This window comes from Tamandua tetradactyla, chromosome 1, assembly GCF_023851605.1.
Source record: "Tamandua tetradactyla isolate mTamTet1 chromosome 1, mTamTet1.pri, whole genome shotgun sequence".
Taxonomy (NCBI): domain Eukaryota; kingdom Metazoa; phylum Chordata; class Mammalia; order Pilosa; family Myrmecophagidae; genus Tamandua; species Tamandua tetradactyla.
In genome coordinates, this window is record NC_135327.1 from 91,620,745 (window position 1) to 91,764,923 (window position 144,179).

The window sequence follows — 144,179 nt, forward strand, 5'->3', positions numbered from 1 at the left end:
TTTTTGGGGTCTTGACATATAGTATCATATCATCTGCAAACAGTGAGAATTTTACATCTTCCTTTCCAATTTTGATGCCTTGTATTTCTTTTTCTTGTCTAATTGCTCTGGCTAGAACTTGCAACACAATGTTGAGTAAAAGTGGTGATAGTGGACATCCTTGTCTTGTTCCTGATCTTAGGGGGAAAGTTTTCAGTTTTTCCCCATTGAGGATGATGTTAGCTGTGGGTTTTTCATATATTCCCTTTATCATGTTGAGAATGTTCCCTTCTATTCCTATCCTTTGAAGTGTTTTCAAAAGGAAACAATGTTGAATTTTGTCAAATGCCTTTTCTGCATCAATCAAGATGATGATGTGGCTTTTCTGCTTTGAATTGTTGATATGGTGTATTACATTAATTGATTTTCTTATGTTGAACCATCCTTGCATACCTGGGATGAATCCTACTTGGTCATGGTGTATAATTCTTTTAATGTGGTGCTGCATTTGATCTGCTAGAATTTTGTGAAGGATTTTTGCATCTATATTCATTAGAGAGATTGGTCTGTAGTTTTCTTTTTTTGTAATATCTTTGTCTGGTTTTGGTATGAGGATGATGTTGGCTTCGTAGAATGAGTTAGGTAGCTTTCCCTCCTCTTCAATTTTTTTGGAAGAGTTGAGCAGGATTGGTACTAATTCTTTCTGGTATGTTTGTTAAAATTTACATGTGAAGCTATCTGGTCCTGGACTTTTCTTTTTTGGGAGCTTCTTAATGACTGATTCAGTTTCTTTACTTGTGATTGGTTTGTTGGGTCCTCTATTTCTTCTCAAGTCAAAGTTGGTTGTTCATGCCTTTCTAGGAAGTTGTCCTTTTCATCCACATTGTTGTATTTATTAGCATAAAGTTGTTCATAGTATCCTGTCATTACTTCCTTTATTTCTGTGAGGTCAGTGGTTATGTCTCCTCTTCCACTTCTGATCTTATTTTTTTGCATCCTCTCTCTTCTTCTTTCTGTCAATCTTGCTAAGGGTACATCAATCTTATTGATTTTCTCAAAAAAACTGGCTTCTGGTTTTATTGATTTTCTCAATTGTTTTCATGTTCTCAATTTCATTTATTTCTGCTCTAATCTTCATTATTTCTTTCCTTTTGATTGTTTTGGGGTTAGTTTGCTGTTCTTTCTCTACTTCTTCCAAGTGGACGGTTAATTCCTTGATTTTTGCCCTTTCTTCTTTTTTGATACAGGCACATTTAGGGCAGTAAATTTCCCTCTCAGCACTGCCTTTTCATGTCCCATAAGTTTTGATATGTTGTGTTTTCATTTTCATTTGCCTCGAAATATTTACTGATTTCTCTTGTAATCTCTTCCTTGACCCACTGGTTGTTTAAGAGTGTGTTGTTTAGCCCCCACATATTTGTGAATTTTCTGGCACTTTGCCTATTATTGATTTCCAAGTTCATTCCTTTATGATCTGAGAAAATGTTTTGTATGATTTCAATCTTTTTAAATTTATTGAGACTTGCTTTGTGACCCAGCATATGGTCTATCCTTGAGAATGATCCATAAGCATTTGGGAAAAAAAAGGTGATTCCTACTGTTGTGGGGTGTAATGTTCTATAAATGTCTGTTAAGTCTAGCTCATTTACTGTATTATTCAAATTCTATGTTTCTTTATTGATCCTCTGTCTAGATGTTCTTTCCATTGGTGACAGTGGTGAATTGAAGTCTCCAACTGTTATGGTAGATGTGTCTATTTCTCTTTTCAATGTTTTCAGTGTTTCCCACATGTATTTTGGAGCATTCTGGTTTGGTGCATAAATATTTATGATTGTTATGTCTTCGTGCTGAATTGTTCCTTTTATTAATACATAATATCCTTCTTTGCCTCTTTTGACTGCTTTACATTTGAAGCATAATTTGTTGGATATTAGTATAGCTACTCCTGCTCTTTTCTGATTGTTATTTGCATGAAATATCTTTTCCCAACCTTTCACTTTCAACCTATGTTTATCCTTGGGTCTAAGATGTGTTTCCTGTAGAGAGCATATAGATGGGTCCTGTTTTTTAATCCATTCTACCAGTCTATGTCTTTTGATTGGGGCATTTAATCCATTAACATTTAGTGTTATTACTGTATTGGTAGTACTTTCTTCTTCCATTTTGCTTTTTGGATTTTACATGTCATATCTAATTTTCCTTCTTTTTACCTTTACTCCTAGTCTTCCTTTCTACACTCTTATCCACACCTCTCTCTTCTGTCTTTTGGTGTCTGTCTCTAGTGCTCCCTTTAGTATTTCTTGCAGAGCCAGTCTCTTGGTAACAAATTCTCTCAGTGATTTTTTTGTCTGAAAATGTTTTAATTTCTCCCTCATTTTTGAAGGACAATTTTGCTGGATATAGAATTCTTGGTTGGCAGTTTTTACCTTTTTGCAATTTAAATATATCATCCTACTGTCTTCTCGCCTCCATTGTTTCTGCTGAGAAATCTACGCATAGTTTTATTGGGCTTCCCTTGTATGTGATGGATTGCTTTTCTCTTGCTGCTCTCAAGATTATTTTTCTGTTTGACCTTGACATTCTGATTAGTAAGTGTTTTGGAGTACGTCTATTTGGATCTATTCTCTTTGGGGTATGCTGCATTTCTTGGATCTGTAATTTTAAGTCTTTCATAAGAGTTGGGAAACTTTCAGTGATAATTTCCTTCATTAGTTTTTCTTCTCCATTTCCCTTCTCTTCTCCTTCTGGGACACTCACAACATGTATATTCATGCACTTCATATTGTCATTCAGTTCCCTGAGTCCCTGCTCATATTTTTCCACTTTTTCCCCAATATTTTTTTTTCTCGTTGGATTTCAGATGTTCTGCCCTCCAGTTCACTAATCCTATCTTCTGCCTCTCGAAATCTACCATTGTAGGTTTCCACTGTCTTTTTCATCTCTTCTGCTGTGCCTTTCATTCCCATAAGTTCTATGGTTTGTTTTTTCAGACTTTCGATTGCTTCTTTTTGTTCATTCCTTCCCTTCTTTATATCCTCCCTCAATTCATTGATTTGATTTTTGATGAGGTTTTCCATGTCTGTTTGAACATTCTGAATTAATTGTTTCAACTCCTGTATCTCATTTGAATTGTTGGTTTGTTCCTTTGACTGGGACATATCTTCAATTTTCCTAATGTGATTTGTTATTTTTTGCTGGCATCTAGACATTTAATTATCTTAATTAGTTCATTCTGGAGACCGCTTTCACTTATTTTACCTAGGGTTTTCTTGCTGGATGAATTTGTTGTCTATCTGTTCTTTGACATTCAGTTCAGCTTTTTCTGGACCTCTACTTAGGTTTTGTTTAACAGAGGAGAATTTTTCAGTTCTTGTTTTCTTGTTTCTTGCCCTGCCTGTATGGTTCCTTCCCCCCTCCCCTCCCCACACACACTTAGGAGGGTCTACTTAGGTATTTTAGACTCCAGCCGGATTTTCCCAGACCAAATTGGCCTCCTATCAGGAGGAAGAGTCACCCATGTCAGTTTTCCCTGAGGGTGAGACCCAGCAAGTTGAAAGACTTTCCTATGAAGTCTCTGGACTTAGTTTTTCTTATCCTGCCCAGTATGTGGCATTTGTCTGCCTGCAGGTCCCACCAGCATAAGATGATATGGTACCTTTAACTTTGGTAGACTCTCCGTGTTGTGGGTGTGGTGGAGACAGAGGAGAGGTTGTAGACTGGTTTTAATGGCTTCAAATTACCAAGCCCTGGTGTCTGAATTCCTTAAGGGAGGGATTCCACCTGAGTTGGGCTTCACCCCTCCCCTGGGGAAGGCACAGTCTCTAGACAAGACCTCAAGTGAGCATGTTTCTGCCTATGCCTGGGGCAGTTGCAGCCTGAGAATTCCTACCGCTGTATCCAAAGGCAGCCAAGCCTTTGTAGGAACACAGCCACAAAAACCTCTGTTTTTTTTTTTCCTTTTTCCATCAGCCCTGCCCCCTTGGCGCCAGGGCAAAAATGAGCAACCTCCACTTTGACCGGGTTCACCTGAGCTGGGAACCTATTTTTAGTTGTCAGAATTTGTTAATTAATTCCACAATTGGCATTAAAGTCTCTTTCCTTTCCCCTCTGGGAAACAGCCCCTGTGGGAGGATCTCTGGCTGCCAAGGCTTGGGGAACTCACAGTTCTGGGGGAGCTTGCAGCCAGTCAAACTGGTCCACTTTGGGGTACACTGTGTGTCCGGTCACGTGGCCCTAGGAGCTGTTCTATACTGTTCCTGGTTATTTAGCAGCTGTTCTGGAGGATGAACTAAATCGTGCACATTGCTAAGCCACCATTTTGCCTCCCAGTAGCCATGTTTCTTGAAGATGATTGTATGATGATACAGCTTTTACAATATGACTGTGTGATTGTGAAAACCTTGTGTCTGATGTTCCTTTTATCTATGGTGTGAACAGATGAGTAAAAAGTATGGATAGGAAATAAACAAATAATAGGGAGAACAAAGATTAAAATAAATTGAGTAGATTGAGAACTAGTGGTCAATGAGTGAGAGGGGTAAAGAGTATGGCATGTATGAGTTTTTTCTTTTTTCTTTCTTTTGCTGGAGAGATGCAGATGTTAAAAAAAATGATCATGGTGATGAATACACAACTATTTGATGATACTGTGAGCCATTAATTGCACACCATGACAAGAATGTTTGTATATCAAGAACGTTTGTATGTTTATTGTTATTTACAATAAAACTATTTTTAAAAAGAGAGACATGGGAGAAAAAGAACATGATCCAAGGAGGTGGGACAAGATGGCAGCATAGAAAGGTGTGGAATCATGTTAGTCCTCTAGAGTAGCAACTAAAAAGCTAGGAACTGTGAAACAACTGTTCAGGAGACATCCAGAACCAAACACTCACAGTACACCAAATGGGTGGGAGGGCTGAGATCACAGTGCAGAACTGTAAGTAATGTCCCCAAATTGCAGAGGGTGGCACCTCTCCCCCACTAGCACAGCAGGATGTGTTGTAGACACTTCTGTATGGGAAACGAAAGCAATCTTTACTGGGAGCAAGATAAGTAGTCAACCAAGCTCCAATTGCAGTTTTAAGTAACAAATTTGGACTGCTGAATATAAGCCCCAAGCACAGATAAACCCACAAGCAGGAAAGGAACCCTGAGGTCTCTTCCAGCAGAGAGGAGGTGGGGCTGAAGGAAAAAAAACAAAACTGAGGCTTTTGGAGTCAGCCAACCTCAGAATATTAGAAAACAGCTGTGTCCCCAAAAAGGGGGGCACACAGAGCCAAGCACCAACTTCTGCTCTTGACTGCCAAAATTTGAGAGTTAAGAACTGGCTCTAAAAAGGGATTTATATATATATATATATGAATATATTTTAGCTATTCTAAGTAGCTCATTAGAGAAAACCTTGGGCACTGAACCAGGCAAAGGCAGAGTTAAGACAGGTCTGAAAGACAAAGGAACTAGTCAGGTGAAGGAGAGAATTTCCTAAAGGATTTATCTTCCTAAAGAAAAGGAAGGTCATCCCAGCTCAAGTGGTGGCCTTCATTCAGAGAATTCAGACCCCAGGGGCTGGAAAACAGAAACAGCTTAAGCTAGCTTTCTACCTCAGCCTCTGTTTCAACCATGCCCCTTCTAAAAGAGACAGGGTATGCTGAAAATTAAATGTACCACACCACTTTACACCACTGGGAAGCTGGGTTGACAAGTGCCGCCTCCTGGAAAAGATAAGAAAAGCACAGAGTCAAGAAGCTTTTCAGAAAAGACTGGCAACCTGCTGGGTTTCATCCTCAGTGAAACTTGATACTGATTACACCCTCTTTCCATTTGGATTAAAAGTGAACATTATTAGCTACATTTTATTTATAAAAGATACAGCCCAAAAAATAAAGATGCAGAGAATTTTAAGGCAAATGAATGGCAATGTAATATGATTCAACAGTTAAAATGAAGCAATCTAGTTTTATAGTACAAACATGAATAGAGCTCAGACATGTAAAGTTGTGTAAAGAAACAAATGCAAAATGACTTGCTACCATTTGTGTAACTTTAAAAGCACACAGCTAAATAATGTTGATGGATATTTAGCATAAATAAGTAAACATGAATGGGAAGGATGCACACTAAGTTCATGTTAGTGGCTGCCTTTAGGAGAAAAGGAGGAGAATGAAAGCTAGAAATAACTCGAAGGTGACTTCAAATTGTCTATATATTGTTTGGTTTTCTTTAAGAAGAAAAAAATGTCACACTCAAGAATGACAGAATCTCGTATGTGTTAGTTCCTGAGTTGACACATGAGAAATTGTTTTGTTCTTTGTTCTTTAGTGCATTTATTTAAAAATAATAATAGTAATTTTCCTTCTTTGTACCTAGGCCATTTGTGACAATTTGAAGCTGTTATATACTTCAGACAAGCCATGTCCTTTTCCTAATCCAATCTTGTGGGGCCAGATCTACTGCTTAGGGCATGATCTTTTGATTAGATTGCTTCCACGGAGATGTGATACACCCAATCTGGGTGTTGCCTTTTGATTAAATGGAGATATGACCCGCCCATTCAAGGTGGGTCTTGATTAGTTTATTGGAGCCTTTTAAAAGGGGGAATATTTTGCAGAAAACATAATTGCTTCAGAGCCAACAAAGACGCAGACATTTGGAGATGGTTGGAGTGCTGATAGAGGGAGCAGAAGCCCAGACACAGACGTTTGGAGATGCAGAGCCCAGCAGACATCACCATGTACCTTCCATCAGATGCTAAGCAAACCAGAACCCAGAGTTGTATCCCAGCGGGGCTAAGTGAAGGCCTGCAGATATTTATATAGGAAACCACCGGCTTCAGAAGCTGGAAGCAACGGAACTGGGAACAAGGACATGCAGACGCCAGCCACATGCCTTCCTGTGAGATAGACATCAGCCTTTCTTGAGTCAAGGTATCTTCCTCTGAATGTCCTAGTTTGGAGATTTTTATGACCTTAGAACTATAAATTTGTAATTTAATAAATTCCCTTTTTAAAACTGTTCCATTTCCAGCAGCTTTAACATGCCAAAACACCATTCAAAAACCCTCCCTTTATCACTATTAACTCTGTAAGTACATAAGCTGATCCAAAGGACCAAATGGCAGGGCCAAGGGACCTGTTTGTCTTTATTATTCCACTCTGCCCTCCTTGATGTTTTAACTTCAGGATCCCCAGCATATTCTTCAACAGCTTCTGCTGTTCCCTCATGATTGCAAATGACTGTGACATCTGAGACCCTCAAATTCTCACATCATACTATCCAGGGGAAGAGAGGCCATATTTCCATTGGCTTCCTCACAAAAGAGGACTGACTGTATCTTTCCCAGAAACTCTAGAAATTGACTTCTCTCATGGATTGTGTGCTCACTCCCAATTCAATCACTCTAGCCAGAGCAGTGGGTCCCATGGGCCGTGTGTCCTGAATCTGGACCCACCTCTGAGCCTAAGCGTGTGGTCAACTCCTCCCAAACCTGGTGTCTGAGAACAAAGGAACAGTGATTATCATAAAACAGAATGGTGCAGGTAGTATGTGGTGGAGTCTGAGGTGGCAATTATAAATACTCACTTTATTGACCCACTCCTGGGACCCCTTAATACCTTAATTATGGCATTATCACCAGAAATACCTAGCTGATTTTCTTTTTCATTTTCTTCACCTGACTGTGAAGGTAAAGTGTTTCTCTTTCATCCCCAATGCCAGCCCCCTCAAAGCAACTAACACATAGTTCTTAATAAGAAGTTTTTGAATGGAGTCGTGGAGCAAGTTGCTACATGGTGTGACATGGGGACATAGGCTCAGGCAGAACAGAAACTTTCAACAAATGACTGATTTATTACTCATACAGCATAAAGTGTCCAAAACGGTAGGGGAAGAAATCCCATCATAGTCAGTCTCCTGGGAGGCCAACTGCTTGGGTTAGGGTCCACGTATGGCAGCTCTGCATGCCCTGTGCTGCTTGAGTATTGAGTTATTTATACATCCTGGGAGAGGGGATCTGCCATTGAGCTTAATAGCGTATCCTAGGAAGCTTATCCTCCTTGATAAGCAAGTGGGGATGCTTGTTCCAAGTGTAAGGTATGACCAGGCCTTATCTTCCCCAAGCTGCAGAGTGGAAGCAGACTGAAACCTCTGTACATGAAACAGAGGTGGTGGAGAAGGTGGTATGCGAGGACAAGGAGATGGCCGCTGAGTGTGTATCTGTGACTTCCCCAACAGGACTGGTAACCACCTACAGCCTGCATTGGTGACAATGCCTCAGGGTGCACATGACATTATTCGAAGACAGGGACTTCAGTAGTTTCTGGTTCTCTGCATTTTAGGCTTTCATCCTTTAAAACTGAGAAAGTTCTCTCTAGACTGACAAACAGGTAAACCTGATTGACATTCAGGGAGTAGTTTCAGGGTCCCTTGCTTGCATGGGCCTCAGAAATGTGTTCACCAGGTTTTATGTTTTTATGGTTTTCAAAGATAAATTATTTATCCCCAACAGGTTAAGAATTCTGTTACTCTCAACCCCAACTTCTCCTCCATCACAATTTCTTCCATGTAGAGAAGTGGTGAGCTGGCCATGAGCATTTTGGAGGTCCAACTAAAAGAAAGTTACATTACAGATATACTCAGTTTGAATTTAAAGGACTACATATAAGTGGTGTGCAGTTCCTTCATTATATGTTTAGATTATTACCGTATATCCAGGAACACTCTTATTGTCCACTTACCATTATGTACATAAGTACATGGCCACATTCATAGCGCCTGGCACTGTGAGTAGAGGTGGAGAAACAAAGTTTAAAATGTATGGAGCCAGAAGTTAGTCTGTGGGAAACACTTCCAGTCATAATATCTACAAACTTATAAGTATAGTATTCTGTTCTCACTGGTGCTGAGTCCAAGTGATCAATAATAAATACATGCTTTTTTTAATCACATGATTAAATATTTCAATTATCTGAATAGAAAATATCAAAAACTGTCCAACAAAGGTAACCAAAGAGTATGCAGCAAAAGAATCGTTAACAGTATCATAGCAGTAATTAATGCAAATGTTCTTATTTTTCTGATTTTGTAATGCTTATGGTAGTCAATTTTCCTTTTCTCATTCTAAAAATAAGCACGCATTTTGCACCTAACTTTGGATTTAAAATTTTGAATTTTTTTAAAGAAAGCCCACAAAATTATATGAGCTTCAAGACCCATGAAACCTAGATGAGCCATTGCTCACATCAGATGACTAGGCCAGAGAAATAGTAGACTCTCAAATAGGCATAGTGTCCTGGAACTGTCTGTGGTGCTGAACCCAAAGTTACTCGCCTCTCTCCAGTCTAACCTAGACTAGCTCCTGCCCGTGTCAATGGATTGTGCACAGAGGCAAAGAGTCATGGTTATGAACTGAGCATTGTTAATGTCCTGGGAACAGATGCTTTTTTCCTTTGAAGAGTGTGTCTAAAGATAAAAGGGTTGAAGCAAAGACCACAAATGGTTCCCAAGTGTGGGAGAAGTCCAAAGATGGGGGCCTCAAGAGTGTTATCTCAAGGTTATTGACTGTTATGCCATGCCCAAGTCTAGATCAGGGGAAAGAGGAAAATCTGGTCTCAGTGAGTGGAAAGTAATTAGAATAGAAGGGACTGGGGTGGGGGCTCTCTGGAGGGGGCAAGAGAAGAGAGGGACTGAGAAGGGTGACCCTGAAAGAAATCTGTGAGAGCTAAAACAAAGTCCCCTCCCATTGAATTGTTGGAAAATAAGATTACCAAAGCTAAGCTGTCACTCCCAAATCTCCATTCATGTGAGTGTCTACATGACTAGAGTAAATGTAAAGGATAGTTTTGTACCAATCTTATGGCATTCATGAAAATGCTTCACTGACCATCAGAATTATTCTTTATTTTGCTTTGAAACAAGCACACAATTTCTTTGAAAATTGGGGTTGGTTTGGACAGTGAAAAGAGGTCAGTGTCCAGCCTGTCTGGAAGAGCTGAAGAATCTCCTCCAGGTTCACCAGATGAGACTGGGTCCCCATTTGGACACTTATATGTGATTTGTGCTCTGGAAGGTAATAGAATCTCAGGAGCCAGATAATTGCCACCAAAGTCATGAGAATCGCTTAGAAAAGACCATACCAGGGTCAGGGTTGGGAGGGTTTGAAATCAGGGCTGACACATGTTTTGTTTTACTAAAATGTATTGGTGGTGGCAAGGAGCTTTAACCCTCTCTATTACATCATCAACTCCAAACCCATTCCAAATAAACAATCTAAGTAAAAGTGCTATGCCCACTCAACCAGTGTAGTGTCAAGTTTTTTCCCCCTCCTTGATCATATTAGTTCATCTCATAACTCAGCACATCACTGCATCTGCCCTTGCTGGTCCCTCTACCTGGAATGCTCTCTCATTAGATGTTTGCGGAAATCCATCAAGAGGTGGTCTAATGAGACTGGGAGGCTCTGAATGCTTAGGTGCTCAAAATAGCCTACCCAGTACTCTCTATTTATTAACTGTTTTATTGCCTTTGTGACACTTACATCTATCTGAAATTACCTTATTTATTTATTTCCTTACTTACCATCTGACTCTCCCCAGTCAAATGTAGACCCATGAAATCAGGGGCCTTAACTGTGATGCTCACCAGTGCCTGAGAACTGTTCCTGACACATAGTAGGCACTCAAGAAATATTTGTTAAATGAGTATATGATCAATAAATATTTTTTGACTTAATGAAAGCCTCATACCCTTGCCACCATCCTCCTGTCAATAAGATCAACACCCAAGTCTCCTCTTATGGAAATTTGGGGAAGAACTATTTCAAAGGCCAAGAAATAGTAGCTCTATATGAACAACTACAAGACTTCATTGCACAGGTTGTTTCCAGACTCAAAGCCACAAACTATCATGTGCTTTGGCCTTTCTCTGTGACCTAGAATGAGTTTAGGGAAGAACTCTTAGTGACTGAGTTTCACAAGCTGAATTCATAATTTTGCATCTTGGAGAGGGGGGAATAAAAACCATCTTATTTTCAATTCCGAAGAACAGATGCAATAAACTTTCTACAAGGAACAGTCTAACAAGGTTGGAAGGCTCAGAAGCACCCAAGTTGAGTTCACTTAAGGGCAACTCACAGTCAAGAATTTACAAACCAAAAATGATGAACCATACCACAAACATATGATGTGCCCAAATTAAAAAGACATGAATTAAAGAAGAAGCCACCAGGGAGCAGACTCCACCCACAAAATGCAGTCATGAGAGGGTGCAGAGGCTGGAGGGAGCTAGAAGAGATGCAGACCAACACCTTACCTCTCACCCCTTGAAACCAGACTAAGTTTGAACAGGTGGGTATAAGCAGTTTCCTCAATTCTGATCAGGGGATCTGCCAGAGCTGTTCTATTGTTCAGATTGGAGTAAGCACCCTGTAGTTCGCTCCCAATATAGTAAATGGGATCACCATGGTCATACAGCCACTTACTTCCTGGCTTTTCAGGGGGTTAGAATGAGCACAGTGACCACCAGATCTGCCCAAAGATTTGGGGATTTAAGATAGCACACTGGCTGCAGGTTACCAGCCAATATCCTCACTCTCCTTCAATTTTATTGGGGGTGAATTACATTGCCCAGACTGCCTTGTGGCTAGGCGTGGCCATGTGACTAAATGTTGATCACTGAGATGTAAGGCTTCTTAAGAGAATATGACTTAATGAAGAGATGGGCCTGTTTGCACTCTCCCATTTCCACCCCGGGTCTGGTGGCATCCAGAGCTCTAGGAGCCATCTTGGACATGAGGTGGGCTTGAGGACGGAAGATAGAAACTTGACTCCCTAAACAGACCATGGAGTCACATATCAGTCCTGATTGTGTACCTCTGAACTTCTCTAGTATGAGAGAACTAAACTATCTTCTTTAAGACACTTTTTACTGGGTTTGCTGTTGTAGTCAGCTGAATTGAATCCTAGTTAATTCAGAGATGGTCTTATACTTACTTTAATTAAGGCTCAGTGGACATCTACAGGCTTATTTCCTCTTGTATGTTTCTCCTTCCTATCCCTGAGACATTGACTTGAGAGAAAAGTAAATTAAAGCTCATGCTGCTCCTGTCCCCATGTTTGTCCTGTGCCTCCTGGAAAGTTACTCATTACCCCAACCCAAAGTTCACAAAAATGGACTGTAATGTCTAGCCAATCTCTTTGGATAGAACCTCTACAATGGTTCTTGAAGTATTGTCACCAGGCCAGTAATATCAACATGACCAGGGAACTTGCTAGAAATGGATACTGGGGAATGGGCAGGGAAAACAGGATTTAATGATTTAATAAGTATTCATACAGACTAAGTAGTTTATGATCATCACAGTTGCCAAGAAACTCAAGCCTGATATGGAATAAATGCCTTTTAATTTACTTTTGGCTGTTTACCTTTGCTCCTGGAATGCCATCCCTCTCTAAGAATGAAACCTATTGATCATAAGTTTATGTGGTCATATCAGATAGAAAAAGATTGTTCTCAACACTAAAAAACTGCTCAATTGGAGTACCTAGCAGAGCCTGACACCCAAGGAGATTCATTTTCACCACTGGATGGTAGATTCCATTTTGGAAGTAGTTCAAGACATTTGCTAAATGGGGCCTATGACATAGCCTGGTAATCTACTTTGGGATTGAAAGAAGTGGACCGAAAGAGGAAAAAGCAGGGTAAAACTCAGGAAACAGAACTAACCGGTCTCTCAACTTGGGAACATCTCACTAGACACCTGAGTGCATTTGGTAAGTGGCCTATCTGCCTGCAGATTTCTATTTTCATTGACTTGACTTCTTTGGAGTGGCCTCCCTGATTGCTGGAGGGAGCTGGCTCTGCAATTGCTGTAAACCCTAGGCCTGCTGTGGTGGGCATTTGATATCAGAACTTTTTAATACTACTGCATGTTTAGAAAGTGTCCAGATTTGTGAGTCCCACCTCCCCAAAGTATAATCCAGAAAAGTTCAATTTCCATCCTCCTTTGAAGCTAGAGCATAGCCAGAGTGATGGACTCATGTAAGACTTTGATTCAAAAGTGAGAAGCTTGAAGTAGTCCTCAAAGATAAACTAGTCTGCTGGTAAGAATGACAGCAAAGCTCTCTCCGCCCAGAGATGGTGGTAACTGCAAGCCTGGATCTCTGACACAGGAGAGATATCACTGGGTCTGCAGCCCCAGGAATGTTAGCAGACTTCTCATCAGTTTTGTGACATAATATGGTTTGGTAGACATCCTCAGTTTTCTCACCTTTACAGGAGTTCTACGAGCTGCCCAATATCCTTTTTATGAACTCATTTTCTGATTTATCAGCCAGAAATATCTTCTGTTCCTATCAACTAAAAAGTCCAATATAAAAATGGGTACTGCAGTTTATGGCAATCAACTAAACCCCAATGAAATGGAGATTACCTGGACTGGTTATGTGGTCTGGTGGGGCTGATGGTTCTGAACATCCAGCAGCATTAGCAGATTGGACTTTGGCAACCCAAAACACACCTGTAACTACCTGAAATGAAGTACCTATGCAAACAAAGCTTTGGGAGACAGGACGTCCACTCCCATAGAATAGTAAGAAGGCCACAAGGCATTCAGTGCTGGAGGGTGAGCAGCTTTCATTTTTAGGAGTCCAGGACTTCCAAGTGACCTTGATTCCTTTCACGTTGCATGATCTTTCCAGGCCAATACTTCTTTACATTTCCAAGTCCACTCTAAGCTCATTCAAGCTCATTCTCATGCCACTTGCTTGGAATTTCAAAGGACCCAAGACTTTGTAGACTGAGTTACTCTGTGGTGATCAGATTTTGGATGAGTTCCCCTCTCCCCTTCCACCCACCCACGCTCCCTCCACTTCTGCCAAGTTACAGCCACCAGGAAAAAAAGAGAAGACATTTATTAAGTCATCTACAGCAGTTTGACATCCTTAAAATCCGGGACCAGCTTGTGAGCACAGCATTGATGACAGCAGCAACAGCAGCAGCAGTGAGGTCTATGGGGCTTATCTTTATTGTGGGAGATGAAACCCAGGCTATCCAGCTCCCACAAGTGAGCTTAGAGCCAATCTGGGATGGCTAGGTACTGCACTACTCACACCCTCACAGAAGCAAAGCTACAGAAGAGAGACATCAAACAAGAAATACATGGCCACACATGGGCAAAACCCAGGACCTCAAGTTCAGAGAAAGGAAAAGGAAGAGGCTCATAGCCATTTGAGGATGTCCCAAATCCCTGGAGGATTCCCATGGGGTGACAGAGAAGTTCCTCCATCCTAACCCTAAGAGCAAACTTAAGTCAGCTGACAAATAATTCTATGTTCACCAGAGCCCCTGGCCTTCCTCTTAACCCCGATGCTGGTGGTTTTACAAATAGGGCAAAAGTTAACCCAAGAGGGCTCAAAACAGTAGACAAACAGCAATGGGTCCCTTTCATATAGGTGTTACCCTAATAACCAGTCTACACCTGAGTACAGTCTCCAAAGCACTTTCACACTCAAGGACATCTCACTTTAACCTCATTCTCAGTCTGTGGGACAGACCACACTACCCATGACCTGCCCACTTCTCCAATTAGGAAGCAGAGGACCAAAAACGTTAGGCATTGAACCCAGGTCAGGCAGTGGAGTCCATATTAGAAAACAGGTCTTTCCCACCCACTTTGAACTCCACTGCTTCACTGGCAGCTGGGAGTCCTGAACAACTTTCTTTAGCTGGAGCCTTTCTCCCATGCAAGACTGAATGTCAATGGAATGGATGCTTTATTGGGTGTCCCACTCTGGCTTGGTGCAGGCCTGAGTATGTAGCTTTGGGCCCATCTGTGTTTTCTCATCAGTCTAAGAGGGTGGTTTGACCTGAAGACCTCCCAAGTTTCTTCCCAGGTCTAGTATCTTATGAGTCTCTCCAGAGATATATGGGGAATGAAATGAGGTACAAAAAAAAAGCAGGTCAATGTGTCAATGGTAGGAGCAGCCCGGGTCCATTGCTCCTAAGGGCTCTTCCAGATAGCTTTTACGATCCTGTGTTCAAACAGGAATTTTATGATGACAAAGTACTCACTGCTATCATTTTGGAGTGGCCCTGAACAGGGCAACGTACTCAGAGAATTTCGAAGAAACCCTCTTCTAGCTCTCCTTTGCCAGGAAGGTGAGTCAGTGGCCTTTGGTTAGTGATGATGGACTAAGGGGTATTTTAAGCCTTGTTCTTGGCTCTAGGTCCCTGGCCTTATTCCCCTGGAAGCCAGTTCGGGGGTGTTCAGAGAAGGAATCACTTGAGGCCACAGGATGAGTGTCAAAGAGGATTGTGGAGCTGCTCAATTAGACAGAGAATATGGCCAGCCTCAAGCACATTGGGGAATCATGAAAGCCACTGAATCTCTCAGACCCTCACAGGAATCCCACCTCCACTCGGGCTGGAGTCACTCTCTTGACACTGCCTACCCCATGGCTGGACAGACATAACAGGTATGAGAGTTCTTCACCTCCTACAGCCTCCCTGATGGACCTGAGTTTTGTCCTTTAGGATTGCATAGAGCAAGCAGTGATTCTGGGTCTGCTCCTCCCTAGTCTGACCATTCCATGTCCCATGTCCCTCAATGGCCCCTTCAAGGACATGATTTCCTACCCTTTCCCAGTTCAAGCCAATATATCCATCCCATCTGGGACCTATTCTGAGTAGATGGCTGGTGTTTAATCAGAGAATTTCAGAGATGCAGTCTTATTGCCCATTTTACAGATGTGAAAACAGAGAGTCAGAGAGGAAAGAGTCTTACCCAGACCTCATTTTACCCCACTGCTTGTGATTGTGGGGGCCTAAACCACTGGAACATTCAGAGTACATCCGATTCATGTGCTCACAAGACTGGTAACAATTCATACAGACAGGAAAACAAACCAACAGGAACCCGGACCTTCTATGAGGACACAGGCTGAGGGCTCAGGCAGCAGCACAGTACACAGGGTCTAGGGTTCATTTTGCTTTTGCCATTTTGTGATGATGTATCTATAAAGTCAAAGTTCCTTCTTCCACAGTGAAGCAGAGTTGCTGGTGGGGGCAGATGATGAAGGACTGGGGTCCATACTTGGGGGACTGCTCCTGTGATGGGACGGTGGCCACTCCCACCAGTCATGGCACCCCACCCCAGCAGGGCAGATGCAGTGTCTCTGTATCATGTCTACGGCACCTGTCCACAGTATGATCTTTCCCTCTCAAACACAGCTTGGTCCACCAGCTTCCCTTGTGGTCATCCAAATGGAAGAGACAGAAGTTCCATTTCTAAGAAATGGACAATAAACAATCCCTTTCCTGCCCCCTGAAACATATATACATTGGAACCTTAGATGATACACACAACAATGATGCTTGACATTTTACCTGCCTTAGTTTTGAACTGGAGAGTCACAGAGCCTGGAGAAGCACTAGAGGTCAGTGCCTTATTCACAGATGGTGAAACTGAGGTCCCAAACAAGGAGTGTGGTGTCCACGGTCACATCAGTTTGAGCCTGACTGGGGCAGATAACAGATCTCTGACTCTCAGGCCATGGCACCTTCCGAGCTGTCCAGACCCACTAACAGTGTGCAATAAATGTGCAACGGGTTTAGCAACATACATGGCTCTACAAGGGGCTGGTGGTGGGAAGCAAGGGTGGTTTGTGGTGGTGCTGGATCGTGAGGTCAGGCGCAGGATAGGTGGGCTACTGCACACCCCATGGCCAGCCTGAGTCACCATGTACACTCGAGAAAGGGCAGGTAGCTCCCTTCTCCCTCTGGTTCTGCCAAAGACCCAGGGATCCAACAGAGCTTCCCTGGCCACAAGCATGGGACTATCAGAGAAGTAGAGCCCTTCTTCAGACACCCTAAAGGCCTCTCCAGGAACATTTCCACAGGTCTCCCAGGCCTCCCAGACCAAGCAACATTCCCCTCTACCGGAACTCCCTAAACAATTGCCTCCACCTCCCCTAAACCTGTTGAACATCATTTTAAATTCTCAGGTTATGGCTATACACTTTGCAGTTGGGGAGCCAGGACCAGGCTCTGTTCCATGGGCATGACTTCCTCCCCTAACGCCCTGGTGACCCCAATTCCTACCCCTGTGGCAATTCAATGCCAAGGGCACACAAGAAGGAAGTCTTTGCATAAGTCTTAGAGAGATTTCAGTTGTTGAGTCCAGGCCCAAGGAGCTGGTGTCTGGAGCTCCTTGTCACCCATGGAAGGGGGGAGCCTTGGGCCCTGGATTTGGGCATGTGGAGCTGTTAAGATGCTTCAGGATTTGCTGACATCACAGAACAGAGACTGGTTCATCCTGGTCATGGCTTTGACTTGAGAGAAAGGAAAGCTCAGGGGCTCTCTGTGGTGGGCCTGGTTGGGAGGCATCGATCTTTCACCTCTTAACCTGATGCCCAGGGTCGAGAGGGGCAGAAGGAAGACTACCAGATGGACCTCTGCCCATCCCGAGTAGGGGGTTTGTGTGTGAAATGATTGAAATAATAGAGATAGTGGAGCTCTTCTTCCATGGATTCCCCCAAATTCTATCTCCTTTTCAATCAGATCCACATTTCTGGCTGTCAGTTCTTCTTCTTAGGCCAAATGAAAAGCACCAGAACTTTCCCTCACTTCATGCACACCTGCCCCCACCAAGCTGAAGTATTTCCAAATGGAAAAGCCCTGGAGCTGCCCCACTGCCCTGATGTCCAGGAGCCAGGCCCCTGTGGATGCCAAGAGGCTGGGTGAGTGTGAGGGAGAGTCTCTGGTCTGGTCTGGGAGGATGTTCTGGCAGCCCTGGGGACTGGGAAGGAAAGGGTGGCCCAGGGTGGTGAGCACACTCGCAGGAAATCCACCTCCAAAGACAGCACTAATGGAGGCTGTAGGGACAGGCACCGCCCTCACCCCCCAAAAGCAAGGACTCTTCAGCCTTAGCTCACAAGGCCTCACCGTTGGTCAGGTCATCACTGAGGCTGATGGAGACGTGGTAGGATGGAGCTGGGGACCTGGCTTGAGGTGAACAGGAGCACTGGAGCCAAAGGGGAGGGAACGTGGAAACTTGTTCCAAATTTGAGGAGTATTTACATGACCGGCTCAGGACCCAGGAGACCATGGTAGGTGGTGGCCAGTGCTAAGAATGGGGAAGGGAAATCCAGTCTGCACCCCACATCCTCCTTCCCCCTCGGGGAGCCCAGCTTCCAGCCCAGGGCCTGCCTGAGAGGAGAGAAGAGGCGCAAACATGCGTGGGCCACTGCCTGCCAGCAGCCCCAGCCTGTGCTATGGAGGAAAGGAGAGGAGGAGGAGAGGCAGAACTCAAGTGGCCAGGTTGTCGGCCGGGAGGCCGGACATGCGGATCTGGGAGCTGCTCTTGCTCAGGATGGAGAGCTGGGTGCCCCCGTTCACCCCGCTGCTGGCCAAGGACGGGTGCCTGTGCTTGAAGTCCATGGCAAAGTAGCGGTTCACCTTCCAGCTCCGCCACTTCCGCTTGATCTCTGCCTGCACCTGCAAGTGAAACCCTGGGCGGTCACTTCTGGGTGGAAAGCCTCTCTGCCCGCTGGGCCCTGGTCTAGAACCTTCCCAGTCAGGCACCACCACCCCCCAGAGCCCCACCCAGTCCCTGCTGACTTCTGAAGTGCAGCCTGCAGCCCTTGAGGTCACCAGTTGGGGCCTCTACCTGCTGTTTAAAGGAAAACCACTGCAGAGTTAGCCTTAAGATCCCCCTTTACCAAGTCTTTGTCTGAGCAAGGTCCCTAATGGCTTCCTGTTGTCTGTGGACCCCTACTCCTAGTGTTCAACACTCTATACACCATATCCCAGAAAACTACATCAAGATCTCTGGGACTAAGACCCAAGTATTCATATGTTTTAAAGTGAAGTTAGAAGAACCACTAAATAATGCACCCCTACGTAACTTTAGTATGGGGAGTTCAGTGCATGCTGAATGTCAGCCCCACACATGCCCCCTCAGCCAAGTACCTTTTTGCAGCGCACAAACTGCACAACTGTAGGTGGCACTCCATGTGTCCCCCCAGCCCCCCAGTTCTACCTCCCACTTCCAGTGCAGGCCCTTGACACTTATTCCTACTTCTGTCTTGGATCTCACCAGCCACTCTCTGGAAGGCCCTTCCTGCCTCTCCCCATCTATCTTAAGCTCATTCTTCTACAAGTTGTCTTAGAGATCACTGAGCCCAACCTTTTTGTTTCTCAAATGCACACAATGGGAGGAGCTCCCCGAAGTCACAGGTCACACAACTAAAACCCAAGTATTGGTAGGATACAATGCAACTTTCCAAATCAATCCCACCCATCAAGCTCCTCTATACTGAGCTCCTCTCAGAAGAGAGGGAACCCCCAAACCATAGATCTGGAAATGGAACCTTATTAGAGGGTTCTAGACCTCTCCCTAGGACCTCTTCCAATTTCCCACAGTGCCTATTCTGTCAGGGGACTTGTTTGTGGGTCTGGGCCAGGCTGGCTGGCCTGCAGGGGACAGCTCTGAACTTTGGGCAGCTCCCCACTCAGCATGGAGCTGGGGACCTGGCTTGAGGGGAACCTACCCTTTCCAGCCTCATGAACACACATATCCTTCAGAGCCTGGCTCTTCCTTGCTGTCAACTCTTCCTCACTAAGGTATGTTTGATAAGCACTTATTTGTGAGCCTGCCCAGGGAGATCTGCACTCAGCAGAGGAGATGCCTTTACTGGATGTAGTTCTGCTGCAGAGGCTGGGCCTTAGATGCTCAGCAGACAAAGCAGGAGAGGTTCTGGCACAGATTGGAGGGTGTCCAGAGCCCTGGCACCACATGATGCCAGCAGCTGCCTCTTCTGTTCACCAATCATCCCCTTCCTCTCAGTGCTGGGAGGCTGGCAGAGGTCTGGCCTGGGGAATAAAGCCCCAAGAGGCCAGCAGCCCACTCCCCTGCCTGCTCTCCACCCAGCCCACCTCCACTGCTAAGAAGCCAAAGGCCCAGGTCTTACCTCCCCATTCAGAAAACAGTAGAGAACAGCCACCACAAAGCCCTAGGGAGAGAGCAAAAGTAAACCTGAGAACACATTCCAAAATGCTGTGTGTGGGATAGGTGGGTTGTGTGTGTGCAGAGATGAGGCCAGAAGCAGAAAAGTAATAGTCTTGGGATGGTCCGGGTGGGTCACTGCCCAGGGATCCTGGATAAGATGGGACCAGTTCTGCTCCACCCAGGAGGGCACCCGAGAAGCCAACTGGCTGGTGAGAGGCCCCTCCCACTCCCACACCCCAGCCTTGGAGCTCATGTCCCCCTGGTCAAATCCTTCCCATTCCCCAAGGCCGGCTTTTTACAAGAAGCCGTCCCCAAATGCCCCCGCCCTCAGAGACTGAGCTCACACACCAGACCCCTCACCAGGGCAGCATCGTGTCTCCTCCTTTGTCCCTCTGGAACACAGCAGGACTTTCATCAACTTAACTACCACCCCCTCCCCGACATTCTCGTACGCAGCACACTCAAATCGGGACCTGGCACACAGCAGGTATTTAGCTATCCTATGTGTATTTTTTATTGCAGAATTCTTTCCCCATTAACAAAGTGATAGAATTTTCCTGAATGCTGCAAACTAGCACCTCTCAATCCCTGTCTCTTGGGCTGTTACTTGGAGATGTGAGAAGAAAGATGACTCAAGGCCCCAGCAGTCAGTGAGAGCAGAGAGGGGAGCCTGGGCTCTGGCTCCCAGGCCAGGTGTTGTCTATAAAGCTCCCAGGGCTAAGAACCCTGGCAGGTAAAATGGTCTACTTAGGATGGCAGAGGTTAAAGTAAGACATATCATTAGCCATCAGGGAAAAGCAAATAAAAAACACAATGAGAAATTGCACACCCACAAGAATGGCTATTAAAAAAAAACACAATAAAACAGAAAATAAGTGTTGGAAAGGACGCAGAGAAATTGAAACTCTAGTGATTTTGTAGGTGGAATGTAAAACGGTGTGGCCACTATGGGAAGCAATAGGGCAATTCCTCAAAAAGTTAAATACAGAATTACCATATGACCCAGCGATTATTCTTCAGGCATATACCCTTACAAAGTGAAAACAAGATCTCAAACAGATACTTGCACACCAATATTCAGAGCATCTTAATTTACGATTGCCAAAAGGTGGGAACAACCCAAGTATCTATCAACAAATGAATGGATAAACAAAATGTGATAGGTACATACAATGGAAGGTTATTCAGCCATAGGAAAGAATGAAGTTCTCAGACATGGGGCAGCATGGAAGAATCTTGAAGACATGATGTTCAGTGAAGTAAGCAAGGCACACAAGGACACACATTGTATGATATCACTTGTAAGAGATGGCTAAAAACAGCAAATTCACAGAAAGTAATTAGAGGTTACTGGGGGATGGGGGAAGGGGAAGTGTTTGGACAAATAAAAAAAAAGAAGGATCCCCGGGGTGAGGGATGGACAGCAGGAAAAATACAGCCAGGGTGAGGTGGGGGGTTGAAAAAATTTTAAATAAACAATCAAACAAATAATTAATCAGGTGACAATTTACATAGTTGGGCTCAGAAAAGATGTTCTCTCCCAGGCACACTCAAGAGTTACTCCTGCCTGCATGGACTCATTCATTCTCCCATCCATTTATTTACTCATCAAAGCATCCTCACCTTAATCCATTCACTTCTCTGCTCACTGAGTCATTATTTCATTCACTTGTTTGTGTGCTCATCTACCTGTTCAGTCCATTCAGGTCTCCTGTTCTGGGAACCCTGGCTGGGGACAAGACCAAACTCCAGGCTTCCCGGGGTGCATGGTCTGGCAAGCCAGTTCAGGTCTCTTGGGGGCGACTCCACTCGGCACCCTGGGCCAAGGGGAGGGATGAAGAGCTGCCATCCTAGACTGCCCCAGGGCGGCCTGACTCAGAGCATCTGATGCGGTGACAGCAGATGTTCATGTGTCCTCTTAAAGAGAGTAGAGGGCGAAATGGGCTCCCACAGCTCACTTCCATTCTTGTCTTCTTATTTCTGAGGCCCAGAGTCCAGTTAAAGTAGTTTCTAGAACCACCAGCAAGTCAAAGTCCAGGCCCCCGGCCCCCGGCCCCCTGTGAGTTCTGCCCTCCAGACACAAGGCACCTACCTGGAAGGAGCCCAGCCCCAGCTCAAACACGAGTCTCTCCCTCTTGCTGACATTCTCTGGGGAGAAGGCAAACACCGTGTAGTGGATGCCGAAGAGTGGGATGAGCAGCAGGGTGGACCGGGCTAGCCGTCTGTTGGGAGAGAGTGAGACACATGCTCTGGGGGCTGCCATGTCTCTGTGGAACCCCAGAACCCAGCCCCAGCCCACCAGCCTCCCCCAGAGCCGAAGCCCCTGTCTATCAACTCTGCTAAGGGAGGCCCAAGGTTATTCTGGCCTAGCCAGGACCCTGGGAGAGACGGTGGCTGACAAGAGCCAAATTGGTGCTGCAGGGGCATCCCTCTGTGTGCAGGGTGCCCTGTCCTCGTGGCTGTGTCAATTTCCTATAGAGCCACTAGAAGTGCACACGCAAGTTTGCGATTTACAGACACCCCTGCATGATGTGCAAAGCCCTGGGCAAAGTGAAGTCAGGCCAAATACAGGGACAGAATTCAGAAGGCTCAAGGGGAAGTGATGGGGCCTCAAGCAAAGCACACATTCTCCTGTTCAGGAAAGAAGCTTTGTGAACATCAAGAGAGCAGCCCCAGCAGGTCTACCACAGGGATCATAAGCTTTTCCAAGTCTGGAGCTACATGGGACATATGCCAAGGTGACAGAGATGGGGTGCCGAAGGCAGGACAAGAGAGAGGGCATGAGACATTATGCTGAGTGAGATTGGCCAGAAACAAAAGGACAAATACTGTATGGTCTCAGTGATATGAACTGACATTAGTGAATAAACTTGGAGAATTTCGTTGGTAACAGAGACCATCAGGAGGCAGAAATAAGGTAAGATATTGGGTAATTGGAGCTGAAGGAATACAGATTGTGCAACAGGACTGAATGTAAAAACTCAGAAATGGACAGCACAATACTACCTAACTATAACACAATTATGTTAAAACACTGAATGAAGCTGAATGTGAAAATGAGAATGAAGTATGTAACAACATGGATGGACCTTAAGGACATTATGCTGAGTGAGATTAACCAGAAACAAAAAGACAAATACTGTATGGTCTCACTGATATGAACTGACATTAGTGAATAAACTTGGAGAATTTAATTGGTAACAGAGAACATCAGGAGGTAAAATATTGGGTAACTGGAGCTGAAGGGATACAGATTGTGCAACAGGACTGACCGTAAAAACTCAGAAATGGATAGAACAATACTACCTAACTGTTTATTATGTTTCAACACTGAATGAAGCTGAATGTGAGAATGATAGAGGGAGGAGGGCTGGAGGCATAAATGAAATCAGAAAGATAGATGATAAAGATTTAGATGGTATAATCTAGGAATGCTTAGAGTGTATAATGATAGTGACTAAATGTACAAATTTAAAAATGTTTTTGCATGAGGAAGAACAAAGGAATGTCATCACTGCAGGGTGCTAAAAATAGATGGTAATTAATATTTTAAAATTTCAACTTATGTGTGAGACTAAAGCAAAAAAATGTTTATTTGGTACAAAATTTATATTTTGACTGGTGCATTTCCTAGTATAACTTATGTAGACAGCTTAATTGAACACTATAAGTACATGGAACCTTGAGTAGGACATGAGATTTTGTTGGTTTGTCCAGAGTGATGTCCCTATAAATCCCAGAGTGATTTGAACAGTGAATTAAAAAATATTTGAAAAGTCCCCTTTAGGGAATGGTGAGAAAGGGGGAAAATTCAGCTTCCCTAAGTTGAATTCTTAATATCCTCACAAGCGGTGTGGACAACCAAAGCTATAGGCTGAGCCCCCAGTCTTGGGGTTCGTTCACATGAAACTTAACCCCGCAAAGGATAGGTCAAGTCTACTTAAAATTTAGGGCTAAGAGTCACCCCCAAGAGAGCCTCTTTTGTTGCTCAGATGTGGCCCCTCTCTCCAGCCAACACAACGAGCAGTCTCACCACCCTCCCCCTCTCTACGTGGGACATGACTCCCAGGAGTGTGGACCTTCCTGGCAACGTGGGACAGAAATCCTAGAAAGATCTGAGACTCAACATCAAGGGATTGAGAAAACCTTCTCCACCACAAGGGGGAAGAGTGAAATGAGACAAACTGTCAATGGCTGAGAGATTCCAAACAGAGTCAAGAGGTTATCCTGGAGGTTATTCTTACACATTAAGTAGATATCATCTTGTTAGTCAAGATGTAGCGGAGAGGCTGGAGGGAACTGCCTGAAAATGTAGAGTTGTGTTCCAGTAGCCATGTTTCTTGAAGATGATTGTATGATGATACAGCTTTCACAATGTGAGTGTGTGATTGTGAAAACCTTGTGTCTGATGCTTCTTTTATCTACCTTGTCAACAGACATGTAGAACATATGGAATAAAAATAATACAGGGAACAAATGTTAAAATAAATTTAGTGTGAAATGCTCGTGATCAATGAAAGTGAGGGGTAAGGGATAAGGTATGTATAAGTTTTTTTTCTGTTTTCGTTTTATTTCTTTTTCTGAATAGATGCAAATCTTCCAAGAAATGATCATGATGATGAATATTCAACTATGTAATGATATTGTGAATTACTGATTGTATATGTAGAACGGAATGATCAAAATAAGAATGTTTGCATTTGCTTGGTGTTTTTCGGTATTTAAAAAAATAAAATTTAAAAATTTAAAAAAAAAAAAAAAGAGAGAGAGGGCATGGGAGTGGGCCAGAGAGGGAGACTTGGGACAGAGCCTAGGAAGGACTTATGTTTCTGATCAAAAATAATAACCAACTGAGTAGGAGGGATCTACTGCTGGAAATAGAGCTGGAGGAAGAGAAGAATGTGGGAGGTAGGGCGGGCTGGGGGCAGACTGGGGGCAGACTGGGGGCAGAAGGCTCCGGGAGGGACCTTGTGCCTTCTGAGGCAGCTCCTCTGGGGTCCCTGACCTGCAACTGACTCCAGGGCTGACAGCAGGTAGGGCTCTGTTCTCAGGGTGCCGGGCAGAGAAGTTCAAGGTTAGGACTTCAAGAGTTCATGCGTGACCGTGTGCCTTGTGTGTCCTGCTCTATTGTGATGGACAAGGGGTGCCCCCAGAGGCACGCCAAGGCTGGGAGCCCATCTTCACCCACCCAGCATCATCTGGCCCCTCTCTGGGTCTCTCCAGAGAGTCCTTCTCTGCCCCCCACCCTTCTCCGAAAGCCGCTCCAACCCCGGCCCTCCTGGGGGTGAAGTGGGAGCGGAGGTTCAGTTTCATCTCCCTGCAGAGCTGGTTCCATGGGACGGACAGCATGGGGGGCAGCTGTCTGATTTGGGGCAGTTACCCCACACCCCCTCCTTCCTCCCCCATCCCAGCATTTCAGGAGTGGGGGTGGGGCTAAAGAATGATCCTATAACATGGCTCTGGAATGTGGGGATGACTGGATTTCCAGATAAGCCGAATCCATGCAGTCTGGTTGAGGCCCTTGGCTTCCTAGTTTCTAGCAAGAAGGGAGAAGAGAAGAAGGGATGGAAGAGGTAAAAAAGAAATGGAGGGAAGAAGAAAGGAAGGGAGGGGATAGGAGCGGCTTGAAAAGAATAAGCCCCTCATTCCTGGGTGCCCCATCCATTCTCTCCTGCTCACAGGTGGCACATTCTGCAGGATTTGGGGGTCCCAGGGCCAGAGCAAGGGCCGGTACATCTGACCATGCCCTGCTCTGAGCCCAGAGGCAATCCTGAAGTGCTCTGCCTTTCTAAGTCTCCCTCCTGTTGTCTCTCTTTCGGACAGTGACTCCTTATAGGCAGAGAGAGGCCTCACATATCCCTGTGGTCTTTGCTGACAAGCACTCGCCTGGCAAGTGATTTGGAAAATGCCTGGTCCATCATGGAAGGAATCCATGGACCCCAGGGGCATGGAACTAAAACCTTGGAATTCATAAACCGGCAGAAGGCCTGTGCGTTCCTAAAGGCAGCTCGCATCTGGCTCACTGCTGGCACCAGGAAGGCAGCAGGGAGTGTTTGAGGAAGCAATGAAATCCCCAGAAAGAAGATATTTTGGGGGCTCCTCTGGGATGCATTCCAATGGGGTAACTTCCAAAGAAAAACTGAATTTAAGGCACTCAGGAAGTACAACCGGCCTTTGGGCACCCCTGGGGCAGCGGCCCCTGCCTTCCCTGTCCTTCCTCCACTCCCATAAAAGGGAACATTACCAGGTATTCGCCCCTGTGGTTTGAATAGGGCTCTGGAGACCAAACGCTGAAACATCTCCCACTTGCATGTGGCATTCAACAGGGAGGGCTCAGTGTGTGAGAAGTGACTCTCTCGGCCACGGGACAGGTGTGGCAACCACAGCGACGGGCCCCATAGTGTAGCTCAAGAGCAGCACCCCCCTGCAGTGGCCCTGCAGCAGCTTGCCCCAGCCTTCCAGAGCCCAGGGTGTCCCCATGGCAGGTGGACCCGGGGCAGACAAGGAGGTCTCTGGGGCCTGGGTGTCTGACATCATTACTTCAGAGCCAACCGGAGGCCCTGCAGTGGGAGAGCCTGCGATGAGCCTCGCTGATATGTGTGGTCTTTGACCGGTCACAGAACCACCTGCCATCTGGTCAGCCGAGATAGACAGTGGCACAGAGCCGTGGCTTTGGTCCTCCTGCCCCAAGGAGTCCTTAAGGCCAGACATATCCCCAAATTATCAAGAGGAATGCCCAAGTTACGGCGGGGTGCCCAGGCAGAGATTGTGCCACCCAAGGAAAGGGGTGTTCAGATGAAGGCTGGTGCTCCTTGACAGAGAGGCAGTGTTGCCTAATAGTTAGGACTCCTTGGGCTCCAACCCTGGCCCTGCCATGTGTGTGGCCTCTCTATGTCTGTTTCCTCAGCTGTCAAATAGAAATAACATAAGTATCCACCCCATAGCACTGTCATGGGGATGAAAGAGTTAATACCAACTTGGCACATGAAAATGCTTTCATCACAGAAGTGGTGCTCCCTGTCCTGCGCAGAGAGACACGATAGATGCATTCAAGCTCTAAGACTTTTAAAATAATTTTTTAGTTGGAAGGCTGAAGCCCAGAGAAGTGCTAGGCTTTGTCGGAAGGCCACACATGCTGTCAGAAGCAGCAGGGGCTGGAGAATGGCTCCCTCCTCAGCTTCCGAGCCTGGGAAGCTCCCACGATGGCCACAGCTTCATCCCCACACCCTCACCTCCCATCCAGGGCCACAGAGAACTCACAAGACACAAAGAACGTCAACATGCAACAGCTGGGGAACGGGCTGGGACGGGGAGGCTCAGGCTTGCTCTCGGCTCACCTGCAGCCCAACAGTATGCAAGCTCATGGCCGCGGTGGCAGCATGCGTCCCCCACCCCTCTGGGAGACCCCGGCCACAGCCACGGCCACGCACACTTACAGAGTAATGGTGGACAGTTCTGACATCTTGCAAGAGTGCTGCTGAGCCCGCTGTGGCTTGCAGTAGCATTTCTGCACGCAGCTGCTGGGTGTGACAAGATTAGCACTTCTGTCAGCTGGGGATATCCCAGCAGTGAAGAAACTGAGGTCAACGCAGTTCACAGGCAGGGCAGAGGGGTGGAGGAGAGGGTGGGAATGGACCAGGGCAGTCATGTGGAGGAGAAGGAGGAAGCTGCGGGCCAAGATACGGCCAGCTCCAAACACAGAAATGCACATCCATCCATATATATGTGTGTGCACAGACACCTGCACACACTTGAGCATACACACAGCAACCATGGCAGGGGGTGGGTCCAGAGTAAAGGCATGTGCATGAAAGGTAGGACCTGGGCTGGCCTCCTGTAGGGGAGCCAGAGACAGAAGCTCCAGCCTCAGCATGGCCTCCCCGGAGCTTTCTCAGCGAGTAGGGCAGCTGGACCTCAGGGCCCACCTAACACGGACACGCTGAGCCAGGTTAGTCTGGGCATGGTTGTGGAAGTAGGTTTGGGTGTCCACTGGTCTTCTTGTCTGCACTTTGGTCTCACTCTTCTGCCCATGCCATCCTCTCCCTGAGCCTCTGGGCCCTTGGCATTAGAGCACAGGGGGAAGAGAGGTAGGTCCAGGCCTGGAACTGGTGCTTATCAGTCCGGTCCTATGCTCTCCAATATGGTAGCCACTAACCATCTATGGCTCTTTGAGTTTAAGCTCATTAAAATTAAAAATCCATTTCTTCAGTTGCCAAAGTCACATGCCAAAGGTTCAACAGCCCCATGGAGTTACCAGCTGCCATATCAGAGGGCACAGAGCGTGGACATTCCCACCAGCGCTGGGCTGGAACTTGCTGATAAAAGTTCAATGGGTGGGAATGAAGGCCAAGAGCAGAGCCTTTTGGGTCCTTCCCCACAGCCCACAGAAACAGGAAGGCCCAGGGAGCCGGTCTCATTCCACATTCTATCGGGTGAACACAGCACTTCCATCTCCTCAGAGAACTCTCACTTCGAATGTCCACCCTTTCCAGCCCTTCAGAGCCCAATTCATATCAGGCTGACACAAACCATGACCCCTTCTTTCACTTTTCTAACAAGCACGTGCTAAGTGTTGGCTTAAGAGCTATGCCGCTCGTTCAATGGCAAAACAGCCATCTACTTTACAAACTCCGCTTGGGCATCACGTGCTGCTGAAGCTCCTGGAACTTGTAGGTGGATGGATGGAGCCATGTGGATCCAACACCACTGAGAATGCATTTGCACAAAGAGAACAGAGCTTTGGCATTCATGGATTTTATATTTCTGACCACAGCCCGTGGGGAGTCACCCTGAAGACTGACGCGTGGCAAGAATTTGAATCACACACTTCAAAGTTGGGGAGTGGCTGCTGGTCCCTGATTGGGGAGCAAGCCAAGGGTCTGCGCAGCACCTGAGCCTCAGTGAGGCCATTCATAAATGACATCGTCCATTTCACATCACACTGGGATGTGGGCACTACACCCCCATTTTATAGAAGAGGAACGTGAACTGTGCCACAGCACTCTGCCCCGGGCTACCAGGCTGTGGGCATGAACTGGAAACACCTAAAAGACCTAGAGAGTACAGAAAGCAAATCTCTGAGCCCTACTGACTCGGAATCTGCACACTAGCAAGATTCCCAGGTGACTCCTATATGCACATGAAAGCTTGAGAAGCACTGAGTAAGGTATGCACAGATCTGAGAAGTTCCTTCATGTGACATTCCAATGAATGTCAAAGGTCTGTTTTATACACCTACAAAGTGGCACAGACACAGATGAGTAGGCCACGTTCAATAATTTTAAAATGCCTACTAATTGGGTACTCTGGAATGAAAGCTACTTCATTTTTCAGATGTATTATCTATTTTGCCCAGAAACTGAAAGTTTGGATAGCCTCTCTGAAAGCAAGTAGCACGACTTGCACAGCCTTGGCCTGAGCAACCTGAAATCATGGACCAGAAGCCTGAGACCCCAAACCTCAGATGTTGCCTCCTACGTGCCAGGCTTAATCCCAAGATCAAACATGAAAGCTATTCTCCTCAGACTTCTCTTCCTTGATCCAAAGTTGTCCCTGTCCTTCCTGGAAGCTGGATACTTCTGTGATAAACACAGACTCCTCTGATTTCTTAAGAGTATTCTAAAGACTATTTGGCAATGAGTGTGCTGGGAAGTCCTGCCCCTTGGTAAAGAATGTGTATCTCTAATGGTGAAGAGAGGACAGAAGAAGCAGGCAGAGGCTGAAACCTGGGAGGCTCTCAGGGAGCTGGATCTAGGGCAAAAAGAGGAAGAAGCCAAACATTCCCCACCCCCCAAACCTTTAATGCCTCTGTGCAAAAGCCACATGACTCACTGAAACGAAACAAAACAAGATGATAGCAGAAAAGCCAAGAATAGGACATGAGAAAGAGTCACCAGAATCTCTGATATCAAGACAATTAGTGAAGAGGGGAAAGGAATTTAATCAAAGGATGAGACAAACCTAGGTTGGCTGATGAGACAAATTCTGAATTGGGATCCCAGGGAAGAGATTAAGAAACTCAGATGAGCATGTTGAGGCTGGGTCCTCCTGGAGAGCAGCATCAGCCTGAATCAGAGGCTGGAGACCCCATAGCAGGTCTGGGGCCTGCACCCGCATCTGGAAGTCTGGGGGCCCTGGCTTTCAGGCCTAACTCAGCTGTAGCTTTGCTGTGTGTTTGCAAGAAGGCCAAGGCCATTGCCTTAGTGCTCCCATCCAAACCCTGGGATCCGATGGGCAGTTTCTATGGGCCCCTACTTGTCTATGTCTAAGGCCAAACTCCATGCATGCTTCAGTGCCCTTTGTGTGAAGAACTGCCATGGCTGCAATTTCAGGAAACACCCAGCCCTAGACAGAGATACCTGTACAAAGATACCTCTGTGATCAGTGTGGGCCAGACACCCAGTACAGCTCCACAGAACATGTGGTCTGAGCTAAATGTGCTCCATTCTATTCCTCCTGTTGCCGAGAAGCTGTGCACTCCCAGCACCCCAGCCCAGATCCTAGGAAAGCGCTTCCCAGCACACCAGTACCACAGCCAGAAGCACAGTTCAGCAGATGCTGGGAGCTCCCTACCCACACCTCCTCTCCTCCCATGCTCCTTAGGACCACTGAGACCTCTGAGCTCCCTGCCAGCCTGGAACGGTCTCAGCCAGGGAGGTGGGACACCTGGGCTCAAGGCCTTTTTTGACCACTGACTTGCTGAGTGATCTTAGATGGTGCTACTTTCCTTCTCTGAGTTCAGTTTCTCTATCTGCCAAATGGGGGAACAATTCCCTGCTGCTGACCTCTAATAAAGATCGTGAGGATGGGGCACTCCCAGCCTGGGGGAGAAGGGGTGCTTTGGAAGAGGGAGATGGGGCTTCATGTGAACCGGATGCCTTGGCTGTGGGCTGAGTTCTTGGACTGAAAGTCCCTGCTGCCTTTCTCCTTCCTAGTCTAGGGCAAGCCTGCCCTTCGTAGGCAATGCCATCCTTTCAAGCACTGGATACTGTCTCAACCCTGCTGAACAGTCCACAGAGCCACCGTCTGTTCTCGTCTCCTTCCTCTCCCCCCAAGGCCCAGGGAGGCCCTGCTATGGAGTCCCTGCAGGGGACAGGGAAACAGATGGGCTTTCCCCTCCTCCACCCTGGACACCAGACACATCTTTCAACAGCCCATCTTCCTGTGGAGAAAAACCACTGGGAACGAACCCAGTTCACTCCAGTGCCGGGGCTGAGGTGTGCCCTGCACAATTGGTGTCTTCCCCCTCTCCTTTCTGAGCCGGTTGGCATCTCACAGATGTAAATTCTGGCCCCAGGAGAAGGCAGGCTAACCCTGCTCCTGACCCCACAATAAACACTAACTCCAGCCTCCAGCTGAGCCCTGACCGCTGCCTCCCAGACCGTGTTCTGAACCAGCTCCTGGCTTGGTGCCTGGCCACTGCCCAAGGCTTGACCCCAGCCTTAGACAGAGCACTGGCTCAGTCAGGACCAGAAGCATCGGGTTCAGGTGAGTGTGGATGGCTCAGTGCCACCACACCCCTGAAGGGACCCCAGCCCCCAAGGGGTCCTTCTGAGGCTGGGTGAAGCACACTGTCTTGTACACAGAGGAAAAACCCTTTATCATCTGAGCAGCTGGAACCAACCTACAAGAAAGGGAGTGAATGCCGGTCTGAGGGCAGAGGCAGGGGATCCTCTCGGGCTTTCTTGAGGACTCCCGGGTTTAAATTTGTTCTGGAAACAAGAGGAAAAAAATCGGAGAGCTGTTGGGGGCAGATCTAAAGGGGATTCTCAGCCCAACATACAAGTCTGGTGCCCCAGAGGGAATCCCCCTCTCCCGGCGTGCCCTGCCCTCTCCAAGCCCCCACACTTTCACCACACAGACACCTCCCAGCTCAAAGCCAATTCCTCTTCCAAGCACTTGGGGGAATGCAGCTGTTTGACACAAGCTGGAGCCCGCCAGTGCTCTCTTCTTCCAGAAAACTTTATTTTACACCATCTTTGAGCTCCTTAAGGCAGGACTGACAGCATAGTCAGTCAAGCCTGGAGTCGAGGATCTGTCTACATTTTAGCTATGGCTTCACGCCTTCCTACTAGATTCATTTCAGGTCCCTGATAATCAGCCCCTCAGCTGTAAAATGGGGATTGTATTAACACTTCATTACCTATCCCACCAGATTCCCTGGGTGGGTGAGAGAATTAAATGTGCATGAACACTGCTTGGCAGCACTGTCATGTTCATGATCACCTGCGTTCTGCCAGAAAGGTCTTTTTGACACTGGAAACATTCACACATGTTGCCAAATCTAATGGGATCAAGCTGATCTCTTGGCCTGCATCAGCCCTCCTACCTGACTTGCAGATCACATCCACCTGAGTTTTTAATCTTTGGGGCTTGACACTAGCACAGGTTTGCTCTCTGTAAATAAAATATTTGCTGAGATTGTAAGGAGATTTTTGTAGAATGTAGAAGCAAACCAAACAGCTGTTTTTGTAAATATCCTAGGATTTACCTAGCCCTCCCCTCTATAAACCATGTGCTAATTATAAACGGTTCTTGTCTATGCATTAGGAAGGCCAAACAGGACTCTATGACTCCCAGTACATAAATAACTTGAAAGTCATGGCACAGTTTTCTCCCACTAGCCCCCTGAGAGCTCTTGCTAAGCTGGTGAAGCTGGTATGGGGTTCAGCAGTGTCCTTATTTAGGCTGAGGCTGAGCCCTTGCGTGTGTTCCTTGCATGTGAAGTGGTAAGGTGAAGGAATGCTTGGAGGGTTCCCAGAGAAGAGGACCCAGGGAAGCGCAGAAGTAGAAACAGGGGGGAGGGTGGGCAAAAGCTGCTAGAAATGTGGCTGACAGCTACCCGCTGTCTTCCAGTGTCAGAGGCAACCATGAGTGAGGGATGAAATCCAAATCCAAATCTCTGCTTCATGATCAAGGAGAGAAACTGGTGTCACACAAGGACTCTTACAGGGATCAAACAGGAAAGCGCATAGTAGTGGGGCCCTGTTTTGCAAATCCTCAAGAAGAAGTCAGAAATGGCGTCTCCTGGGAAAGTTAATGGGTGGCAGAGGGCTGGCCTCACTGGCCTCCCAGAGCTGGGCCTCTGGGATCTTTTAACCGTATGGATAAACATTTTATGCAGAGAGGTTGGTAAAACTTGCAAAAACATGGACAAAAAAAATAACAATAAATGGATAGCAAAAAAAAACAAAAAAATGTATTTGCTGCCAATGCAATGGAATCATGGTACAAGTAGGGAAAAAAAATCACTGAACAATCCAGGTCCTGGGCCAGTCTCCCACCCACTAGGGTTTCCACTAGGGGAGGTACCTGGGCTGAACACATAGACAGACCTAGAACAAGCTCTCTTTCCCTAGGGGAGGCCCTAGGAGCCTTAGTGAAGGACCTGGGATCTGGTCTCTCAGAAGTTCCTGTCTCTCCCTCCTTCTAGGAGAATGGCTGGGTAGTGAGAGGCCCCTCTTGGGATCTCTCTCCTGTCCTACTTCTTATCCCACTGGAAAGCCGTCAAGATTCTGAACCTTGGGTTGGGGTCTCTGATGCAGTCAGGACCAAGTATCTGCTATAGGCCATGCAAATCCCTTGGCTGCCTCTAACCTGCTGTCTTTCAAAGGAACTAAGGAGCACATGGCTTCATCCATGGACAGATCCCTAGGGACTGCCCTCAGAATTGTACTGGGCCCATCTGGCCCATCTGGCCCCTTTGGCCAACCACAGGCAATAAACTTTCCTCCTCAGAAATACGCCCCCAGGCCTCAAATACCCAGCTGGTCATAATCCTGCGCCTAAGGCAAGAAAGCTGAGGTGTAAGATACCCCGTGTGATCTCAGAATGCGGCAGGGATGGGAGAAGAGTGTATAAAGCAAGAAATTCCCCAGGATAAACTGTTAAGGATAAGACTGGAAAAATACACCTAGGAAACCAAATGGCTGCACAGTGGAGAAATCCCTAGATTCAATGCTAAAAGGCTGCCTGCAAGGTCCATCAGATCCAAACAAATCAGATCTTCCTCTGTGCAGGGAGGAGGGAGCTGTGGAAGTAGGACCAGACACAGGAGTAGAGCTATCTTGAGCGAAGGTGTTGAAGAGAAAGAATTACCCCTTTCCTATACCCAGACCAGTGAGAATGTCCACCTGATTTCCTAGTGGGGATTAAACAACTTACACAGGCTGGATTGGGGGTGGGAGATCAAACAAGCGTGTATTCAGTGGTGTTCACTAGCTCCCCACAGAACCAAGATCCCCAAAGAAGTCCAGGTTGCAAACAATCAAGATCTTTTTTTTTTCGCATGGGCAGGTACCGGGAATCGAACCCGGGTCTCCGTCATGGCAGGTGAGAACTCCGCCGGCTGAGCCACCGTGAACTGCCCTACAACAATCAAGATCTTGACTACGCTAGGGAATCTGGTATTTTCCATCTTGATTTTCCTAGCGTCACACAGGATCTGTTGGTCTCTTTCTCTATCTTTCGTCCCTTCCATAGAACGACTATGCAGATTAGGAGCTCCTGCATGGGCTGAAGATGGAAAGACATCTCTATTTTGAAACCACTTTAATCAGAAGAAAATCTTGCAAATGGCCCATGCTCAGTCACCCTGGCAAAGCCCAGGCCTTCCCTTGCCTGAGAACTGAATGCAGGACTCATGAGGCTGCTGGGAGTGGCTGTGGCATCTGCACAATGGTACTTACAAGTAGATGCTGGACTCGTTGCCTCCCATGTCTGGAGATTGAAGTTTCTGCACAAGTATGACGATGATGCCAATGAAAAGCACAAAGTTAATCTGAGGAGCAAAGAAAAAAACCATGGAAATGATTCCAGGAAGGACTTTCCATACCCCTGCCTCTGCACAGGCTGTTGTCCCCTCATCAGTGCCACATCCTCCCCAAAACCTGCCAAGATCCTCTTTAGAGTCAAGATGGCAGTCTGAGCATGCTTGTTTATCTCCCCCAACTTCCCACAGTGTCACTGAAATGACATAAAATAGAGATGAAAAAAATGATTCCAGAGTTGTGCTGGGAAATAGGATAGTGTTCCATCAATGAGCCAGAAAATTGAGCAATTTTTGGAAGAGAAAGAGAAAATGGTAACAGGGTGATGGCAAAAGTATGTCCCCAAACAGATAGAGAAGAGGCTACTGCAGAGGTAAGAGCTATTCTTTGGAGAAACACCAAGTTCAGAGCCACTGAATATGGGGAACCCAAATGGTCAACCATTAGCATTACTAATTAAAGAACTGCCTGGAGAATAGTGGTGGCAGTATTTCCCTTCAGACAAAGATCAGGGACAAAAGTGCTCTAAACAAAACGGGAAGCTGTGTGTAGAGTGGGAGAAAGGAAGACGAAGAGGAATAAATTAATAGAAATGAGAGAATTAAACATCAACATCTTTGGGATGTGGCCAAATAATTACTCAGAGAGAAAAAAAATGGAGCGCCTACAAAACATTACAAAATAGTAGACTGAAAACTAAATAATGAAGCATTCAAATCAAACAGCTAGGAAATAATTATTGCAAAGTTAACTTATAGAAGAAGGTAAGTATTAATAAAGACAGAAATTTGTAATAAAGAAAGAGGAAAAATAATAGGTTTGATCAATAAAGTTTGTTTTTGTTTTGCTTGTTTGCTTTACAGATCAATTCGAAAGATAAAGCTTTCTAGATGTGTGCAGTATCTGGAATACAGCTCAATAAGATGCTGCTAAATCCATGTATCAACCACAAAGGGGGAAATGCAGACAAAGAAATTTAGGGATGAGAAAGAGGAAAGAGCAGTTGTATAGAATATTTTTAAATTTGAAAAGAAAATCAAACAAAATGAAAAAATACAAATTAACAAAATCATCTCAAGATGTGTACAATCTGAGTAGATGAATAATTCTGGAAGAAACTGAAAAGTAATCAGATGTATGACTTAAAAAGCACCAGGCATAGCTGATTTTACAGACCAGTTTTATGACCTTCCAGAATGATATAATTACATGCTATTTAGCCTTTCCAAAATAAAAAAAAAGAAACTCCCTCAAATTACCTAAGAGGCTAACAGAACCCTTTTACATGAACTTGACAAGGACTGAAAACATGTAATGTACCCACACACAGGTACACAAATACAATCACAGAACTTATGAAAAGAAATGCAAAACTCTAAATAAAATATTTAAAATGTTTTATTCCAGAAATGAAAAAAAACCTACTAGTATTTGTTACATTAACAGGTTAAAATAATAAGTTACCATTATCCCCCATAAGAGTGGCAAAAATAAAACGGTCAGTGTGCAGATACAGAAAAAGACATGGAAAATGAGCACTCCCATCCCTGTCTATGGAAGGTAATTTGATATTCACGAGAATGTTGTATGTGCACACCCTTTGTCCCAGCAATTCCATTACTGGAGACTTATTCTAAAGGAATATTCGCACCTGCTTAATGCACAAGTATATGCATTGTAGCATTGTCCAGAATGAGGAAAAAATGGAATACTATAAATGTCCACCATAAGGGGAATGACCATTTCAATGTCTCCAAAACACATTTGATAAAATTCAACACCAATTTCCGATTAAAAAAGAAAATACACACTGAAAAAAGCTAGGAATGGAAAGTCTCCTAACTCAAAGAAGAACAACTGCCCCCAAACTATAGCAAAATCATTCTCAATAAGAACAAGGAATAAAAGTAAATAAAAAGAAATGCTCTCAAATTATTTCATTTTCTACCTGGAAAATCCATAAGAACCGTCACAAAAGGGATTAGAACTAATAAAAGACTTCAGAAAGGCAACCAAGAAAAGAATAGCCACACAAAAACCAATAGCTTCCCTACACATTAGCAGTGTCCCTTAGAAATACAACGAAAAAATAATCCGTAGATCCAACAAAAACAAACCACAAAATACCTTAGAGTACACTTAGCAAGAACAAGGGGGAAAACTGAAGTCTAAAAGAACTCCATGAAGGACGATTTAATAAATGGAGAATCAGGCCATGTTCTTAGAGAAGAATACTCAATATTTTAAAGAAAACCAATTGTCCTGTAAATAATGTATAAATTAAAGGCAGTTCCTATAAAAAGAAATCTCAACCAGAGTTCTTTGAAACTAAACAAGGTTATTTGAAAATTCTGAAAGAGAAAATGTGCAAGAAAATTTTGGAAAAAGAAAAACAAGAATAATGAAGAGGAAATTAGCATGCTGGATATCAAAACATGCTACACGGTTATAGCAGCTAGCACAACTGGGCATTTGTCATGGGAACAGGCAAACAGATTAGTGACATAGACTAGAGAGTCTGGAACCAAACACAAGTGCAGTTTATGATAAAATGACATTTCAACATAATGGGGAAAGGATGGACTATTCGATAAAAAGAGTTGAGAGGGTGGACACTCTCTAGTCACAAAAATAAAATAAATTAGGTATCACTTCAGACAAGACAAAAAGTAAAATAAATGTTCAATTGGGTTAAAGCTATCCCTGCAACAATCCAATCCACAAAAGTGTTATAAGACAATTAAGGAGAACATTTTTCTATTTTAGATTTGGAAAGGCCTCCACATAAATAAAAAAGGAAAGCTCAGAATTCATAAAGGGAAAGACTGACAAGTTTGTATAAAATCTTCATAGTCTTGGAAAACCCCTTACAGCACGTCTAGGAGATGAAGGGTTACTATCTTTCAAACAGTAAGAAAGACAACTGCTAGAAAAATGAGCACAAAAGATATCCAGAATAAAAGCAAGTGTTTGGAAAAAAATGCTCAGCATTATTAGCAATATGGAGAAATGTACATTAAAACAATCAGTTACCATTATCTCCCATCACACTGTGCAAAAAAAAATTAAATGATTGATATTAAACGTGCAGATAAGCACTCCACCTTTTCGCAGGGATTAAACTGTTACAGGCTTTGTAAAAGACAATTTGGCATCTGAAATTATAAATGCACATACCTCTTCTGAATCTAGATATTTATTCTAAAGAAATATTCATTCATGCTCAAAATCATGCATAAAAGGGTTCATAGTAGCCTCTTCTGTAATGAAGAAAAATGGAATACTATAAATGCCCAACACTAGAGGAATAGTTAAATAACTGATGCATCCATATCACAGAATACACAACAGCCAAGAGAAAAGGAGCATGCTGGTTTGCATGATGAGCCCTGCTTTCCCCTTCGCCCTGGCGTTCTGCCCAGGCCCCTGCCGCCTCCCCTCCCTCCATCCCGAGGACACTCACCATTATGGAGCCAATCACAGGTCCTTTGATCACCCACCACAGAGCCGTGTTGTCATTCATATCCCAGCAGCTGAAAGGCAGACAGACAAAGGAGATACAGACGCAGAGAGAAGAAAGCTGGTGCCCGGGGCAGGGATGCCCGCTGGACAAAGCCCCTGTAGCCCCTGCAGCACCTGTAGGCTCCAAGGAGGGTTCCCGAGCACACTGCAGACAGGAGCCCTGGTTCCTCAGGTGCCCTTGCTCTGAGCCTCGGTCTTCCTCTCTGCTCCCCTGCCAAGGCATCCCTGGCATGCTGCCCGCCCACACAGGCACTGGCCAAGATCGACCAGAAGGCTCTGCTCTCCACAGCAGAGGGAAAGGGCGACCGAAGCCCAAGAGTCAGGAATCAACCGAGCTCCTGGGAAGGGACCTCGCTTCCTTTTCAGACCTAGGGCACTAGGGAGTGCAACTTCACCTGAAACAGTCTTCCTCCCTTCCCTAAAAGGAAAACAGACACTCTGAGCTGGCTGCAGGAGCAGAGAAGTCCTCCAAAACTTTCCTCATTTTCTCACTGGGTTCCCAACTGAGACCTGGTTAGGGCGTCCCTTTCCAGTGGGGTTAGGGCTCCATCATGGACCAGGATTAGGATTTAGCCTGAGCCCAGATTCGGATGCTTGTCTGGGACAGTTGACCTGAAGTCAGGTCAGCCACTGCGAATTCCTCGCAAGAATCTAACCTCTGCTTGGGGTCCTACGCATGGAGTATACTCACCCTGTGTCATCGAAGTAGAGTCTCAGCATAGCCCACACCGTCACACACACAGTGGGGGTCCCTGGGAGAGCAAGCAAAGCAGCCTCAGCGTAGCAGGAAAACCAACATGCCTGAACGTCCCCCTCAGACTTGGGGCCCCTGGGGTGGGTCACCATCCCCCTCAGAGTTGGGGCTCTGACAGATGGAGGCATGATTCCCTATGAGACCTGGTGTTCCCGGGGCCCTGACTGTCCCTCAGATCCCCCTCCTCCTTAGACCCGGGGTTCCTGTGAGCAGGGCCAATCCCATGCCCCAGACAGACTCAGGGGCATATCTTTTCCCTCAGATGGTGGGCTTCCTGGGGGCAGGAAGAGCCAGAGAGGGCCCAAGAAGCATCCGCCTCCCATCAGCCCAGGGGTGGGGCAGTGCCTCCCTCCTCAGCCTGCCCCCTCTGAAGGTGGAGCCAAGGATACAGCTGGATGTGCGGTCTTCTGTTGTCGAGGCTGTGAGCCAGCCAATCACCTACCCCAGCCGATGAGGGTGTACCAGTAGAAGTATCTCCTCTCAGGGAAGAAGGTCTCCACCAGCAGGGTGAAGAGGTACAGGCCCTCGATGAAGAGCCAGAAGTAGTTGGACACCACGCAGTAGTGGAAGAAAACCATGATGGCCTTGCATTCCACCTGGAAGAGAACCAAAGACCAGGGAAGAACAGGCGTCTCTTCCCCAGCCCCCAGGAGAGCCCTGAAAACCCAGCCCAACAGGGCCAGGGGAGAACCCTTCCTTGGTACAATGAGGATTTCAGACAGCACACAGGACGGGGGACACAATTCCTTTTCACAGACCTCCTCCAGGTGTGCCTTTCCAAGACAAGGACCCATACTCTGAACTGTTCTTTCTATGCTATCTCATCACAGCCTTTCTTCTCGTTGTACTGTCTCCTCAAAAGGAGGATAGGAGACCTCAGGACCTCGGCTCCATCATGGGCTTGTTATAGGACCATGGTCTGATCTGGCCATCTCGCCAAGCCTGTTTCCTCATCTATCAATTGGGACTTGGCCTTCCCACCTGAACTTCCTCAATTTCTCTGCCAAGTACCACAACAGGAAGAAATGACTAGAACTCACATTTTGGCTAGAGGTGACATCACACAGAGGGATTGCTAACTGCTCAAAACCTCACTGGTAATTCCAGGACTTCGATGATAACCAGGGAGGGCAATGTCTTAACCCTGCAGGCAAATGCTCAGATGGCAGGGTGGCAGGCAGGGCGGAAGAGTTGTGGAATGGGCGGTGGGAGGTGGTGGGGCCTTCCTGGCAGGGGGCTCAGCTCACTCACGGTGGAAATGAAGCAGTGGTTGTTGTCCTGCTCTGCATACAGGATCCAGTCTTTGATGAAGACGGAGATCGCCCTCAGCATGAACGACACAAACAGGTTCATGTGAATGAAGTTGCGAGTGCAGTGTAGCTTCCTACGAGAGTGGGTCGGGGGAGGAGGAGGTGGTGAAGCAATAAACCCCAAAGTGCCTCAAAATCAACCTGGGTGTGCTCTGGGCCAACTCCATGGCTCTGTCTCCAACGGGTGTCCAACTTGACCACCCCTCTTTCCCACCTCTCTATATTCTTACATCTGAGCCCCTGACATCAGGCCCCACTCCTCCATGGGGCCAGACTTTCTCCACCCGTGGCCTCTCTCTGTCTAGTCTAGGAGGATGAAAGAAAAGTGTAGATCTCCACACCCAGGTTCTGCCTTGCTGTGTGGCCTGGACAGGTCAGTCACCCTCTCTGAGGTCAAGTTTCCCATCTGTTATCCTAGGGATGTCTTCCAGGGCTGACCTCCAGAGGGAGGAATGGGGGTGGAGCCTGGGCAGAGGTGGGGCGGCGCTCACTCCAGTGCTGCCAGGGGTCTCACCGGAAGCGACACAGGATGACCATGGCAGTGGTGAGGGTGACGAGGGACGTGCTGTAGCCGACGGTATACAGGGCCTTCACCGACAGGTAGTAGTAGTCCTGGGGTAGACACAGGACCCACAGGGCTCCATGTGGTGCTGGCCCCGGCCTCCAGCCCTCCTTGGAGCTATACCCAGTCTCCTGGTGCTAGAGGTAGGGCCTGGGCACCCTTGAGCCTTCCACCCCCTTCACCTCCTCCCTCTCTTCTCTTACTGCTCTCACCTCCTCCATCTCATCAGAGCCTGTACCTGGCCCCAACCCCTAGCTGAGCTTCTTGCTCCCTTCTGTTCAGCACTGGGCATTCTGCTGGTATTTAATAAACATATGTTGAATGCAAGTGTGACCAATCAGAACAGGCACCAGCCTTAGAGAAGGGTCCAGGAGGCCCCCACTGGGCCCAGCGTGAACCTTTTAAGTTTCCTGATGCCTTGGAAGAGCAGTTGGTGGGTTGGGGGACATACACGGATGGGGGGCTTAGGTAGTACACAAGCTGATTCTCAGCCCAGGCTGAATGAATGATTGGCTTGCCCTCAGTGCATCCGGACTGGGTACACAATAGGTGCCCATGAGAATGCTGGCAGAATTGTACACACCACCTAGAGAACTGCGTGGCCTGCATTCCCCCCAGGGGAACACCCTTAGCCCACCACCACCTCAGAGCAGATAAGAAGCTCACCTGGTCCCCACTCTCAGATTCATATTCATCAAACCCACAAGCATCAAAATAATGAGGGAAGGGCTCTGACCAGCCATCCTCCGTGCAGTTGCGGCTCACCACTCCCATGTCTGCAGTGAGAAAAGAAATCAGCAAGGCATGGAAATGACTCTAGAGGGCCTTAAAATTCTTATTAAAAAATTATTTCTTAAGTGGGAATTCCTACAAACCCATATGCTCATATGAAAAGCATAAGAACAGAAGGTTGAGAAATTCTCTACTGTCTGGGGAAAACAGATTTCTGATGACCTGAAGCTCACTCCTTTCTAAGAACACCACAGAGGTTGGGGAAGGGGGTAGGAAGAGGTGAGGGGACTGAGCCTGGCTGGATCTAGCATCCCTGCATGCTTCCCTTCTGGAGCTACAAAGGCTTGCCAGGGAGAGCCCTGAGGCCCTCCCCTGGACCCTTGGTCAGCATTTGTCCAACTCTAGGGTGCAGGAGAGCCACCTGGGAGGCCAAACACAAATGCAGATTCCAGGCCCACCACCCCAGGGATTCTGGTTCAGGAGCTCTGGGGTGAGTCCAGGAAGCCCGAGTGGTCCTCGCTGCACCTTGAGCAGCCCAGCTTTTGTCCAGAACCCGTGGCCTCTCTGCAGCTGCAGCCCCAGGAGAGAGAGCCTGCTTCACTAACAAAGACCAGACCACCATCAACCTAGTACCAGATCTCATTAAGATGTATGATTAGGCTTTGAAAAAAAAAAGTTTTGCCTTTCAGAGTTCTGTTTCCTGTCATGAGTGTACTTTAATGTTCTTTTGATGGAGTTTAAGGGTCATTTTATAGGACACCCAAGGGGCAGGGCCAATCGAGCCATTAAGAGCTGTTTGCTACCTCTACCCTGGACTCTAGGCTGCTGTTCGCCCTGTCTGGGGCTGTTTTAGCCTTTAATGATGCTCCTTTCATACCCCCTCTCCCAGTGGCCTGTAAAGGTGGGTCACTAACATCCAGGGAAGGGCAGAAGGCAAGTATACCCTTTTCCCTGTCACCCAGCATTCAAGTGTGGCTTCAGACTGCGACCTGTTCCCAGCCTGGCTTCCCAGGAGATTGTCTGGTATATGAGGATATGAGGAGAGCTCACTTCATAAGCAGTTATATGGGGAAGGTTCTCTCATTTACAGGTTTCAGGAACCAAGAAACTGTAAAACAACAGACAGCTGCAGAAAAGGGGCTTCAGCACCCACATTGCTAGGCAGAATTCTCCCCCTCTGCAGGGAGGGCCACCTCGGAGTAGCTCAGGAAGGAGGCGTGGAGGTCAACAGGACGAGGGTCTGCTTGGGCTGAAGGCAGAGGCCAAGAAAGGAGACTCCTCCAGTTTTCCAACCTTTGCGTCTTCTGCACTGAGTTGGAAGATATCTTCAGCCAAATTCTCAAGTCAGAAACACCCTCCTGAGGTCTCTGGGAAGCTGCCATAGAGGAGCATGCTGAGCCCATAGTGGAGACACTGGTCTCTACCACTTCTCTGACGCTGTGCTCTCTGACTCAGGATAAGGAGAAGGTTTGGCAGGTCCAGGGGGAGAAAAGGAGCTCACTGCTGTCCCACAGTTTAACGCCAATCCATGCCTTCTTCCTGCCAATCTGTCTCAGGCTGCTACTGGCAAACCTCCTTCCAAGCTGCACTGAACACTTCTTTGAAAGAGTCTGGATCCTCTGGGAAATCATGGCCATGGCCAAGGACCGCCTTGGGCCTCCTCTCTCCTCTGCTTTGTCCCCAGCAGGGTGATGGGAAGAGGGAAGGGAAGCCACTTTGAAAAACAATAATAAGCATGCCCCCTCCTCCTTATGTGGGAATGACATCCAGGGGTGAATGTCTCTCTGGCAACATACGGACATGGTTCCCAGGAGGAGTGTGACCCTGGCACCATGGGATCAACAACACCTTTCTGACCAAAAGGGAGCAAAGGAATGTAACAAAATAAGGCTGAGAGAGTTCAAATAGCATTGAAAGGTTATTCTGGAAGCTACTCTTATGCAAGCTTCAGCTAAATATTGCTATTCTATGGTTTGTCAAACCCCAACCAAAATCTTTCCTGCCATCCCTGAAGAATACTTGGGCTCCATCTGAGAATCTGCAGAAGTCCCATGCACATGATTACTTTCCAGAAACCTACAACCTCCAGACAGGTTCCTAAGCCAGGTGAGTCCCGAAACACTGAGGGGCCAGCCTCTTGTGAACATCAACTGTTCCATCCCCCATTCCATATAATCCGCAGCCCTTTCCAACGTGAAAAAATAAGAAAGGGCAGAGCCCAAATAGCCCTAAAGATCGGGAGCAAGATCAAAGAAGGTGGGGTTGTAACAGAAAAGATAGGATTTAACAATGAGTATGACTGTTAAATCATTACATTGACATTTCTTTTAGTCTCCAGTGTCTTGGAGTAGCTAGAAGAAAAACCTAAAACTGTGGATCAGTAACCCATACCAAACTTTGAAATCTGTTCTATAACACTGTTACAACGTACTTTGAAATCTATCACTTTTTTGTATACATGTTATATTTCACAATAAAAAAGTGCTAAAATAAATGTCCTGGAGGTAAAAATTGGTTCCTTTCTTTTCTTTCCTTTCTTTCTTCTTTTCTTCCTTTTGTAACACATACAGCACAGGCTCAGAAGAGTATAACCTTTTTGTTCAGGACCGTTCCATGAATTCACAATTCGACCGTTTTGACAGAAATCTCTGGGAGACGGGGGCCTCACCAGGCTGAGACCCCGCAGTGACTGAGCCTACTCCACGAGAATCATCCTGGGCTATGTATTCCTGTGATAGCAGGGAAGCACAGTTTAGTCCAGTGGTCCTCAGTGTGAACCCCAGACCAGCTGCATCAGCCTCACCTGGGAGACTGGCTGGAAGCGCAAATTCTCAACCCCACCCCAGGCCTTCCAATCAGGAACTCTGGGGGTGGAACCCAGGAATCTGGGTTTACACAAGCCCACAGGTGAGATGCACAATTAAAATTTGAGAATCACTGCTCTAGCTGTCCAACAACTATCAGGAACCACCTAATTCAGGAGTTCTTTCCTAGGAGCCTGTGAAGGGGCTTCAAGAGATCTGTTACTCCCCTGAAGCTGTGCGCCAAATATTCTGTGGGCGTACTGAAACATGATTTTCAATTTGGGGGAAGAAGAAATCAGTGGCTTTATTAGAGAAGCAACTTGCCAAAACTTATACGGCCACAGAGGGTCAAACCCGGCTTGGGGTGTTGGGTTTCCAAGATCGCAGGTCAATAGATGCCCTCCCTCCAGCCAGCCCGGCCACCCCCAGCCACCTCCAGCTTATCCTGTTACCTGAGAGATCCAGGGTGCTACTGTCAGCAAAACCAAGCTCTCCTGCAAAACATGGATGTGAGCATGATGCATCGGCTTGCCAGGGTGCTTCACTGTCTGCTCTTCACCCGGGAAGGACAAGGCTGCCCCCCAGGTCTGAGAGACCAGGGCAGGGGCTGGAGGGGTAGGGGGAGGGGGAGTCGTGGCCAGGAGGCAGCATCATACTGAGTAGCTGCACTACACTTTCTGACACAGCCAATCCCATTTGGTTTATATTTCTCTGATATTAAGAATGGCTCATTACTAAATTCTCTCCCCGGGGACTACAGGGAATGTGGCACTATCAGGGGACTGGGATGTTGGAGGGCCTTCAGAGTAGGGAGCAGAATGGGGAAAATTGGGTAAAAATAATTGAGCCTTTTTTAAAAAAGGGGACAAGGAACAGAAACATGGGGGCCCATGGCTGCCATATCTTCTTTAGTGCTCAAACCTCCATCTTAGTTTCCAAACCTCTCTCATTAAAGGGAACTCAGAACTCCAAGGATGGTATCTTCAGACAATTTTTCTCCTTCTCTCTCTTTCTTTGTTCTCACTTCTCTTTTCTTATGCCAAATCGCCTGTTCTCAATGAAACCCCATTTACCCTCCACTTATCAAAATCCTGTTTCCAAAGTCCAGCTGATATGCCACCTCTTCCAGGAAGCCTTCCCTGACTGTTTCACTATTCTGTCAGCAAACTCCATGGTTAAGTCTCTTCCATTCTCTCACTTGCTGTACATTCCAATTCCTCAGCCACTGGTAATGTCACTATCTGCCTGGACTCATGCACAGGTTCAAGCTTATACCTATGCACATGCATGGGTTGATGCAAATTGTGTAGGCTTATTTTCCAACCAATTGTGAGTCTCATTCTCCCAAATGACCCTAAGAGTGACCTGAAGGCAAGGGTTGTGTCCTCTATCTTTCTCTGCTCATGCTCACCTCCAGCATGGCTAATGGTGGGTGGCCTGGGGGAGGGGACAGGAGGGAAGAACCAGATCCCTGCTGGGCCTCCATTCCACCCCCATTGGATCCCAGCAACCAGACACTAGGATCTCCTGATATTGGGTTCCCATGGGATAGACAGATAGACAGCAGTGAGTTCCTCTTACCAATGGTTTCGGTCTCCCAGACTGAAAAAGAGAGAGAGAGAGAGAGAGAGAGAGAGAGAGAGAAAGCAGAGATAAGCAAGGGGGCTGGTGTCAGTTCTCTATCACCAGTCTCCCACTGACCACATTCTCCCTGTCCCACCCTCAGCCTCTGGGGACTGGTCCTACTGGGGACCCAGAAGGATGAGATTAAAAGCTGGAGGCCAGTCAGGCACTGAAAGCTTCTACCTCTCCCTCCAGAGCAGGAAAAAGCAGAGTTAAAGAGAAAGTAGTAGTGGCATTTGGGAGGAGGGGAGAGGTGGACCCTCCAGCACCCTGCAAAGAGACAACTCCTACAATGAACCTGAAATCCAGTCCTGAGCTACCTGGGAACCAAATAAGAAAATGAGAAATTCCATTCTCTCCATTTAGGGGAAAGTCTCACCGGTTCAGCTTTGTGAATGACTCTGTGAAAAGGCCAGCCTTAATGAGCCTTTCAGAATCAGGTGCAAGTAACAGGTTCATTGTGCCTTTTCCTGAGGGGAGGAAGCAGGCTACAATCTGGAGGGAGGTTTATCTTAAGCAAATCTTGTTTTACTGTTGATTCATTTTGCATTTTTTGTTGTTATTGAAAAGAAGCAGTCTTGGCACGGACCCTGACACATGGTAGACATTCAATAAACTTTAAATAAACGACTGAATGAAAGGAATACACAGAGAAGGAAGTGATTAAGTTGGTTTCTGTAGGAGTGCATTAGAAATTGGGCTGAGTCATGGGCTGCCCAGGGCCTGATGTTCCACCGTTCAGCCTGCACCACTCCGCTCAGCATGTCCCATGTTCCCTCTGCCAAAACCCATTCCCATTCCTGCACGGGGTCACACACAGTCCTCAGGCCCCTACGATGGGAGACTGTCATTGTCACCTCCTTCTGTGCTGGCAGGAGGTCTTCAGGTGGGAGGTGTGGCTGAGTGGCTCCAGGAGGGGGTGTGGGGCAGGCGAGGTCAGGTGCCTTCTCTGGTCTTAGGTGGGAGGTGGAGACGGGGTCCCGGACTCAGAGTCCTGACTCTCTCTCCTGTTGCAACCGCCTGCAAGCACCTTCCCCACCAGGGCAGAATCAAGATGGGTCAATTTCATGGTTTAAAAGAAAATGTGCCATTTGCCTCTCAGAAACAGGACAAAGAGAGCCTGCTAGCTGAGCCAGCCAGGGCTCGCTGGTGGAGCAGACCTTGGAAGCTCTCCACTTCTAGAAGGACATCAGTCTCAACCTTAGATAGGTGACAGCAAGATGAAGTTCAGGTGGGAAGTGACTCAGAACCCCTCAGTCCCTCAGGAGTCCCCGCTGTCTGTGCTCCACGAGCCAAGGCTCCAACCCAGGGCTCAGGGCACAGGCAAGTCCATCACCTCTCACTGCCCAGTCCAACGCATGCCCTCAGCCTCCTGCCTGGCCTCCCCTGACTCCATGAGGGGTAGTGAGGAGGGCCAGGGTCCGGCTCTCAGCCAGAGTGGACGGCCTGGTCATCAGCCTTCTTTGGGCATCCATGATGCCTCAGCCAAATGGCTGGAACTGGCCCCAGGATCCACTGGACTCACCCCTAAAGGAGGGATCCACAGCCAGCCCTTGCCCCCAGATCCCTCCTACAGGATCCAGTCGCTAGAATTTTGTACCTTTGGCCACAGTATGCTCTATTGCCCCAGCTCCACACCCCACATCCAAAGATGGCAAAGTTCAGCTGCTCTGCCACCTCCAGGGTCTCTGCCTCAAGTCAGCGGAGCCTCTGAGTATCTCCACACCACCCGAACGGCCCCCAGAGACCTCAACACATTCCTGTCCAAAATGGAACTCTTCACACCGCTCACACCCACCCCAGCCCCTATCCAGCAGGGCCCCCCAAGTCACCGGCTGCACTGCTCTCCATGTGGTGACTGAGTCTCCCCAGAAGCCCAGGGGTCCCGTAGGGCGGGATGCCCAGCTCTTCTTCCCCTAAGCCCTCCCAGCAGAGCCCAGTACCTAGGCCAAGGACAGTGAGGACAGAGAGAAAACACTCTGCTCATAAGCGTGAGTGTGCACGGACCCAATGTGAAGGTCTGGGGTGCTGTGCCTGGCTCTTCAGGGGCCTGAGCGTGTGTGCGGGGGAGTGTCTTTGTTGTGCAGCTACCTTCCCCACACATCGCATTCTCTTGGGGGCGGGGGTGGGAGCCAATTGTGCACCCATGTCTGTGTGTCTCGCTGGACCTCTGTGATGGTATGAGTGCTAGCATTTATTATTGAACATACAAAACGTGCCAGGCCGCATGCCAAGCGATTTCCACGTGCATTACTCCACTTCATGCCTCACGAAGCCACCCAGTGGGGTAGCCACACACTGTTCTCATTTTACAGCGCAGGGAGGCTGGTAATGAGAGGAAAATGGCCTTGCTCCAGGTCCCCACAGGGGCGGGGGTGGGGATGAGTGACAGCCAGGATGGAGCCTGAGTCTGGGAGCTCAGCTCTGCTCTTATCCATGACGAAGCCTTCTACCACCACGGGGCCTGGGCACCTGGGACGGGGGCTGCTTCTGGGTTCTCACATGGGCGTGCGAGTCTGTGGTTCCATCCTCCCCACCAGCATGTGGGCTCAGGAGCAGGGATCATTCCCTGCGGGGTAGCTTTGCTGTCCTTGTGCCCGAGTTTCGCGGATCTGGCAAAAATGTGTGTGTGGTCAAAAGATCCCCCAGGACTGAACCTACCTTGGTCTGGGTTGAAGATTCGGAAGAGTTCGGGGCAGCTGACAAGGACCATCTCACCCACATGAGAAGGTTTCCAGCAGGTAATGTTGTCCCACATGCCGGGGCATCCTGTGGGGAAGGGAACCACGGTGAGTACAGGCCTCCCCACCCCCCCACACACAGCACAGGAGCAGGCCCAAGGGGGAGGAGGCGGTTTACAGAGAGAGAGAGACAGACAGCTCAGCCTGTCCCTGGAGGATGCCCCAAAGAGGAACTGTGACACAAGCCCATTTCAGGGGCTCCTGGGGTAGAGATAGACCAACCCTGTCGCCCTAGAGAGCCCCCATTTGATTTTACACATCCCCACAGTTCGATGCCCCAATGAATTATGGAGAGAAGGAAACAGGCCCAACACCAGGATAGGACTGGATCCCTAAGCATGAGACACAGAGGTCTCTGTGGTCCCTCCACCCACAACCGCCCGCACCAGCTCCTCTTCCTTGCCCCATAACTGGGCCATGGGCCATACTGTGTGGTCCAGCTCCACAGCAGTCTCCTCCCGGGGCCCTATGGGGGAGGGAAGGGCCTGGCTGGTCTGGACGGGCAGCAGGAGGATGCTGCTCCCAGACCCCATCTGCCTTCCAGGAGGGCAACCTTGGAGCAGGGGCACCTTTTCCAGGGGAGCTGGCAAGGAGCTGGGGCTTAAAGGATGAGCACACACTTGTCAGTGTGCCAAGGATGGCCCGGAATAACAACAGGACCTGGAGTGGGAAGAGGCAGGGACCACTGTGGAGGCCACAGCAAAGTTGCAGGAAGAGAAAATAGGGACCAGGCTAATGGCAGAGGGATAGAGAGGAAGGAAAGGGCAGATCTGAGAGGTACTTAGGAATCAACAAATCACAGCGTCTCATTGGACATGAGCTATGGGAGTGAGGAAGACGCAAAGTTGACAACCATATTTGGGGGCTTCAGGGACTAAGCAGGTTCCCCAAACCCTCTGGCCACTTCCCTCCTTCCTGCTGGCCCCTGTAAGCCTGTCAGTGGTGTTCTCTGCACTTCCTTCCCTCCTCACCTCCCTTCATGTTACATTTCTCCTCCCACTACAACAGCTCTTGCCAAGGTCACCCGTCTGAGACTGGACCATGCCATGTGCACCTGTCTCATGACCGCCAGCCCTCTGGGCCTCTTCCTCTGCCAGTACACAAATGCAGGCACCTGCCCTGCCCCTCCTCGGAGTGCATGCCCCACGCACTTTGAATGAGATCATGGAGTTTACGCTTTTAACAATTATATGCGGACAACTCCCAATCTTCCATCTCCATCCACTCCCTAAGGCCCACCTTATGCCTTCTGGAGAGCCCACCGTGAAGGGCCCACGACTCCACATGGCACCTGCCTCCTCACACCTGGTTTCCTGCTTCAGACAACAGCTGGGATTCTGGGAGTCATTCCCATTGCATCTCCTTCTCCTTCATGGTACATCTCCAACCAGTCACCAAGTCCTGCTGGTTTCACCTCCAGATGTGTACGGAACCCATTCCTACTCTCTACCACCCTCCCCCACCTAATGTGCTAATCACCTTTCACTTGGACCCTGTTACAGACTTCTGAGTGGCCTGCCCTGCACCACCACCACCCCTCAACTATGACAACGATCTTTTCAAATGAATATTGAGCCAACAATTACAACCTTTCAGGAGCTTCCGGTCTCCATCATAGACCATAAAGTCGTTCTAAGGCCCTGTGGTACTAAGGCCCTTGCCACCCCACCCCTGCCCTGCTCTGCCCTGCCCCACCTCTCCCTTTTCACTCCAGCACCTGGGCAGTGGTTGAGGCCCTCAGACAGAAGAGCTCCCCCAGGGAAAGGATGCAAAAGAGCACCAAGGACAGAACGCCAGGGAACGCCCATATTTATGCAGTGGACCCAGGAAGCCCATCAAGAGCCAGTAGCCAAAGGCATGGCAAGGGAAGCCCAAGTGTGGCGTGTCAGACAGCAGAGAGTACAGCGCTCCAAGGAACGGACACAACTTGTGCTCTGGGTGGAGGGAGTAGGACGGCGGGGACTGCTTCTGTGCCAGTTAAGGGCTGTTAGGAGGAGTGATGAGCTCACACACGTGAAACTCTCAGAACAGCACCAAGCTCTCTGCATTCCATGCATGTTCCCTATTGTTACTATTAATTCCACTGTTTCCATTAGGTGTCCCTGGGAATCATTCCCCCGGAAGAAGCCCCGGCCGGGAGGTGAAATAGAGCCCTGTGAGGTGAGAAGGAAGCCCCAGTGGAAGTCCACTAATGGGTCGCCAAGGTATCCTAGGCAGGAGCTAGACAGCTTCTGGGTGCATAAAACCCTGGCCCTCAGGATCCAGACCTTCTATAATTCACATCCACTCAGGTTGGCTAATAGCACCTCATAGAATGGCAGAACGTGGGAGCCAGACACTCCACAGAGGGTTGTGAGACAACCAACGAGGAACATGAAGAAGCTGAGGGCCAGACACAGGAAGCCGGTCCCAGGTCTCAGCAGTAGGCCCATCCTCAGTTATTCCGGATCACCCGTTGCAGCAGGCCGTCCAGCCAGCACACAGATGGGTGACGGTACATCCTCAGCTGCGTGCCCAGTGCTGACTGTGGTTTGCTGTGAAGTGTGGTCAATGCCCACGACCCGGAAGCCCCAGCCAACAGATGTTCCCATAACACAGAGCACTAAGCCCTGGCATGGCCAGATGCTCCTGCCAGCCAATGTTCCTTGAGGTCACGAGGCACCTTGGATGGAGCAGGCAGAGTCTCAAAGGCCGAGGAGCAAGGAGGGATGAAGGGTAAGGGATGAAGGAGGGATGAAGGGTAAGGCAGGGATGGACCGAGGGGAGCAGGGTGCTTCCAGGATGGTTGTTGGTGCAGAAGCAGATTGGGAGCCATGTCTTTCTTCAACTATTTACTGAGGACCTAGAGTCCACCTGGCCCTGTTCAGGCACCAGGGCTCTTCGGGGGAAGGAAACAGGCAATGCTGGGAAATCAATATTTAAAAATAGAGAAAGGGCAAAGGACAGGGTCTCCTTGCCAAGCGCTACATGACTTTGGGCAAGTCTCCACCCACCCTACTCATGACTCAGTTCCCTGTCTGCAAAAGCAAGGGCTGGGTGTCTCCAAGGATCCTCCCAACACTGAGTAAGAAGACCTGAATTCTGGAGCAGAGATTCACTCTGCTAGAAGGGTGGCTTGGGGGAGGTTGGGGATGCTTCCGTCACCCCTGCCAAAGTTTCTGCAGCCCACCCCGGCCTGAGACTGTCAGGTTCCATCTCTCACACCTCTCCAAGCCCACCTTGTGCCTCCTTGGGTTTCCAGCCTGGGTTTTCTTCAGAGACTAAGTGTCCTAGGAGCATCTCCTGCAGCACCAGGGTATGGGAAGCCTAGAACCAGACCCTATCATCAGGAGCCCAAATCCTAGTGTCTGGCTTTAGGGGACAATGACCCTGAGTCTGCCAGGAGCTCATAACCCTCCATCTACCCCTCTGGCCTGCATCACTGGGCCACAGGAGGCTCACAGCCACCTCCTCAGGTTTCCCAAAATATCCTGCCCAACGATTTCTCCTGCAGTTATCACCTCCTAGCCTGACCCAGATCAGAGGAGCTAGAAGCTTTCATTTCCTCCCTGCTTCTTAATGGTACCAGCTCTGGCCTCAAGAGCCCTGGAGCTGAACCCTCCCAGAACTGTTTTCTTGGGGCCCTTCCCCTAGAGCCTAAAAGGGTGGGAGTTGGGCTACTGAGCAAGTCTTGGGTTTTTCTAAACCAAAGGGCAGCAACTTTTTCTTTCCCCTCACCCAGAACAAATCTGGCTTCTATATCCTGCATTCCATGCCAACTGTAGTTGGTGCTGGAAGATTTTAAGATAACGTTTTCTCTTTCTCTTCCTCCTGCTCTTTCTTCTCTTCTTCCCTCTCCCTCATCTTCAAACATTTTTCCTTCCATTTTCCTACTCTCCTCCTAATTCATTTAGTTATTCAAGAAATACTAAGCACCATAGTAAGCCAGACACTGCAAGGCAATATGGAAAGGATACACAGTTCCTGCCTGCATAGAGCTTATAGACGCAGGGTGGGGGTGGGGGGTGGGGAAGACCCAGATTAAACAAATAAACAGTCCAACAGATACAGATATTGCAGTGTAGATACATACTATGAAAAAGGCATAAGGTATGAGAGAAAATTACAGGTATATTTTATTTAGATTGGGGGCAAGGGTGGGCATGGTGGGTCAGGGGAGGCTTAAGCCAAGGGAATATTAATTGGCCAAGGGAAGGGAGCTCCAGGCAGAGGAAATGCTCTATACAAAAGCCCCAAGGCAGAATGACACTTGTTCTATCAGAAACACTCTAAGAAGAAAAAAGGGACCAAAACTGAGTGAGTCAGAGGGACAGTGACACAGATGGAGCTGGTGCAGTGGGAGAGTTAGATGACTGCAGAGATGGGTAGTGTTAAAAGATTTGGGATTGCATGCCAAATGCTAAGAGAAGTCACTGGATGGTGTATGAGTTTCCTGTTGCTACTGTAACAAAGTAAACTTAGTGACTTAACACCAAGTAGTTCTCACAGTTCTTGAGGTCAAAAGTCTGACATAGGTCTCACTGGGCTAAAGTTAAGGTGTCAACAGGGCTGGTTCCTTCTGGAGGCTTCAGGAGAGGATCTGATTCATTGTCTTTTCCATCTTTAGAGGCTGACTGCATTCCTTGGCTCATGGCATCTTCCTCTACTTTTAAAATCAGCAGCATAGCATCCTGAAATCTGTCTCCTCCTCTGGTCCTCCTACTGCCACTTACAAGGACTTTTGTGATTATATTGAGCCTATATGGATAATGTAGGAAAATCTCCCCATTTCAAGATCCTTAACTGAATCACGTCTCCAAAGTCCTTTTTGCTATGTATCATAATATGCACGGATTTGGGAGATCAGGGTATTGATGTCTTTGGGGTGCCATTAATCTGCCAATCACAGATGGGTTTTAAGAAAAGGTGCCAATGTGCTCTGATTTGGTTGTGTGTGGAAGATAATATATTTAAAGGGCAGAAAAGGAGACATGGGAGACCCATGAGGACATGGCAGTGGTCCAGGAGAGACTTGACGGGGCTCGATTTGGTGTGATGGCTACAGAGTTGGAGCCTTGTATAGGACAGAATCTAAGCAGAACTGGCAGGGCTTGGTGACAGGCTGGCTGGGCACAGTGCTCACCTGTGTTGTGCGACTGCATTCTGGCCAATGGCAAGTGGATGAGAAGGATGACTTGGCCTCTAAAACATGCCTCACAGGCTTCCACACCCTATCTCTCTCTTCCCCTGCTGTAGGAGCCTTGGAGTTAAATGTGGAGTGTGGCCGTATTCCACAGTGGAGGGAGCCTGGATTCCTGAATGACTGTGTGAAGTGGAGCTCCGCCTCCCACCTCTGCTGACCCCATTGGCCTGTGGCATGTACAAGCAACAAATGTTTTTGTGTTAAATCTCTGAGATTTTAAGGCTTATTTGCTATTTCAGCATCATCTAGACTACCCTAATATAGTGAAGTAGAAAGAGGTACCAAGGATGTCACCCACGTCTATGGCTTGAGTGTCTGGCAGGATGGACTGATGCACCTTTTATCACAGTGGGGAAGACTGTCTGAAGAGCAGATGGTGGGAAGCAGCGGGAAGAGAATTAGGCGAGTTGGGAATCAAGAATTCAATTTGGGATATACTTCGTTTGAGATGATGTGAAGAGCCAAGTGGAACCAGATGTCAAACAGGAATTTGGATTAAAAGTCTTGAGGTCAGAGGAGGAGGTCAGATGTGGAGAGAGCCGGCTGGGAGTGGTGAGCATGGGGATGCTATTCAAGGACATGGAACCAGAGAGGTAGTCTAGTGAGCGTACACATTAGAGGAGGAAGAAGAGAGTATAGCCTGGCCCCAAGTTCTAAGGAATGCCAACATTTGGAAGAGGAGCTGGCAAAGAAGACAGAGAAGGGATGGTCAAGGCTACAAGGACAACCAGGAAAGGCTAGTGACAGCAGTCAGGAAAGCATGTTACAAGGACAATGTAGTCGAGTGCACCAAATGCTTTTGAGCAGCTGAGAAAGCTCTCTCCTCCCCACCCCCTCCTCTTCCTTCTCCATCCTCCTCCTCCTCCTGCTGCTCCAGAGGAGGTCAAATATCAGATCAGGTCCTGTTCCCTGGGAGACCTCTCCATGCACTTACCCCATACACACACACACACGCCCCATTTATTTGTACCCTTTTTTCTACGTCCACACTAGTCCTAAGCCTGAGTCCTCAACCTTTCTGTCCCCTAAGTCTACTATACATACCTCAATTATGGAACTTTGTCACAGGAATCCAGGCACTGGGGGGCTTCCTGCCTCAGGTGGGAGATGCCTATGGACAATCTCTGGGGCTGGCTCCCACCTAAGACATTATCCATAAAATAGCCAAGGAGGGGCTGCAATTTGTGCCAGCAGGGAGGGAGATAGTCCATTTAGCACGGTTGCACTCAGAGAGAATGCAAAAGCTATTAGGCCCAAGGCTGGAACAAAATAAGAGCTAATCTTGGGGTTGTCATGGAGATGAAATTGTCAGGCTCCCCCACAGCGTTCAAAACTCGTGAGACCAGTGGCACCAAAGGGACTCAGACAAAGCCGTGGTCCTTCCTTTAAGAAGCTACCTGAGGATGCTGAGGTATTGTTAGAACAAGTAGCTCATTTTAAAAATCATTCAATTTACTGAAATTTGCAGTCAATGTTGCTGTTTCATAAAATGAGGACCACCTGTGAGCTCAGTGCTGGCGATGGAGGGGAGGCACTAGAGATGCAGTGGAGTCCTGGCCTTTGGAAGCCTGAAAAGACTAGAGCATTGGCTCTCAACGTGTGCTCCCGATCCCAGCAACGCCTCCTGGGAATCTGTCAGAAATACAGCTGCTCAGGCCTTACCTGAGACCTCCTGAGTCAGACACTCCGGGGATAGGACCCCGCCATCTGCGCTTTAACAAGCCTTGCAGGGAGTTGTGATACACACTGAAGTTTGACAACTGCTGAACTAAAGGAAAACACCGTAAGGACAGAAACGGAACTCTCTGTCAGATGTGACACCAAGCCCCACGAGGGATACCCTCATCAGAGTGAGGGTCCCCGCGGGCCCCAAGCCTTCCCCAGCCTGGTGCCCACGGCCCCAGGCCTGTCCAGAAGCTCATCTTGCTCCCTGGACAGGGGAGCCTGGGCCTAGCCCTCACATGGGTGCCCCTCCTGCAGGCCTCTTCTTCTCCCCAGAAGAGCCCAGGGTGGAGGTGGGGCTGGGACAAGGCACTTAACACACTGGACAGGCTGCGGATACCAGGTCAAAACAGGGATGAGCGGGCTTTCGGCCTCTCTTCCTCCTGCCCTTGCCAAGGCTGCCTCAGGCCTCCCTCCTCTATCTTCTCCAGAATGTGGGGATCCCGTGGAGGACAACACCCAACCACCTCTATTCAAAGGTAGGGACAGCTTCTAGGCTGATGCCAAGAGAAGGTGCTGGCTGGGTAACCCTCCCACCCCCCACCCCGCCCTGAATCCCCTGGGATGAACGGCACGCAGAGGCTGGAAGGCAGCGAAGCCTGTTCCCACGCACAGGGTTCCTTTCTCCTCCTCCTCTGGGCACAAGAGCACTGCAGTAGAAAGGGACCTGGGCCCTGTCCCAGGGCTGGCTCTGGCCCTTGGTGTGACTCGGGCCAGTTACAGCTCCTCTGGCCTTCAGCCCCTCTGTGCACCACGTGACAGAGCTGGACTCAGTGCTGTCTCAAGTCCCATTTGGCTCTCAGGGGTTTGGAATGAGGGACAAAACCACAGGTCCCAATAAACATCGTTAAAGCATGCCAAGCGTGTTGCAGGCAAAACAGCCCAGGCAGAACACTTTGCTTTCACTCCCCATGGCCACCTGCCTTCCTTCCTTTTACACCCCCTTCCAGCTGCCTCCTAGAGCCTGGGTACCTTCTTCTCCGCATGCCTCTGTCTCTTGCTCCTGCTCTCGAGGTCCCTCTATGTGGTTTTATCCCACATTCTCTTTGGGAAAGAGGTTGCAGGGTCAGTGAGGAGAAATGACTTCACATGCCTTCCCAGGAGACCTCTATCCTTTTCCACACGTCCTACCATGGACACACCTCACCTCTCACAAGTCAGCGTCCCCCTTTCAACTGACTCACTTATTTGGATTTTTAAAATTATGGGGAGACACGTAACATACACAAAAATATATAAAAGTAGAAAAGGATATAAAAACTTTTTGTTGTGAGTTCACATGCAAATCATTGGAATAAACATTGGTTCTCATTTCCATTTTCAAGTGCGTTTCAGGGACATGCGCTGACCTGTGGCCAGTGTTCTGTGCTGAGGTCTTGGTGGTGCGGAAGGTGCAGGGAAGGAAGCCACGGGAGGACTGGCCTCTCCCAGCCCAGCCCACGCACACATAACATACTGCACAGACTGTCAATTCTTTGCCACACTCAAATCTGACCCTTGGGTTAGGGTGAGCTTCCAGGCCTCCGAGACTGCTGCCCTGAGATCATATGAGCATGGTGGAGGCTGTTCTCTCCAAATCAGTGGTCCTGCACCCCCGAGATACACTTTAGAATCATCTGGAAACTTTTAAACCATACCACATCTGGCCCCCCACCCAAATGCTGACCACATTGATGTTGGTTTGGGTTGGGACTGGACACTAGTCAAATGCTCCTCAAGGGGTTCCAGTATGCTGAACGGTGCAATGAGATGAAGTGTCACCCACATTTCACAAGCATGTTTAATTTGAGGTCAAGAAGCACAGCTCAGCTGAACGACAGCCCCGTAGATGCCCCAAGGAGTAGGTCTGGGGCTCTGAGCAGGCAGCACAGAAAAAACCCAGACCCTGGCAAATCCTTCCCTGGAGGCTGACAGCAAGGTCAAAGCTCTCCCAGAACTTTTGCACTGGAAAGGAGCCCAGAGGCCACCTGCTCCTGGGCCCCTTAGGAGGGGTTCCTCCAACCTCGGCTTACAGGGAAAAGCCCCTGGGAAGCACAGGCCTGACGTGAGCAGGGAAGGCTGGACGGCTCTCTCTGGGGTCAGCCCTCCCATTCCACCCGAGCCACAATGGGCCAAGCAGATCGGTACTGGTGAGGGCTTAGGAGCTCCTGACCCTCAGGAAAATAAACACCCTTTGGCCGTTTCATAGCTAAGAAAACTGCAGGCCTCTGAACTTCTTTCAAGGCCCTCCTCTCCCGGCATCTGTCTAGCTGCGTTTCAACTTTCTCTGCTGATGGCCTCTCCCTCCATTGAGGGTGGGAGGCAGGGGTTTGTCTCCTCCCGCCTCTTCTGAGCAGCGATACAGGATAGCGGTTAAAAGCACACACTCGAGGACCGTCCCAGTGGTCCCACTTCCTGGCTGTGTGACTTACTAGGGTGAAAGAGGTTACTACAAGTAACCTCTCTGGGTCTGAGTTGCCTCATCTGCAAAATAGGTGTCAGGACCCTACCTAGCCCACAGTTGGGATAAGGTTTAGATGAACTCCATTGGCTAAAGAACCTGGTACCTGTGGTGCAAGAGTGCTTGCTATTACAGTTCCTACCCACCAGACACTAGACTCAGGTCCCCTTTCTGACTTTACCCATGTCACCCTCACCTGGAGCTTCCCCTTCTTCCTTCCCAAGCTTCTCCATCTGCCCTCTAGAACCCAGATCTGGAACCCCAGCCCTGCTTTTCCAGAAGCCTTCCCAGATTGTCCCAAACTGCACCAGTCTGTTTCCTACAGATGTCTCCATCCTTTCTCAGAAGAACTGGGATGTAGCCCATGATGCGAAACACCAAGAGGATTCAACACCACGGATGACTACACTCACTAAGCATAACGTATCTCTCAAGAACTCAGCAAACACTACACACCATCCCTGGAACTTTCCACGGGTTTTTTCATTTAATGCAATAATCCTATGCAGTAGCTATAATTTTCTCCACCATTTTACAGGAAAGAAGAGTAAGGTGCTATGTGCCTTTCAGGAGGCCCAGTGGTCGGTGGTCAGGGAGGCTGGGACTCAGAAGCTGTCATTCTTCAGAGGTCTTCTGGTCGATGGCACAGACAGCCTGGGTTTAAGTTTCACCTCTGCCTCTTAAGGGTTGTGTCATTAAGTTAAGCAGTCTGCATCATCTCCTTATGCCTCAGTTGTCGCATCTATAAATATGGGTAATAACAGATGCTCCCCCAACCCCAGGTTACTATGGTGGTAGAATAAAGCACTGCAGTGGCACAGAGGAAGCCTCTGTAAGTAGGCTTCTTTACACGGGAATTCCAGTGAATTCCCACTGCACTAGCTCTTCTTCTTTCTGACAGCTAAGACCTCTCTGGACTGCAAATCTCTCTTTGCAGTCCCCTAGCTTTGACCCCACTCCCCAGCCCAAGCCCCTTAGATTCCAGCTCCTCACATGAGTTGAAGAGTCAGAGGATGAGGGAATAAGTGAGTGAATGAGTGAGTGGATAAATGCATGAATGGGTGGGTGAGTGAGTTTATTCCTCAGGCTTACAGTCTCCCACCAAAGTTCAGGTTTGGGGGTAACCTGTGGGTGGCCCTGACTCATAGGGCATCTGAAGCAAAGCTAGAAGAGAACCAGGTGAAATCCTAGGGGACAGATGCAGGGATGCCAGCCCAGTGGGAAGAGTCCATGGGCAGGCAGGCTGCTGCTGGCCTTCTACCTCCAACTCCAGTACAGATGGAGATGAAACACACAGATACTGTGCCCTGAGCCCTGCCCCTCTCTAGACCCCCCTTCACTCACTCCAACCCAAGATTCCAGACGTATGGGGTTACTCACTGCCCCACCCCCACCCCTAACAAAAAAATGTCAGGCTCAAGCCTCCCAGCCTCTTGCTCCCATGATTCTCTCTACCTAGAATATTCTCTGTATTGATCCATTCTCAGTTCTTACCTTTCCATCAGTGTCTACCCATCCCTCTGGCCTAGCTCAAAGACTTTCAGACTTACCTTCTCATTATGTTCACCTGGGGAGCTTTTAAAAATCACCCATGATCGTCCTATTCCAGAGATTCTGATGTAATCGGTTCGGCCAATGGCTTGTTATCTGTCGAAAGTTTCCCTGGTGATTCTAATGTACATCCAGGTTTGAGAACCAAGGCTCTGGGTCAAATGCCACCTTCTTCATGAATCCTTCCCCATCTTTCCCACGAAGACCTCACTGCTCTCTCTTCTGAGCACACCAGACCGCGGAAAGCACCAGCATCCCCCAGCACCAGCCTCATCCAGCTCTGACCTTCCCCCAGCAGCAGCCTCTCCTGTCAATGGATGGTTGTCTATCCATCCATCACTCTAATGCTTCTGCCACGGTGGCCCTGTTGGTCAGCCTGTGTCATATTCTCTCCCCAGCCCAGGACAGCTCTCCTTGTCTGCACCCCATCTCCCATCTCAACTCTCACCTCTTGGATGCTTTTCTTTTGGCTCAACACCAAATTGGTCAGAGACAGTAAAAAGCAGTCCAGGCCAGGAAGTAGGATGCCATGCTTGGGTTCCCATGCCCCCAGGGTCCCATTTTCCTATCACCAAACAAGAGGGTTGGACCATATGTTCTTTCCCTCTGGGCCCTGCCTTGGTTTCACCATTCTTTTAGGGCTCGCAGATCTAGAACACAGTTGGTGGGAAAAGCTAGCATGGCCAAGAGAGGCTCCATCACCAGGTGATATTCTCTGAGAAGCAACTGGCCAGGAGCTGTACCCAGCGGGACCATTACATTTAACTGGCCTGCAGATTAATCAATTATTCAAACAGTGCTCAGAAGAGCTCCCAGCAAACAGAAAAGTGAATCCCTTTGGCCTGAGTGGAGATCCCCAGCTTGACTTGGAGCCAGCCCTCCAGTGGCTAAGACATCATCTGTAAGGCTGGGGAGCCCTCCAGGGACACCCCCATTCCCAAGTGCCCAACTGCCCACTCAGATCCCTTCCCTGGTCCCAGATGGGAGTCAGGGTTCCCTTGCCTGAGTAGCCAAAGTTCCCACCTGCACAATGAGGAAAGCAGGGAAAGACGGTTTCAGAAGTCCAGTGATCCTCAACCAGGGGCCACACCCTTGAGACATTTGGAAATGTTGGGAGGCACTTTTTAGTTGCCATAGGGACCAGGGCATGTTACTGGCATTTAATGGAGGAAGGGCTAAGGATGATAAATGTCCTGTAACATGTCTCTGACCAGCCCAAGGAAGCAAGATCCTTCCCCAAATGCCAGCAGGGATTCCAGTGCTACTCTGTTCCCTAGCTGCTGAAAGAGTGAGAAAAGGAGATAGGAAATTACCCCATTTCCTGCCCTGGGTTGACCAGGTGCTCTCCATCTCAGCGATTGCCAACAGCTGTGTCCCTGCTGCCACAGGGCCCAGGCTGTTGCTAACAAGCTCTCTGACAGCTGCTGCTGAGCCCACGCACCAGCTTTATCCCAGCCCCGGGGGGAGAAAAGGAGTCCCCATTCAGCCACCCAGATGAGCCCCAGCCAGAGTGAGGCTTCCAGGGCACGGCAGCCCCAAAGGGAACAACTCTAGTGTCACTACCCAGAGTGGATCCAGGACCCCGTTGTTTCAAAGGCTTTCTGAAGGACCCAGGGGCCTGTAGCCTCAATCACTCTAAACACGCTGGGCTGAAGGCTGGGAACCAGTTCTAAAGACAGGTGTGGGATGTGTGGGGGCTGCTGTGCCCTCCCTACTGCCCCTCTCACCAGGGGAGGAGTCGTTCAAGCCCATCAGGTCATTCGCCCTCTGGATCTTCTCCAGGCACATGGCTTGTTCCTTCTTGAAGATGCAGTCAGAGTGCATCATGGTGGCCTGCAGGGGACACAAAAGCCAGGCAGGTAGGAGGGAGCAGGAAGGCAGAGAGGTCTGTTTACAAGCCCTGCCACCTAAGCCCAGGCAAGGAGAGAAGGAGAGCAGGAAGAAAGTGTCAGATCTAAGGGCCAGCAGACGCTCTGACATTCACTATGCCACACATACCACAAGGGCTCTTCTCAATCACCAACTCAGTTTGTGACCTTGGGGGGGTTGCCCTGTCCCCTGGACCTCAGTTTCTACCTCTTATTACAATATTAGCAATCACATATATAGTACTTTACTAGGTGTGAGCAACTAAGTGTCTTACATTAATATGTTAAGGTTCTATGAAGTAGACTTCCCATTTTACAGATGTGGAAACTTAAGCAAGAGAGGTTAAGAAAATTTCCCAAAGTCACACGGCTAGTAGACAGTAGAGCCAAAATTCAAACCCAGTCTGGCGTCAGAGACTACTGCATTTTAAGGGAGCAAGCAAAGAGTGGGGTAGAGGAAAGGCTGAGACAAAGCAGCCTTTCTCTCCTCTAGAAGAAAGGAGAAGGTGCATCCACCAGGAGTCAAGGAAGTCCAGGGGTGGCGTTCAGTGAATGAAGGGCCTCCTCACTTCACTCATTTATTCTTACCCCCACTTTATTACAGGAATACTGAGGCTCAGAGGAGTTAAGAAATCTCTGCTCAAGGCCATACAGTTGGCTAGTGGCAGATGTGGAACTGGAACACAGAACTAAATGACTTCAAAGCCCATGCACTGCTCTCATGACAGCGGCCTCCCAATGCTGCCAGGTTAACTCAAAACTCCAGGGCAGGGATGGTTCTGTAGGGGAAGTCAGCAAGTGCTGCCAAGCTGAGCCATCAAGGGCTGTGTTCAGGGATCAAGTACAGTCCAGACTATTCACAGATGTGGGAGGCAGCTTCCAGATGGAGGAGAGGGGCTTGTCCATGGCCACCCAGGAGAGCCAAGACAGAAGTAGGTCTGAGAACAGACTTAACCACTGCTAGTCTGAACTCCCAGTTTGAGTGGTGGGGCCAGTGCCTGGGAGTCCGAGCCCGATCCTACTCAGGAAGAGACCTAAGCAGAAGGCAGGCTTCTTGAGCTGTAACCTGGCAGGGCCTCATGGGCTGGGAACAGGGAAATCCAAAAGGGCCTTCTGTAGCCCTAATCAGGATCTCTGCATGCAGTTGAGCAGGTTGTGCACTGCACAATTTTAAAAGTTCCACTTGTCACCATCTTAATAGATTTGTAAATTTTCTGACAATGTTTCATCGAATAGGACAGAGTCTTGAGGATGGAGCGCTTTTCCTAATTCACAGAAAGGTGCTGTATGGTCTGGCAGTGATGCCGTCCCCAGTCGCCCTGGGTCCCAGAGAGAGTAGCTAGTCGAACAGAGCTCAGCTGAGAGCACTCAGAGACACACACGTCACTGAAGTAGGGGCTCAGGTGAGCCTGGGGCTTTAGGTGATCATGGAGGGGAGGGTCCTGGGCCCTTACCAGAGGCAGCATGAGAAGAGCAGCCAGGCAGACCTGTGCCATGCCAACCATGATGCGTCTCAGCCAGAGGCAGGCTCAAGCCCGCACTGCGCGCCTTATGCTCACCACCGATGCTGGTCAACCCCAAGTGTCTGTGGGCTAGAGAAAAACAAAAGGCATGAGTCCATAAGTCTAGTAGGAGAGGGAGAGACAGAGACAGCCAAGACCAGCCATCTCCTTTCCTTATTATCTCCTCCCCTACCTGCAGCCAGATTCTCCCCCACCTCCATGCTTCAGTCCATGCTGTTTTGATTCTTCTGTGCAGCAAACATTTGCTGAGCACCTGCTCTGTGCTCGGGATAAAAGGCAGGCTCAGACCTCTGCCAGGCCTGTGGGACACACTAGACTGGCTTTCTCCTCTGAAGGAGACAAACTATCTCTCCAAATCTTTTCATTCTCCCCTTCTTCCACAGTGGCAGTTTTAGCTGGGCACGTGCATGTCCACCTGGAGACGACACTTCCCTACCTCCTTCACTCTCTGGTGTGGGCACATGATGGATTTCTCACCCATGGAATGGCAGTGAAAACAGCACGTGCCACTTATGCATCACTTGTTTCCAAGGGCTGCATGCTCTCCATTTCTATTCTTCCACGTTCCCAAATGCTGGGCCCCACTTTGATCATGCAGACAAGGGACAATACCTGAGGGGGCAGGGGAGAAATACTTCGAAAGGAATCAAGATCACTGAGTGATCCCGTGGAGCTGAGCCACCCCACCATCCTGGTGGATGACCTATCTCTAGACTGCTAGGTGAGAAAGCAATGGCTTCTATCTAACTTAGCTCACTGCTAGACGGCCTCTATGTTACAGCTACCTAGCCTGGTACCCTAACGCACACTCCATTAACCCTACCTAGACTCACTTGTTCTTCAAGATAAAACCTTTAATGCTGTGAGAAACAAACCAAAGTAACTACAGAAGAGTGGGCTCAGGCCTCAGAGCTGCAGGAGCGGCAAAGGAGAAGAGCCCATGAAGAGTCGAACCTCCAGTGGGTACCAGACTGGTTACAGGGCATCAAGTGAACAGGCTGTGGGAGGCCAGGCACTTTCCCGGGAGGGGAGTCTAGTCTGCTCCTAAAGTCTATCATTAATGCATATATCCTTCAACCAACAATTCCACAACAAAGGTATCTATCCTAGAGGAATATTTGCACTTGGACAACAAGAGAGGCATATGGAAGGATATTCACTGTAGCACTGTATAAAATTATAATGATGACAAAAACTGGTATCACAAAGCATCCACTAAGCAGGCCCTGATGAATAGCCATCCAATGGCATATACCAGTTGTTAAAAGATTGAGTAGGCCTATATGGGGACACTGCTAGCCCACAGAGGCCTGGTTCAGGAGGCACATGGGGACAGCGGGATGGAGAAACCTCTTCACTTGCATTCCAACCACTAGTCCTTGCACTTACCCCACCAGTGGGCAGAGTTACTGTCACCCCTGAGTCCTCTGTGCCCCAGCTCTCTGCCTAACCACACCTCCCTCCCTCTCTCCTTGCCCTCCACACAGCCCCTCTATGATCAAGCTGGTGATAAGCAAGTACCCAAAATGGAGAAAGAAAACCAGGTGGAGAAAAGCTCAACAGAGGCTTTTTTTAATATACGTCTCTTCTTCTGCTAGTCAGGGCTCACTCAGAGATGGTGAAGGTGGACTTGGATATCCCAGCAGATGGCCTGAGAGGCCCAGGGTGCCATGTGGATGTTAGCCCAGCCTCCCTCCTGCAGTCAGGGAGAACTGAGCAGGCTGGGAAAGTACTCCTGGGCAGCCCAAGGCACAGGCTACACCAGGCACTCAGGCTTCAGTTTCTGTGCCTCACCCAGGGTCCTCCAGAGCCTCGGTGGCCACAGGCTACCTCTGGCATAACCTGTAGATTCCAGCTTCAGTGAGTGTCTGAGGGCTTGGCAACTCCACCATCTCCTGACCTGCCTGTTGGGAGCAGGGAGAGGTCCTGGCCCCACGGACCTCTGGCAGATGCAGGAGGCCACGCCCTCAGAGGCCACCATGAAGCAAAAGGCCTCCAAGATCTGGGAATGAGTCTCCTACACCTTGTACAACCTCAGGCCAAAGGCTGGTGAGGCCTCAGGGCAGGGAAGCTTCCAGTCAGAGCAATATCCCAAACCCTGGGGCGTCCAATAGCCCTTTCTTCTAGAGCGGGAGCAAACAGCATCCACCCAAAGGCTGCGCCTGGGTCTTGGCCCCCATGTGTGGCCATGGTCAAGACCCTTTGCTTCTTTGGTTCTGTTTCCTTAGCCCACAGGAAGATGCTCTCTCCTTATCTCAGTTCCATTAGTCCTGCCTCACAGCCAACAGGACTGTGCACAAGCAAGGAAAGAAATGACAACAATGGACACAGTGCTCCCTCAGGTGCCATCAAGATGCCACCTGACTTGTGTGCAAGCCAACTGTACATTTCTTGGGAGAGATGGCTGCTCTGGGGCAGAAAGCAAGCTTCCCAGAGGACCAGGCCAGAAATCAGAACTCCTTGCTCTCAGAGACACCCTGAGATGTCTGTGTATGTGTGTGTGTGTATGTGGGGGGGGTGCGGTCCTGTCAATAGCAGGACCTCCTCAGGACTGGGCTCCCTCCAATTGGAAATTCATTGCCTCCTCCCCAGGCCTGACCCTGCTCATAGAATGAGCTCTGACCCCTTAGCCCAGCATGCCCAACTGGGCCATGCATTAGAATCACTTGAGGGGCTTTTAAAAAATCCCCAGTGTCCAACTGAACTGGAGTCACGCAGGTGGGAACCTGGTGTCAGTGCTGTTTAAAGCTCTCCAGGTGACTCTTAAGTAGAGATAGGATAAACCAACTCTGTTTAACCTTTATTAAGACTGAGGGAGCTGGCATAGCAGTGCTAGAGGCTTGAATGGGTCTGGGTTTCTAGAAGGAAATAGGGGATAGGGAGAGTAGTTTATATTTTGAAGGCTGGTCTCTCCCCCCACACACACACAGACATACACACAGACACACACACACACCCTCTTACCCAAAAACACAGACACACGCGTATTCAAAGAGCAAAAGTAGATGCAGATACAATCACACAGCGATTTAGATATTCAGATGTAGTTGTCAGATTACACACACACACACACACACAAAATTACACTAGTATACACATTTTCTGACATTCATCCTGCAAAGGCATTCAGATACAGAGAGACGATCAGATATGTTCAGATTCCAATACAGACACACACTCAAGAAGCCTAGGCTTGCAGGATGCTCATCTCTGTTCTAGCCTTGGCAGCGCCTCAACAAAATGTGATGGATTCAAAACAAGCTGGAGCATTGGCCGCAGCCCCCTCCCACCCCTGATTCTCACTTTTGCCACTAGGCTGCCCAGGCAAGGATATGGACCAGGAGAGAGCTGTGCCCAGGTCCTGCTCAGGCAGAGTCACAGGGTGGAGGGGTTGCGGTGCTCTCAGCCACCTCAGGAACTGGGCTCAGGGTTCTTGGCTCCATGGGTGTCCTCTCTATCCTCACCCTGCCCCCATATGGTGGGACCCACACCCTGCCCAGTTGGATACAGACACTCCCCAGCAACAGGGCTGAGAGCAAGAACCTGGGAGCTCCTGGGCCTGTGCCTTTTGCTCCCCCACCTCAGCTGGGGACTGTAGGGACCATCCTGTCCAGATCACCGCCACCTCGAGGCCACCCTACTCCACCTCCTACTGGGTAGTGCTCAGCATTGACAGTCTTAGGCCACCTGCCCAAATCCAGTGTTCCTCTGGGCCTCACATGCAGGACTCCTGTGCCCCGGGGCCGCCCTCTGAGATGCACTCCCTGGACCGGCCACTCTAGCCCTATCGGCTGCTGCTCCTCCCCGACCTGGCTGCTTCCCTCTTCTGGGCTTCCCCAAGCTGGGAGTGAGGCCCTCACAGGACAGCAACGGGCCCACCCGCTGCAGCTCTGGGTGGACGGATGCTCCGCTCCCTGAGGATGGACACTAGGCTTTAAGTGGCTTGGTCACCGGTATCCCCACGCTCTCCCCTCATGGCTGTGGCTACAGATCCATTGGACTATTCAAATCTACTCTGAGCATATGGCGCAGTGGACTAGAGACCATCTTGCCAGAGTTTTTAGTCTTATGACCCTGAACAAGCCACTAACTTTTCTGTGCCTCAATTTCGTCGTCTGTGAAATGGCAATAACAATAAAACCTATCTTGCAGATATTACTGTGAGGCATTGCAAATTTATTTAACTTGACTTTAGAGTATATAGCATAGCATGATACCCACTAAGGCCATCCATGTGTAAACTCATTAGTATCTGACTACTTTGGGTTCAACCTTTTTGCACCCTCTTGTTGCCACCTTTACCCCCAGAGCCCTGTATTGCATTCAAAATAGGAACAGCAAGCCTGCTAGGCCCTTACTTGCTAACAGTTAACATTTATTAAACACTCAGTATGTGCCAGGCACTCTTCTAAGCAATAAATATGTGCTAGCTAATTTAATCTGCTCAAAAGTTTGAACCAGGTAGTAGCATTATGCTCATTATATTCAGGAGGCAACTGAGGCACAGAGAGGCTAAGCAACTTTCCAATGTCACACAGCAAGTACATGGGAGAGAAGGGAAATGAACATAAGCAGTCTGGCTGCAGACTTTGTGCACGTCATCACTCTGCTTCTGCCATGTAACCAGTAAGGTAGGTCAGCACAGACCCCACTGGTACCCCATTTAGTGATTCCACTCGTGCTCTCAAGGGCTGGTCAGGCCCTCTGCCATTCTCTGCCTTCAGATTTTTATGCTGAAGCACCCTTTTTAAGAAGACTTCATTATAGACACAGCACTTTAAACCTGAAATGAACTTTAGGGGCCACCTCCTCTTGGTATGGATGAGAAAACACACGCTAGAGAAGGGAAGATACTTCCCAAGGTGACACATTGCAGAGCCCTGGAGTGTCACCTGAAGGAAATGGGATATGTCACAGATACTTGAACTAGAGGGAAGAGGGGAGTTGGGGTACCCCCAAAACATAACAACCCCCCTTTCCAGACTCAGGAAGGCCTGCTCTCCTCAGGCACTATACCCCCAGCACCCGACGCCAGGGCAAGAACTGAAAATAACAGTCCATGTCCTCCTGTCACCCACTAGGCCAGGCAGCTGTTTTCCCGCACACAGGAAGGCAGCGTCACCAGTCAGCACACCGGAGCAGTGACTCACTGGGTTAGCTGACTTTCCGTATCTTGGTGTGGGAAGGGATGTGGAGGTTCTCCAGCCCCCACTGTCCCAAACCAGGCAGGACCTCCCCAGCTGAAGGTAGCCTCGCTCTTGGCATGGGAGGCTCAGGCCACTTAGGCAGCTCATCCCAAGGCCCTCCATGGGAAGCGCCAATGTCCTTTTACGTCCTTCCAGGCCAGCTTTCTTCTGGAAGCCCCGTAAGGATGTGAGGCCAGATCTTACCCTCCCTCTCCTTTGGGCCACCCAGTCCATGTTTCTCATGTGTCCTTTATGGGGCTGGGGCCATCCATGCCACCCCTCATTGGGATCCACAGGCTGCTCAGCATCCCTCCTCCCCTTACTGGGCCTGAACACCAGGCAGAGGATGCAGGGGACATGGATCACTCATCTCCTCTGTTCTCAGTGTGCTGTCTTTATTAATGAAACCTCAGCATGCCCCCCTCCCCCTTCTTCCTATTCCTCCCAGGACAGGCAACCGGAGAGAGAAGGCCAAAAGATGAAAACACCGCTCACCCATGAAGGGGAGAGAAAGGAAATTACTTTCGGGAAGGAAGGGGGAACCTCTAGGACCTCTTTCCTCCTCAAAAAGGTAGGAGCTGAAAAAGTGCAGAGCAAGATGCCTGGCTCACAGGATTAATTATGAATGGTAAGAAAAAAATGCATTAATGCTGCTACTCTTCTTAGGTATTCAAACCTCCCCCTATCAGAGCCCCAACAGCAAGTGGCAAGAGTCAGGGCATGATCTCGCCCAAGCCCTGCACTTGACTCCTGGGGAGCCAGGCTCAGGGCAGGGGATGGAGCACACACAGTCATCCCATGCTGCTGAATATGGAGGCCCAGGAGACTGGGACACTTTCCAGAGCTCCTCCCTGAGAACGTGATCTATGAGGAATCCCTCTTACACGCTGGGCATCTGTTCTGGAGGATGTGGAGTTCTCTCACCTGGGCCAGGCAAGGAGGGGCAGGCAGAGAGGGAAGGAGGAAGCAGAGGATAAAAGATGGGGGTGAAAGAGTACGGTGGGCAAGTAAGTGATGGACGAGGGTGGGGAGGAATGGAGAGAGGAGGAAAGGAGAGGGAGGGGGATTGGAAGCCAGAGCAAGGAGAAGGCACGTTTTGCTGACAACTTACAAAATGATGCTTTCGGAGCAGTTACCAGGCAGGGACTGGGATTCCAGGAGGGGAGGGAGGCTGGATGGGTAGCATCTCTTTTTTCACACTTGATCCCTTGCCATGGTAGTGCAGGAAAACTCTGATCAGTGCTAGGGGATGGCTTGAGAGGGTGATGTGGGGGCATCAAGGGACACAGTAAAATATCAGGGGGTGGAAAGTGAGAGGAGTTGAAGAAGGGTGGAAGGCACCAGTCCATGGAGCCAGGGAAGTGAGAGTGCTGTTCGTCGGGGAGAGCAGGGGGAGCACTGAATAGTGGATTGATAAGCTTCCTGATTAGGGATTATCCCTCAGGTGAGCAAGATGGAAGAGGAAACAGTAGGTAGAAAGCCTACACTGCAGGCCCTAGGAAGGGCAACGGCTGCTGGAATGGAAAGAAGAGGATGGAATCCAGAAACTTGGGAAAATGGGAGAGAGGAAAATCTCCTTAAACCACATCCGGGAAAGTAGTAGGAAAGAAATGTCAGGGAGGGGAAGGAAGAAAAGGCGGGGCCTGGTTCAGCACACATGGCTTAAATCAGAAACTGGGTAATTCAGAGGTGTCTGCAAAGCAGCCACACAGTTTTCTCAAACAACCCCCTGTGGTTCCCATTTGTCAGGGGGGAAGGTGAGATAGGGAAGGCAATCTATGGAGTCTGGGGAGAGCTGGACTGAGAGCATCTAAGCCATCCCTCAAGGCCAACCAGACCTCAGCCCCCTTCTAGGAAACTCTCCCTGGTTGCACCTACCCACACTAGCCACCCTCGTCCGCTGAGCACCCCCAGGTATTATACAAGCCTCTTATTCCCACCTGGGCTGTTTCAAGTCTTGTCACGCCTATTGTGAGTTTCAAGTGTTGTCTAGGACCCACCCAGGTTTTCCCTGTGGTCTCCTACCCCATGGAGGTGGATACAGACCTGGACACAGAGGCTGAATGGGAGACGGACTCAGAAACTGTTTGGGAAGCTACAGTGACAGCTTCATTTTCACTCTGAATGTTTTTTCTAGGTGTCCTTATGTTGGAGGATTATTCTAACAGATGCCATGAAGGCCAGTTCTAGAGTCCTGGGGCAGAGAGCTGAGGCCAGGCTGGGCACCTCTCCCTGGACTGACCCACTAAACAGATGGGCACTCTGAGTCCAGGTAGAATGGATAAAGCATGCAAGGCACCACAGATAACTCTGATGGTCTGCTCTAAGCTGCTCCATTCGTCAACCTCCTTAAACATTTCCCTTTGCTAACTCAGTACTCCAGGGGTTGGCAAACCCTTCCTACAGGACAGATGATCATCTATTTCTGCACAACGGGATAATCAAGAAGGGTTTTTATGCTTTTAAACAGTTTGGAAAAAAATCAAAAGAAGAATCTTATTTCATGACACTTAAAAATGGCATGAAATTGAAATTTCAGTGTCCATAAATAGTTTTATTGGAACATAGCCATGCCTATTTGTTTACTCATCATCTACAGCTGCCTTCACGTTACAACAGCAGAGTTGACTAGATGCAGCCAAGCATATGTCCAGCAAAGCCTAAAATATTTACTGTCAGACCCTTTACAGAAAAAGTCTGTCACCCCTATTCTAGCCTCAAGCAACACACACACACACTCCCCCTCTTCAACGCGCACTAAGGAAGCTGCCTGCAGCCTTTCTTGGGCAAATGCCTGAATCCCCAGGTGTGTCCCAACGTGTGAGAGGGGGGTGAATCTCATTGTCTGTTTGTCTTTCTGGTGTTGTACATCTCCATTCCGGCTCTCTGGCAGGTGTCGTGGGAAGCCTATCTGCCTCCCCGCCTGTGTGTCATTCCCTCTCTGTGTCACAGTGGAGGCGGCTGTCACCATGTAGCTCTGACGGCACCCACAGCTCAGTACAAACACATCGCAGCTGAGCATTTTCCAGCCTCCCTGCTGCCAGGAAGCTGGACCACCAGGTACAACCCATCCTGACCCTGGAATGCGTGACTCCTCAACTCAGAGGTGGCTGAGAGTTCCTTAGACCCCTAACCCGATCAATGCAAAAGCTCTGAGGCAGTGCCCGACTAGGATATGGGCCTCTGCTGACGCATCTCCCCAGGGCAGGGAGTTCACTCTCACCCTAGGTATCAGTTGCATGGCAGTGGCTCTCAGGTAAGCAGGGCCTTCCCTGCACTGAGTTGAGTGCGTGCTTCTGCTCTTGGCCCATTGGTTCTGAACTCCAGCAGACAGATGCACAGGACAAAGTGTTCTGCTCTTTCTCCATGCCAACCTTCAGCCCATGAAATCTTTATCCTTAGGAGGCCAATCACTGGGAACACTCACTCAAGCCAGAAGACATGGCCCCAGGAGGAAAGGCATTTTACAGCTTTAACTCATGTCTTTCCCAATCTCTTAGACACATAGTGATCTGTTAACACTTCTTTTGTGCGTTTATTTATCCAACACAAATTGAGGGAGTGTCCCAACATAGGAGCCTGATGCAGAGGGGATATTTGCAAAAAAAAAAAGATGGTTCCCCAGTGTTTGTCCGATCACCCCCCTGCAGTCCTGACCCTAATGCAAAACAGGACTTATGGCATCCCTTTAGCCTGGATCAGTCCTTAGAGTGATTCTTCCAGAGGCTCCCCACAGACAACTCCCTTCATTGTACAGATGGGCCAGCAGACTTACATGTGCTGTTGCCCCAGACACCAAATCATCGATGGGGGAAGAGGGAAAAGGACCAAGCCTCCTTCCATCTTCCCGTCCTCCCCCCGACCCCACCCCCACCACTTGTTGATAGCTTGGTTGAGCGATCTGGCTCAGAGCCAACCCCAGTATGTCCTGTCTCCAGTCTGTATGTTCAGATTTCAGATTGCGGCCAGAGGCACGCCTCTCCCTGCCCTCCCCAAGGTCAACGGGGAGAGGAGCCCCAGAATCAGCTTGTGCCTGGGATCGACCAGTTCCACTTGCACCCAACACCAAACTCAGACTGAGGCCTCCTGAGAAATTCTGGGTTCTGCCTGTTACTCCATCCCCACCCCCACTTTGCCTCTCTCAAAGGCAGAAACATAGTGCCTGGTCCTTTCCAGAAGCCCACAGCCACCCAAAGGCCTCTAATCTGACCTTCAGGAAGTTTGCCTGCCTCTGCCCAAACCGCAGTCCCAAGACAAGCGGCCCTCCACAGACTGTATGTAGTGCCCTCTCATCCGCCAAGCCAACTGCCCGCCCCCCACCACACACACTCACTCACAGGACTGCTCCGAGGAAAAGCCAAACGCCTGTGTGCTGTTTTTTGGGGGATGGCTTTGTGGAACACTGTAAGGCTGAGAGGGAAGCAAAAAAAGGCAGCTGCGTGCAGGCACTAAAACCACAGGAATGGTCGGGAGAAATATCAGGGGTCATCCAGCCTGCCCCAGGAACACGTGTGTCTCTTCAGAGGGGCAGGAGGGCGGGGATATCCCTCCACAGCTCCACATGAAACACAATCATCTTCCTACTAGGCTCTCTCCTGAGGGTTTAGCTCCATCCAGTGGTGCCCTGGCCCCTTCTGGCCCCCCCAACCCGCCAAGGTCCGCCAAGGATATGGCCCCAGCCCCCCGCAGCTGTCGCAAGAGCCTGTGCCTTTAATGTGACCGGCAGGGGTCTCAGGCGGGCCCACTTCAGCTCAGGAAGGCTGGCGCGTTTCCCCCGCAGGCCCACGTAGGGCGTTTCCTCTTAGGACCGCCAAAGCCCAGGCATCCCCGACCCTAGCACCTCCGAGCCTCAGGAAACCCAGAGATGCAATTTTTTTGAACAATTTCCGAATGTAATACCATACGGTGGCATCCTACGATTGCCACTACCTCACCCCCTACCCATCACATCTCCTGCCCACCCTCCGAACCCCGTTGAGGACTGCGGTATCCAGCCTCCAGGACCCTCCAGCGTAGCCTTCCCAATCCGTCTAAGCGCATCGTGCGTCCTGGGGAAGGAGACAGGTCCCTTCTGGTCCCTGCGACCACAGCGGCTTCCCTGTCCCTAGTTCTCTCTTCTTGACCCCAGGAGAGGAGTGAGATAGCTAGGCCGATCCCATCCCTGAGGGCTGCAAGGATCGGTCGCCCAGGAAAACGCGCCACCCTCTCAAGACATGTGGCGAAAGGGGGGAGGGCGGAGGGCGGGAATCATACTGAAGCGCAGGAAGGGAGCAGCGACTGGAGTGGGCTTTAATTCGGATCCGAGACGTTTACCCGCGCTGGCCCTCTCGGGTTCTCTGTCGCTCGAGTACGAGACTTGCGGAGACAGTCAAGCGGGAGGAGAGGATCAGAGGTCCCCGAGGGACGAAGATTCTGGCACCAGGAGAGGGCGAAGGGGGCCCGTGGAGGGGAAGGGACGGCGGGGATTTGCCTTTACCTGGTCACAGCGCGGCCTCGGCAGGGGGCTGCGGAGCTGAGGGTCGGCTTGGAGCCCGGGTTCGCCGCTCCCCGCTCGTCCAGCGTCCAGTGCAGATTCCGCGGGTGTGCGCGCAGCCGGCGAGTCCGCGCCCCGCGCTGCAGGAGAAGGGGAAGTCTGTGCGCCCAGGAGCGCGCACGCCGAGACCGACTCCTCGCGTCTGTGTGTCGGTTTACGACCGGTGTCCGTGTGTCGGTGCGCGGCGGCGTGTGCGTGTGCGCACGCGGAGACCGCAATCGCTCGCAGCAGCCGCCGCCGTCAGTCACCGCCCGAGGCCCGCGCACGGCGCCCCAGTCTACCGTCTCCCACCCCGCGCCGCGCGGCGGCCCAGCGGGGGTCTGTCCTACCCGGAAAAAGGGCCCCCTCCGCCGCGAAACCAGGCCGGGGGCTGAAAGGAGAAGACCCACCACCGCCTCCTACCGCGGGCTCTCAGAATGGGGACGGGGGTGCGGGCCAATGAGCGCCCGGGGGCGGGGTTAGGCGGAGGGGACAGGGATGGAGAGCCCCGGGCTGGAGGCCCGCACCCCGCCCGCAGCGCTCGTCTGGGCCTCGCCGGAGACGCAAGCAAGAGCTGCGGTGCGGAGACCCCGGGGGCAAGGATGCGGAGGCGACGACACACTGACCCCCGTTTTGTCGCCTGACTTCCGGGGCTCTGCGTCCGGCCTTCTCCAGCGCTCAACGCCCTCTTTTCCGCTGTCCCCAAAATACCCAGAGCAAGGAAACTGGCTTCCTTTTCCCTTCTGTGTCCTCATGATTCCTTGTCTGTCAGAACCCATTTTCCCTCCTCCTCCAGGAAGCCTTTCTCACTGGTCCAGGCCTGAGAGGATCAACTCTAGTTTTGGGGTGACTACCTGGATGTTCCCAAATGTGATCTCTGATAGAACATCCTTATACCCAGAAAAGGAGGTGAGGGATGCTTACAGGAGGGACACAACTTAAAATAATACAGCCCTGGAGTCAGATTGTCTGGGCTACAGCCGCCCAGTGACCTGAACCCTGAGACTCAGCTTCCTCACCTCATCCTCCAGAATTTCTTGACAGGAGCGGTAAACAAGAATGGTGCATGCATCCCACAGTCAGAGGTAGCCAGCGCTGATGCTGAATAAATTACTTTTGTGAATTACTATTACTCTTGTTATTAGGGTCCTACTCCATTTCCTCATAATACAGATGGGTCCATTGAGGCTTAAGAGGCTATCTAACCATGAGAAGGTCAGATAGGCAGTTGCTGGGGGTGCAGTTGCCCACTCCCAGATTTAGTACTGGCCCCTCCACTTCCCGCATCTGCCCCACCTATCTTTGGTATCAGATTTTGGTCACTGCCCCAGGAATCAGCATCCCAAGAGCTCACTCCATACCCCTTCCCCTCAGTTCTGCAAGCAGGTTGTGTCCTTCCCCATTCTATTAAGTTCTTGGCCAGCCTTCCCAAGGACCCAAGTCCTGGCTGTGGCCATCTTGTTGAGGACTCCTAAGGAGTGGTCAGAGAAAGGAGGAGAAGGGGACTTGGGCCCTCCTTTGGAAGAAAAGAGAAGGCCTGTAGTTGGAACTGGAGTCCATATGGAAACCCTCAAAGGAAGCATGTGAGGCCCAGAGAAATGCAGGAGTTCTGTAGGCCACCCCGTCAGTTGACTTCTCTGTACAGTAGGCACTGGCCCCCACTAGCACTGCCATGAGCATGGTGCACCTTTTTTTCTGTCCAGGAAAGCTTCTTGGAGGAGGAGAATTGGCATCTTCTCTGAATCGAAAGAGTGAGGCCCCAGGAGAGGTGCATTGAGGGCTGGTGAGAGGAGAGACTGGGTGCTGCTCTGGAGTGTCCTCTGAACCTGGCTACACTCCTTCCCAGCTTCTCCCCCAAACCCTTGGAGTTCATTTCCTTTGTCAGCCTCTAACTTGGGTGTTGTGAAAATCAAATGAGATGCTTTGTGTGAAAGTGCTCTGTAAGCTGTGAGATGCGGTGAGAGGAAAGAAAAGGCTGTCCTGACTCTGAGTGTGGAGGGAAATGTGGCATTCAGGATGTGGCAGCCCCAGAAAATGGCAAAGGGTAGAGATTAGAGACCAGGGTCACCTACCACAGGCTGGCTCACCCTGGAAATGTCATTGGTCAGGCCCCCAGACTGGGTCCCTTTGGTTCTGTGGCTCTGAATTCGGGTCTATTCTTTTTCCTACCCTGAATGTTTTCCAGACTCCACACTGGGTTCCAGTTCCCTGTTCCCTCGGTGCATTCAGATGCATTTCTTGGTGTGGGCACTGAGTAGGCTGGCATGGTGCCAGCAGTGTGGGGTTCCTTCCACCAGTTGAACAAGGTAGGACCCTAGCCATCCTCCATTCAGACTCATTCCCTCCACCTCTTCTCCCTTTGGCTCAGAGCTCACGGCCATAGGGTGAGCTCCTAGCTGACCACCCCTTGTAGTCACTCGGGGCCCCAGGTGCATCTGCAGTGTGGCCTCTTTCTAATTTTCTCCAAGAGGCTGTGTAGGCTAGCAGCTCTTGTAGACTTGGAGTCTTATCCCAGCCTTTCTGGTAGTGTGGGCCTGGGAAAGGCATGGAAACAAACATCAGAGCTGGGGTCGAGGAGGGCTGTCTAGTCCCTGTAGGCTGCTCCCATAATTTTGGAGGCCTGGGCAGGGATTTTGTGTCTTAGCCTGTTCTCTGCCTATCTCAACTGTATGACTCTGAAATCTCCAAACAATGTTGGCTCTCCTGGAGTAGGAACCATACCCACTCTATTGCCCCAGACGGGGCCTCCCTGGGGTCAAGGCTAGGTTCTTCTTCTGTGCCCTCTCCAGCAAATGAAGGAACTATGCCTAATGAACCCACACTACCTCCAGGGCTTAGGCTGGGACGGTGATCTTCCAAGCCAGCCAATCAACCCATCCCCACCATACCTGCCTGGTTCCCAGTAGACTAGAAGCTTACAGGCTGCTGGGGGGTAGACTTTTCCCAGAGACCGCTTGAACTAGGGTCTTATCTCCCCAAGGGAGGGAGGCTGAAGGTCTGATCGCCAGCTTTCCCTACAAGCCTCACCTTCCTCAGCTCCCTTCAGAAGCCAACCAGCCAGGCAGCTGCTGAAAAATATGGGTTTTAATTGAGTTTTCTGAGACGTGGCTGAGGGAGATGGATGCCAGGCTGTTCTACCCAGCATCCATCTCTCCTGAGCTGCAGTTCCCTCCGTGGATGCCTGGCCCCCCACCCTGCCCCTTACTGGTTGCTCCGGCAAGAACAGCGCATGTAAGGACTCAGACTGCTGAGGGCTGACACTTATTGAACGTTTACATCTCAGGCCAGTGGTTATCAACCCTCCTGGGGCTACAGAATCCCCAGGAGAGCTCTTAAAAAATGCCCAAGAGCAGACCTCACCCCCAAAGATAGACAGTTGGTCTAGGGTGAGGGAGGCTTGGGCATAAGCATTTTGTAAAGCTCCCCCAGGATTCTAATGTTGCAAATGAATAGCCAGAGTTGAAATCACAGAGGCAGGACCTATGCTAAGTGCTTTACCCTGAGCTTCCCAGTGCGGCACACTTGTGCATCTGGGTGGGTTAGAAGTCCCTCAGCCCAGCAGACATCATCAGCCTTTTCCATTTTCCCAAGGAACTGCAGAGATGTTTTCATTTCTACATCCTTTAAGAGGTGAAAAGGGTGGGAAGTAGAGATGTGTATTAGCTCATTTAATTCATGTTTGGAGAGTGTCATGGGCCTTAATGACCAGGCTGTGGTCTTTGTGTGTTTCTTTCCACAGAGGAGCAAAATGCCAATTGGTGAATCTTCTCAGGTCTTGGGTCACATCCCCCTAGAGCCAGTGAGAGCCGGACAGATAGGTAGGGCTGTGCACCTTTAGGGAAAAGGTCATTCAGAAAGCTCTCTGATCCCTTCCTACATCTGTGCTGGGCCCAGATGGCCAGGGAGGCTGTATGGCAGCCTCTGCAGCCTCAGAGAGTACCCCTGAATGGCCTGGAAGCCACCAAACCACAGTAAGGACAAGAAGCAGGGAGGCTTTGGAATGCCTAGCTCCCCAAAGGTGTTTAAGCCTTGCCCATTACCCCAGGGACACTCCCCATTGTCCCTAGACACACAGGTTGTAGGGATATCCAGGTAGCAGGGCCTGGGCCCCCACCCAAAACTAGGCCCCTGTAGGTCAGCTACACCCTTATCCCCTTCCCTCACAGCCAGGAACCAGGAGGCAAAACGATCATCGGTTGACCCAACACCATCTAGAGCACTTTCAGTTACTCCATGACCCTCATCCTCAGGGATTCTGAGAAGCCAAGGGAATGAATGAAGGTTAACTGCCTAGATCATGGTTTTCAAACTGTGTTTCCAGGAGCCCTAGAAATCTTTGAGGGTGCCTCACAGGAGGTCTGGAGGAGAGGAGCAAGAAAGAACCATCTTCAGAGTGGCCTGTGAGCATCTCAAGGGATAGCTCTGGATCCTCTCTGCCTCACACAAAGTATGGTAGCAGATGAGGGTGAGCAAGGGGAGGGGACAGTTGGGGAGCAGGGGGAGGTGGGAGCAAGGGAGGAGGGACTTGGAATTTTGGTCAGTTAGCATCCATTTTCATACATGAAGAAACTGAGGCTTGAACAACAGAAATGATTTGCTCAAAGTTACAAGACTAAGTGGCAGAGCAGAGGTCACGCCCCATGTCTCTTGACTTTTAATTCTGAACCCTCTTCCCTAAACCATGATAACTCCCAGAAAAAAGACATACCTCTTAGAAGTTGGAAAGCATAAGCATGTTGAGAGTGGGATAGAGAAGAGAAGGCTTTCCTTGAAGCCCAGAGTAAAAAGGAGAGACGTGAGATCTTCCTCCTCCATGCACATAAACACTCACCACTCCAGTCCGAATGCACCTCCATGCCTAGATCAGCACACACACATGTGTACATGCTTATTGGTGTTCATGAGTATCCTCTGCACATGTGTGATTGAACATTCATACCCAACATATGTGCCCATATGCACATGTCATAGGACCCATGTATGCACACGTGCACAAACACACATTTGCACACTTGGACACCATCCACAGATCTGCAGTGTGAAAGTATATCTTCTCTACCAAGCTAGAGATGTTTTCCCTCCTACAGAATCTCACGCAGGCAGCAGGCTTGTCTGCCAAAGCATAACTTCACCACTGTCAGGCAATTTCCGTCAGGCAGTGACATTTTCCATTTACCTTCCATAATCCCTTCCCTGGAAACTCACCATTTACTCATTTACCCATTCTCACCCCCAACTCTTCTCTATCTACAGGACTTTCATTTCTTATCCCTACCTCTATACCCAATTGCGTTTTTCTGCACACGCTGGAGTTTGTGTGGGATACTTTTCTAGTGCAGAGAAGACCCCTCCCTGGATGTCCTGAATGGGCTGTACTGTGTGTGACCATGTTCTTCACTGCCCTCGGTCTTGTTCCAGCTCCTATTGGGGTGGACGCTGGACATCTGCACCCCCTCAAGGCCAGGTCCCACTTGGTGTTCCTTCACCTTTCTCATAGCCTGGCTTGGCTGTTATGAAAATAAAAGTAAGCTGCAAACCCAACATAAGCCCTGGCTTTAGCACACAGCCTCGGCAATCATGGGAGTGTAGAAGTTACACATAATCCATGTGGGAGGAGGCAGCCTGCCTGAAGCTGGTGCAGTCATTCCCAGAAAGCCAGCTCAGGATAACATGGAGCCTATAGCAGTCTAAGCCTTGACTCAGTGTAGTGCAAACAATGCTGGAAATTATATGAAAAGTAGGGCAAATAGAATATTCTTTGACGAGCAACTTTGGGATCAGATTGGCAGCTGATGAAATAGTCACTTGCCATGGCCGATGGGAGAACTTTCTGTGAGGAATTCACTGGGGCACTTAGGCTCTAGGCCCTGAGCTGGGAAGATGGTTTGAACCTGGCAGGGTGGGGTTAACCTAACGCCTTGCTAATACTCAGGGGACAGATCCTCTATGTTAGCTTTCTATTGCTGTATAACAAATTGACACAAATTTAGCAGCTTTAAACAATGAGCATTTATTATCTCATCATTTCCATGGGTCAGAAAACCAGACAGGATCCTCCCAGCATGGTCACAGGAAGCTGCAATCAAAGTGTCAGGCAAGACTGTGATCTCATCTGAGGCTCGGGGTCTTGTTGGCAGAATTCAGGTCCTTGTGGTTGTAGGACTGAGATCATCAGCTCCTGGAGACCACTCACTGTTCCCTGCCGTGTGCCCCCTCAACATGTCACTTTGCTTCTTCAAGGCCAACAGGAGAGTCTCTGTGCTTTCTTCCATCTCTGACCTCTAGACCCTCTTTAAAGGGCTCATCTGAATAGCTCAGGCCTTCTCAGGGTAGTATCCCTTTTGGTAAACTTAGTGTCAGATCATTAGGGACTTAATGACATCTTCAGAATTCCTTTCTCTTTGACACATAATTAACCTAATTGTCAAAGGGAAATCCTGTCATATTCACAGGTTCCAGCCACACTCAAGGGAAGGGGCTGGTATGCCAAGGGCAGGAATCTTGGGGGATGGGGGGGTAGAAGCTATCTTAGAATTTTGCCTAAAACAATCTGTGTCTTCAGGGATATGGAATGTGAGGGGTGCAGTGGGGACAACCCATTGACTGAAGCTCCCTGACTGAGGTCAGAGCCTGTGTCAGGCTCATTCCATCTCCATTAGTTGGCATAAAGTCAGTATACAGAAAATATTTATTGATCAAATAAGTAAATCCCCAACCCCTACTTCTGTTGTACAGGTATGAAAACCAAGGCCTGGAAATGGAAAAGGACTGTTTCAAGTCACCCAAGGCAAAAGATGACAAAGTAAGAACAGCAATAAGAGCTACCATTATTGAACGCTTACTGTCTGCCAGGCACCAGATTTCATTAATTTCTCTCTCCTTGAATCAGCATAAATCTGTGTGATTTAGGATTACGATTGTCTCAGGTTTATAAATGAAGTCTCAGAGAGGTTAAAGAACTTGTCTGAAGGCGCTGCTACCAAAATCACAAAAGCAAGACTCAAGCTGAACCCGCTTGATCCCAAAGTCCATGATACTCTGTTCAGGCTCCGTTGCCTGTGTCCACAGGGAGGGCTGACTGGGAGCAGAGTTCAAGAGGCCAGGGGTGCAGGACGGTCAAGAAGGCTTGGCCACCTCCTTCCCGTGCCTCTGCTCACCGTCCTGCCTTCCTTCCCCAGGGAATTAAGTCATCACTCCTGCTTCACACTGGTCTACCCAGGCACTGTCAGGGGAGAAGAGATGTTTCTAATTACTCATAATTAGCCAGCCTGATTAGTGCTGTCACAGGGGATTGTCTCCTTCGGTGTGTTCCTTTGTGCTCTGAGGACACCTCTCCTGAATGGGAGGGGCCCACCCTCAGTGGTCAGGGAGGAGAAGAGTTGGGAGAATGTGAGCAGGGCAGGCAGAGGGGCCTCTTGATGACTGCAGAGCCGAGCATCTCTTCCGGCCAGATCCACAGGGAAATCTTTCTCCAGCCCAGAACACAAGAGAATTCACGTTCATAATATTAGAAGAAAGGGGCATGACTTATCACCCAGCACTCCTGCCCCTGATGTCCACGAGCATCATGTCCTCACCTGCTTGTCTCTGTTCAAAAGTCCCTGTAGTGTCTGTGTGAGAAAGCAGCCCTACCTCGTCATTCTCTACCCCCCTTACTTTGCATTAGAGCACAGTGCTGAAGCAAAGAATTGGAGCCAGGCTGCTTGGGTTCTTCAAATCCTGGTTCTGCCACTGGGGCAAGTTCTTCAACCTGTGCCTCTACCTCCTGATCTGTAAAGTGGAACTAATCAAAGCCATCTACGTTTTAGTGTTGTTATCAAATTTAAATAAGCTAATATCCGCACAGAACTTAGAATAGTGCCAAGCACATAGAAGTACAATGTAAGTATTAATTATCTCTGTGATTGCTCTTTTTCTTTATAGCACTATCACCATCTGGCATATTGCACGTTGCTTGTGCTTGTTTAATTTCTGTCTCCCCTAAGAGAATGCAGGGAGTAGGGGCTCTCTTTTCCTCATTACCCAATTTCCAGCACCTAAAAGAGTTGAATAATGGCTGTTGAATCAGTGAATGAATCATACCTTCCCTCTCCCCAGACCACGAGTCCATTCCTTTCTGTATTCCTCAGAAGTTACAATTTCAAAAAGAATAAAAATGTGCTTCCCATGGCCCCCATCATCTTTGAATTGCTTCAACCTGATTCATGAATACAGATTCCATTCCTGAAATCACAGATTCTGCTGGAAGACAACAGCCAGATCCTAGTATACAATTAAATGGCCTGGGATCCATGGCATAACATCCTGGAATTCTAGAATTTATGGCTTCATAGAATAGACTTCAAGACCTGGAGAATTTCAGACTGAAACTCTGGAATCTTAGAGTGCAATCTGAGAATGACTGATAGGACCTTGGAAACCCAGGATTTTAGCAGAGAATCGCAAAATAAGATCATTGGTGGAATCTGGTGATACCTGCTGGCTCTGTGTCACTGTTTTTTTTCTTTTCTTTTTTGGCAGGATAGAAACATAAGTGGTGCTAGTGTGTGTGCAGAACCGCAGCGCTGGGTGAAGGGCCAGGACAGTTTTGGGAAAAGGCTCCCCAGTGAGGGTTGCTAAGCACCAGTGCTGGCAGAACAGGGTTGGAGAGGACAATGAGGCCGGGCCGGGGTAGGAAGGTCCGAGGGCTGCATCCTAATCAGGATGCCTAGTAGGAAGGGAGGGAAGGTTCGGGGTGACACACAGGAAGGCGGGCATGGCCAACCCTAATCCCATTACAGCTCGTCATCCAGCTGCCAGGGCTGGCTGAGCACCAGACCCTCATCTTCTCCCCTTGCAAGCTCAGGCTACAGCAGACTTTGGATTCAGGAGTTTCTCCATCTTATTTTGAAGTCCCTATCACAGAGCAGACTGCAGCTGTGTCTTGAGCCTAAGGGACTAAAGACTAAAAGGAGGGTGGTGGAGTACCTTAAGGAAATGGGCATTGTGAAGTACTGTCAAAGGTAAAGTGGCAAGGTGCTGTGAGAGATTTTGGATCTGAAGGAAATACGACTAATCAGGCTCTGGCCCCAGTTCCACACCAAGAACAGGCTCAACTACAGCCAGGAGATGAATCCTGAGCCATCTCAAACTGACCTCTAATCTTAACCTCAGAGCAAGCCTCTGACCTGACCTTACACTGACCTCTGACCCTAGCCCAAGACCAAACCCTGACCCTGGCTACAGATTCCTTCAAATGATGCTTAAGTGAATGCATAGATCTCTGCAAACAGGATGCAACTCAAAGAATCCAGAAGACTGGGGCAGTCTGTAAAATGGTAAAACAGAGCCCACTGAGACATGTCAACTTTCCCCAGAGCTACACAGAACTGGACTCTCAAAATCCAGTGCAAGCTGATTCACACTCTCAGTGGTGTGCTTCAGTCCCAGAAGTAGCTTTGCTCCAAAGGTCCATGTGAGCTCTTTCCAGCATGGGAAGGAACATCTGAGAGGTCAGGGGACCAGGAAGTTGATCTGACCCAGAGTTCCCAGCATGACTTCCACCCTTGCTCCAGACCTTACCCCGAACTGATGGTGACGGTGGCCTTGGTGACAAAGACACTGGTCACAGGGGTGGATTGAAATTGTCAGAGAAGGTGATGCCGACTTTGGTGATAGTGCTGGATGAGCCGTCCTGGAGGTGGCCTTATTGATATAGGAGATAGAGATGGAAGTGGAGGTATTGATCTTGGTGATTTTGGCAAATGGACATGGTGACAAAGATGCACGTCCCTAAACCTCACAGGAAGTGGGTCTACCAACTTTTTTTCCCTTCGTGCAACTAAACTGTTTTCCTCCTTTCTGCCATCTGTTATTTGGGCTTTGGCTTGACTAGTTTTAGCGTCTAGTTTTTCCTTCATGAACCTGGAGCTTTTTGGAATAGTAAATCTGAATCTTTGTTCCTTCCCAACTCCTTCTCCTTTTAACATGTCAGAGATGGAGGGACAGCTGCCTTCTCCCCATTAATAAAACTACATGACCAAACTGGAGGCAACCCCCCTTTGGTACTTAAAACAGCTGACACACATGCTCTCATTCCCAGAACGTTCAAGGGACACCTGTCTGGAAAGGTCCATCCAAAGACCTCTCAGATGGAGAAATGAAAAACTGTAGCCCGCATTCCACTTGACTCATATATCAATAGACTGTGAGGGCCGCAGGCAGCTATCCCTACTTTTCAGTGCCTCCCCAAGTCTCTCTACTGTGACTAATTTCCTTTTGGTGAGAAGTGGGAATGTGCACAGTCTGTTGGGTCAAGTACAGGAGGTAGAGGAACGTGAAGCCGAGATGAACAGATGAGCAGCACCAGGTTGCAGACAGCCATGTATCCATCAGGGTCCTTCAGAAAAACAGAACCAATAGGACATATGTGTGTGTTTTAAGAAATTTCTCCCTTGATTTTGGGGGCTGGAAACTCAGAGAAAAGTAGAGGGTATAGTTTTGGGGCAAATTTTTTTATTCTGTAAACTACAGTTCTTGCTTTTAAAGCCTCCAACTGATCGGATGAGGCCCCCTACATCATGGTGGGCCATCACCTTTACTGAAAATTGACTGATTGTGGATTCTAGTCACATCTAAAAAATGCCCCCACAGAAACATCTAAGCTAATGTTGGACCAAACAACTGAGCACCATACCTAGACTGACATACAAAATTAGCCATCACAGATGTCAGGCCAAGGACATTGGATATATTTGTGAAGGATGCAGAGCCAGAGAAGAGTTGAAAAAGCAGGGGTTGTTAAACAGAGTCACTTGGGCTGCAGGATGGAGGATGTATTGAAGGCAGGGAAACCAGTTAGGAACTTGCTACAACCATCTAGAGGACAAATGATGAAGGGCTGAACTGAACTAAGGCAGTGGTGATAAATACAGGAGGATGAGGTTGTATCTGGGAAGACAATAAGATAATGAATGGGAAGTGTTTCTGAAAACTCTGAGAGGCAGGACCTGTAAGAGAAGTTTTTGTTTTTATCATTATTCAATTCTTAAAAGTAAAACCCTACAAAGGGGGAATACATTGAGTCATTATTAGTCATCCACACTTTAGCATGAATTAGCTGAATCAGTCATAGAGCAATTGAAATTTGGCAGAAACAGGATTCAAAATAATTGGGCCTGTGTCATGGTCAGGTTCATGTGTCAACTTGGCCAGGTGGTGGTACCTGTTTGCCTGGTTGGGCAAGTGCTGGCCTGTCTGTTGCTATGAGGACATTTCACAGAATTAAATCATGATCACATTGGCTGCATCCACAGCTGATTCCATTTGTAATCAGCCAAGGGGAGTGTCTTCCGCAATGAGTGATGCTTAATCTAATCACTGGAAGCCTTTTGAGGAGGATTCAGAAGAGACAGGTTCTCTTTTTGCTTCAGCCAGTGAGCCTCTCCTTATGGAATTTGTCCAGACCCTCCATTGGAATTGCCAGCTTCACAGCCTGCCCTACAGATTTTGGACTCTATGTTTCCACGGTTATGTGAGACACTTTTATAAATTTTATATTTATGAGTATTTCTTGTTGATTCTGTTCCTCTAGAGAACCCTAACTAATACAGCCTGGGTGCAGAAAGGGAAAAGAAAAGTGTGCCAGCAGGAAAATGACAGACTTAGGTGGGAATTCATCTAGATACCTACTGGGAGGAAGTGAAGCAGAGAGCAGAGATAGGAAGAGATGTCAAACAGATTTCTCTGGTTTGGGAGTCTGAAGGTTTGAATTTAAATCTCTGTTCTACAACCTACCAGCCGTAGGGTCTGAAGAAATTCACTTAATTTATTCAATTAATTAGCTATCTGATGAAATCAACTTCTGTAAAGGCTCTTTTAAACTGTTAAGCTCAGTTAAGGGTTATTATTCCATCAGGTTACTGAAAGTCAACACTGAAAATGGATTATTCCTCCCCTTTTGCCCATCAACTGCCTGTAGTCTTAAATTCCAAGGAAAATTTGATTAAACATAGTGGGTACAAGAAGGGAAGGACAAGATAAAGGCAGGAAGAATTAGTATAGTCAAAGAGTTGTTATGTCTACTGGAATCCCCCTTATGGACCTCAGTTTCTCCAGATGTGCAAAGGAAGGGACAATAGCCACAATCACTATTTCCAGAGGAGCCAATGAGATAATCCACATCACTAAGCTTCTTAAAGCAAAGGGGCTATATTCTTTATTCTTTTTGCCACTCACTGCTGTAATCTTGTTTTTAATGTCCTATTGCTTCGGTTTCCCCAGCTGTAAAATGTGAATGATAATAGTGTATAGGATTGTTGTGAAGATTAAACATGATTAAATATATAATGCTTAGGACAGTTCCTGGTATGAGTGAATATTGATAAGCATTAGCTGTTACTATTACTACTACTACTCTACTCTATCACCACCATCATCACTAATCCCCACAAGGCCTGGCATTCGTAGTCACTCCGTAAGTGTCTGCTGAGCTAAACTGGTCACAGTTGTAGAAGGCCTCAGAATTTACATAGACAGCCAGTATTTAGAGAGGACCTATGGTGGGTCAGGCCAGTGCCAGGCACTGGGTGGCAATGTCCCTGCCCTTGGGGAGGTTAGCATCAGATGGGGTACCAAGAACTTAAGTAATGACCACACTTATCTGCAATACAATCTATGTGACCACACTTATCAGCAATACAATCTGTGATATTGAAATGAAAGATTACAGCCCTATGTAAAAGAGTCAACTGGTCTTATCCAGGGAGACAGGGAGGCTGCCAGGGAAGGGGTCAGTTTATCTTAGATCCAAAGGTCAAGTAAAGGGGACTGGAGTGGAGTATACTGCAGCAGAGGAAGCAGCAAGAGCACAGGCCATAATTAGGGAGGGAGCCATCATGAATTCAACTCCCTAAAACAGACCAGTGTGGCTGGAAGGCAAATAGCAAAGGAAAGAGGTGTGATTTGAGATCTGAAGAACACTTCAGGTCCTAAGGGCTTTGCTGGCTTATCGAGGCTCCTGAGCTATGTCCTAAGGGCTGAGAAAGCTGTTGAAAAGATGATCAAGTCATATTTGCATTAAAAAAAAAAAACCAAACATCACCCAGGATGCTAAGTTAAAACCATATTGGAGGATGTGGGGAAACCCGTCAGGGGCTGTTGCAGTAGATGACAGTTTGGCGATTTTTTGGAGGCAGGGAGTTGGGAGGGGTAGAGAAAAGTAGAGAGAGAAAGAAGTAGAGAGAAGTAGAGCAACTGGGAAGCATCTTAAGAAACAAGATCAACAGGAAGACATTTCCTAGCTTCCCTTGCAGCTAGATGTAAGCATATCAGTGGATATGAGCAGAAGTGATGTGAATGACATCCAATTTGTCTAAAGGAGGGGACTGTTTTAGTTTCCTGGCTGCTAAAACAAATACCGTAAGGACAAACAAACAAAAAACAAATACCGTAAAATGGGTTGTCTTCACAATAGGAATTTATTGGCTTACAGTTTCAGAAGCTAGAAGGCTTGCTTCCTTTTGGGGTCAGTAACTTCTGTCTGGTGGTCATTCTTAGGGATTCCTTGGCTTTTCAATCATGTGACAATGCAAATGGCGGCATCTTCTCAGTTCCTCTCCAGGTTCCGTTACTTCTGCCTCCTGGATGCTCCCCATGGCTTCTCTTTCCATCTGACATTCTCTCAGCTTAAAAATGACTCCAGTTATCTAGAGTAAAGCCCAACAGTGCGGCCTCACCTTAACTGAAGTAACATGTTGATGAGATCTTATTTACAATTGAATGAATATACAATTTAATCCATTTCCTGCCTCTTCTATTTCCCCCCTTCCCACTGGCTGGAATAAAGACATGATGGTGGGAACTAGAGTAACCATCTTGGACAATGAGAGAAAAAGCTGCTTTTCAGGAGAGCACAGCATTAGAAGAGCAAAGATTTAAAAGGAGCCTGGGCACCTTAAGATTATGGAGCCTCCATACCAATTTGGGAATTGCCTTCTCAAACTTTTACATGAGAAATAAAGAAAATTCCATTGTATTTAGCCTCTGTTACTTTGGATCTCTTTGTTGACAACTGCTGAATCAGATCTTCCAAGAGCGACGGATGAGACACAAAGAGTATGGAAAGGAAAAGAAAGGTAACTTTCCCTGAGGTTTCTGGGTGCTACCAGTGTGCAGTGGACACCTTCAAAAAGGCAGGGAACTCAGGAGAGAGAAACAGGCTTTGAGGTTGAGTGAGGTGTGTACAGATGATGACCTTGATGTAGGCAAGTTGGGTTGAAGATACTTTGTGGGGGGAGCATAAAGAAAAATGTCAAGAGAGCAAGTGAGGAACTAAAAAGGAGATTGGAGTTGGAGAGAAAGTGTGGTCAGAAGGTGAATCCATGGTTCTCAACCCTGACTGCACAAGAGTTTTTTACAATTTCTGATTCCTGGGTTCAACCCAAAGAGACTCTGATTTGCTGGGTCTGGAATGGGGCCTGGCATTGGCATTTTTTAAAAAGCTGCTCAGGTGATTCTAACTTGCATCCAAGGATAAGACCCACTGGCCCAGACTGTCATGAAACCATAAAGGTGGGTGAGATGGTTTAGGGAAGGGGCATGGAGTGAGAAAATCATCCATTTTCAGGTCCTGTCTTGCAGATCCCTCTCACCTCCTTGGCCCTGCAGGGAGACCAGAAAGAGCAGAGGACACACTGCAACTGCCCAGCCATCCCCATCACAGTCCCCAGGTGGGGCATGACAAGCAAAATCAAATAGAAGGCACAATGGTCCACTCAGATATGACAGGGTTTTGTAGTGACCAGTTGTTTCTCCTCCCTCCATCCCAAGGCCACCTGCTGGCCACTCATGAAGCTGCCCTGGCCTCCACAACCGACTCAGCCAGAGGCTGCCATGTAGTGAGCTCCACAAGAGCCTTTGCCCAGGGCAACTCCATGAGTCTCTGCCACTGCAGCCAAGGACCCCTTCTACAAAGGCCAGGCCAGCTCATGCAGCAAGCACACAAATGAACACCTGGGGACAGGAATGCATGCAACCACTTACTTTTTTGTCACCTGTCACTTTATTTTCCTGGACTTCTGATTGCTCAGCTGTAAAGTGGAATGACTATATTCAACCTTACCAAGATGGTAGGTTTGCTTTGTGAACATAAAAATGGTCATTAATGAAGAAGAAAGACACTAAATGCCTATTGTCTCTCCTACCCCTGCTCTTCTCCAGATTGGGGTAGAAGGGAGAGAGGGATAGAAGCAGGGAGTTGAAGAGGACTTTGAAGTCCCCAAGAGCTTATAGAAGAACAGATCTGACACAAGTGAAAGCCTTAGAAGAGGAAAAGCACATAGCATTGGATCGGTGGGAGTCCACAGTTTAGCAGGGCAAGAAGTCAGAAGGAATGGGAGGGCATAGGAAGTCCTACCAGGATTGTGCCCCAATCCCAGCATTGCCTTGAGAACAAATATTTTCCTCCCTTGCCTAGCCTGTTCTGGAAGTCCAAGGCAGGTGGTGGTGAGTATCAGGGCACACCTGGACTTGATTGTCAGTTTAGTCACTCTGTGTTTATGCGCTACTGGACAAGTTACTACAGTCTTACTCTTTCTGAGCCTGTTTTCATCAACCACAAATTACATAGCAGAATGCCTAGAATACAGTAGTGATCAAATAACTAACACTAGCTATTGTTGCTATTACCAGGATTATACCAAATTCAGAGGGTTGTGAACTGACCTGTAAAATGCCTCACCTAGATGAAAAATAATAGTGATGCCAAGGCTTCCAGGTACATGGACCAGTGGACTTGTGGGGCTGCAGCCTGAGCCTGTTCTCTAAGCAGGGCTGACCTTGGGAGGCAGCTGACACATGTTTGGTTTGGAGCCCAGGACACTATTATTTGAGGCTCCTGAAAGTTTGACACATGATGGAGCTCTACTTATGATTGTTGAATATATTATACCTCGTAGAGACCTTCAACCCACCATCAAATCAAACCCCCCTAATTTCATAGATGAGGTAATAGAGTCACAGAGAACCCACAATGGCTGGTTCCCTCTTGTCCTTTCAGAGGCTGTGCCCTTACCACATGCCACGCAGAATCATAAAGCCTGGCAGGACTTGCTCACTTCCTCTGCAGCAGGACATGCTCATGCCAGCAGGCCAGCCACGGACCCACTCTAGGTATTAGACTCTGACGATAGCTTGAAGGCTTGCTCCAGCTGAGGACTCTCGGTAGCCCAGGAGCCAGCCTCCCAGCCAGAGGTGTGAGCAGGGCCAGCAGCGTGTCAGGGGAAGGTCTCCTCATTAACATCACCCCCGCCGGCCCCCACACGCAGGAGAGCGATGACCAGGAGATCCCTCAGCAGAAGCCAAAGCAATCAGATTGCAGAAATCCATGAAAAGTAATGGATTTTCTTACTGCGCTCAGAGTCTTTAATTTCCTGTGTTTGCCCCCAAAGGGCTTTTTCATTGACAAAGCACTTGGTTCTGTGGGCAGTGCGGTTGAAGAGAAGCTGCTGATGGAGAGATTAGCAAGCTGGACGTGCAGGGCTGGGGAGCTGGGATTCGGCTCAGATCAGGGGGGTGGGAGAGCCGAAACCAGGCCTGCGGGGGCAGGGGCGGCGGCAGGGGCATCCTCAGGGGTGCCCAGTGGGCAGACTGAGAACAGAAGCCACACCGGGCTGCGGTCAGGGGCCAGGCAGCAGTGAGCAGGTTTCCAAACTGGGAACAAGTGCTCTTGAGAGCAGATCCCTGTAGCCTGAGGCCTTTTGAATCAGCAGAGAGAGACAGCAGGAGGGAGGACGGGAAGGCCACCCGGAAGCTTCCCGAGTCAGAGGCAGGACACTAGAAGCTCAGATCAAAGTCTCACCCCATCTGTCCCCACGAAGCCCAACCCTGACTTCTGTCAGAACCCTGAGCTGACAGATGGAGGTGAAATGTCTACCCCAGGCTCATGGTTGAAAAGAGGGCACCAAAAAAGAAGCACTTTCTCACTTCAACTGTAAGAAGGGGTCTTCTTGACTTAGCTATGAGGGAGAACTGTAGACTTACTTCAAAGCAGGCATCAGAAGGACATCCTTGTCAAGGGAGCCAGCTGCCTGGGTCACCCCTCCCACACCCCAGGGCATTCTCCTCTCACCTCAGCTGGGACATCTGACACAGTCCCTTCCCCTGCCTAGGGTTCAGTTCTGTTCTGAGCCCTGGACCAAATCTTACTTTTGACTGGGAGCTCGGGATGCTCAGCTCTGGGGATTCAGGACCAAGCTGGCCAGAAGCAGGGCTCAGTCCCAGGTGTGGGCACAGCCACCCAGGCACCCTGCCTTGGCCAGGGACAACCACCTTACATTCTTGCTCCAACCCACCAGAGGCTCCCAGTCATCCAGGGAAGAGAACTGACAATGCCCCATTTCTTTTTTTTTTTCTTATCATTTTACAACTTGTTTTTATTTCTCTCAACATTACGTTTCAAAATCATCCACATTAATGCTGTAAATCTAGCTCATTCATTTTAACTGCAGAGAAGCATTTTATTACGACTACATCAAAACGTACTCATCCATTCCTTTATCGATAGACCTTAAGTAACTTATTAATTTTTTTATTTTTATTAATAAAACCAATCAACATACAATATGAACATTCTTTTTTTCATCACATAGTTGTATATTAATCACAATCATTTCTTGGAACATTCGCATCAATTCAGAAAAAGAAATAAAAAGAAAACTGAAAAAAATTCATACATGCCATACCCCTTACCCCTCCCCTTCACTGATCACTAGCATTTCAATCTAATAAATTTATTTTAACATTTGTTCCCTCCATTATTTATTTATTTTTTATGTTTTGTGTTTTACTCATCTGTCCATAAGATAGATAAAAGACGCACCAGACACAAGGTTTCACAATCACACAGTCACATTGTGAAAGCTATATCATTATACAGTCATCTTCAAGAAACATGGCTGCTGGAACACAGCTCTACATTTTCAGGCAGTTCCCTTACAATCAGTCCCATTGCACAATCTGTATCCCTTCAGTTCCAATTACCCAATATCTACCCTATTTTTATCTCCTGATGACCTCTGTTCTTAACTGAAATTACCCAAGTTCATTCATTAATGTTAGTTCATATCAGTGAGATCATACAATATTTGTCCTTTTGTTTCTGGCTAATCTCACTCAGCATAATGTCCTTAAGGCCCATCCATGTTGTTACATACTTCATAACTTTACTCTGCCTTACAGATGCATAATATTCCATCGTACATATATACCACAGCTTGTTTAGCCACTCCTCAGTTGATGGACATTTGGGCTGTTTCCATCTTTTGAATGCCCCATTTCTTAAGAAATCTTCTTCTCCTGGATAGTTTTCATCTTGCCTTCCTGGCTTCTCTTCGCTGCCTCCTGCACCCGTTCCTTCTGCGTGACTCACCCTCTAAATAATGTGCTCCAGGGCCCCGTCCAAGCAACCTTCTCTCCAACATCTGCACCTCTCTGGGGATGGCGTGTCATCTCACAGCTTTAAATTCATTTGCATGCTGCTGACTCCCAAACGTCTCTCCACCCCCTGGTGTCTCCCTGAAAATTCTTATTCTTGACAGCTCCAGATGGGTGTCTATAGTCATCTCAAACTTAGCAGGACCAACACAACACTGCTGAACTCCTCTTCTGAACCTTTTCCTGCCCCAGCTCCCCATCTCAATCAATTGCACCATGTTCCACCCAGCCGTTAATCAAAACCCTACTGAACATTCTTGATTCCTCTCCTTCCCTCACTGTAACCCCAGGTCCCCTCCATTAGTGCTCCTGTTGAGCCCCAAGTGAATCCTAAATCATCCCGAATCTCACCATCTCCACCATTTGCACCATAGCCCAGTCGCCATCCTCCTAGGAGGTGGTTCAGCACCTGGGCACTAGAGTCAGCTCTATATTCACTCCCTGTGTGGCTTTGGGCAGGTTACTTAACCTCTCTGGGTCACAGTTTCCTCATCTGAAAACTAAGAATAACAACTGTTGCTATCCTCAACATATTATTATGAAGTTGTTGCAAAAATTAAGGAAAGTGATGTATGTAAGCCATGTATATAAAAACAGAGCTCGGCATGTAAGAAGCAGTGCAATTGGTATTTTTACTGTCTATTGGCACTGACCAGTGCAGACATAATGTCAGCGACAAATGGGGACCACATTGGCAATTTTAAATTTCCTAGTAGCTGCATGAGAAATTGATGTTAATATTGTATTTTAATTCTACATTCCCAAATATTATCATTTCAATGTTTAATCAATATAAATAATATCAGTGAGATATGTCACACTCTTTTTTTGGTTGTATAGTCTGAAACCCAGTGTGGATTTTAGCACATCTTAATTTGGACTAGTCACATTTCAAGTGCTCAAAAGCCATACATTACTAGTGGCTAATTAATTGGCCACTACAGGTCTCACTAGTCTCGCTGCTTCCACTCTTTTTCTACAACAAAGTGTCTCAGCTTCCACACCACGGACATTTTGGTCAAGGGGTGATGCAGAATTTGAACCCAAAGGATATAGGGGGAAATCTAGAATTGGGAGTAGAGTTACCCTGGGGTATATGAGAAAAGCAGGCCCGGAGATTATTCTGGGGAGCACCAACATTTGGAACAAAGCTTCTCGAGTTTGGCTCTAGTGACATTTTGGCCCAAATAGTTCTTTGTTGTAGGGGGCTGCACTGGCTATTGTACCATATTTATCAGCACCCCTGGTCTTTCTTTATGGATGCCAGTAGCCCCACTTGACCCCCATTTGTGATAACCCAGACTGTGTCTGAATGTTACCGAGGGTAAAGTCACCCCAGCTGCCCACTACTGCTCTAGTCTCCTCTGTCAGAATTCCTCCAGTGGCTTCTTGTGCTGAGGACTGACTCCAGACTCCTCACCGTGGCTGGCTGAGTCCATTCATCTGCCTTCCACCTTCCGGACCACACCTTCTCCAGTCTCTTTGCAGTTTCTGAATACACCAAGCTCGTTCCCTCTGGGGGCCCTCACCCAGCTGTTCTCTCTATATGCCATGCTTTTCCCCTTGACCTTCACTCAGCTGATTCCTTCTTAGCAGCCAGGTTTCTGCAGGTCTTCCCAGAGGCCTTCACCCCAATCCAACATTGCCTTCCACTCACCTTCTGTCAGCAAAGCCAGAGGCTCTGCGTATCACCTGATATTTTTCTAGGTTATTTTTGCCTGTCGATTCCCTCTAAGGTTAAGCGCCACGATCACAGGGACCCTGTCTCTCCAGTTTATCGCTGCCTTCCAGGGATCCAAAAGAGAGCCAGGCACAGAGTGGGTGCTTGCTATTAGTATTTGGTGACGGAAGCGATGCTCTTTCTGCTCTGGTCTCCAGACCTCAGGCTCAAGGTCACCAGAGCCTCCCCACACAGCTGGGCCAGGAATTGGCTAAATTTCTCCTTGGCAGGCCTGCCATGTGCGGCAGTCCAGGTTCTGCTCTGTACAATGCCACCCCGCGGAGGTGGTGAGTGACTGAAACCCGTGCCTGCATTGCAGGGCTATGTCTGCCAAGAGAGGGCTTCTTTCTCTAATTCACACCACGGGGCCATCGGAACTAATAGTATCCTGCCTGTCAGCTGCCCGGCCCCACCGCAGTGGCCCTGCTCTGGGGGGTGCCTGAATCTTCGCTCTGGACCTGGCTATCTGCTGGAGGTGGGAGGTCCCCAGTCCTTGTCCTGTGGGCGCTGGGAGCTATTCACCTGCAGAAGCAGCCGTTCTCAAGACTTGCTCTCTCTCTGCCGGCTCCACCTTCCAGCTCCAACTTCCCCATGCCTCAGGATAGGGATGGAATGAATAGTTTTAGTGCAAGAGTGATCTAACTGGGTACTCCTGGCTGCCAGAGCCTGTGACTCCTGGGAGCAAGGCCAGCCTCGGAAGAATCCTCACCCCAGCACAGAGTGAGGAGCAGAGGCGGCTTGTGGATTTCGGCATTAATGGTCCTGGAGACCTCTGAGGTATAAATGCTCTTGAGAGATGCACACACCAAATTCCTACCGGGACAGTTTGGGCAGTGGTCCAAAGAGGCCTATCCCACAGGCCTCTGACAGCCTGGCTAGGCTTTTGTCTCATGTGTTAGTCTCAGAACTGAGCTCTACTCGTCTTCCCTTTTGATAGATTGGCAAACTGAGGCCCAGGGCTGTGAAACACCAAGGACGGTGTTTTGGAAAGCAGGGGTCACTGAGAAGGCAGTGCTAGAAAAACAAGGTGGGAGGGGCAGCCAGGGCCTCTGAGTTACTTTCCCAGGCCCCCTGGCTCCGGCGGCCTTCACACCCCCCACTCAGCCTTTGTCTGACTTGCTCCCTGTGACAGCTGGGGAGGCTGGGCCAGCCCTGGCTCCTGCCATCAGCCATCTCTGTGTGGCACTAAAGATCTGTGCAGGAGCCAGGGCTCAGCAGCGAGCTTGGCAGGCCACTCAGCGTTGCCTGGGAGACCATGGAGGAGGAAAACTGCTCCCAAAGGCTACTGAGGGCCAGGTGGCTGGTGGTCCCAGGGCCCCTCTCCCAGGACCCACACCCTCATACACAACTTACTAGGGTCCCACAGACACCCACTAGCAGATGGGGACACTGAGGTGTGGAGGGGTGGAGGGCGTGGCCACTGCCTACTGGCCCAGGGCTCTAATCACTGCGCTTAGCTGCATCCCAGCAAATCCTGCTGGGGGCATACAGATCTCTGTGGCCAGGTCTCTCGGTCCCCCACCGGGCCCCTCTAGGGAACTGAAATTCCCTCTGGAGAAGCCTCACATACTATTAAAGGCTCCTGTTAAACCTGTGCTCTCAGGAGTGGCTGGAATGTGTAGCCACAGAGTCTACAGAGAACTCCGAGCTCTGGCTGGTGGCAAGTGATGAGCAAACCCTGGGAGGCAGTCCCGGCTGCACAATGGGCCTTGTCACCATCCCCCCAGGTGAAGTTTTTGGGGAGCCAATCTTGGGGTGCTGGGCCTTGAGCTGGCTGGGCCTTGGCATTGGGGAAATCCCCCCTTCTGTCCCACCCAGGAAGAGAGCACAGTGTGTGTGCTGTTGGGGGGGTTGTGGGTGCAGCATATTTCAGAAGAGCTGTCTCTGGCCTAGTTCTCCTTCTTAAAGCTGACGGCAGGGAGGAGAAGAGAGCAGAAAAGAGCCATGCAGCCTGCCTGCAGGTGTCAGCCTCCCTCAGAGCTGCATTGCCCCACAGGAGGGCACCTAAAGGTGGATGTGGCTGTTTTGCTGAAGGTGATTCAGCCTTGCGGTGTTGAGTAGGCAAGTCTTCCAGCCGGATGCTCAGAAATGCTGCTCAGGATGGGCCCCAGGTCCCAGCACTTGGAGCAAAGAGGAGCACGCTGACAGCCTGCTCACAGAGAGCCCCAACACTGGCAGGCGACGCTCACCTCCTCCCCGACTCGTGGGTCAGTGAACAGCCGGTACCCGGCAGGGGTCAGAGCTGGAGTACAAGGCTCAGAGTTCAAGGGCGGTGCGGATGGAGCCCCCTCAGGGATGAAGACCTCTGGAAGTCTTCCCAGAAGGGAAGAGGGAGAGGCGACCCAGCACATGTGCACGTGCACATAGTGGGAGTCCGGGAAATACCCAGCGCAGCTCCAAGCACAAGTCTTGGTGGGTCTCTTCAGTGGAGCCAGGGGACGGCTTGATGCCCGTCAGCACTGACATCCAAGAATAAATTAAATGGGGAGAGGAATCACACAGGCTTTCAGGGTTCACATAACTGGCTGAATTGCTCCATATCCCGCTCCTCTGTGGCAAGATCGGAAATCCCCACCTGTTGGAGGTTGTCATCCCGGCAGCGTAGGCGCCAAGAGCTTGAGCTGCCTGCAGCCCCAGGCCTCCCGCCCCCAGCCTCCGCCTGCTGCCTGAACTGTCAGCCCCACTCCCAGGCAGGCTGATTATCCCCATTTGAGGAAAACAAAACATGTCAGCAGCCCTGCCTGAGAGGAGGTGTCTCTTCTTAGTGAGAAGTAATCTGAGAAACACCCAGCTCTGATCCATGCAATAGGAAGTGAATGAGCTAACACGTCTCAACCTTGCTCTCACCAGCTCTCACCGGGCTCGGGCTCAGGGGGCTAGCCTCTGCCAACATCACCTCCTTCGGGAAGCCATCTGGGACTAGCCTCACCCGGCCAAGGGTCATCCCGGGCTGCACGCTGAATCCTCTCAGGGCTTGCAATGAATTTTCAGTCTGTTTTTGCCTGTGTGGGCTGAAAGCTCTGGCCTGTATTTCAAAATTGGACTACTGGTTGTACTATTTGTTGCTTTGTGAGACTTTTGGAAAGGGTTGTAGGTTAGAAGTCCTCACTCCTCCAGGAAGATCTTCAGCTTGGGAAGAAAAAAGTCACAGCCCTTCACTCATTCAACCATGCATACCCCATCATTTCCTGCCCCTGTCCTTTTTTGTGGGGGGGGGAATCCCTCCACCTGGATGCCCTTCAGCCTGTTCAGCATGCCTGAGTTGATGCTTTCTTAGCAGTGATTCAAACGCCATGCAAAAATCAACCCCCCACTTCCCCAACTAAAAAGGCCCTTTCTTCTCACCACCCCACGCCACCCCCGACGCACACACATAAGGTGAACACCTTCCCCTGGCATAGCGTTTATTTGACTTTGTCTTCACCTGCTCTCCCCAGCCTGGGAGCTCCTGGGAGCAGGGACTATTCCAGACTCTCTGTCTCCCCCAGGATCCAGCCCAGACACCAGACACAGTTGTGCCCAGGAAAAGAGCTAAACAAATGAAATTGAAAGTCTTCTTTGTGGAGTCTGGCTTCTTCAGCTGCTTCCATCTCCATCAGCTGTTTCTGGTGTCTTGCCAGACTTTAAGGACGATGGATCCTTGTCATGATACATCAGCCAAGGCCCCCCACCCAATCCCTTAAGGAGGGAGCTAACTTTCTTTGAATGCTTCCAATATGGCAGGTAAGGGATAAGCATTTTGCGCATTACTTAGCGCTCACAGCAACATTGTGCATTTATTGCAATGCTCTCACCTTACAGATGCAAAAACCGAGGCTCAGAGGAGGCAGAGAGACCTGTCTGAGATCCTCAGGGGCGGAGTCAGATCTATGATCCAAGCCCCTTGCTTCCTGGACCAAGGGCTCTCTCTGCCATAAGCCACACCTTTCAACCAAAAATGAGTTTCCGTTGACCAAACTGCAGGCAAAAAGGACTGCACCTGGGAAAGCCTGCACACTGTAGCTCCTCCCTACCCTGATCCCAGGGTGGACACCATGCCCGAGCTTGTTGCAGCCTCATCATTACCACCGTCAAAATGCTGTGCAGCATTGACCGCAAGGCAGGTGCAGTTTGAAGGGTTTTGCATGAACTTTCACAAAAACTCTTTGAAGTTACTGATTTATGATCTAAATTTTGCAGATGAGGAAACTGAGGCACAGAAAGTTTAGGAAACTCAACTGTCAACTCCTAAGTGATGGGATCCATGTTTTCAATGACAGCCAGACCTGGAGATGCAGGAGCTAAAGGTCATCTGCCTCTACCCTGCAGCTAAACAGAACGATGTCCTGGGGTGTCTGCAGTGTCTTCCCCCAACCCTCCAGTGAGTGCTGGAATCTGCCAGCAGCTCCCAGAGGATGGGCCCACAGGTCTACTAACCTCTGTTCCCCCTCCTCGACTCCCTTCAAGGGCAGTGACCAGCTTCACCCTAGTTTATTTCCCCCCCACTGAGGAGCAGAAACCAGAGCTGGACCGAAAGGGAGTAGAATAAGTTTATATATGCACTCATGATGTTTATCCTGCCTGCCTCCAAACCAGATCTAAGGTGGTTTAGAAGATTACAAGGTATAATTAAGACAATAAAATTATTTTTTTAAGGTAGAGACATTCGAATTCAACCAGCAGGCAGGATGACAGAGTTCTATTCAGGCATCTGGGAGGCAGCAGGCCAAGATGCAGGAACCTGGGTTTATGTCCTTAACTTTGCCACAAGCCATCTTGTATAAGCCACTTCTTCTGAAGTCTCAGTTAACACATCTGCAACACAGAAGGCTGAATGAATATCTAATGCAGAAAGTTTGAAGCTGAGGGATAGTTTCTCACCTGTGCTCCTTGGAGCCCTAGGGGCTAGTGCTCAGTGGGGCTGGTGGGGGTGCCCAGGGTGGATGCGGTCAACAGTGGCCCCAGGCCTACCTTCCACCCACTGCAATCAGGGTGACTCCTGGGTTTTATTCATTGAGTTTCTGAGCACGACTTTAGCCCTGCTGCTAAAAACCTTTGCAAAACCACACCACACAAAGTGTTCTCTTAAAAGCGTTTCCATATTTACAGCCCTCTGTCTCTCTCCGTGTTTCTTGTCTGCTTGGCAAAATCTGGCATTCCTGAAGGATGTTTGAGGGGACTACAGACCTGAGGCTCACACCTGCTGGGGATGCTGAAATGGAAGTCCGGACCCCTTTCTTCCCCTGGCAGGAGCTCTCCCTCTGCCTCAAAGACCCAAGCTTTCCACGTTGGTCCAGGGATCCATGAATTCCAGGAGTCCTCCCTCCCACCTGCTTGGGCCAATTCAGCAGGACTTTGGTGCTGCAGGAAAGCAGAGGACACAGTCTCCTCCAGGAGATCACATCAGACACTGACAGGCAGGCGGATGGCCCAGATAAGCTCTGTTCACCAGCGAGGACTGGATGTTCCAGTCCCAGCGGCCATGAGGATGACTCAGCCACTGCCCAGCCGGCCAGATGCTCTTCCATGGACCTCAGGGAGCTGCACTATCAGCTCCCTGCTGCAGAGGGTGCTGACAGCCTCCCTCAGTCACCAGGATGGCTGTGGGCTCTGGTCTTTGACCACTGCAGTGGAGGAGGCTGCACAATGCCATCCACACTCCCCCGTCCAGAGGCCCTATAGCTAGCTTGCATGGGAGATAACTGGTAGACCTTAAAACCTCAAAGTCTGGTCCCAGTGCAAACCTCCTCCCAAAATCTAACCCCCAAGCCCAGCCATGAGTTAATCTCACAGTGGGAGGCCAGAAATGCAGCATAAAATTCATTTTCGGTCTGTGTGCTCCTCCTGCAGCCCTGGAGAGAAAAGTCTGGGCTCTGGAAATGGGACCTAGAGACCTGTTCACACACCCAGGCCTGCAGTAACCTAGCCCTCTGGTTCTGAACGTGGGGGGAAGAAAGGAGAGGGGGGAGGGAAGCAGGTGGCCAGGATGCAGGGCAAATGGGCTGAGTGGGTCAGATATGCCTGTAGTCAACTTCTCCATCCCCTGGGCACAAGGCTCAGGGGGCCCAGAAGAGCTCAACCCTAAGGCAGCTTGGAGACCCCAGCCCACCCAATGAGTGCCTGTTGTCACTTCTGGGAGCAGGGTTTTCTATCCGCTAACTCCAGGGCTGTCACAACTCAGAGGCCCTGACCAGCCCTACCTCATGCCTCACCTCCCCACATTTCTGGACACCTGGAACCACTCCTCCTTGTCCTCCCTCTGTGCACTGCCGCTCTTCTCCTGCCTCCCTGGCCACACCTGCTACACCTCCCTTGCCAATTCTTCCTCTCCCTTCCTTTAAATGATAGTGGAGACACCCAGAGCTTTGGCCTTGGCCCCTTCTCATTCAGTAAATGTTAGCCATCTCTATACTGGGGCTGGAGCAGAATCCCTGAGGGAGGGGGTCCTATGTGGTTAGAGATGTCCTTCAGGGGTCCCGGATACTCCCACCATCCCCTACACCCACCTAATTAATTGAGCACCATTCTGTATCCTCTCTCCGAAGGTTTCAAGTACCATCTATGTACTGATGGGCCCAAATTCCTCATTTGAGCCCCACACTCATCCATCCAACCATCTCCACATTGATACCTCACAAATACTTTGCAGTCAGTCAGTCCAAAATCAGACTCACTGCAGTGTTCCCTGTCTTTGTAAATGTCACTACCATCCTGCTCCCCGCTTGGCAAAACCAGAATACTAGGTAGGAATCAGCCTCTTAGATACAGATCATCTCCCATCCCAGCCTATTCCACCCGGGACTGTCCCCCATCTATGTTTAGAAAGCTATCTGGACTCACCTTTCCAAACACACTGAAGCTGCCCTAGGTCAAGCACCATTACCTTCTGCCAGTTGGAATATCTTCACAATTGGTTGCCAGTCCTCTACTCTCACCCATTCCCGTATACTCTCCACACTGGGGTAAAGTAAATTTTGCAAACTGCTAATCTGGCCAAGCCACTCCCTTGCTCTAGAGTCTTCAATGGTTCTCTATTACCCATTGTGTCATATTTCAAACCCTCAGCTTAACTCTCTCTCTTTGTTGGTTCCAGGTCTGTCTTCTCTCTTTCCTGACTTAACTCCCAAGCTTTCCTGATCCAACCAGGGAGGGTTTCCTTCCCCATTCTATATAGTCTTGGTTTATTTCCAGCTCTTCCCAAGTCAGGGTAAGACCATACTTCCACCTGAGGGTTCTTCTTCCTCAATCCCACGGTCCAGGTCTGTCCTTAGGGGCCTCCGCATTTGCCCCACTGACCCCCTTTTCCTGAGTTCCCCTGCCCAGCAGGCTGCCCTACCTCCAGTCCTGCCTCTCCCCTCCGCCTGGGCTCTCCTCTGACTGACATGGGGGTGAAGTTGGTCTCCCCACCACACAGAGGTTTCCCAGAAGCAGGGCCCAGGTCTCCTGCTTGGCCCCCCAGAATGACCAAGGGTGCTGGGCCCAGGTCTCCTGTCCCTGTCTTTCCTGCAGGTCAAGCAAGTTAAGACCAGGATGCAGGGAAGGGAGTTCCGATGAGGCCCTGCTTCAACCCCTGGAAAGACTGCTTCATGCCATCAGGCTCCTACCTGACCCGAGCAAACACTTTCATCCTTCTCAGTGGGAAAATCTCTGGGACCCTAGTGGTCCTGGGATTATGGAGATGAGTTTTGTACCATGCCCTATTGGGGGGAGGGGTTTAGGAGCCTGGGTCTTGGAAGCTGAAAGCCTTGATCTCAGCCCCCCAACCCCCTGTGATTTGCCCCTCCCCAGCACCTATGGGTGTCTGGGAAGGCTGCTCCCTGAGGCCCTCACAGGGCCGACATGCTTTGAATCAGAAGCTGTTCTCTTCCTCCTTACCCCCTGTGCTGCTCACTGCCACCCCCTTTTCCTGAATTGTGGGCTGAAAGCTCCAGGCCATTTTAGTTCAATTTTCTTTCATATAGACAGCGGATTGTGGCATTAAGACTTGGTACCTCCTGTTCAAAATCAAGAAGGAACAGTAAGAAGTACAGATAATGAGGGTTGCTGGGCAGGCGCCGAGCAGGGGGAGCTCTTCCCTGTCCTCTCCCCTCCACGCCCACCCCCCAGCTCCCTCCCCAGAGCCCTCCTTTGGCACCAGGTGTCCCAGTTTCCCAGCTGCTCCAAGCCTCCCCGCTCTGTGTGACCCTGGGCTAACCGTTTACTCCCCCAAGCCTCGGTTTCCTGTACAATGGGCATTAACACCTTCCTCAGAACATTGGAGGAAGATTGGAAATTTTTTTTTAAAAAGCCAAGGAGGGGGCCAGGCATGGGAAACTCTTGCTAGTATCCATGCTTAGCTTGGATGCTCTCCCCATCCTCCACAGGTTGGCTGAGCCGGCATCATTCTTCCCAGGCCAGGTGCACATCAGTTAGGTATGCGCCAATTGCAGCAGCATCTGTTCAGAGACCCATGTAATAGTATATATATACTCATATCCACGGAGGTTTTATAACATCCCAGGTTCAGACTGCACTTGGATATTCTCATTCAAGCCTCACTGACCACCCCAAGAGAGGGCAGAGCATTTAAGCAGCTGCCCATAGAGATGCTGAGTGAGCAGCTGTCAAGGATTTGAGCCTGGCCAATAGGCACTGTGTCGCACCCCCCACAGACCGCCAAGCCCATCCCTGGACCCTCAATTCTAAGGACTGGAAGCACAGGGACAAAGAGAGTGAGAAGGTGGCTGTGGTCAAGCCTGGACCCGGTATTTGGGCTGGAGAACCCCAGGAGCCCACAGACTGAGGCTTTCTCCATTTCTAGATGAAGCGGGTCAAATCAGGTTCCTTAGGAGACAGTTCCTGAAGGAGGTAGGCTTTCAGCGTTCAGTACACAGGAGGCTGGTTCTGTTTTGTCGGGCTGAGGGACAAAGGACAGGGATAGGGAGGCACTCTTGAGCTCCCATCCTTGCTTCTGTCTCTGCCCCTCTTGGTCTCTTTCTTTTCTGCAGCTCTCCGCCCTCTACCCTCTCTCCCTCCCATTCTCTTCCACCTCTGCCAAGCTCAGTCCCTCCACGTTTTCTCTCTTTGCTTTCCTCCAAGCCCCTGTGTGTCTTCCTGCCTCTCCCCTCCCAAAACAGCTCTTCCTTCTGAATAAGGACTGGACGAGAGGAGTGGGAATATCCCTTGCCGCCGGGTTTGCAGGCCAGCAGCATGCACCCCTTCCTCCATGCCAGTGGGCAGGAGAGCTTTGTATTTTCACCCCATGGGGCATTTCCTTCTTAGAATCAGTGACAGAGGCAGAGATGAACCCAGGCTTGTGGCTCTGGCAGCCCACATTGGCCTTTCCCCCAATACCCCATACTTTCTCGCTCTCTCCTCCCTTGTTCCCACCTCCCCTTCCTCCCGATGCATTCAGTCATTCTTTCATTCACCAGCCATTGGGTCAGTTCCTACTCTGGGCCAAGGATGATGTGGGGTGCTGGGGATCCAGAGGTGAAAAGGACATGCATAGCCCGTGCCTTGGGCTGCAAAGGAGGGGGATGGATTCATGGACACTTCTCCATAGTGTACAAAGGGCTATATGAGAGCCCTGAGCAGAGAGGTTTGTGGGAGCCTGGGAAGTGGGCCTGTTCCCTGGGGTTCAGGGGTGGGGGGTGGAGGTATAAGGGGAGGCTTCCTAGAGTTTTTCGTGATTTACCTGGTCTGGCCTTCCTCCTTTAAGGATGAATGTTGTGAATTTCCAACCTACTTGCCAGTGGCATACTGAGGCTTGAGGGAGATCAGGGTTTCCTAGGGATAGGGTCACCCCCCTACCCAGTTTCCATCCCACCCCCATTCCCTTTCCCCCTCCCCCACCGCCCCCTGACTCCCAGGGAGCTCAGAGTCACAGACAGAGGCCACCTCCCAGGTTCTCTGATAGGGACAGAAGGAAGACACTGGGTCCCCAGGGTCTGGTCTTCCCTTCCCGGCTGGGAGGAGTTCACCCACTCTCCTTTCTCCCACAACAAATTCTGCTCTACCCTAGACTAAGTCCCAGCTGAGTCCTCACCCTGCACCCCATATCTGGGCACTGACTCAATCCCTTTGTCTTCGCCCTCATCCATGGGCAGTTTCCCATCAGGAGGGCCGACTGCTGGATGACTAGGTGGGGTCAGGATGCGGAAGACAAGAAGGACAAGAAAGGCCAGAATCCCACCTGGCGTGCCACTACCCCCTTCCACTCCCCTCCCCAGGCCTTCCTCGCGGCACTTAGTCACTCCTCCTGCCCCACCCTGCTCTGGGTGAGGGCTGGAGCTGGCCATTGACCTCCTGGTGCAGGAGAGGGTAGAGTCCAGGAGTTGGGAGGGGAGCTCTGGCAGGTAGCAGGAGTTCTAAAGTCCCCGGTGGACAGTAGCTCAGCACTGGGGACAAGAGCAGCTGGGAAGTGGCCTTGTCCTCCTGCCTGCAGCCCAGGGAGATCTAGGTGGAGAGGCAGGCAGCAGCCAGGAGAAAAGGAGGTTTCCTCTCTTCCCTCCTACCCTTCAGAGGCCCAACCTGGTCCTGACCAGTAGGAAGACAACCTTCTGAAACATAATTAACCTCTGTGTTTTACAGATGAGGATCTAAGACGAGGAGAGGTTAAAGGTCTTAAATAAGGCACACAATAGGTAAGGGTCAGGGTGTAGCACTGATAAAGTTTCGAAGGATGGCCCAGATGGGACAGGTGGTGTGGGCTGAGGGCTAGGCAGTGCTCCCCAGGGTAGATGGCACCCTCCCACCCGGGGATTGCAGCAGGAGAGGCCCTGGGAGGGATTCCTGGGAAGAGGAGCAGCTTTACCTACCTGCCATGCCCAGAGAGTGTGAAGCCAGCTCACAATGCTGCCAGCGCCGGCAGGACCTTTCCTCCCCTTGCCAGTGCCCCCACCTTCCAGGCCACCACCCCGCCTGAAAGGGTCAGAACCTGGCTAGCAAGCTGTAGGATGCTGAAGGAGGAGACAAGCACAAGGGGAAAAAAAAAGCCAGCTGCGTCCCCCTTTCCCACTGCAGGTTCCAAGCTTGAGTTGGGCAAGCTAAAACAATGGACCCGTAAATCGGTTTCAGAGTTTTAATTAAAATCTTGGACTAAAGATTATGCAGAAAAGACATGAAACCTGACCAAGTAAGGTTCCTCGATAATACATTTTAAAGGAGCTGTGGGATAAAAAATAATAATAATGACTTAAACCCAAGTTCAAATGTGCATGTAATATGTCAAGACCAGTTTCTATCCCAATAAATATGAGCTAAGATTAATATCATCCACATGTCCTATTGGTCCCATCTGACTTCCTTGAAAGGGCAAGGTGCTTGTCATGCGTTCTCAGGAACACATGCATTCTTGGGCAGTCCTTCTGTTTATCTGCCCCAGGTACCTCCAGTTGCATCTCTGCCATTAACCCATTCAGTGCCTTTGGCCAGGCAGGTCTCTGTGCCCCATCTGAACCTTACTTTCCCCATCTGTGCCTTACTTTCCCCATCGGTAGCAGAATGAGGTGATTGAGACAGCTTCTGAAGGCTGGGCCCATATTAACTGTTCAAAGGGATAACGGGGACCTTATTGTCTGTGATTTGAGAAGACGTGAATCCAAGCATAGGGAATGGAACTGAGGTTATAGAGAGGCAACGTATAAAATAAGGCGGGTCGGGGTTCAAATGATCTGGGTTTCTGACTTCTCTTGAACAGTTGGACTATCTGGCAACACCGGGCCATCACTGCCACAGTCGCTGGTGACTGTCAGCGGGTAGGGTCAGCTCCCTCCAGCCAGAAAAATGCTCTCCACTTGGCCTCAGTCCTCACTGTTCCCCATTGCCCCCAACCCTAATGCCAGCTGTCATTTATCATGGGGCATGTGCTGCTGTTTTAATAGAAAATGATTTATCTGTCACGATGTCACTATCAAAAGTAGGAAAATAAATTGGGGGATAAGAAAGATATGTTTTTTAAGAAAAATAGCAAAGGAAAACTATTTCTTCAGAAAGGAAAGGGTTGCAGCACATTTAACCATCAAGCACCCAGTCGTCTGTGCTGACTTGAGTTCTCAACAGATTTGTAGGGGTTGAGCCTGTGTGCTCAAGCCCCTGCCCCATCTATGACTTCCCACTGCCCCCACAGGACAGGGGAGCAGCACGACTCACCAACCCTCTGAAGTTCCTCTGGGGGACAGTCTCTTCCCTCTTTTTACCCCACGCTAGGCCATCCTTCTCCAGGACCTCCCTGTCAGCAAGGGAGGCCCATCCCTTGTCTCAAAAGGAAGAACATTTGCACAGTGCAGAATCTACCTTGGAGCCAGGCTTGGTAGGGGAGACTTAGGTTCTAAGAGGCCTTTCTCTGGACCCTTAGACTGCATCCTCTTTAGATCCCCACTTGGAGAGAGAATCAGCTGACAGTGGAATAAATTCACCCCCCTCAGGCCCTCTCCCTCCTTCTCTCTGCTGGAGTTGTCATGACAACCAGAGTTCACCCTTGATGCCAAAAACACCGCGAAACAACAAAAACTCTATCCTCAGCTAGGAGGAGAGGCTGGCAAAGGCATCACACAACAGCAAAGAAGGCACATGGGCTCCAGGTCCTACCTCTTTCTACCACATCCACCCAAAAGAAGTACAGAGCTGGGGATTTGGGGATATGCAAATGGCCAGAGGCAGAGCGGCATAGTGTTTGAAGGGACCTTCGGATTCTTCCCTGGGGCTCCCTCCTGTTTTCCTGTGTAAGCGCTTGCAGCTTACATCAGTCCCAGCAATTTCCCCACAGAATCCATTAAGTCTGTCTCCATTCTGGAGTGTGGTAGGGGACAGCATGGGGGCAGGGGCCCAGAGGACCAGCTGAGGCCCCGGGATGTGGACTGTCTGTGTTTGCCAGGGTTGCTATGACAGATGCCACACAATGGGTGGGCTTGAGCTACAGGAATTTATTGTCTCACAGTTTTGGAGGCTGAAATCCAACATCAAGTTATTGACAGGGCTAGATTTCTCCTGGAGTCTGTAGCCTGCTGGTCACATCTCTCACTCTCACGTCTGCTTGTCTGATTTCTGTTGAATTCTGGTTCCTGGTTTCTACCTGCTTACCGTGTCCGAATCTGCTTTGTTTATAAGGACTCCAGCCAAATGGATTAAGCCCACACTGGTTCAATTGGGCCTCAACTAAATAAGATCCTAACCACAAATGAGTCCACACCTTGGCTAATAAGAACATCTACAAAGGTCTTGTTTACACAAGGCCTCATGCCCACAGGAATGCAAATGAAGACTTGAGCATGGGACATGAATCAATCTCCAACAGAGTTTGGGAATGAGCCCTGGTCACCGTCTCTTCCTGTCCCCAGCTGTGTGCTTTGGACAAGCGTTTCCCTCCCTGGTGCCTGGGGCTCTTGCTCTCCATCCCTTCAGCCCCGGCCCCTCGGAGCTGCAGTCATGAGGGGTATCTTCTTGTCCACACTGAGGTATGAGTGATGGCTTCAAGTGGGAGCCTTCCCCAGGGAGCTCAGCCCTTCAATATGACCTCGCCCCAAGGACATGTCAGGTCTCAGAGCCAGGCTGGGCTTGAGGGGGCATTTTCTACTCCTCTGAAGTCTCACAAGATGAGGGAAGGGGCACAGATCTCTGCTGGCCGACCCTGGGCACTGCCCATGCCATGCCCTTTAGAAGAAGGCATGAGCACGCCCTGGGGCAAAAAGCAGGAATAGCATCTTCTAAGCACAGAGAGCCCCTGAGCAAAAGTCTGGCACACAGGGAAACCCATACGAGGCAGAAAATGTTGTGTGTGTATGTGCACACATGTGTGTGTTGGGTGTGCTTGCACATGCGTGTTGTGTGTGTGTTCCTTATGCATGCATGATGGGAGATCCAGACAGGACAGCAGGGAGGACAGAGGGAACAGAAATCAGCCAGGAAGCGGGAGGCTGTGACTGTCTAGAAGTGAGAGCTCGGCTCACCCTCCTGCACCCCAACACATTTCCACTCAACACTTTCTCTGGAGCACTGCTTGGCCCTAATCCCTAGTGCTTCTGTGAGGTTTATGTGTGCCCGGCCCCATTCTGCATACTTTAGACAACACACTCACTTAACCCTTACAACATTCCTATGAGGCATATCATTTTCACCCAGATTTTATAGATGAGAATGCTGAGGCATGGAAAGAGGAAAGGACTGTGGTTTCTCTACTGAAGCAGCTCAGCTCCATCGCCTTTGCTCTCAGCCATCCATTCCTGTCTCATATCTGCCCAGCACAGGTACCAGGGACACATGGAACACTGTCCCGACAGACTTGATGAGCCTGACCTGTGGCAGACAGGGATGCAGACACAGGGAGGAGTGACAGAGGTGAGGATGGGGAAGGGACTGGGACATGACCAAGGACTCTGAGCCTCCAGGGCAGTAACTCTGTTTCTCCCCAGCTCCCCCTCTCTGAGAGTCTCCCCAAGCTGGAGGCGGCACAGTCAACATACACAGTGACAGGTTCCCCCAACCTCCCAGACCTGGATCTGCTTCCCAACCTCTCCTGGGTACCAATTAGAGCTGTGGTGGGAGGACTTGCTAAGGCAGAGAGGAGCAGTGGGGCGGGTGGGTACAGTCAAATTAAACCTGAAAAGAGGAAATGCCAGCCCTGCTCACCCAGGGAGGGGGTGAGGTACTAAGCAATGCTCTTTTCTCCTGCCAAAAACCCTTCTTCCTGGGATCCAGGGTGATCCACAGACCTGGGTCCCACTGAGGCAGGAAGAGAGTGACTTACAGTGACTTCTCCAGAAGGTCTCACTAATCACAGGCTCCTGAAAGCCATGCTTAAACAAAAACTGACCCCTGTCCAGGCCGTGGGTCTTCATGCGTTTGTGTAATGTTTCCTTACTTTATTAATTTATCAAGTATGCTTTCAGCACTGAACTGGACTCTGGAGACTGGGCAGACAGTGCACCCCTGGAGGGTCAGCCATGGGTCCTGCCTTCACAGAGCTTACACTCTAATGCAAAGACAGGCCAGGTGGACAGGTCAGGACTTGGCAACAAGATGAAGTATAGAGCAGGAGCTTCTAATGAGTCTTGGTGAAGAGGGGTGGGGTGCAGAGTCACAGACAATTTCCCAGAGGGAGTAACACATAAGCTGAAATCTGACAAATAAGAGTGCCAAAAAGGCAAAGGAGAAGAGGGCAGAGGACTAGGGAGAAGAGACAACTAATTTCAAGGCCTAAAGAGGGGAAAGAGCATGGCATGCAGTGCCTGGAGGATAGAGTATCAGGGGTAGGAAAGGAGGAAAGAGTTTGAAGGGGTCAGCAGGGCCAGATGGTAAGACCTGATGAGTCAAGTTAGAGCTCAGGCTTTATCTCCAGGACAACGAGAAACCTCTCAGAGAGGCTGAGAGTGTATTAGGGTGAGTGACACGATCAGACTAGGAGAGATCTCTCTGAACCAGGCTAGGGGAATGAGGCCAGTTAGGAGGGTGTTACAGTCCAAGTGAGAAAGGATGTATGCACTAGATAGGTCAAGGTAGTGATGGAAAGCAGTGGGTGGATTCAAAAGGTGATAAGGAAACGGAATTCAAGGGCTGTGGTGGTTGATTGTCTTGGTGGGATGCAGGAGAAAAACCTGTCCCTGGGTGAATGGTAGGGGTATTCACTAGTGCAGGGACACAGCAGGAGGAGCAGGTTTGGAGGAGGCCATGAGGAAATCAACTTGAGGTGTGTTGAGTTTGAGATGCCCATGACCCACGCAAAGGGATGCATCCAGAACTCAGGCTGAACATCTGAGTCTGGGCTCCAAGAAAAAAGCCATAGGTGACCCAGGAGGTCGAGCACAGCACTGTCAAAATGGCCTTCAAAAGACTTCTGGATAAACACTGTGCATTGACCAAACTCATTACACTTCCTTCCCTCACCCCTGCAAAGCCCCAAGATAAAATGACCAAAAAAATGATAAAGAACAGTTGAAAACACCTTTAACATGTAATACACAAGAAAGGGAAGGTGTTCTAGTTTGCTAGCTGCTGGAATGCAATATACCAGAAATGAAATGGCTTATAAAAAGAGGGATTTAATAAATTGCTAGATTTGTTTTAATTGGACAAGAAAATGTCCCAATTAAAACAAATCTATAAAAATGTCCAATCAAAGGCATCCATGGAAAGATACCTTGTTCAAGAAGGCCACTGAAGTTCAGGGTTTCTCTCTCAAGTGAGAAGGCACATGGCAAACAGGGTCAGGGTTTCTCTCTCATCTTGAAAGGCATGTGGTGAGCACAGCATCATCTGGTAGCTTTCTCTCCTGGCTTCCCTTCACGAAGCTCCCTCAGGAAGCATTTTGTTTCTTCATTTCCAAAGGTCGCTGGCTGACGGACTCTCTTCTTCTTGTGGTTATATCATTCTGTGCTCTCTGAATCTCCCTTTCTCCAAAATGTTTCCTCTTTTATAAAATTCCAGAAAACTAATGAAGACCCACCCAAATGGGTGGAGACATGCCTCCACCTAATCCAGTTTAACAACCACTCTTGCTTAAATCACATCTCCAGGGAGATGATCTAATTATAGCTTCAAACATACAATACTGAATAGGGATTAGCAGAAACGGGTGCCTCTACAAAATGGGATCAGGATTAAAACATGGCTTTTCTAGGGTACATGCATCATTGCAAACAAGCACAAAGGGGTAAGCAAGGAAGGGATTGGATAGGACATTGGATAAGATAGAGAAAGAAATGTAGAAAAGACAGACACAAGTAGGGAGGAATAAAACTAAAAATACAGCCAATATTCTTGGAGAATTAAGAGAAGATTTTGCATACGTGAAAAATAAAGAACAGGGTGTAACCTTTTAAAAGAACACCCAAAGAATATGAAAAAGCTCTTAGAAAGGAAGAAGAAAAATATTATGGCTGAAATTTAAAAATCAGTTGACGGGCTGAAAGATTAAGTTCATGACATCTTTTGGAAAATAGAACAAAATGACAAGTTAGAAAATAAGAGAGAAAGGATAAGACATTGGAGTTTAAAATAGTTAGGTTTAATCTCTACCAATAGGAGGTTCACAAAATGAGTACAGAGAGAATGTAGGAGAGAATTTCAAAGAAATGACTCAAGAACAGAACTGAAGGACATGAGTTGCGATGTTGAAAGGACCCACATGTGTCCAGCAACTGTGAATCAGAGAAGAGCCGTACCAGGACACATTATCATGAAATTTACAATGGGAACAGCAACAGCAACAACAACACAACAAAACCTGATAGATCAAAGGGGTGAAGTGGACAGTTTTCACACAAAGGATCACAAGTCAGAATTCCATCAGACTTCTCAACAAACCTGCTAGAAACAAAAAGACAACAGAGCAATGCCATCAAAATCTTTGAGAGAAATTTATTTGTGATCTAGAATTCCATACCTAGCCAAACTATCCACCAAGTGAATAAAATAAAGGGTAAAATAAGTACATTTTCAGACATGCAAGGATTCACATATACAGTTGCCATGTACTTTTCCTAGGAAGTTCATGGAGAATGTGCTGTTCCAAAACAAGGAAGTTATCCAAGAAATAAGAAGACACAGTGGAGCCAATTATTAAAGGGGAAAAAAATTCCTCAGAATGATGGAAAATGGTGGTCCTTAAATGACAGTGGGGAACAGCTATCCAGGTAGAAATAGGAAGCTCTAAGGGGCATGCTTCCAAAAAAGAAAAATGAGTAGATGTAACATAGGCATTATGCCAAAATTAAATGCCAACAAGTGGGGTCACAGAGGAAGACTATAGATTCTTTGCAGAAGAAAAGTAAATGTCTTTATACAGATTATGGTGGTGAAGGCATGTCTATTTACTTAGGTTGGATTCTATGATGTGCAAAGAAAATTGTTTAAAAATGAGCAAGAGAAAGAAGTGCTAAGAAAATGTGGAGAAAGAGATGTACCTATTCACTGTTGGTGGGGAAGTTGAGAGGTAAAGCCCCTCTGGAGGGCAGTGTGGTGGTTCCACAGGAGGCTAGGGATGGGGTTGCCATATGATCCTGAACTTTATTGCTGGATATATAACTGGAGGAACTGAGAGTGGGGAAAACAAATGGATGTTTGCACACTGGTGTTTATGGTGGCAATGTTCCTGATTTGCAATGGATGGAGGTGGCCTAAGGGTACAATGACTGAGGATTGAGAGGGGGAACTGTGGATGTTTACATACAATAGATGACTGAGCTGCAAGAAGGAATGGCGTTGTAAGACATGCACTAGGTGAATAAGGACTGTATTTTTAATGAAATGCCAGAAACCAAAAGACAAATAATATCATGCCTCACTCATCTGGACTAACTATAATATACAAACTCAGAGAATTGAGGTCAGTAGCATGTGTTATCAGGACGGGGCCTATTGTAAATGCTCCTAGGGTGTAAGCTCTTACAGCAGGCACATATATTGAGTTGTAACTGATATTTCTAAATTCTGAGATACTGAGCTATTTGTATATAATCTGGTCATCCCTGAAACTTTGGGTATTTATGTGACACTTGAAACTCAGAGTTAGAGCACTGAAGCTATAAAAGTTAGCATTACCCCATTTAGCAACTGTTAAAAAAGCTGAAAAAGTGATCAGATGTCTTCTAGAGATATGAATGAAGCTGATCAGATAGGACTAAGTAAATCAGAATACTGGTAAAGGATGATATGCCCCATATTTTCAAACTTCAACCTCTGTGGGAGATGAAATGGAAAAATGCATTTGGTGCAAAATTTATATTTGGGATAGCACATTATCTAATTTAACTTGTATAGTCAGTTACTTGAACACCATAATTACATGGAATCTTGAATAGGACAGAAGATCTTGTTGGTTTGTGCAGGTTAGTGTGATGCCTTGATATATCCCAAAGTAATTTTGGCAGAGAATAAGAAAGTATTTGCAAAGTCCTCTTGGCAGACTGGGGAAAAGGAAGAAATATTCAACTTCCCCATCTGAGAAATTCCTGATATTCAATTCAATATCTTGAACCTCAGGGTGGGGTTTGCCCCCCCCAAGCTTATTCCTGCAAAGGAGAAGCTAAACCTACTGATAATTATGCCTAAGAGTCACCCCCGAAAACCTCTTTTGTTGCTCAGATGTGGCCTCTCTCTCTAAGCCAACTTAGCAGGTGAATTCACTGCCCTCCCTTCTATGTGGGATGTGATCCCCAGGGGTGTAAATCTCCTTTGCAAAGTGGGACCTGACTCCTGGGAATGAACTGAGTTCCAGCATCATGGGATTGAGAAAACCTTCTTGACCAAAAGGGGAAAGAGAGAAATGAGACAAAATAACATCTCAATGGCTGAGAGATTTCAAACAGAGCCATGGGGTTATCCTGGAGGTTATTCTTATGCATTGTTGTTCTGGTTTGCTAGCTGCCAAATGTAACACACCAGAGATGGATTGGCTTTTAATAAAAGGGGATTTATTCTGTTGGTTCTTCAGAGGAAAGGCAGCTAACTTTCCACTGAGGTTCTTTCTTATGTGGAAGGCACAAGATGGTCTCTGCTGGTCTTCTCTCCAGGCCCCTGGGTTCCAACAACTTTCCCTGGGGTGACTTCTTTCTGCATCTCCAAAGGCCTGGGCTGAGCTGCTAGTGCTGAGATGAGGAATGCCAAGCTGCTTGGCTGTGCAACATTGCATTCTCTCATTTAAGCACCAGCCAATTAAGTCAAACCTCACTCATTGCAGCAGACACGCCTCCTAACCAACTGCAGATGTAATTAGCAACAGATGAGGTTCACGTACCATTGGCTTGTGTCCGCAGCAACAGAACTAGGTATGCTCACCTGGCCAAGTTGACAACTGAATCTAACTAGCATAATTGTGTAGATATCCCTTTTAGTTTATGGTTTTGGAGTGGCTAGAGGGATGTACCTGAAACTGTTGAACCTTGATTCTTCAAGAAGACTGTATAACTATATAGCTTTTTATAATGTGACTGTGTAATTGTGAAAACTTTGTGTCTTATGCTCCTTTTATACAGGGTATAGGCAGATGAGTTAAAAATAATAATAATAATAAGGATAAAAATAAATAAATAATAGAAGGAGATAAAGGGTAAAATTGGGTAGATTAAAATATTGTGGGTCAATGAGAGGGAGAGGTAAGGGACATGGGTGTATGAATTTTTTTTTCATTTCAATTCTTTTTCTGGTGTGATGCAAATGTTCTAAAACTGATAATGCTGAAGAATACACACTATGTGATGATATTGTGAACTGTTGATTGTACAATGTGGTTGGACTGTATGTGTATGGAAATTTCTCAATAAAAATATTATTAACAAAAAGGAATGAGAAGCCAAGGATCATTGGATGTATTAGCTAGAGTTCTCCAGAGAAACGGAATCAGCAGGAGATATCTGTAAATATAAAATTTATAAAAGTGTCTCACTTAACCATGGGAATATAGAGTCCAGGGTCTGTAGGGCAGGCCACAAGCTGGCAGCTCCAGTGAAGGTCCTCAACAAACTCTGAGCTGGCTGAAGCAGGAAGAGTGATTGTCTCTTCTGAATCCACCTTAAAAACCTTCTGGTGATTATAAGCATCACTCATTGCAAATGCAATCAGCTGTGGATGCCGCCAACGTGGTCATGCTTCAAGTCCATGAAATGTCCTCATGGCAACAGACAGGGCAGCTTCTTGCCTGACCAGACAACCAGGCACCACCACCTGGCCAAGCTGACACATGAACCTGACCATGACATCAAACGTTTGAGAAAATCCTCCAGCACTAAAGATGAGACCCAAACAAAGAAATTGAAAAAAGGAACATAAAAGAAACAAGATAATGGAGAGAACAGAAGAAAACTTCAACAGCAACAACAATCAAAAACAAAATAAGATAAAAACAAAATAAAAATTAAAAAAAACAATGATTAGCAAATTTTGTGAGAGAAAAATAAAATATTGCATCCAGACACAAGAAAGCTTTGAAAAAGGAACAGGGAAAAAGAAAAGAGCTCTTGTAATTTTTCTTTTTTAAAGAGTAATAATAAGTTAAAAATTCAATAGAAGGGTGGAAGATGATGTATAAGGAACGTACCAGAAAAAAAAAACCTTTAAAGATATGAACATAGGAGGAAAATAGTCTCAAAAAAATAAAACTAATTAGTGCCCCATTTTAGGAAATAAACCATTTTGCTAAAGGGAATTCCAGAAAATGAGGACAGAGAAAATTGAGAGGAAATTATTGAACAAATCACACACAAACATTTACCAGAACTAAAGCACATGAGTTTTTAGTATAAAAGGGGCCACCCAGTGCCCAGCACAATTGATGAAAAAGACAAAAGACTCACGAACTAGAATATGGAGGGTGATGAAGAGATCTTAGAAGTTTCCAAGGAGACAAAGCAGGTGACAGGGACCAGGAATCAGAATGGCACTGGGCTACTCAACAGCTGCACTCAAGTTGGAAGACAATGGGAAATACTTTTAAAACCCATACAGAAAAGTATTTCCAACCTAGAAAGCTGGGCTCTGGAAAACCATTCATCCACTATGAGGAGAGGATAAAGACATTTTCAGACACAAAGGGACTAAAAATTTCACCTTGCATGTCTCCTTTCTCAGAAACGCTATCGGAGGATGTACACTAGCAAAACAGGGGACAAACCAAGAAAGAGAAAGGAAGGGATTTGAGAAATGACTCTTTAACAGAGATGAACAGTGAGGGTATCTCAAGGGTAAGGTGAAGAACATCCTAAAAGAATAGCTGGGTGTCAGGCCCGCAAGCAGCAAGTCCAGATTAAATCAAGAAAATAGACGGGAAAAGGTAACTAGTGTGTTTGAATGGATGGAAACTATTATTCACAAGCAAGTGTCAGACACATTGAGCACTTGGAAAAAATTAACAATAGTGAGCAGGCAAATTTTAAAAGGCAGTTATTAGCTCTAGAAAAAAGAAAAGTAACACATTATGTAAAAGGCACTGTCATAGTGTGCAGCTGGGCTCAGCAATACCTTTGTTCAATAAAAAATTAGAAAACAACCATGTTGGGAGAGTAGAGAGAGAGGGAGCAGGAGGTGAATGGGAGATTTAAGTCTTTATTTACTATGACAAGAAGTCAGAAGCCAATGCCTGAAATCAATAAATCAGGAAATGCTGAGTACACAAATATTTAGAAAAATGGACCTAAATATTAGAGGGAAGTTCCCAAAGAATTACGGGTGATTAGAAACTAGAGGTAGGACTGAACTTGGGGAAAGGGGGGCCAGACGTTGCTGCTTTTCATGAGAGTCCTTTCATTTATGATTTAACTTGATATGCTTTTATTATAGTGCCACACTCCCTTTTTTTTTTAAATTCAATCTCTGTATCTCCAGAGTCAGCCTGGCACATAGTAGATTCTCAAATGACTGTTACAGGATGAATGCAGCTGCAGGGGGTGAGAAGGAGTTCCTAAAAAAGGGAAGACTAGAAGTAAGTAGAGAAGAATGTTGGTTACCTACAGTGGGAAATAGTGGGACAGAGAGTTCTCAAAGACAGATGAAGTTGATTTATTGAATTGGTTCATCATTCTAGGAGTTCCTGAGTTTTAAAGACAGCTACCAAAAAAAAAAACCCAAAGGAACGAAGCTAGAGGAGCGGAATTCCAACCACCTTGGCAGATGGTGGGGGGGAGGGGGGAGGCTTCCCTTATCCATGTGCACATAACTCAGAATGGCAGTCCCTCATTAAAGGACCCCAGAGTATCCCTCTTTCCTCCCTTCTGCAGTCCTCAGACAAGTTCACATCCATTTGGTACTTCATAAAGACAAGGGGTACTCATCTGACCCTTTGCCTAATGGAAATACCTGCAGATCTTTTTCCAAATATTATCTCTATCTGGGCCCTGCTCCCAGAAAGTCTGATTCCATGGTCCAGGAATGGTATCTGAGCATTAGGACTCGGACGAGGGTGAGGTGAGTGAGGCGCTCACTCTCAGGGTCATGCAAATGCAGCGGCAGAGCCTGTCTTTTTATTTTGATATTGTGTTCATTATAATTTTTTTGAACATTGCATTAAAATATTTTTTGTCTTGATGACTGAGCTTTGGGCACCGCTTACACTTTGCATCTTTGTCAGTGCCTCACCCACCTCCCGTAGTCCCAGCCCTGCTTAGTATCGGCACTTTTGTTTGAAGCCCTACCAGGGTCCGAGCCATAGAGCCTGACTACTGCTCTGAAGCCTCGTCTAATGCCGAGCAGGGGCTCCCACAGCCCAGCAGGAGAATGAGGGCATGTTTGGGCCAGCACAGTCCTGAGTTTCCCAGAGACATTTCAGAAAAGAAGCAGCAGCATCCTGACTTTGGCTGCCACGTCTGCTTCCTGGGAGCTGCCTAAAGATAAATGGAATTCCTCCATTGGCCCCATTCTATGCTAAGAATCTTTGGTAGAGGGGATAAAAAAAAGACATCTGTACAACCTTCTCTTTCTGGAAAAACCTTCCAAATAGTCCCCTGACCCTTCAGACCCTTCCTTCCATTTTCTTAGGGAGTAAATTAAACGCCTGCTCTTCCTTGAATAGATAATGCTCACTTCAGTTCACACTGGTTTTAGGACGAGCTTGTCATCCAGCGGAGGTGAATTTCTGTAGATAGCTAATTATTGCTCACCATGTGCCAGGCACTTAGGCTGGGGCTTTAGATGGATTATCTCAGTGGATTCTCACAGCACCTTATACCATTGTCATTCTCATTTTACAGGTGAGGAAATGGATGCCCAGAGACATTGGATAACTTGCTGGAGATCACACAGCTGGTAAAGGTAGAGCTAGAGTGGGCACCCTTTCAATCTGACCCCTGTGCTCTTAAACATTCCGTCATTATGATCATCTAAGCAAAAATGTCTAGAGTCTACACAGGGGGGAAGAGAGAAATAAGACAAAGTAAAGTTTCAGTGGCTGAGAGATTTCAAATAGAGTTGAGAGGTTATCCTAGAGGTTATTCTTATGCATTATTTAGATATCCCTTTTTAGCTCATGGTGTGTTGGAGTGGCTTGAGAGAAGTACCTGAAACTGTAGAGCTGTTTTCCAGTAGCCTTGATTCTTGAAGACGGTTGTATAACTATATAGCTTTTGCAATGTAACCATGTGATTGTGAAAACCTTGTGTCTGATGCTCCTTTTGTCCAGGGTATGGACAGATGAGTAAAAACTAAGGATAATAAATAAATAAATAATAAGGGGGGGGAATAAAGGGTAGAAAAGACTGGGTAGATGAAAATACCAGTAGTCAATGAGAGGGAGGGGTAAGGGGTATGGTATTTATGAGTTTTTTTCTTTTCTTTTATTTCTTTTTCTGGAGTGATGCGATGTTCTATGGATGATCATGGTGATGAATACACAAGTGTGTGATGACATTGTGAGCCACTGATTGTGTGCTATGGATGGACTGTATGTGTGCGAAGTTTTCTCAATAAAAATATTGAAAGGAAAAAAAAAAGAGCTAACTAGAGTGTAGACTGGGGGCAGGAAGCCAGGGCCCCAGCCTGATAACTGCATGACCAAGGGTAATGAACTCCTCCCACCCCCTGTCTCCGGGCCTCTGTCTCCTCATCTGACCAGAGGAGCTTGGGTGGGTGCTGTTCTGGTTCTGGCATGCAGGGATCCCGGGACGGTGTTCCCAGCAGTCAGACCCTGTCCTTGTGATTCTGAAAATGCAGGCACCACGGGGGAGAATCGCAAAGCAGTTGGTCAGCAGGCATGGTCTGGAATTCTGAAGGAAAGGACAGTGGTGGCTTCTGAGCCTGGGCCTTGGGTACCTCCCTTCCTTCCTTAGAGCCTCCTGAGTGGAAATCCCAGTTGGAGGACTCAGCTGCTACCCAAGCCCTGGGGTTCCCCTCCTCTTGCCCCAAGGATCTCTTGACTGCAGGTAGAGAAGGGGCAGGCAGTAGGGACAGAATCCAGGCTTGAGAGAAGCAGGTCGTTGGAGAGTAGAGCTGGGACCTGACCAGAGAGTGAGCAGGCTTCGCTAGAGAAGTCCAGGCTGACAGGGCCTGGAGGGGATGGAGCCCCAAGAATTCCCCAAGTGCTTAGGAGACAGGAGTCCCCCAGAAATGCTGGGTCTGTGCCTCGCTCTGAGGCAGAAGGGAGAAGAGTGCAGGTAGAGTTGCCCAAGGCCTCTGCTCTGAGAGGTGCAATGGCTTCATCAGGGAGCCAAGCCTGGGGGGGAGGGTTGGAAAGAAGAGTTCAGGGAGTCAAAGTGCAAGGAAGCCTCTTCCAGGGGAATCAGAGCCAATTCTAGAATGCTCAGGGCCACCAGTGGCCTGGCATGAGTTGATCAGAGGTTCTAAGGGACAAAAAAGACAGCAGGAGGGGGCTGCAAGGCCACCCCTAGCAGACTGCGTAGGCCTCCAGGTTCTGCAGAGTCTGAACTCCAGCAAAGTGACAGTTGGTGAGGGCCACCAGAGAAGGACAATGTCGGGTAACCAGTGGTTCCTCCTGGGATGTATCCTTCTTCCTTTGTGGACAGTTGCAAGGTCAGCCACTGCCTGGGCTGTGCAGTCTCTGTGTCCCCTGTGGGCAGGAGCCACTTTGAGGGGCCTTTCCCGGATGGACGGAAGAGGCCTCCTGAGTCTGCTAGTGGCTGCTGGGGGTGTTTCTGCACTGTCCCTGCCCTTCTCCTCTTAAGGGGCCACAAGATGACCACCGGGTTCCACACATTTTCCACCCTGGACTGGAAATCCAGAAGCTGGTCCTCTAGCTGCAACTCTTTCATTTCCTTCCTCGGTGACTTGGTATGACCAGGGTCAGTTTTCTCTTCTCCAAAACAAGGCAGTGGCCATTAATCAGCTGAAAGGGGCTTCGTGTGCCATAAAACTGTGCTTCTCAGAGGCCCCTTTGTGACTGTGCTGAGGCTGAGCAGCCCCCTCCAGGCCACCCCTCCCTGTCTCCACCTCTGGGGAGACATGACCCTCATGCTCTTTACAGTGAAACCGTGCCCTCTTGGTCACCCTTGGTTCAGAAGCATTCAATTCTCATACAACATCTAGGGACTCCAGTCACCTGTAAAGACAGTTTCAGGAGAGCAAAGGCCGGTCCTGTGGGAATGGGCACAATGTTCAGGTCAGAAGCGCTGGCCAGCTCCCTCTGACCTGCAGCCTCTGACAAGGGCAAGGTCCCAGCTCCCCACTCTGCACCCCTTTCTCTCCATTCTCCCTCCCTTGCTGGCTCCCTCCTTCCCGAATCTCTTGGTCCCCAATTACCCAGTGCTGCGGGAGGCCTGCCAGGGAAGAAATTAGAGCTGCACATCAGCTCTTCTATATTTACCACCTGATGGCTGAGGAGGATCTATCTTCTGTGCAATTAAATGAAAAGAGTTTTAATATCAGCAGGCAAAGGACTCTAGCAACAATGGAGAATTAGGTTAGAGCCAGCAATTGAATTAGCGCCGAGCTGCAAGTGAAATGAGGACTCGGACACAGACACGGAAGGGTGATCCTTCTTCTTGGTGACAGGCCCTGGTGGAGTGGGGGGGGCCTCGGACAGTGAGGGCCAGGCTGGGTTCCTGAGGACCAAAGACTGGGATGGGCAGCCTTTCCCAGAATCCTCTGTGGAAGAAGACAATCGTGGCAGGTGCAGGATATGAGGATACACAGAGGTCCTGGTGGCCGCCCCCTGGAGCCACACAGACAGCGAGCCGCCACATCTCCAGTGAGAATTACACCCTGTCAGAGGCTCCTCATCCATCGCCCCTCCCTCCTGCCATTTCCCTAGTTCAGCCCTCTTCACATTTCCCTAGGGCTACTGCAACCACCCTCCTTGCCGCTCTCCTCCCTTCCCAGCTCTGTTAGCTTCCCAACTGCTAGAACAAATACCAAACAACAGTTTAACCACAACAGGCATTTATTGGCTCATGGCTTTGAGGTTAGAAGCCCAAAATTGAGATATTAGCAAGAGATGCCCCCTCCCTGAAGACTGTGGCATGCTGTGGCTGGTGGCTTGGGGTCCTGGGGATTCTTTGGCTCTTACATCGTACAGCAATGCACATGGCAGAATCTTCTTTTTTCTCTTCCAGGTTCTGTTGACTTCTGGCTTCTGAATGTTCCCCAGGCTTCTCTTTCTCTCTTCTGAATTTCATTCTAAGGACTCCAGTCATCCAGATTACAGCCCAACCTGATTGAGTTGGGCCACACTTTAACTGACATAACAACCTGAAGAGATCCCATCTACAATGGGTCCACCCCCCCCACCCCCCGCCAAATGTATGTCAAGACCAAGAGCATGTCCAAACAGGGGTGCACAGTTCAATCCACCACACCATCTAACCTCTAAACCTAGGCCAGTCAGTCTTCTGAAAGCCAGCCTCTTGTGACGTGGAGTGAAAGGGCACAGGGGTATACACTCTCCTGGATGACAGTTGTTGAGGATGTAGCAAAGATGCCAGTCAAATAATTGTGCCCTCCTTTTTCTGTTTCCAATTGTGCACTGAGTTCATTTTTTAGATTTATTGTATGTGAAATGTATGACTGCACCCTAACTTCACCAACTGTTTAGTCATTTGAGGGAAGATCCTGATACTTCCTGCAGAGATAGGACGCAGGAATATTGCATTGCTCCTGGCTGCTATTTATCTTCACTAAGGCCATTGACAATGCTCTGAAAGCAAACCAAAATCCTCCACTAGAAACTAGGGCACCTTCTTCCCATGAGCTCCTTGGAGGTAGAGGTGGATGTCATGTATGATTGCAAAGAGAGCCCCAGAAGACCTCCAGTCCAGCCCTGACTCCCCAAAACATTAAAGCCCTGTTTCTTTGAAGACCTCCAGAAGGAAAGACTCCTCGGCCAGCAGCATCTCATTTGGCCATATTCCTCCTTTCTCACTGACAGCAAGTTCTTCCTTCCTCTTACCTAAGTCTCTTTGAAAGGAGTCCAAGTTTGCTGGCATTATCTCGAGGGAAGACAAGAATCAGCTGATGATTCCAGAGAACACTGGTCTTCCTCTCTCAAACTCCCAAATCTAATAACAGCCCAGAGTCTAACCTGGTGGCCCCAAATTGTTTTTCCCATTGTAGGGTGAAAAACTGAGACCCCAGGAAGTAAAATAACCGCTGAATAATTAGGTATGGAGTGAGACTGTCCTGTGACTCCCTAATCTCAAGGTCAATGAGTGAAATGTACTGACTGTCAGCCCACCATGTGGCAATTCTATGCTGAATTCAGGTTGGAGGTGTTGGGAATAGTGAAGTGTCTGAGACTTTACAGTATTTATAAGCAAACAAGTTCACCTGTTACCATTTCATGGAGGCTGGCTGAAGACACAAGACTCCTGGGTCAGAGATAAAAAAACTTTATTACTCACAGAAAAACCAGTAACCAGAGCTCCATGTTGGTTTTCTTTGGTTCCCCATGGCACCCAAGTTCCATGGGACAATTGGGACAATGCAAAGGACCAGTGATGGGTGCTCGCTTGTTCAGGGGATTGCATTAGGGAGAGGAACTCTGAGATTAGAGGGCTCATTGCTTTCAGGATGAGTGAAAGGAAGCCTGCTCTTTGTCTGATGGGAAATGTTAACTCATCTCTCAAGGTTGTACATGGCAAGCAAAACCCTGAAAAATGGCTCAGGTTCGGAGTGATCACAGCCGTCCATTCTTTTATATATGTATATATATTTTTTTTATTGAGAAATTTCACACACGTACAATCCATCCACATCAATCAGTGGCTCACAATATCATCACATAATTGTGTATTCATCACCATGAACATTTTTAGAACATTTGCATCACTTCAGAAAAAGAAAGAAAAGAAAAAGAAAAAACTCATATGTCCCATCCCATTTATCCCCTCTCTCATTGACCACTAGTTATTTCAGTCTGCCAATTTTTTTATCCCATATCCCCCCTATTATTTATTTTTTATCTTTATTTTTTACTCATCTGCCCATACCCTGGATAAAAGGAGCATCAGGCACAAGGTTTTCACAATTACATAGCCATATTGTAAAAGCTATGTAGTTATACAATGATCTTCAAGAATCTAGACTACTAGAACACAGCTCAACAGTTTCAGCTACTTCCCTCTAGCCATTCCAATGCACCATAAACTGAAAAGGGATATCTATGTAATGCATAAGAATAACCTCCAGGATGACCTCTGAGCTCTGTATGAAATCTCTCAGCCACTGAAAATTTATTTTGTCTTATTTCTTTCTTCCCACTTTTGATTAAGAAGGCTTTCTCAATCCCATGATGCCTGGTCCTGGCTCATCCCTGAGAGTTCAGCCCCATGTTGCCAGGGAGACTTATATCCCTGGGAGTCATGTTCCTTGTAGGTAGGGGGGCAGTGAGTTCACATTCCGACTTGGCTTAGAGAGAGAGGCCACACCTGAGCAACAAAAGAGTTTCTTTCTAAGGGTGAATCTTAGGCATAATTTTAAGTAGACTCAGCCTCTCCTTTGCAGAAATAAATTTCATAGGGGCAAACCCCAAGATTGAGGGCTCAGCATATTGAGCTGGTTGTCCCCACTGTTTGTGAAAATATCAAGAATTCCCCAGATGAGGAAGTTGAATATTTTTTCCTTTCTCCCCAGTCCTCCAAAAGGATTTTGCAAACACTCTTTTATTCTCTGTCTGAAGTACTCTGAGGTATTTTGGGGCATCACACCAATTTGTACAAATCAAAAAGATCTCATGCCCTATTAAGACTCCATGTGATTATGGTGTTTAAGTAAACTGACTATACCTGTTAAATTAGATAATGGACTACCCCAAATATAAATATTGTACCAAATAAATGTCTCTCCCCTTGGTCTCACACAGAAGTTGAAGTTTGAAACTATGGACCATATCATCTGTGCTGGTTTGAAAGGATGTATGCCCCCTAGAAAAGCCATGTTTTAATCAAAATCCCATTTCATAAGAGTAAAATAATCCCTGTTCAATACTGTATGTTTGAAACTGTGATTGGATCGTCTCCCTGGATGATGTGATTTAGTCAAGAGTGATTGTTAAACTGAATTAGGTGATGACATGTCTCCACCTATTTGGGTGGGTCTTGATTGGTTTACTGGAGTCCTATAAAAGAGGAAACATTTTGGAGAATGGGAGATTCGGAGAGAGCAGAGAATGCTGCAGCACCACGAAGCAGAGAGTCCACTAGCCAGCAACCTTTGGAGATGAAAAAGGAAAAACCTCCCGGGGAGCTTCATGAAACCAGAAGCCAGGAGAGAAAGCTAGCAGATGATGCCGTGTTCGACATGTGCCCGTCTAACTAAGAGAGAAGCCCTGACCCTGTTCCCCATGTGCCTTCTCACATGAGAGAGAAACCCTGAACTTTTATTGGCCTTCTTGAACCAAGGTATCTTTCCCTGGATGCCTTTGATTGGACATTTCTATAGATTTGTTTTAATTGGACATTTTCTTGGCCTTGAACTGTAAACTAACAAATTATTAAATTCCCCTTTTTTAAAAGCCATCCCGTCTCTGGTATATTGCATTCTGGCAGCTAGCAAACTAGAACATCATCCTTTACCCCGTGTTCTGACTTACCTTAGTCCTATCCAGATCAGCTTCATCCAAATCTGTAGTTGAAATCTGATCACTTTTTCAGCTTTTCTAATAATTGCTGAATCGGGTACTGCTGACTTTCATAGCTTCAGAGCTCTAACTCTGAGTCTCAGGTGCACATGAATATCCCTTCGGATATTCAGGGAATGACCCAGTTATATACAAATAGCTCAGCATCTCAGAATTTAGAAATAACAGTTACAGCTCCTAAATATATGTGACTGCTGAAACGGCTTACAATCTAAGAACCTTCACAGTATGCCCCAACCTGGTAACCCATAATCTTGACTTCAGTTCTCCAAGTTTGTATATTATAGTCCATATGAGTGAGGCATGATAATATTTGTCTTTTTGTTTCTGACATTTCACTCAACATACTGTTCTTAAAGTTCATTCACCTAATTTCAGTGCCCACAACTTCATTCCTTCTTGCAGCCTCTCAGTAGTCCATTGTATGTAAAGACCACAATTGCCTCTTCTATTCCTCAGTTTTTGTACCCTTAGGCCACCTTCAACCATTGCAAATCTGAAACACTGCCATGATAAAACACCAGTGTGCAAATGTCCATTCGTGTCCCCACTTTCAGATCCTCCAGGTATATACCCAACAACAAGGTTGCAGGATCATGTGGCAACCCCACCCTAGCCTCCTGTGGAACCACCACTCGGCCCTCCTGAGGAGCTGCCTCTCTCAGCTTCCCTACCAATCGTGAATAGGTACATCTCTTTCTCCACATTTTCTCTATCCAGATTGTTTTGAAACAAATCTCAGACATCCTGTCACTTCATCTGTCAACATTTTAGTGGGTGCCTTTAAAATATGATGTAACTATAATACCTGCTAACGTGCTCCATGCTCCTCTCTGTGGTCACAGTGTTTCCCTGGGGGTTCATATTGTGATCCTCGTAGTAGAGTGTGGCTCCCTGCTACTATCATTCCTCATCTTGGTGGAGCTTCCTGGGTCACCTGGTTTTTCCAGGTAGCCTTTAAAGCAGATCCTAGCACCATGTAGAGCTGAGTAGGACTTGGGAATGATGGTGTTTTTGCTAGGCTAATTATTCATGTGCAGCATAGACTGATTTGAGAGAGAGAGACGAGAAGTGAGCCAGTGGGTACTTCCTCTGTGTTTAGGCACATGACTGCCTCTCTTGGATGGCTACACAGACTGACAAGAGACAATTCTTTCCCCGGTGCCCTAAGAACCTGGAGAGTGTCACATTTGGGTCATTTGGACTCTTAGCCTTCCTCCCAGACCCTGCCCCTTAGTCAGAGGACAACAAGCAACAAACTTAGATTTGGAAATGAGTCCTTCTTGTATTTAGCCCATCTACCTGTGCTTTTGTTCTCCTGAACCCAGAATTCTTACAGGGTTTGACCCAGAGATCAAGCTTGGAGAGATCACAGAGGGAAGTGATAATGGAACACAGAGTACCATAGATACCTTATTATTTGGCCGAATTAGCCCATTAATTTTTTTTCATTTTTTTATTTTAATATTTTTATTATAAAAACTTGCCATAGGAACATACAAGCATTCTTGACACACAAACATTCCATATGTGGTATACAATCAATGGCTCACAATATCATTACATAGTTGTATATTCATCACCATGATCATTTTTTGAACATTTGTATCACTCCAGCAAAATAAAGAAAAGGGGAAAATCTTATACGTACCATACCCCTTACCCTCCCTCTCACTGACCACTAGTATTTCAATCTACTCCATTTATTCAACCTTTGTTCCCCCTACTATTTGTTTATTTTTTATCCATATTTTTTACTCCTCTGTCCATACCCTAGATAAAAAGAGTATCAGACACAAGGTTTTCACAAACACCCATTCATATTGTGAAAGTTATATCGTAATACAATCATCTGCAAGAAACAAAGCTACTGGAACACAGCTCTACAGTTTCAGGTACTTCCCTCTAGCCACTCCAACACACCATAAACTAAAAAAGGATATTTACATAATGCACAAGAATAACCTCCATGATAACCTCTTGACTCTGTTTGAAATCTCTCAGCCAATGGAACTTTATTTTGTCTCATTCCTCTCTTCCCCCTTTGATCGCAAAGGTTTTCTCAATCCCTTGATACAGCCATGGATTCTTGGTATAACTTGCAAGAATGTTCAGGGATAGTCATGGCCCATGGCAAATTGTTCTTCTCAAGAGGGATGCCCCTGTTGGGGAACGGACAAGCATTGTCTTGCCCTCAGTTTGCTGCAGATGACCACACTCTGCAGTGCGGCCATGCACATGCACATTGAGTATCTCCTTGGAGTTTCAAATTTTTTCACAGAAGCAGTATCATGGATAAAGTCTGGGTTTCCTGGATAGCTCACAGAAAAAGCACATAGCTAAGAATTAGCAAATGAGGTCTGGATGAGATCACACTAAAATACCAGAGAAATTTATCTAAAAGCCAAGAGTAATACTGTACTAATATTACTATGAGTCTATCAGTTTGAATAAAATAGGTCAGGCTGCAATAACAAATAACCCCACAAATCCCTGTAGTTTAAAACCACATAGGTTTTTATTGTACTCATGCTACATATTCACTCTGGCTTAGCCAGGGCTGCTTCAGACCCTAAACTGATGGTTCAGCCAATATCTCTACCTTTTCTAGTAACTGAGGCTGAAGGAAAGGAATGTGTCCTGAAGCATGTACTGGTTCTTAAAGCTTCTGCCCATAAGTGACAACCACCACTTCCACTTAAAATTTCACTGGCCAAAGCAAGTTACATGTCCACAACTAATTTCAAATGGGCAAGAAAAGGCTATCCTACCCTGTGCCCAGAAGGAAAGAGAGCCATAAAATGTGCATCTTACTAGACTCTACAAGGTATTTTTGCTCTAAGTACTCTTGAAAGAAATCAAAACATGAAACCAAAGATTAGGTTTCATGGGTGTGATTTATGAAACAATAAAAGACAGCATGGAGTGCCAACCAGCTAAAAGAAGAGACCTTGGCTGTACATTAAGAGTGACTAATGAATTAACAATTTTTTAAAGTTATTCCCAAATGTTTAAGGCATGTGGGTGTCTTTTTTTATTATCCCCCCACCTTAACTGAACTTTAAATTTATCTGAATAACCCCTAGTCGTATAGGACTTATCTGCTTCAGACTAAAGGCTCCCTGAATTCCAGTGGAAATTTAAAAAGTTCTTTAAAAAAGGATCCAAGGATGTGTTAAAGCCATTTCAAATTGGGGGACAAGGCTTTGGAGGGCAGCCTATGTGGCTGCTCCCTCATTCCCTAACCTTTCCCTAAAAGTCTCCTCTTCAAATTTCTTCTCTATCTATTGCTATTACTCTTTCCTCTTGCTAGCTGGATGACCTTTGAAAATCATTTGATCTCTCTGTGCCTCAGGTTTCTCATCTGTAAAATGGAGAGCGTAATTGTGCCTACCTGGTAGGGATGTCATGAGAATTAAATAAGAAGGCGCATATGGCATCATTTTAATAATTTTTCTGTGAGGTCACAACGTTTGCCCTCAAGATTAAGACGTTTTAGCACTCCACCATGTCATATAGTCTTGAAAATGATGCTGCCTCCAGACATTTATGTATTCCTCTTCTTTGCAGATTTTGCTGACTGTACCTGGGGAGAAGACGCCTCTTTCCCTTAAATGGCCCAAGGCAGGCTGCAGGTACTTCACCTCTGGTTTGTGTCTCTGTAGTGGTTTTACGGTTTGCTAAAGCTGCCAAGATGCAATATACCACAAGTGGATTGGCTTTTTAAAAAAGGGATTTATAAAGTTATATATTTACAGTTCTGAGACCATGAAAATGTTTGAGTTAAGACATCCAGAGAAAAATGTCTTGACTCTGAAGAAAGGCCAGTGGTGGTGGTGTTCCAGGTTCCTCTGTCACATGTTATGCTGGTTTGAAGCTATTACATACTTCAGAAAAGCCATGTCCTTTAATCCTCATGCAATACTGCTGGTGGTATCATTTTTATTGTTTCCCTGGAGATGTGACCCACCCAATTATGGGTGGTAACTTTAGGTTAGATGGTTTCCATGGAGATGTGTCTCCAGCCGTTCAAGGTGGTGTTGCTTACTGGAGCCCTTTAAGAATGAACTATTTCGGAAAGAGCCACCAGAACCAACAGAATGGACAGAGCCCTGAGGATGCCATTGAAAATAAAGCTAGCAGATCTCACTATGTGCCTTTCCAGCTAGAGAAAACCCTGGATGTCCTTGGCCTTCATGAATCAAGGTATCTTTCCCTGGATGCCTTAAATTGGACATGTTTATAGACTTGCTTTAATTTGGACATTTGCACAGCCTTAGAACTGTAAACTGGCAATTTAATAAATTCCCCTTTTTAAAAGCCGTTCTGTTTCTTATACATTGCATTCCAGCAGCTTGCAAACTAGAACACATGGGAATGTACATGGTAATGTCTGCTTTCTTCTCTGCAAGCTTCTGGTTTCAAATGGCTCTCTCAGCTCCCATTTCCAGTGACCTTCTCATTACGTGTCTGTGTGTCCTCACCTAGCTTCTCCAGGTCAGATTCTGGGTTTCATCTCTTAGCTTAGTGTCTCCAAATGTCTATGTCTGGTTTCATCTTTTTGCAATCTGTGTCAGCTCTGGGCTCTCTCTACGTTTTCTGCCTTCTGTCTTGAATATGTTTTCTGCCTTCATCCAGGGCTCTAGTAAATGGATTAAGTTCCAACTTGATGGATAGAGTCACATCCCCATCTAATCAAAAGTTCCAATCCACAATTGGAGGGGTCGCATCTTCATAGAAACAACCTAATCAAAACGTCCTGCCCAATAATAAATCTGCCTCTACAAGATTGGATTAAAGGAGCATGGTTTTTCTGGGGGTACATAAAAGTTTCAACCAAGTGCAAGTGGCAATATTGTGCCTGGTTTTCTCCTAACTTCCTGAAGGCAAATAAACTCACCATGGAGAGGACTGATTTCCTTCCAGGATCACTCTGTTTTGTGGATTCCAAGATTATTAACTCCTCCAGTTGACCGCCTTATAACCCTAAGCCATATGAAAGAATAAACCTCAGACCCTGCTGTTTTTGCCTGAGCATCCAGACAACAGGGCCTCGCTATGACCTGGAACACCCAGTGACAACATACTCAGTGGCTTCCCTCCCACTCTCAAGCTTCAACCCCAGAGCAGCTGGGGACAGGTGCTAACCCATCTCACAGTAACTATGTGATGTAAGCAGCCCACTTGGTCTCTACTGGTCTCCTCCACTGTCTCCAGCTATTTTATTGCTTCCAGCCCTGATCTCTCCTTCAGGAAGCCCCCTCCTGGCTCCAGCCCACATTCACTTTCCCACCTCTCATCTCCCGCAGAGGGCTGGCTGATGTGTCCAGAGAGTGGTCTGACGGGGGCATGACCTGGTTGCCCTCCCTGCTGCCCCTCAGCCCGGGGCTCCTTTCGGGAAGCTGACATCCTCACTACGCCTGCCAGGGGGTGTGGACTGTGTCAGAGATGGGAGGGAGGCAGGATGAGGAGCTTCTTGTGAGAAGCTGGGGACGTGCCAGGTTGGGCTGCTCTGGAAGCCATGTCCGGGATTTGGGAGTAGGAAGAGGCCTGTGAGCCCCCCTCTCCCTGGCCGATTTGTCCTCCCCCGTCCCTGCCCAGACAGGCTCTGGCCACGTCCCGCGGTGGGAGAGAATGGCTAGCAGATGTTCCAGATGTTCCCAAGGGCGCTTCGGCCTCCAAGCCCTGAGCAAGGCCAAAGCGCAGCCTTGTCATTTCCTGGCACAGAAGAAGCACAACAAACTGCAGGACCCAATGGTTTCTAAATTTCCCATGTGCCTCATCCCACTTCTGTCTTGAATATTTTCCCCTGTGTCTGTCTCTTTACGGCCTTGACAGTCTGCCCTTTGCTTATTGGTCTCACAGCAAGGGGTTCTGTAATGGGCCCTGAGGGGTCTAAGTCAGGGACTCCATGAGTTTTTTTATCTGAGATTTGTGTTTGTTTTCCTTAGTGTATCCACAGTGCAGAGTAGCTGTTCAATAAAAAGGTTTTGAATGAACGAGTGAATGAATGAATGAGAGCATTACAAGTTGAGCAGACTTTATCTGGAGCCCCTGGTGTGCTGCACAGATACAGAGAAGTGTCCAGGAGGAGAGATGGCCCTTCAGTAAACATGGGTAGGCAGGGAGCATGTGATGGCCCTTGGGAGTGCTGGGTGGGAAAAGGAGGAGCATCAGAGCAGCTAAGGCTGGATCCAGGGATCAGGAGAACAGAAATGGAGAGAGACCAAGAGAAAGCACAGTTAGTAAGTTACTATGGTGGTTTGGAGCTTTGTACCCCAGACAAAAGCATTGTTACCCTTAGCCCATTCCTGTGGGTGTGAACCTATTGTAAATAGAATCTTGATGAACTTACTTCAGTTAAGGTATGGCCCAAGTGAACCAGGATGCATCTTAATCCTAATACTGAAGTTCTTTATAAATAAAATGAAATTCAGATACACAGAGAGAAAGCCACAGGAGAAAGCTGGAAATCAGTGGGGCCTGGAGAACCCAGGAGAATTACCCTGTGCACTGCCATGTGACAGAAAGGCGAAGGACAGGAACTACCAGCAGCCAGCCCCAGAACACCACAGTATTCTGGGAAAAAGCATTGCCTTGATGGGGCCTTGATTTTGGACTTCTTCTAGCTTCACAACTAGGAAGCAATAAATTCCCATTGTTTAAGCCATGGCATTGGTTTCAGCAGCCAGGAAACTGAGACGGCCCCTCCACTGGAGAAAGGAAAGGTTAGCTGGTCCCCAGGGGTCCAGGCTGGGGCCCCCAAGGGAACACAGTAGAGGCCCTGAGAGAGCAGATTGCAAAAGGCTGGATGGTGATGCCAGGCTCCGCATTCACACCTGGATCTGCCTTTGGCCCATGAGTCTTGGGTTTCCTCATATAGGAGGAAGGATGACAGTGAATTTCTTGACAGCTCCTTCAGCCTGCAGATCAGTATTCTTGAGCCTTTGGAGAGCCAAAAGCGTGGGCCATGGTCCTCCTCGGAGCTGCTCCGAGGGAGAAGGGAGGAGCCATAGCCAGGGAGAACCCTGGTGGAGGCATGTGAAGGCTGCAGTGAGAACCAGCTCTGCCCTGACTCCCAGGCCTCTAGCCAACCCACAGGCCCTCAGCCCTGAGACCAATGGCCCCAGGGGTGCTGGAAGAATAGACAGAGGCTTAACAGGGTCAGGGACCATAGCATCCTCCAGGGGAAGCCAGACTGGAGGAAGGGACTCCAGAGAGCACATATCTGGCCGTAGGAGAGCCTCAAGAGGCAAGGGGCCTGGTTCCAGCCCCTGGTCCAGCTCTGATTCTTTGTGTGAACTTGGGCAAATTGCCTTCCCTCTCTGAGCCTTGATGTCCTAATTTATCAAGCCTTGGCTGGACTCTGCTGAGATGAGAGCAGGAGGGAGGCAAGATGAAGCCAATCAACCCAGCCCTTTAAGAGCTCACAATGTGATGAACATCTGGGAAAAAAGGAAGAAGTGATGCCAAGGGAAAGATAAATATAAGAGTCCACGGTGAAACTTTGTGAGGCGGGCTCACTAATTTCTGCCTTACCTTCCTGCCTCTTTGAGAGGGGCACAAGATTAAAGTCAAAATATGTGTATCACTTTTGCATACATAAAAGTATCCTCAAGTTCATCGTCTCATGTATCCTGTAAACAGACCCAGAGCTAGGAGTCACCCTGAGGAACCAACCGGAAGCAGGTGATGCTCTATCTCTGGGACACGCCGCTTTCCTGTGGGCTTCCCTGCACCTGGTGCTTCCCCTCCACACTCACTGCTGCCTTGTTGGTCTCCCCACCAGCCCGGGAGCTCCGGGAGGTTAGGGTGCTGCCTGTCTTTCGAACTTGCCTTGACAGAGGCCAACCCAGGCACCCAGGCACCCAGGGTTACTCAGAGCACATTTGTGGCAGGTGATGGTAAACCAGGCCCTGTAGCAGAGATGGACTGCATCCCAAGGCATGCCCAGAGCAAAGCAGGAGCATCAAATGCAGATTTCATTTTATGATTTTGGTTTCAAAGAATCTGATATGGAAGCTTCAGGGAAGTCATGAGAGAAATTAGAATTCTGGCCCTCCTTACACATATTTTAATCTTACTTCAATTAATTTCCAAAACCACTTTTTTGAGTGCCTACTCCGTGGCAGGCTCTGTTAAACAATCTAGAAGACAATACTGCACTTCCTGGGTTGGAGGTGGAGGCCAGGGGTAGAGGAGGTGGTTAGCGCTGACGACTGAGGCCTGCCACAGTCAAGGGCAGACAAGTGGGCAGACAAGTTCCTGGGAGCCAGGCTGGAGGGCTGTGTGCCCAGCTCTGCAGGGCTTTTTGAGTGGGCACAGTTTCCACACTGTAATTCACCCTCCCTGGCACAAGAGTTTGCTGCCTGCCCTTGAGTGGTCAGCTGTGGAATGAGTGAGGAGAAAAAAGCCAGGATAAATGGAACTCTTGGGCTGGGCAATTCAAATAGGCCCACAGCTTCCCCAGGGCTTGAGAGAGTGAGACTTGGGAGGAAATTTGCAGGGCCACCAAATGGAATATAGCTGGGGGAGGGCCGAGATGACTAGGAGATGGGACGGCACAGATTCTGCTCACAGCCTACCTGAGAATGGGGGGCTCAGAGGTGGTGCTGCGGACAGGCGCAGGATGGCACCAGGGAGGCATTCAGATCCGGGTTGAGCCCATTTGTGCTGTGTCTGAGCTGCGTGACTCAGTGAGCATATGGGTCACCCAAAGAACCACTCAGTGACCCATGGTTCTTTGCTCATGGGTCATGCGTACATGAACGTCTTTTACCCTGCATTCTGATTTACCTAGTCCCAGCCAGAATGACTTCGTTTTAAACTTTAATTGAGGCCTGATCTCTGTTTCGGTTACTTTGTTGTTATATATAGCTATGCTAACTTTCAGGGCTGCAGTACTTCATTACTGGGTCTTAGCTGTCACAGAGCTACTCAAACTTCTAGGGAAATACCAGCTGATACACATATAACTCGATGTCTTAGAATCTGGAAATGTACTTACAACTTTAGACTAAGTGTAGCTGCTATAAGGGCTTACAATCTAAGCTCTAATTTTCTTATAAATACTTTCTGAGAGAGGCCTTAGCATTTGTTCTTTTGTTTCTGGCTTATTTTTCACAACATATTGTCCCCAAGATTCATTCAGTTCATTGTGTGCCTCTCAACATCCTTCCCTTTTGTAGCCACACCATATTCCATCATATAAATGTATCACCATTCCATTCTGCTTCTCAGTCACTGTACCCTTTGCCTCCCTCCATCTATTGGGCACCATGGATAATGTAACAAATGTGTCTTAGAGTATACTTATTGGTTGTACAATCAGCAGCACTCTTAACTTTAGACAATTTTCATTGGTCGGTAAAGATAAAGAACGAATAAACACAGCATCACCAAATAGCGAATCAAAACTACCCCATATCACTTGTCCCTCCCCCCCAATTAGTTGCTCCTGGCAGTACTGTGGTACCATTGTAGTCTTCCTGTCAGCTATTGGCCATAGTATGCATTTTTAGTTTTCTCTCTCTACCCTTCTACTGTTGACTCTTTGTCCACTTTCAAACCATTGAAATAGTTTATGTATATGTACTCTAGACCTTCAGCTACTGTATGAGACCAAAGGCAAAGAGGCTTATTATGTCTAGAACCTAAAGTCTCTGTAACACATAATCTAAATCAACCTCTCTGGATAGCTCAGTTAAACAATCCAAAACTTCTAGAGTCCAGAACAGGAACAAGACCTTGTAATTCTGCATAGCTTAATATAATACCAGGATACATCTCAGACGATGGTGAACTGATAAATAAAAAGTATATGTAGAAAGAAGTAGAAATAGCCCAAATGTCCATCAATGAAAAAGTGACTAAACAAGCTGTGGTATATACATATAATGGAATATTATGCTGCTATAAAATGGAATAACGTCATGAAGCATGTAACAACTTGGATGAAACTTGAGGACAATATGCTGACTGAAATTAGTCAGAAAAAATACTGTATGGTCTTACTAATATAAACTAACATTAATGAGTGAAATTTGAGAGTTAAAGTTGAAACAGGTTATCAGGAGATAGAAAGACAATGGAGATTGGGCATTTGGTGCTGAAGGAATACAGAATGTGCAAACAGAACTTTTCTGATTGTAAAAATTCAGAAATGGATAGCACAATACTACCTGACGGTAGCACAATAATATAAGTACACTGAATGAAGCTGAGTGTGAGTATAATTGAGGGAGAAGGGCTGGGAGCACATATGAAACCAGAAGGAAAGATAGAGGATAAAGACTGAGATGGTACAACTTAGAAATGCCTAGAGTGGACAATGATGGTGTTTCAATGTACAAATATAAAAACATTTTCACATGAGGGAGAACAAATGAATGTCAATATGCAAGGTGTTGAAAATGGGCTGGTATACAGGAAAAAGTACAGTCAATGTAAAGTACAATCAATAAACAGTAACATTGTCATATGCTCCCACTGAATATAACAAAGGCATTATGCAAAACTAAATGTCAACAATGGGAGGTATGGGGCGGGGGGCATGGATTCTCTGTGAAAGAAAAAAAAATGTCTTCATATACATTATGGTGCCAAAAGACATGTCTATTTACTTAGGTTGGATTGTATGATGTGCAAATAAAGCTGCTTAAAAATGAATAGAGAAAAAAGAAATGAACAGAGAGAAACGAGTGCTGGAAAAAATGTACCTCTTCACTCTTGGTAAGGAAGTTGAGAGGTGCAGCCTCTCCAGAGAGCAGTGTGATGGTTCCAGAAGAGGCTAAGGGTGGGGTTGCTGTATGATCCTGCAACCCGTCTGCTAGGTTTCTACCTGGAGGAACTGAGAGTGGAGAAAATGAATGGACATTTGCACACTGGCATTTACAGTGGCAGTGCTCATGATTTGCAGTGGATGGAGGTAGCTTAAGGGTACAATGACTGAGGGACAGAAGGGAGAAATGTGATGTGTACATACAATGGGCTATTGAATGGTGCAAGAAGGAATGAAGTTATGAGGCATACAAGTAGGTGAATGAACTTTAAGGGCAGTGTGTTGAATGAAAGAGTAGAAACGAAAAGACAAATCTCATGCCTCACTCATATGTACTCGCTATAATATAAAAACTCGGAGAATTGAAGTTGAGAGTATGAGTTGTCACGTTGGGGCCTATTGTAAAGGTTCTTAGATTGTTAGTTCTTACAACAGGAGTTGTAACTGTTATTTCTAAATTCTGAGATACAGAGCTATTTGTGTATAACTCAGTCATTCTCTGAAACTTCGAGTATTTATGCAACACCTGAGACTCTGAGTTAGAGCACTAAAGCTGTGAGAGTCAGCATTGCCCCATACAGCAACTGCTTTAAAAAGTTGAAAAAGTGATCAGAATTCAACTAGAGATATGAATGAATGATTTGGATAGGACTAGGTAAATCAGAACAGAGTAAAGGATGATATGGTCCATATCATAAAACTTCAACTTCTGTGTGAGACCAAAGGGAGAGATGTTTATTTGATGCAAAATGTATAATGTGGGTAGCTCATTATCTACATCATCTTGTATGGTCAGTTTATTTGAACACCTTAATTGCATGCAATATTAACAAAGGTATGAAATCCTGTTGGTTTTTACAGATCAGTGTGATGTCCCTAATATATCCCAGGGTAATTTGAGCAGAGAATAAAAAAGGGTTTGCGAAGTCCCCTTGGAGAACTAGGGAGAAAGGAGGATGTTCTAGTTTGCTAGCTGCTGGAATGCAACACACCAGAGACAGATTGACTTTCAGTAAAAGGGGATTTATTTAGTTAATATATAGTTCTTCAGAGGAAAGGCAGCTAACTTTCAACTGAGGTTCTTTCTCACATGGGAAGGCACAGGGCAATCTCCGCTGGTCTTCTCTCCAGGCCTGTGGGTTCCAACAACTTTCCCTGAGGTGATTTATTTCTGCATCTCCAAAGGCCTGGACTGAGCTGCCAGTGCTGAGATGAGGTATGCAGAGCTGCTTGGGCTGTGCTATGTTGAGCTCTCTCATTTAAGCACCAGCCAATTAAATCAAACATCGTTCATTACAGCAGGCATGCCTCCTAGCCGACTGCAGATGTAATCAACAACAGATGAGGTTCACATGGCATTGGCTCATGTCCACAGCAGTAGAACTAGGTGCCTTCACCTGGCCAAGTTGACATCTGAACCAAACTACCACAGAGGAAATATTAAACTTCCCCATGTGGCAAATTCCTGATAGTCTCACAAGCAGTGGGGACAACAAATTCAATAGGCTGAGCCCTCTATCTTGAGGCTCACCCCTGTGAAACTTATTCCTACTAAGGAGAAGCTAAGCCTACTTCAAATTATGCCTAAGAGCCACCCCCAGGGAACCTCTTTGTTGCTCAGATGTGGCCTCTCTCTCTAAGACAATTTGGCAGGTGAACTCACTGCCCTCCCCAGTATGTGGGACATGACCCCCAGGGGTGTAAATCTCCCTGGCAATATGGGTCAGGACTCATGGGTCTGAGCCAGGACCTGGCATCATGGGATTGAGAAAGCCTTCTTGACCAAAAGGGGAAAGAGAGAAACGAGAGAAAATAAAATCTTAGAAGGTAAGAGATTTCAGAGTCGAGAGGTTATCCTGAAGGTTATTCTTATGCATTATATAGCTATCCCTTTTTAGTTTATGGTATATTGGAGTGGCTAGAGGGAGTACCTAAAATTGTTGAACTGTGTTCCAATAACCTAGGCTCGGCACTTCACTTGCCCAGCACCTGGCCCCAGGTGAGTGCATGTTCCCAACCGCCCCACTTCTGACTGCTCAGTAAGGCTGACCCCATCCCCTGCCTCCTTGACCTGTGCTTGCCTAGGCAGTGGAGGTGAGGGCAGGGGAGTAGGTAAGGGAGACCCTGGGCTGACCAGAGGTTGATGCATGAGCCAAGACAGGACACAGGAAGTCAGATGGCAAACTACAGGAGCTTTTCAGAGATTGCATTTTCCCTCATAAACAGTGAGAAGTACACTTTCCATCATTACCCAATATATGCCTATAGATAGATAAAAATAGACGATAGGTAAAAGATAGAGGCTCTAGACAAAGATAATTTAACTAAAATTTCCATGAAACAATATGTACCCTTACTATGTGTGATGCCTTTTGATATTTTCTCTTCTCTTCTAGTTTATGAAAAGGTTTAAATGCTGGTCTCAACCCAAACACAGCATGATTCATAAGATAAAGCTGTGGCTGGGACCAGGAACACAATTGGGCTCGTGAAATTTTCCTTCCAGGCCCTTTGCACTGGTGCGGGGCCGTGAGGGGCTGCTGGGTGAACACGCCAGGGGCTGTGTAACTGTCCTCACGTCCGCGCAGGCCGGGGCCAACTGGGGCCAGCAGACCCAGGGGCAGGGAGGACCCGCTGGCAGACGTTCCTTCAGAACCTCCCAGCAGCGCCGAGGGGTGCACATCCCACTGCTGGAGCCTTCCAGGCTGAGCCCAGCTAGTGCGTCTCTGCCCTGGGAAGGAGAACGAGACTCGGAAACAGCAAAGTGGCACAGTGGTCTGCACGGAGCCTTTGCGGTCAGACTGCCCCGGTCCAAATCACTGGCCTCTTTCCTCCCAGCTGTGGGGCTGCGGGCAAGCCACTTCACCTCCCCAGGCTCGGTTTCCTCATTGATCTTACAGGGGTGATGATAATTTCCCAAAGGAGTTAATAAATGTGTGTTTATATGCACATGTGTGTACACCCAGATATATATAGATTTAAACTCTGCACACATATATGCATGCATACATTTATTTACGTATACAACATATGCATATACACATTTGTGTGTATATATATGTACATATACATACCTATACACATATACACATATTTATATATCTATACACTATATATAGGATTGCTACATATACACATTTATGTATACACTATGTACATATAAATACACACACGTGTGTACACATTTATATACCTATACTCTATATATGTACAAATACCCAAATTTATATACACATCTGTATATATACTCTATGTACATACACATACACACACGCACACATTTATATATATGCACTATATTTTTATAGATACACCCCACATGCACTCACCCTTATGCACACACTATAGAGAGACACACACGTATGCTCACTTACAACAGGGCCTGGCAGTAGGGGCATTTCTGGTGCTCCATCAGATGAGGAGCTCATCGGCCCAAGGGCAGGCAGGTTTTGTGTGTCATAAGGGCCTGCGGGTGGGGTTTTCACTCTCCCAGCGAGTAAGCCAGGGTCTCCTTGAGGACTGGTGCAGGAGAGGGCTGTTGCTCGCCCCCGGAGCCCAGCCCGGGGAAGTGAGGATGTGGGCCGGTGCCACCCCGCCCTCCGTAGGGGGTGCTCTGCCATGAAATTCAACCACGCCACACCCCAGGGGGCCCTCGACAGACACACGCCCCCCAGCTCATGAAGAATTCACTTGCTAGCCCGGGGGGAGGAGGAGGCGAGTTTGGGGATATAGATGGGTCCTTCCAGAGACAGGGATCTGCACAGGACACAGGGTGCTGGAATCCAAGTCCAGGCCCCCCACCAGGGCCATGGCATCCGGGGGGCCATGCAGGAGCAGGCCCCAGAGACCTGGTGTCTGCTCCACTCACTTGTGTTTCTTCCCTGTGGGTTCCCACGGGGCAGTGTATTATCTGAGAGCCGCTGCAGGCGCGCTGCAGACCACGCGGCAGGTGGGCGGTGGGGAGGGCTGTTTGTGGAGGCAGGGGCTGCTTTCTGATGTGCCTTACACCAAATACCAAAAATCGAAGAACCACAGCTCCTGCAGGTTCCATTCCCACCTCACACTGCCGGGCCTGGAGACCGTCCCCTTCCCCCTCTGCCATCCTAGCCCTGGAGTCAGACAACCCTGCAATAAAAATCCCAGCCTCCTCTCCACACACTTCTTAACCTGAACCAAATCAGTTAAATTTTGTGAGACTCAGCTCCCTTATCTGCTCAACAGGAACCATACCCGCCTTGCAGGGCCATGGTGAAGATTAAATACAATAAAAGATAGGGACTGATGAGCACTGTGTTTGACTCTTCGTAGGTGCCTAATAGATTCTCTCTCCCTATGGCCTCCCAGCTCACTCCCCACCCCCCGCCTCCCCAGAAGTCCCAGCTCTCAGCAGAGCCTCCTCCTGACGCCTCTTCCGGGCGTTTGGCTTGGTAAACAGGTCTTGCAGCGGCAGCAGCAGCCTTAATTTTAGTTCCAGGCTCGGTAATTTCCCATGATTACAGGCCTGTCAGTGCAGCAAGCGCTCCAGCTGCTGGGGAGCCGGCGGGCCTCGCAGGGCAGGGCTGGGCACGTGTGCACTCACGTGCCGACCCCAGAGGAGACACGCATGCACACACACACACACACCCATGGGCACATGCACATGGCGGCATATACACTCACATGCATACCCACGTGCATGCGCGCACATGCACACACTCACCCGCACACACTTGCACACGCACGTGCACCTGTCTCACTCTTTCAGGACCAGGCCCAGCCCAGCCAGGCTGTGTTGGCTCCTATGGGTGGGTGTAAACAGCCTCACAGGCATGCAGCCATCCTCACTGGCAGAGAACAGATTTGACAGCGCGGATGGAAGACAGGGAAGGAATGTTTCAGGACAGGGACTCTTGCCAGACTGTCCCTTCACTCCTTCACCTGTGGTGCCCAAGGGACCAGCAGACCTTGAATGGGAATGAAGAGATGCCCCATCTTTTCTGCTTTGAGACTCCTAAGGATTTTCTGTGTGTGTGTGTGTCTGTGTGTACAGGGGGTGCTAGAAGGGACAGGTCAGTCAGTCAATAAATATGTACTCAACACCCACAAGAACTCTTGACCTTGACCCTGTTTAGCAGTGAATAAGAGAAAGGAAAGGCAGACACCATACAGGAAAACCCAGATGACATGATGACTGTTAAGTGCCGTGAAGAAAACAAAGCAAGGAAATATGGTGGTGACAGAGCGATGTGGCCAGGTGGTCGGACGGGCCTCTTTGAGGAGGTGCCAGCCATGAGAGGCGCTGGGGGAAGAGTGTTCCAGCAGCAACTGTGCTGAAATGAGCACACGCTCAGGGTTCCGGGGACAGCAAGAAGGTCATTGTGGCTGGAGCAGAGCAAAGGGGATTAGAGGGAAAGAAGCTGTGCAGGCAACACAAAGGAACTTGGATTTTATTTTTTTCTAGTTAGATTGGAAAGCAGAGCCTTAGGGGATCACTCTGGCTGCTGCATGGGCAACAGTGAGGGGTCTGTCCCAGGAGCTGGGGAGAGGAGTGAGGGTGGCCTGCGCTAGGTTAATAGCAAGGGGGGTGGTGGTGAGAAGGTGGGTGTAGACACAGTAGGGAGGCTGATGGAGTCAAGAATGGCTCACAGGCTTGGGGTTAAAACTACCAGGCAAATCGGTGGGAGTTTCCAGAGCTGGGAAAAGCTGCAAGAGGGGCCGGCTTGTGGCCCGTGGAGTGGGTAACACCTGCCAGCCAGGAGAGGCAGCTGGATGGGGCTGCACAGGTGTGTGGACCGCATGCAAGATCCTCCCTCTGGGGCTGCCTCAGGGCCTCTGCAAGGCCCCCCTCTCAGCTCACCCCCCACAAGCCCGGGCCAGGACTTCACAGAGCTCTGTTCATCTGCACCCCCCACCCCTCACCCCATCCAGCCAGCAGACCTGAAACTGGAGGAATGTCTACTCACGTGGATAATTCTATTTTTGAAATGTCTCATTCAAATAAGTAATATGCCCTGGCCTCCCCCACCTCTGTGCCAGCTCATCCTCTCCCCAGGGTTTCCTTTCTTCAAATCCTACCCACCCTTCCAGATGCAACCCACCCACATGTCTGCCCGGAGGACTCCCCCAGTTGCCCTGACCCCCCACGGACCTCTGACCTTAGAAGCCCTTCAGCACTATGGTCTGAATCTTACCTGCCTCTGTTCTCTCTATCCATACCTACCACTCCCCCACCCCTTAAAAAAGAGTAGAACTTGGGTGTCCTGGAGGTCGCCTCCACCCTGGGAGCCTGGTCGGGAGGGTGTGCAGACCAGACTGAGCGGAGGTCACAGTCAAGGTCAAGGCTCCTGCCGGCCCCGGGCTGTGCTCACTTAGGGCTCCAACTGGGCGCAGGTCAGGGCTGAGCGAGGGGCTGCAGAAATGGCTTGGGCTGCGAGCAGAGGCCCAGCCAAGATCTCCGAGTCCGGACTCTCTGTGTTGCACTGGCTGGTGTATGAGGGAGAGGCTGGCTCCCACGGCCGCTGGGGCAAGGGGCTGAGCTGCGAAGGTACGGAGGCACCTCGGACCTTCCCCAGAGGCTGGAGAAGGGGCAGCACTGCTGCTCTGGGGCTGTTTGTCCCACGCCTGACCCCAAAGCCACTGGATGCCCAGTATGGATACAGAGAACAGAGGCAGCTCCCGGTGGGGAACTGTCCACTGCACTCCCAGAGCTCCTCTGTGCCAGCACCAGGCCCAGCCGAGCCATGGGCTAGGTCTGCACTGGGCGACACCGGTGCCATGGCGATGCCACCACTGCCAGTCTTCCCCAGCCCGTAACCATGGGGATGGGCGCAGGGCTGCCGGCTGCTTATACAACGCCTCTGAGGAAGACTGGGCCTGCCAATCCACCCTTCTCATGGGGCCCTGCGGCAGGCCCAAGTCCAGGGAGGGTCTGTGAACTGGGATCTTGAAGTCCCACCTGCCACACCCCAGAGAGGTCACACATCTCTCCCTGGGCAGCAGGGCAGGGCTAGGGGCCAGCTGGAAGTACCCTGTGTCCAGAGCAGATGAGTCCAGATTCCACGGCCTGACATGTCTAGGGAGGTACAGGGAGGAGGGAGACACCGTTTGGGGCTGGGTGGAGGGGAGTACAGAGGGAAGAGGCCTTAGAAAGCAAGATTCAGACACATGGGGGTATTTGGTCATCTGGATACAAGTGAAGGTCTCCAGCCACCTCCAGGACCCAGATGTTTGATGTCATAGAGACAAGGCAGCTTCCTGACAGGCTGTTCTGCCCCTTCCCTGCAGCTGGAAGCTGGGGCCTCATAAAGAGAAAAAGGTGCAGAGAGAGAGAGAAGGAGAAATTTTCACATGATGAGAGAGACAGAACAGACTCAAAAAGCAAACATCAGCGGGGTCTTCTTGACTCCCAAAGACTTGGATCTGCCCCACGAGGCAGCGCTGGTCCTGACGGATCCGGGATCTGGGCCTCCAGCAGCCCCAAGGGTGAGGCCACTGTGGGATTCAGAGCTGGGCTCACAGGGGTTCCAGAGGGCAGGAGGCAAGAGTCTGGGCCTTTTCAGACCGCCTGGGTCTCCTCCACCTCCCGCCGGGCCTTCGCCTCCCTCCAGCTGGCCTCATCTACTCACCCAGGGACGGGCCTCCTCCCCTCCTGTGCTGGTTCGAATCTGTCAAGTACCCGAGAAGAGCCATGTCCTTTAATCCACCTTTTTGGAGCAGACCTATTATGGGTGGGACCTTTGATTAGGTTATTTCCACAGAGATGTGGCTCCTGTGCATTCAAGGCGGGTCGTCATCCTTTCCCGGAGCCCTTTATGAGAAAGAGCCCAGAGAAGCTAAGAAAGAAAACACACCCCGGAGAGAGGCAAGAAGGATCCTCCGGAGCTGAGAGAGTCTTTTTGAAACCAGAAGCCCAGAAAGAAAGACGGCAAACGTCACCCTGCGCCTTTCCATGGATGGAGAAAACCAGATGCGAGCAGCCTCCCCTCTGAGAAGGTATCTTCTTTTTGGTGCCTTCATTTGGACATTTTCACAGCCTTAGAACTGTAACTTGTAACTTGGCAAATCCCCTTTGTAAAAGCCAACCCATTTTTGGTGTACTGCACTCCGGTAGCTTTAGCAGACCCACACACCCCTGTCTGTAGTCCCCGTCACTGGACACTCTGGCTGGAAGTCCTCCTTCTCCCCTCAGCCCAGACTTCATCCTGGGGGCCCTCGGTGCCCACCCCAACACCCTGCTGCCCCCAGGCCTTGCAGTCCCTCCTCTTCCTTCTTCTCGGGTTCTCCTCCTGAACCCCCTCCCACTGCAACACAGGGCATTTCCATTGCTGGAAACCACAGCAGTGGCCACACAAAGCATCCTTCCGGTTCACTTCCTCACACACCACCGCCCAAATCACTGACACTTCCATACCCCCTCCCATCCCACAGACCCGTCCGGCCTTCACTACCCCTCCACGCTGACTTATATCTCCTGGGTTGTCACCACAGCTGCTCTCTTGCAAACTCGATGAAATCTCTTGTGCCTCTGTCATCTGGACAGAACCCCATCCCCAAATAAGCCCAAGGTGCCTTGCTGTGCCACCGCCAGGTGGTGCGGCAGGCTCACCCACCCAGGAGAGCTGCATTCCTCCAAATTCACAACACAGGGCCCAACCGGGCTGGCCACACGGCCTGACAACTTCCCCACTTTTCTTACTGGCTTGTTCTGCTACCTTCTTTAGCTGCTATTTCCAATCCTCCTCACCCTCCTTAAGACTGCACCCCACCCCCTCATCCCTGCTCCTCACAGACAACCTCACCTTCACTGGGAACGCGGAGTCAGCAGCCCGGCCTCCCTCAGCCCCCCTTCCTGGGGTGCCACCCGCATCTGCCGGCATCCCCCCGCCAAGCTGTCCCCCACCCGCCTTCCTGACCCCGGCCTCCTGTTCCTCCTCAGAGGCTGCATGACCTCCTTCCCTCACCCCTTCAGTGCTCCCACACCCA

At 48.4% G+C, this 144,179-nt stretch overlaps 1 protein-coding gene across 7 annotated transcripts; it reads right to left on the minus strand.

Moving 5' to 3' along the window:
• Window positions 1-13,873: 13,873 nt before the first annotated feature.
• On the minus strand, window positions 13,874-73,997 carry ADCYAP1R1 (ADCYAP receptor type I). Of its 7 annotated transcripts, XM_077120485.1 has the most exons (18): window positions 73,746-73,997; window positions 63,015-63,152; window positions 61,420-61,525; window positions 48,718-48,825; window positions 46,015-46,035; window positions 44,886-44,927; window positions 41,564-41,673; window positions 40,850-40,947; window positions 40,277-40,409; window positions 39,468-39,621; window positions 38,963-39,023; window positions 38,213-38,282; window positions 34,669-34,760; window positions 31,609-31,692; window positions 27,418-27,501; window positions 22,074-22,203; window positions 19,944-19,985; window positions 13,874-18,468 (listed from the first exon to the last, which is right to left on the minus strand). In XM_077120485.1, exons 2-18 carry the CDS (start codon window positions 63,063-63,065, stop codon window positions 18,280-18,282), a joined length of 1,575 nt encoding a protein of 524 aa, XP_076976600.1. In that variant the 5' UTR covers window positions 63,066-63,152; window positions 73,746-73,997; the 3' UTR covers window positions 13,874-18,279. The 7 variants fall into 7 exon arrangements, with proteins under 7 accessions (XP_076976600.1, XP_076976547.1, XP_076976557.1 ...); XM_077120432.1 differs by lacking the exon at window positions 31,609-31,692; XM_077120442.1 differs by lacking the exons at window positions 31,609-31,692; window positions 73,746-73,997 and adding an exon at window positions 72,607-72,728.
• Between the last annotated feature and the right edge of the window lie 70,182 nt (window positions 73,998-144,179).

Coding starts and splice junctions, on each gene's coding strand:
- ADCYAP1R1 (XM_077120485.1), bottom strand. CDS start 63,065: ATGGTTGGCATGGCACAGGTCTGCCTGGCTGCTCTTCTCATGCTGCCT. Junction 46,036..48,717: donor AATCTTCAACCCAGACCAAG/GTAGGTTCAGTC, acceptor TCTCTTTTTCAG/TCTGGGAGACCGAAACCATT. Junction 34,761..38,212: donor CTGTGATTGGCTCCATAATG/GTGAGTGTCCTC, acceptor TTTGCTCCTCAG/ATTAACTTTGTGCTTTTCAT.